This window comes from Dipodomys spectabilis, unplaced genomic scaffold (assembly GCF_019054845.1).
Source record: "Dipodomys spectabilis isolate Male_0828 unplaced genomic scaffold, ASM1905484v1 ptg000043l, whole genome shotgun sequence".
NCBI lineage: Eukaryota > Metazoa > Chordata > Mammalia > Rodentia > Heteromyidae > Dipodomys > Dipodomys spectabilis.
In genome coordinates, this window is record NW_024870720.1 from 25,898,526 (window position 1) to 26,042,704 (window position 144,179).

At 34.6% G+C, this 144,179-nt stretch overlaps 3 protein-coding genes and 1 long non-coding RNA gene across 4 annotated transcripts; 2 read left to right on the forward strand and 2 right to left on the reverse strand.

The window, feature by feature from the left end:
• Window positions 1-6,793: 6,793 nt before the first annotated feature.
• LOC122106707 (sulfotransferase 1E1-like) lies at window positions 6,794-23,540 on the reverse strand. The gene is made up of 8 exons (XM_042678194.1): window positions 23,436-23,540; window positions 19,525-19,677; window positions 17,191-17,316; window positions 16,105-16,202; window positions 13,307-13,433; window positions 11,876-11,970; window positions 10,269-10,449; window positions 6,794-7,204 (listed from the first exon to the last, which is right to left on the reverse strand). The coding sequence occupies exons 2-8, from the start codon at window positions 19,664-19,666 to the stop codon at window positions 7,092-7,094; spliced, it is 882 nt and encodes a 293-aa protein (XP_042534128.1). The 5' UTR covers window positions 19,667-19,677; window positions 23,436-23,540; the 3' UTR covers window positions 6,794-7,091.
• A 361-nt stretch (window positions 23,541-23,901) lies between these two features.
• Csn1s1 (casein alpha s1) lies at window positions 23,902-73,416 on the forward strand. Its single transcript, XM_042678378.1, has 12 exons — window positions 23,902-23,980; window positions 66,918-66,979; window positions 68,461-68,490; window positions 68,943-68,963; window positions 70,391-70,414; window positions 70,736-70,759; window positions 70,846-70,887; window positions 71,448-71,477; window positions 72,073-72,096; window positions 72,474-72,506; window positions 73,230-73,253; window positions 73,342-73,416. Exons 1-12 carry the CDS (start codon window positions 23,902-23,904, stop codon window positions 73,414-73,416), a joined length of 468 nt encoding a protein of 155 aa, XP_042534312.1.
• A 2,562-nt stretch (window positions 73,417-75,978) lies between these two features.
• LOC122106928 lies at window positions 75,979-80,977 on the forward strand. Its single transcript, XR_006147250.1, has 6 exons — window positions 75,979-76,023; window positions 76,791-76,817; window positions 77,759-77,776; window positions 78,377-78,519; window positions 79,098-79,141; window positions 80,757-80,977. It is a non-coding gene; the product is annotated as an uncharacterized LOC122106928 (long non-coding RNA).
• Window positions 80,978-90,811: 9,834 nt separating this feature from the next.
• On the reverse strand, window positions 90,812-96,480 carry Csn2 (casein beta). Its single transcript, XM_042678379.1, has 7 exons — window positions 96,430-96,480; window positions 95,768-95,794; window positions 95,611-95,637; window positions 94,469-94,492; window positions 94,329-94,370; window positions 92,473-93,159; window positions 90,812-90,817 (listed from the first exon to the last, which is right to left on the reverse strand). The coding sequence occupies exons 1-7, from the start codon at window positions 96,478-96,480 to the stop codon at window positions 90,812-90,814; spliced, it is 864 nt and encodes a 287-aa protein (XP_042534313.1).
• Between the last annotated feature and the right edge of the window lie 47,699 nt (window positions 96,481-144,179).

Here is a 144,179-nt window from a genome sequence, read left to right on the forward strand (position 1 = left end):
GAGCTAAGATATAGAACAGACATAGGTATTCATTGAAGGGTAACTGTATAAAAAACTAAAAATATATGCATATTATATATATTTACAAAGAATATTATTTATGTATAAAAAGAAATGAAATTCATTAACTTTACTATTTAATTACCTTAAATTAAGATAATATTACATATCTATTAATTCCATCTCATGGAGATATTCTACGGTTAAATATGCCCTTCCTTCAGGAAATATGTTACATAAAGTCCGAAAATGTCATTTATTTAGTACCAAACAATATTTTAGTCTCGACTATCTAATGTAGGCAACTTAATTGTAAAGAGTTAAAGTTGTTTTTCCCCTTAAATAGGGATACAGGTGGACCCATTGCAACAATGAGATGTACAAGTAGTTATGTCGAAACTTTGGGGGGGGGGAACGGGACGGGGGGAGCGGGGAGGATTGGGTGGGGGAGGGCGGGGAGAGGATGGGAAGGGGTGGGAAGGGGAAACAAAGGAGGAGACTACAATGCTTGATAAGAAATGTACTTATTATCTTGCCCATGTAATTGTAACCCGTCTGTACAGTATTTTTACAATAAAAAAAAAGTTAAAGTTGTTTGCCTGGGACCTTGTAATATTCAGAAAACAGTCCGCTTAGCACCACAGCAATGCAAAGATTGATCAGATCAGTATGTCAGTTCCCCAAAGAATAAACAATTCTTTGTGATAATAGATCTTGCTTCCTTTGCAATTTAAAGGAAATTTATGGTACAAATAAGATAAACATTAGTCTTTCTAAATATATTTTATGTATATATAGGTTTATGCATAGTATGTGTCTTTTGCTTTTTTTTGTCTTTGTTGCTTTAACGATGAGTTTCCTTGTCATTACAGATTAAGTCAACAATGTGATCTGACAGATTTACACTCTGCAACAATGTTACAGGCACCAAGCAATTACTCTCTTACAAAAATCTTTCTTGCATATGGCCTCCACTTCTTTGCAAGTAGCTCACTCACCACACAGCTCATCTGAATAGCATTATCTCTGTCATAATGAAAGAGGCTTAGGTAGTGATTTTGAACTTTTCTGAAGAGCACTGATTTTATCCAGACACATTTGGCATCCCAGTCATTGAATTTGACCTATTTCAAATGTTCTGATTCTTCAGATTGACATTTTTTTAATTACTGAAAATGCGCTGCCACCAACTAGAAAAGCAAGTTTGCCTTTGACTTCAAAACAACAAAACTTGCCCATTTTACTTAGAAAGATCAATACTCTATATTAAATTTCCTTTGTTTGTCACCATTTGTAAGATATCCTAATTTTTCACTAGGAAGGAATATTGGCTCCACTCTTCTTCAAAATTTATTTTCACAATGTGATCAAAAGATGAGAGAGTGGGGGGGAAAAAACAAAGGATGAGGTAACAATGCTTAATAGGAAATGTACTCATTACCTTACTCATATAACTGTAACCCCTCTGTACAGTATTTTACAATAAAAACATTTAAAAAGGTGAGCTGTGTGCATTGTGAAATGAATAAATCTGATTCATAGCAAAAGAAAGTTTCCTGCTTTAAGCACTTGCTGATGATAGAATAAAAAACAAAATTTTGGTGGGCCATCAGTTTTCATATATTCATTAAGGTCTTTTGAAAGCTGCTTCTTTTTAAGCTTTTTTTTGTGTGAAAATACCATACAGGGGTTACAATTACATGAGCAAGGTAATGAGTACATTTCTTATCAAGCATTGTTGCCTCCTCCTTTGTTTCCCTTTCCCATCCCTTCCTATCTCCCCCACTCCCCAAGTCAAAGTTGTAAAGTTCGTTTTTCTACATAACGTCTTGTATATGTCATTGTTGCAATGACTCCACCTGTATCCCTATTTAAACAATTTGTTTTTTTAAATTAGTTTCAAAGACTCTTTATCCTTATTTATGGTATGTGTCAAAACACAAGAAAAAGTCAATCTTAGAAAAGCAAAATTATAAATTCTCTAACATTCCCAGGGGTACAAAGAATTTAATTGATGTTTAAAAATACTTTCTAACTACTTGAGGCTATCTTGAAATACCATGCTAGGCATGAGAATCAAAGACAATCTGTTTTTCTGTTGAATCTCATGAAATTGCTTTTAGATATCATATAACAGTACAAAGATAGGGTTTACTTTTACATTTTTATTAGTATAAATTAGTTGTACAAGGGGGTTTTATTGTGATATTTGCAAACATGCATACAATTATTCTTTCCCTCGTTTTTCTCTCACCTCTCCCATTCTTAAAGCAAGTTCAACAGGTTTCATTGTTATGTGTTCATACGTGAATATAAAGTATTTTGGCGATATTTGCCCTCATTCACCTTCTTCTCCCTGTTGATGCTGACCCCTCAATAGAACCTCTTTTATAAATGTGTTAGAAACAATCGCATGAAAGAAAAAAATACCTTTGAATACATATCTTAGGGTTCATTTCACTAACATCACCTTATCTGACCTTTTCTGCTTGACTCAGACATATACTAGATATTGCAAATAAGGGAAACCATGGGACCTATGTTTCTTTGGGCCTGGCTTACTTCACTTGATATTATTTTTTCCAAGCCTTTCCATTTCCTAACAAATGGGGCAATGTCATTCTTTCTAACTCATTTATAAGATTATTTCTTTGTTGCTTTGTATGTTCCCCCACACACACAGTATAACCCCTGCTTTCACTGTATTTGATGTTGGTATAATTTGTGGAGGGGAAGGGGAAAAATAAATCATTTAAATAGGGATACAGGTGGATCCATTGCAACAATGAGATATACAAGTCGTTATGTCGAAAATGAACTTTACAACTTTGGTGGGGGGTGCGGGGATAGCATCTGGAATTACTGCTATCAAATACTTATTTTTTTAGTAAATAAAGGCTCTTTATTTTTAACCACATGAGCTTCTAACTTCAACTGGAAAGGCAAATACTAACATAGACGGCATTTCAGAGTTCCTGTGCTTTTCTTATACACATCCAACTAAAAGTGTTTTATCTTTCCTAGCCCTGTGTAGTCAAGTGAGATGTTGTCTGTGGATTATAAAATTGCAAAAAGAAAGAAGAAAAGTTGGAGCACATTCTGCCCCTTAAATGATGCTGTACTAACAAGAGACAAATTGGTGTCTCTATTAGCTTTCACAACCACCAGTCATGCTAATAACATCTATTTCAAAATTCAATAAATGGTTTCAAGGTTATTTGTTTCTATTTTTGGTGCTGGTCCTGGGGTTTGAACTCAGGGCCTGGGTGCTGTCTCTGAGTTTTCAAGCTCCAGGCTAGCACTCTAGCACTTGAGCAAGAGTTCCACATCTGGATTTTTGGTGGCAAACTGGAGATAAGAGTCTTATGGGCTTTCCTGAGTAGGCTGGCTTTGAACTTTAATCCTCAGATCTCTGCCTCCTGAGTATGGGAATTATAGGAGTGAGCCACTGACATCCAGCTTGAAGCTATCTTTAATTCTGCATAGAGCCCAAGTATTTTCAAAAGCAAAATACCTTTTTTGTGTCAGACTACTTACAGGTGGCAAAGTCTAAAAGTTTGCAAGTTTATCCATCTATAGAATATTGGATTTGAAGTTGGAACTTCCAATGTAGAAAACTATGAAGATATAATTGTTTTTTTATCATCATTCTCTGTGACTATCCAGAGTAAACATTTTCTTTGTCTTCAGTGGAAAGACCTTGGTTGGAGTATATTGTTTTACTTTGTTTCAAGGAAGAAACAAAGAGCCTTAATGCCCTCCTAATATAAAAGAGCAGGAAGACAGAGACTTCAGGTAATATTGTTGAAAATGAATTATACAACTTGTGGGGAGAGGGTACGGAGGGAAAATCTGGGAGAAAGTTGGGGAAGAGGAGACACTGTCCAAAAAGAAATGTACTCATTACCTGACTTATGTTATTGTAACCCCTCTGTATATCACCTTTACAACCAAAAAAAGAATAAAAAAAGAATTATTAAAAAAATTAGTCTAACCAAGAAGGAATATTAAATTCCCATCCTGTACACTTCGTAGCCAAAAAGTGGTCCCCAGACATTAAGTATGCCCCATCTCTGCCTTTGGCAGGAAACTGGAGATTCATGTTCTAGAAAATTTTCAATGATCAGTGGATTCACGATTTTGGAACACTAGATATAGCTGAAAGAAATGGGATCTTAAGAGATAAAACCCATCTAGTTAATTTGACTAAGGCATGCAAACCACTTGATTTAGTCTAATAGGCAAGAGGCAGGAAAATAATTAACTCAGCTCCACTTTCTTCTCTCCCTCAGATCTTCTGCCAAATGAAACCCAACCATCTGATGATCCATACAGGTCAACAGGGTATACAACAAGATGAAAGAAGGTGAAAACTGATTCTTGAGGGACTGACCTAAAAATAGCCAGCACCATATGTTTATACCACTTTTTAGGGAATCTACTTTCTCAAATTCTGATTCTTGTTGTTAATCTAAAAGCTTTGCAATTTCAGTGAAAAAAATCCCTACAAGGTTTGTGTAGAGATGTTTGAATATTGTTTATGATAAATTTTACAACTATGCATACCTCTCTGAAAAGTATGTATATGTAGGTCATATGTATGTCTATTTTTATTTTTGGTGACTAAGATTTCTAGTATTGGATTGAATCTGAGTGATAAAAGCTGATTTTTTTTCCTTATTTTGATTTTAATGGGAAAGGGTTCACTATGATATAAATATGATTTTAGTTGTAAGATGTGTACATGACAGGAATCAAGTAAATGAAGTTCCACTATGTTCCAATTTCTTGAAAGATCTACTTTTATCCATGGGTATTGGAGTTTTATAAAATCCTGTTTCATAATCAATTTATTTTATCATATACCAAACTGACCAAGTTTCAAATGTCAACAACCTCACGTACCTGATATTCAATTACTTGTAATATATAATCCTTGTCACATGTTAGACTCAATATTTGTTAATACCTTCACTGAGGATTTTCTGTGTAAATTAATGAAAGATACTGGTGTGTTGTTTTCATTCTTGATTATTATTACAATATTTTGTTTTGATATCAGGGTAATACTGAATATCCAATTTATAATAGGGTTAACATGTTCTTTCCTCTTTAATTTTTCTGGAAGACTGTAAAATTAATTTCACCTTCCTTAAATGTTTGCTAAAATTTTTTGCAGAAGTAATCTACATCTAGGAATTTCTTTTCCAAGGTAACTTTTAGTAAAACAAACTGACTGATTGATTATTGGACAATTCAAATTATATATTTCATCTTGTGTGAATTGTATACTATGTGGTTTTTGATAAGTTGATCCAGTAATTATAATTTGTCATCCTTATGAAAATAACATTCTTTGTAATTTTTCTTTATTGTATATTTATTGACATTCAAGTGGGCATTGTATTCTGTTTTCACTGCTATTTTATGGCAATGAAATTAGTTACATCTTTTGATTTTTGGCAGCCCTGCAAGAGATTGATCAATTATCTGAAGAATTTTTTTGGTTTCTTATTAATTTTATCTGTTTTTTAATGTCATTTGTTTTCCCTTTAAATTTTATTGTATTATTTTTTTCTTCTTTCTGCTTCTTATGGGATGATTTTACCTGAGTTGACTCAATAGGGAATAGAAATATGTGTATGTAGAATACATATGCATATACATATACAGTAATATTCATAGATAGTTATATATATATATATATATATATATATATATATATATATGGCTAAAGTCTACATGAAAAAGAAATCTACAGAGCAGAATCTTGCTATTCTCATGAGGACTTTTTTTTTTTGTCAGTCATGGGGCCTAATTCTGGGCCTGGGCGCTGTCCCTAAGCTCTTCAGCTCATCTACTACTTGAGCCACAGCACCATTTGCACTTTTTTTCTGTTTATGTGGTGCTGAGGAATCAAACCCAGGGCCTCATGCATGCAAGGCAAGCACTCTACCATTGAGCCACCTTCTTAGTCCCTTATGAGGGGCATATTTTGACTTCTCTAATTTGTCTGAGTAGTTTTAGAAAATACCAAGACCTTTACTTCTAAATGTTATTATTGGGCGGGATGTAGCTCAGTGGCAAAGCAGTTGCCTAGCAAGTGTAATGTCCTGGGTTTGATCCTCAGTACCAAAAAAGAAAAGACTAAATGTTATTGTCCACTAAAGAGAATTCTAGTTTGTTTGCAAAACAGTGAGTTCCACACATAGGACAAGAAAATGCATGATAAGCCAAAAGAAAAGTTCCCAAAAGATAATAAGGAAATGTAAAACCTATTCACTGTTCACATGTGTAGTAATTTGAATGTAAAAATACTTTTATAACACCTTTCCAAATGGGTTTGTCTAATGATGATCAACCATACCAACTGTCTGTGGTAGTATTTGCTAGGTTTCTCCACCGTGAGATCACTGTTCCCTCCATATTCTACTCCTTAACCTTTCCATATCCTTCACAAAAACATTACCACATGAACACCACCTTTAAATGCTGCATTGGATACTATCAATAAAATACATAATTCTTAACTGGATATTTATCACTTTCCCTTATTTGATATATATATATATATATATATATAATATCATTACCACTTAATGGGTATGTGTTTTATACTGTGAGTTTTAATCCAATAGTATGCTAGATAAATATAGATAGATAGATAGATAGATAGATAGATAGATAGATAGATAGATAGATAGATAGATTGATTGATATGTTTATCACACAGCTACAAGTTTCTACACTAAATACATGGAAGGAATAACAATGAAGAAAAAATTTCCACAGAGGCAGTTTGAAATGTTTATTTCTTGTACATTTTTAACTAGCTTAATTATCTATGTGCTCTGTATCATTCTGATACATTATCATTTTGTGTAATATAAGTTGAAAAGGAGATAGAAGGAATAGATAACAAGAAAAGATAGAACAAAATAAAGCATTTCTCCTCTTTATAAATAACCCAACAAATATGTGATCTTGAGCCATGATTCTTCACAATTTTTTTTTCTTCTTCTGAAGTCTAAAATAAGAAAAAGTGAAGAATGATGAGGAGAAGCATCCATATTACATAAAGGAAAACCTTCTCAGATCTCAGTGCGAAACTTCAATGTAGACTCCTTCATTTGCTGCTCATAGTGTGCATCAAATCTCTCATTCATGGCTACTGTAAAGTGGTTTTTCCAGTCTCCTGAAATTCCTGTAATATAGAGAGAGGATAAGCAATGTAAAGGCTTCTTCAAAGCCAGAATCATGAGATCTCTTGTTTTCATTTTTGTTTTTGTTTTTTACTATATATTACTTTCACTAAAAACTCGTCATTGTTTTTCTTGCCATCCTCAATTTTATCAATGAAGCATACATTTTGTATTAGTTGAAGTTAGAAAGATGAATATATTGATTCATGTTTACATCAGTAATGCATTTTATTCACTGAGGTTCCTTAGGATATTGTACTAGACTTTTTAATTCCCCTTCAAATATTGAGGTTCCCAATATTTAAAAAAAATAAGTGGATGACTTCCTTCCATAAGAGGAATATTGGATGTGTGATGAAAGGTAAAAGGGGAGACCATGTTCTACCTAGTCCTGACTTATTGAGCATCACTTTCTTGCTGACAGCACACTCAAAACCACACATATCCTTGATAGGCAATAACTTCCATGAAACTGTCATATGAGTGCTGCCCAAGTATTCCAAATTCTGTTTGTTCAAAATGAAATTTATTTTCTTCCCTATCAATTTTGTTTACTGTATGTATTTTCATACCTAAGCCAGGTGGACATATGCTTTGATGTTCCGGCCTCAGCCATAGCATCTAATTCATTGTTTATAGTCAGGTTTTTTTTTTTATCCATTAGTTCCTTTCCACCTATTCTGCAACTACCAGACAGAAGGACTGCTCAGAGATTTCTTCTTGGGTTCTTATCTCAGGAAATCAGACTTTATTTTACCTTCTATCACACATGGAAGGAAGTCATCACCTTTTAAAATGAATCAGTAGTTCACTTGGCTTTAATTAAGAGACCTCAACACTCTCACAATAAGAAACCCAAGCAGCAGAAGATAGCCGATGTGCACTGAAAATTAGGAAGAGGATATAGAAGTTTATTGGCTCTTTACTCTCATGATGAATATTGAGTATTATAAAAAGAGACAGAGCAAATAAAACGTAATCTTATAGCCTAGCCTCGATGGCGACTGCCTAAAATCATAACTACTCAGTAAACTGCAATATGAGACTCATAAGTTGAAGCCAGCAAAATCAGGTAAAGCTGAGACACTAATCTTCAAATAATCAGCAAAATGTGGCAGTGGCTATGTGGCTCAAATGATAAAGCATTAACTCTGAAGAAAAAAAAACAAAACAGCCTTCCAAGAGTAAGAAGCCCAGCTAGATGCTGTTTACAATGGGCTAGCAGGAGGTTGACATCTGAGGATTGCCGTTTGAAGCTGGCCCAGGGTAAGTCTGTGAGACTCATATCTCCCATAAGCCCGCCAAATGCCAAAAGTGCAGGTATGGCTCAAGTGGTAGAGTACCAACTTTAAGCAAAAGAAGCTAATGGAGAGTGCCAAGACCCAGAGTTCAAGCACCAGTACTGGCACCAAATTTAATTTTTAAAGTGAAACTCAGTTGAAATCCAGTATTTGCAAATATAAATGTATATATATATATATTATATTTATAAATGCAATATGCATAAATGCATATAGAAATGTAAATATATATTTTTATGACTCATCGTGAAAAGGCTCCCTGCTTTAGCCCATTGGCAAGATTCATATATGTGTTGTTGAAAAAGATTTCCTGACCTTCTCACTGATCCTTTGGTTGAAAGAGTAAGGTGTACACTTCCTCATACTTCAGTAAGAGGGTGTCCCAATACCCTGCATAACTTGCATAATTCAGAATGTAAACTGACCTCATCTCATCAGGTCATACATCTGAGATCATTATCTCATTCTATGTTGATATTTTTGCCAAGAAGAGCTGTATCAAATTGCTATTTTTGTCATCAGTCTTAAAAAGTTTCTATCATTTGTTGTAGTTATTCTATTTCTTCATCTCAAAAATGTGATCATGCCCAACCCATTTTCTAGCTTAAAACTTAAGAGGATAAAGTTTATGGTACAGGGTTGATACACATAAGCAGGATACACAGCAAGCAGGATGTGGTGTCATTGTTAGGCTAAGTTTGAGGTGTCCATAGGTTATTTGTAATATAATAAGCTGCAAATCTGAAGAACCAACAAGTAATAGCAAGATAGTAGTCATGATAGAGGAAAGAGAAAAAGAAGGAGGAAGAGTAGTGGTGTTTTTGTCTCTGCAACACTGACCTTAACAAAATGTTCAAAGTTGGAAAACTGCTAAAGAAAACTTAAATGAGAATAGAGGTATAGAGGTTCATGCCTGTAGCCCCAGCTACCTGGGAGATAGAGGCAAAAGGATCAGAGTTCCAGACAAGGTTAGGAAGACCTTTTTCAAAAAGTAAAGGCATTAACTATAATTCAAGGGACAGAGTACCTGCTTAGAAAGACCCTGGCATACATTCTCAGTCTGCCAAAGAAAAACAGAAATATGAAGAGAGTGGGATGGAGGGAGAGAGAGGGGGGGGGAGGAAGAAAGGAAGGAAGGAACGAACGAAGGAAGGAAGGAACGAACGAAGGAAGGAAGGGAAGGAAGAAAGGAAGAAAGGAAGGAAGGAAGGAAGAAAGGAAGGAAGGAAGGAAAAGAAAGAAAGAAAGAAAGAAAGAAAGAAAGAAAGAAAGAAAGAAAGAAAGAAAGAAAGAAAGAAAGAAAGAAAGAAAGAAAGAAAGAAAGAAAGAAGGAAAGAAAGGAAGGAAGGAAGGAAGGAAGGAAAAGAAAGAAAGAAAGAAAGAAAGAAAGAAAATGAGAAAGTGAGAAAGAAAGAAAGAAAATGAGAAAGTGAGAAAGAAGAAAGGAAGGAAAGAAGGAAAGAAGAAAGGAAGAAAGGATGGAAGGAAGGAAAGAAGGAAGGAAGGAAGGAAAAGAAGGAAAAGAAAGAAGGGAAAGGAAAGAAGGGAAAGGAAAAAGAAAGGAAGGGGAATATATATAATGGATCCACAGTAAAAATGATCAGATAGAGTTCTAGGTTACAGCTATTAGTAGCCCTTTGCAAGCATGACAGTTATTAAGTACTGCATACAGTGCACATAGAAATTTTGCTATAGATTTTTGTCCATAACCATGACAATTTATAACTTCTACAGCAACTGCAAACAAACACCATGGCTTTCGCACCCTTTCTCATGAACGGTGACACTGTTTGGTTCATCATGTCTTCTGGTAACATTGTATAATTGGTAGCTGGATTGTTCTTCATCTCCTGGAATGAAGTATGTTTTATAATCTTGTCCACAAGTTCCTCTGATGGCTTTCTCCCCAGGAACTTCATCAACTTCATGACTTCTTTCCTGATATCCTAGAGACAGAAAAATGTGTTGAAGAACTAAATGTGTAAAATTGCTAGACTTCAATATGTTGCTATCTGGATAAAAGATATTGAGAGAAAAATATATTTTTCTTATTCTTGACTCATTGCAATTAGAGGTCTAATGAAAACAATCACTTTTGGGGGAAGTAATTAAAACATAATTTTTCTCATCTATAAAATGGATACAAAAGATACTTCAAAGATGGCAAAGAGAAATAAATGAAATGCCTTTTGTAAGATGTTCACTCTAGTTCTTTATGTGTAGTATATACTCAATTAATGTTACCAATCACTATAATCATATTTTCTCCAAGATTACAGTGTCCTATGAAAGATCAAATATGGGGAATAAAAATAGGCAGCTTTTATTTTTCCCTTATTCTATTGTGGAGAATAATGACTGAAAACCAATGGAAGCAGAAAGGTTATGAAACAAGATTTTTAAAAAATCCAATACTCAAGTTGGAAAAATCAGATGATATTCATGTCAGCTACAAATATTACAAGCTCCCTACAACTTATACATTGTATTCTAATGTTTAGCAACATCTTTTAATGCAATTATTTGCAACTACAATGTTTCTGTTATATTCAGTTTTCTCTATGGAGATTGCTCTTTCCAATTCTCTGCCCTATTAATTATGTCTTGTGTTTTAAATTTCACTTTGCCTAACACTTCCCTTCAGATAATTTGACTACCTCAGTTTTGATTTAATGACCCAGTGTTTGCTCTGACGAATTCTCAAACCTATTGTCTCACATTTTTAAAAAATTCACTTTACCTCACTTAAAATGTCATGTGTATGCATGGATTGTTAATATGTCTTATACTTTCTGTTTGGTACACTGTCTGCACAAGGAAAAGTAACTTATTCAGTCTTAGGTTTCTCATTAATCCAGATATAGTGGAAACAGTAACATGGATATGAGTGATCAAAATAGGGAATGAATAGAATTAGACAACTTGGGGCATGCATTAAATTTTTTTGAATTTTATTTCTTTATGTTCACTACATGCTAAGTGTAGCATTTAGTGATGGGTAATTCTACTTATACTGTGTGTGTGTGTGTGTGTGTGTGTGTGTGTGTGTGTGTGTGTGTGTGTGTGTGTGTGTTGCTGTTTTTGTTGCTTCAGGAACTTTAACTTTTTTGAAATTTTATTTTGAAATTGTTCTTGAGATGAGTTAAATTTTTATTCAACCAGAATATTCTTGTTTTTAGGATTTAAATTTATGCTAACATGGCTGGATTATCATGATCTTTTCTTTCTGAAACCTTGGGAAGCTGTGTCCTTTACTTGTTTAAAGACAGCTTGTTTTTGTATCCAGGGTATTGTCAAATACTAACATCTTTGAAATTACTATATTGTTTATGTGTTCCTAGATTACTAAATTTCTTTTGAGTGACTTCTCACCTCTTTCATGTCTTCATAGAAAACAAATAGCATCTGTGGGTTGTTTCTCTTCTCCCACCATGCTTTTACATGATCATACCAGGAGCCATATGGAACTAAAATTAGAAGGGGGAAAATGGAATGGAAACCATACTGTCATTGCTACTCAATTTGAGAACAAGTATTCAAACAAAAGCAACAAAAAGATAAATAAGAAGTGGTCATGAAATTAGAACTACAAGATCAATTGCATATATTAAGGAAAATTCTCTGCAGCAAGGGGCAAAATAATGAATAAACCACATGCAGAAAGACAATTCAACTTTAATATTACATGTTTTCCAATGTTGAGAAAAGGGAGGTGATCTCCCCCTTGCATTAATTTGATTCAGAGCTGGGAGAACATTTTGTGTGTGTGTGTGTGAAAATACTGTACAGAGGTGTTACAATTACATGGGCAAGATAATGAGTACATTTCTTATCAAGCATTGTAGCCTCCTCCTTTGTTTCCCCTTCCCATCCCTTCCCATCCTCCCCCCACCCCCCACCCAATCTTCTTCCCCCCACCACCAAAGTTGTAAAGTTTGTTTTTGACATAACGACTTGTACATCTCATTGTTTTAACGGGTCCACCTGTATCCCTATTTAAACGACTTGTTTTTCCCCTTCCCCTCCACAAATTATACAGACATCAAATACAGTGAAAGCAGGGGTTATACTGTGTGTGTGGGGGGGGGGGAAACATACAAAGCAACAAAGAAATAATCTTATAAATGCACTGAATACATATCTTAGTCTTCATTTCCCTAACATCACCTTATCTGAACTTTTCTGCTTGACTCAGACATATACTAGATATTGCAAATAAGGGAAACCATGGGACCTATGTTTCTTTGGGCCTGGCTTACTTCACTTAATATAATTTTTTCCAAGCCTTTCCATTTCCTAACAAATGGGGCAATGTCATTCTTTCTGATGGAGGCATAGAATTCCATTGTGTATATATACCACATTTTCTTGATCCATTCATCTACTGAGAGGCATCTGGGTTGGTTCCATATCTTAGCTATGGTAAATAATGCTGCAATAAACATAGTCGTGCTGGTAGCTTTAGTGTGGTCTTGTTTGTAAACATTTGGGTAAATGCCTCAAAGTGGGATTGCTGGGTCATAGGGGAGCTTTATGTGGAGTCTTTTGAGGAACCTCCATACTGCTTTCCAAAGTGGTTGAACAAGTTTACACTCCCACCAACAATGCAGTAAGATTCCTTTCTGTCCACATTCCCTCCAGCATCTAACTTTTTTTTTTTTTTTTACAATATCCGGACCAGTCTGTGTTCCATCTCTGAGAACCAAGCCTTCTTCTTGTTCTAAACTTAAGGACTTTCAGAACTTCTGTGTTTGGGCTAAGAATCAGAGGACAGGCAAGAACCAAAAAGAAAGGTGTTCCTACCTTGTCCTTCCATGAATCTCTCTACAAAGTTTGAAAAGGAGTCAGGATCTGGATATTCAGTTACCATCAGAAAGAAGTAATAGTATGAAGTAGCCACATCCTTGGCATTCCGGCCAAGGTAGATCATCTAAGAGGAGAAAATTACATAGTAAAGCATTTAATAGATTTCCCACAATAGTGTCAAGATTTAAAGGTATGTTTTAAACCACAAAACATAATATATTCAATAGATAGAGGTTGATAAGTATATAAAATTATAAGGAAGGAAACATTTTTGGTTTTCTTTCAGACAGGATCAGCCTTCTGAATGACAAGAATAACAGGCAGTCATTGACTCTTATTATGTAAATCACTCAGTCAACAAAAATATATTGCTATTTATACAGCATTATTTTGTTTTCTAAATAAAAAAGAATCTCGCTACTCCTTTTGTACAAGAGGAATTAAAAAACATAATTATATGGATCTCAGGGAACTATAGTGTCTTAAAAATATTGTTAGGTTTCATTCTACATATAGAAGAAATATCTAGGGTTCAAAAATCATGGTTATTACTTTAATAAACAGACTTGGATTTTATTGTAAAAGTTTTACCTCTTAAACTTTGCACTACACTCTAATGTTCTACTCAAAGACAGACACATAAACTATTCAATCATTTCTCCCCAAATCGTGCCTTGGTCTCAAATCTGTTAGTCTTGAACATTTTTCTATTATTCTTCTCCTTTTGTCACTTTCTTCTTCTTTATATCAATTATACTTTCCAAATAAATCTGTAAAAATATTCTCTCCTATAGGCTTCCTTATGTACCAGTAAATTATCCTAGAAATGCTCTAAGAATGACTCAATCCTCCTGTCTCCAAATCTTTTGTTTAAATTTAATATATATTTTTATTGTAAAGATACTGTACAGAGGGGTGAACCTTTGATGACCTATGAGCTTGAAGCAGTTTGGTTACAATGTAGGCTATCGTAAATGTATGGTACCTCTTTTCATTTGAGAAAGAAAGCATCAACAGCAAGACTATACTCTTCTCTGAAAAAAAAAATGTGACCTGGAGAAATTTCCTACAGGAATGTTATAACAAAATTATCTGGAAAATGCGTAACTGTTACTGATGTGAGAGCCTCACATATGGAATGATTCAGTTGACTGTATATGATCTAAGATTGCTTTATGAATAAAACAACCATTACAACTTTTAGAAATCAGGGCCATGGACTTCTAGAGTATGTCAAATATGTCGACATGTCAGTACATTCAATGGAAATAGTTCATGGCTGGTTATAGAATATTTTCAGATTCCACATGTCTGTTTGGGTCATAAAATATTTTTAATAAGGCTATGAAATATTGGAAGAACCGCGTTGATGATTCCAGCCCTGCCTTGTATCTCCTTTTTTTTTTTTAACATTCTCTGTATTAAACAGGGCTGATCACATAAATCATATACTTGCTTATTATACACTTGCATACATAGCTGTAAATCCTTGTTACAATGGCAGGAAACTTTGAATTTCTGAATTTAGATCCTATATCCCAGCTTATTTTCCTTTACTCAATTTCCATATATGTGTTATTATATAATGTGTGTATCATATATGTGCATACATATATATACCACATATATATACATATATGTATATATACTACATATTGTGTGTGTGTGTGTGTGTGTGTGTGTGTGTGTGTGTGTGTGTGTGTGTGCATGCAAGCTTCTAGCCTAACTTGTTTCAGACCTCATCTATGAGTTTTCATAGGCTAGGTTATATGGACCTTTAAATAACACCAGAAAAGTCCATTGCTCCTGGTCCCTATGTTTATAGCCCCCTGTGATTAAATACTGATGGCTGTACTGGAATACAATATGGAGAAAGACTTGAAGATTCATGTAAATATATACTTCCTATCTTTGCCATACAATACTCCATGACATCTTGGGACTATGATAGCCACAAAACCATGGCCAGATGTAGCCCTTCCATCATGGGCTGAAAGCAGTAACCAAAATAAAATTCATTTTCTTTATGACTTATTTAGACTAGGGTACTGTGTATTAACACAATTAAGACAGTCACTCAGCAGTTTACCCTTTTCTGATTTGTTTGTACCAAACACAGTATTTTGCAAAAGAAGGACATTTGATATAATTGGTATTAACAATGAGTAGACAAGTAGCTACTATGTATTGAGTGTTTATAGCATACTAGGCTCAATACCAAGAAGTATGCAAGTATAATTTTGTGTATTTATTAACAATTCCATAAGGAAAATACTGTTAATACATTTCTCTTACAGACAAGCAAACTGAGGCATAGAATTTAATTCATTGTTTCAAAATAATTTCCAACAAATGGTGGTATTATAATTAAAATTTGGACTCTCTGAGTAAGCATTATAGTATGCTTTTCTGAACTATTCAGTGAGAAGGATAAATAAGCAAGTATATAAGACATATTTTAGGCAATATCTGATCAGATTTTTGCCAATGCCTGATTTATTTTTATTGTTCTGAAAATACCATACAGAGGGGTTACAATTACATGGGCAAGATAGTGAGTACATTTCTTATCAAGCATTGTTGCCTCCTCCTTTGTTTCCCCATACCATCCCTTCCCCTCTCCGCCCCTCCACCCCCCCTCCCACCATCACCTCCACCCCCTCCACCCCGCCAAAGTTGTAAAGTTCGTTTTTTGGCATAATGTCTTGTACATCCCATTGTTGTAATGGGTCCACCCGAACCCTATTTCAATGCCTGGTTTTTGTGAGATGCTGAGACCATTCGGCTCTGCTTACCTTACAGTTATTTTCCCAGAAGGAGACTGGAAGCAGCGCAGGTGGCAGGTGCGTCTTCACTATTCTGGGAGAGTCCATCTCTTCCAGCTGTTTTACTCCTGATTTTTAAAAACTTAAACTTAGGCCATTCTCCAAACTAGAATGATCTGCATGCATTTACATTGATTTTTTTTTAAAAAAACAGACATAATTTTAAGAGTCTATACTGTGTTCAGAGTGTTACCTTTTACTTTTGAAAATTTATAAAGGACATTATGGAGAGAAAAATCATATGAATTTCATCAACTAGGAGAAACTATTGATAACATGTTAGTTCATAAAATACAACAATATGTTCTTACAGCCATCCCAGAACCAAACCTACACAGAATCTTAGTATCTTCTCTTCTTTCTTCCTCAATATATTATACTCAAACTACAGTAACAACAAATATCCTGATTTTTAAAATGCGTTCATACTGTTACTCTGCAACTTTTAACTATTCTATTGTTAGTTAAAATTTAGGTTGTTTCTAGTTTCCCAAAATACTAAAATAATCTCTGATGAGTATTCATTCGAATATATCATTGAAAATTTTATTGGTGTTTTATCAGCATTTAAAATATTGTCCCATTGAGCTCACAGCAAAATAAATGCTAGCATATATATTACTAGTCTCTGCTGAATGCATATATACTGCAGTGTAAGCCACCTCATATTATATGTTTCAATTTATAGATTTAGCCAGGCACCGGTGGCTCATGTCTGTAATCCTAGCTGCTCAGGAGGCTGAGATTTGAGTATCCCAGTTCAAAGCCAGCCCCAGCAGGAAAGTCCGTGAGACTCTTATCTCCCATAAACCACTAGAAAACCAGAAGTGGCTCTGTAGCTCAAGTGGTAGAGTGCTCACCTTGAGCTGAAGAGCGCAGGGACAAAGCCCAAGCCCAGAGTTCAAGCCCCATGACTGACAAAAAAAAAATTATAGTTTCCTAGGTAGAAGGTATAATTCTAATTTCCACTCTTGCTTCAATCTATTTGCTAGCATTCTCCACATCTATATCCTGTAGCATATACATACAGCTTTTGAAATCAACTTTTAACATTACCATTCAGCTTCTCTTCTTTTCTGCATTCCAAGTAAGGTACTCGATTAAAAATTGCATCTTCTTTGCATTTTTCCACATCACCCTCTTTGTAGATCATGTATACAATCTCACTAATCCATGTTGTGCCTGCAAAAATGTAAATAAATAAATTTGAGTGTCTATTGACCATGCACAGATAATGACAGGCAAACTGGATTTATACATATATAAAATGGAAAAATGGTAATGCAATATTGCTTGAAGAGTATTTAAATAGTCAAAAATGCAACCAATCTTTTATCTAATCTTTAATCTTATAGTACTGAAAAAGAAATAAGGTAATTGAGCTTAGGCCTAAAAGAGATCTGGCATAAATTCAGCATTTGTGTGAGGTAGGAAAGGATCTTACCAGGCAGAAAACTTGATGCCTTTTTGCTTAAATACAGGATGACTAATTAAACATCGAAAATGGCAGAAAAAAAACAAACATTAGAACCAAGACTACACACACCCTAAATCAAAGAACTAAATAGATGGGTAGTGACAAAACTTCAGAGGTAAGTAGATGGAAGGCATAAAGTAACTTACAGTTAAACTCTAAGTTTTCTTATCAAAGTCATGAAAAGACATTGACAAACATTAAAAAACAAGCAATATGGGCCAGGCGTGGTGGCTCACACCTGTAATTCTAGCTACTCAGGAGGCTGAGGATCACTGTTCAAAGCCATCCAGGGCAAGAAAGGCCACGAGACTCTTATCTCCAGTAAACCATTCAGAAAACCAGAAGCAAGTGGTAGAGTGCTCACCTTGAATTGAAGAGCTAAAGGACAGCGCCCAGGCCCAGAGTTCAAACCCCATGACAAAACAAAAAAAGCAATATTATCAAAATGTGTTTTAGAAAGAGAATATTTTTAGTGACAGTAAATAGTAAACTGTGCAATGTTGAAAAGGAACATGAGAGATACAATAAGATGCAGGCTATTAGACATATTTATAGGATTAGACAAAATGTTTTAATACTGGGGAAATAAAGAAGCTAAAGAAATGGAATTCAGAATAATGCTCAGATTTACTCATCAGATGATTAGTTCTATCCTATTATTTAGCCCAGCCAAGATATGGAGGAAAAGTTTAAGAGGCACAGGAACACCAAAAACATATTTTGTGTTTGATGAGTATAGAGATGATTGAAGATAGATAGGTAGACAGACAGACAGACAGACAGACAGACAGACAGACAGACAGACAGACAGACAGACAGATAGATAGATAGATAGATAGATAGATAGATAGATAGATAGATAGATAGATAGATCTAACTTCTAGGGATGCACATATGTTCCACCAAACCCAGCTAATACATTTATTTTTAAGTGTTAAACAGTACAAGTAGACACAGAAGTCTAGATCAGACGTTCATTTCTCTCTGTGATGATAACATTCCAAAACAATGATAAACAATTGACCTAAACTCAAGAAAAAATACCATTGCCTAAGAAATAAATATTTGTTTGGCTGGATTTAAATACTAGGAGCTGCTTAGTTAAAAACAAGCTTTTAAATATTTATGAAATGAGTTTATATGCTATATATAAAACAACGATATAAGATGAATATTGTTTACAATTTTAATATGTTGCATGCATTTCTAGTATAATCAACAATTTTGTGCAGAGGAGGGAGTGTCAATCATGGGGCTTGACTTCAGGGCCTGGGCACTGTCCCTGAGCTCAGTCTAACACTCTACCACTTTGAGCCACAGCATCACTTTCTGGTTTTTGGTAGTTAGTTGGTGATAAGACTCTCTTGGATTCCCCTGCCCAGGCTGACTTCAAATCTCAATCCTCAAATCTCAGCCTACTGAAGAGCTAGGATTATATGTGTGAGCCACCAGCATCTGCCAACAATACTGATACATCAATGTACTGGTAAAGTTTTAGTTATAGAGTGTGAGATTGTGGAATAGAGCTCTAACATCCACTTTTTCTATGTCTATATCAAAATTACTATAGCTGTCCTTATTTAATGTGGAAAAGATGCATGTAAGAAATTAACAGCTTATCCTAGCTACTCAGGAGGCTGAGATCTGAGGATCGCGGTTCAAAGCCAGCCCGGGCAGGAGAGACGGTGAGACTCCTATCTCCAATAAACCACCAGAAAACCAGAAGTGGTGCTGTAGCTCAAGTGGTAGAGCGCTCGCCTTGAGCTGAAGAGCTGAGGGACAGCGCCCAGGCCCAGAGTTCAAGCCCCACGACCGACAAAAAAAAAAAAGAAATTAACAGCTTAATGTTATGGCTTAAAATGGAGTTATGATATCTAGATGAGAAATCACCTTGACATAGCAAAGAGACCTACCAGACTTAGGATAGGTGACAATGACAAGATCATCTGGCCTTGCTTGGAATGTTTCCACGTCATCCCAATATTTGACAAAGTCTTTATACATTGGAATTCCATGGACTTCACCAAAGGCTTCATTGCACTCAAGATCCATCATAAAGTTGAATACTGTAAAAAAATAGAAGATACATTTTACACATTGTATGTACTAGAGTATAATTTAACATTGGCATTAATATCTAGCTTTTACTAGCTATTACTCAGGGGAGGTAAAGTTATACTAAAGATATATATGATTCAGTTCTGGTGTTTTAAGACTTTCTAATTCTATGAGGAATGTAATCTAAGACATAAAAAGTTAAGAAAGCAATTCTTAAAATGAAGGTAGATGGGGAATACATAGCATGCTCTAAGGGTATGATGAATGAAAGGAAGAGTACCTACACTCTGCCAAAACTGAAAAGGTATACAAAAGTAAAGAATGAATTTTAAAAGATCAAAGGGTAGGAAATAGACTCATTACCTTGCTCATGTATCTGTAACCTCTCTGTACAGTATCTTTACAATAAAAAATATTAAAAAGACAATTATTGATGTCTTTAGATTTAAACTCTGATTAGAATTTTCTTAATGCCCAAATATGTCATTTAATAAACATTAAAGTACACTCAAAGGCTGTATTTGCAAGAAGTTGAAATGAATGGCACTGTGAAGTTTTTATTGAAGATACAAAACTTGAAAGTTTAAACTTCATTTATTACCTTTGATATTATCTGTACAATTATCTCTCACTTGATCACTAAAGAGTAATCATTAATTCACTTAAATTGAGGGCAATAATTCTGATTTTCCTCCTCAGTTACACCTAATTTCATGTGTAAGTTTTAATTGAGCAAATGTCTCTTCATTAGTTTTCAAATACATTTCAATATAGTTTTGAATACTTTCATGTATTATCTTAAGTTATGCCAAAATTTTGCATGCACTTTTTAATCTCTTATAATGGAGATATATTTTGTTGTTTGTAATAAAATATAGCTTTGGGTGTTATAAATGACACACAGGCCATAGTACCAATGTTCCATAGATAATGTAACTATTTGCTGCTTAAAAGCTCATTTTTCCCAATGCATTTTTTGGTATAACTAGTGCCACAATAGGTATCTTTGAGTATCAGCATCATCAATTAGCACAGTACATGAGATGGACTATTTTTTAAACTCATTTTGAATTTTTTTCTAATTTTTCACACCTGTAAAATGCTTTAAATGTTTTTGATTTACATATCACAGATGTTTTATAATTTTTATGTTCTGTACTCCATGAGTTTATGGGTTATTTAAAATATTTTACTGCATGTGTCTATCTGGAACATTGCATTTTCCTCATTTCAGCTACTATTTTGTTTCATACATTGAAAATATAAGTTATTTTTGGTTTATTATTGAAATTCTCTTTTAGCTTTTTTATTATTTGAGGGGTTTTTTTGGTGGGGGAGGTGAGCAAGGGTGCTGTTAGTGGCTTTTGAACTCAGAGCCTTATGCTTTTGCTTGGCTTGTTAACTCACAGCTGGTATTCTACCACTTGGGAAAATTGGAGATAAAAGAGTCTGTAGGATTTGTCTGACCAGGCTGACTCCAAACTGTAATCCTCATATCTCACCCCCTTGAGTTTCTAGAATTACAGGAGTGAGTCACTTGTGCCCAGTTTTTAGCTTTTTTTAATAGTAGTATATAAAACTTTATTATTTATATAACATATGTTATAATTTTCTTTTGTGCACATACCTGAGTATTTAACTGTTAAAAGATCATGTACTGATAATGATTCCAATGATTAGTTTGTACACAGCATGGAATATAATTATTTAAGGAGACCATCTGGGTGGAATTAGTCACAGTTTGATTATTTGAAGTTGTATAAACTTATAAATTAGCTTTAGCTCCACCGTGCTCCATTTTCTCATCTTCATTTTGAAGATGATAATAATTACAATACATATTTGAAACAATTATTGCAAATTAAAAGAGAAGAAGCTTGGCTTGCTTGGTAGATAAATATGCATTTGTATCATGTATAGCAGACAATATTCAGGGAGCCAAGCTTTGGATCGATCTGTCAACAGTATAATGGCATGGCAAGCTCTCTGTCAAACAGCTGAGACACACAAAGTTAACATTCCCCATATTGGAATTGATGGTTATAACAGAGATATTTGTATTCGACCATCTATTTTCTCACATTAAACAACCAATATGACTTTTTCTAGCATTTGTTTCCATCTCTTCATTTCTCTAGAGTAACTCAGTATGGTGTTGATTTCAACTTGGCCCCAGATTGCACACCAGGAGATCCATCCTGTAAGAAGCTTGAATTTGTTTGGTTTTGTCCAAGGAATGGTGTAACATGTGTTTTGGAACCACAAAACAGTATTAGTCACAACTCTTCTTCCCCAAAGAGAAAAGTAAGCAGGTCCCTAAAAGCAATCTCAACTCCTTGAAAATCTGAGACATACAGTATGTAAACTCACCATAATTGTAGGATTTCTAATAGCAACATAGAAATTCAGTCTCTACAATAAATCTCTTTACACACACATGCTTCTTATTCTCTGAAAATGCTTTTGTTTTCCTTTTTGCTAGAGGAAATGTGTATAAAAGGCACCCCCTGGCTCTGTCCATTAATTTGTTTACTTATGTGGCTTACTTTTGGGGGATAGAGCCAAATTTCTAAGAACTGGCTTTGAAGTCAGCTGGGAGCAACTAATTAACTCATCATTACATGGGTGATTGGCTGAGGGCTGACTGCTAGCTGCAGCTTCACGGTCAGTCTTCATCTCGGAGTTACACTGGGGACATAGGATAAAGCCACTCCCTTCTTTTAATTACTTTTGATAAATTGTCCCACATTACAGTGCATGGATTTGCTTCCTAGCTGGCTCTTTTATCTCAAGTTAGAAGTACACATTTCATAAATGAGGATAAAAGTTTCAGTTGTGCAAAAAGTGTTATAGATGAATTTAATTCAGAAACAATTCTTTCCTTCTTTCTCCTTTTTGTCTCTCTCTTCATCCTGCTCTCTTCCATTTCCCCAACCAGCCTTTTATCTAGAAAACACCCTGTGTGTGGATGCCTCCTGTTGGATGCCTCTTGTTTCTAAACAATATGGTAAATTCTAGGAGCATACACACTAAGCCCCTTGAGTCCTGGTTCTCTTGGACCACCTTGTATTTAGGGAAAGTGGCTGAAAGCAGAAGCTATCTTTTTCTGCATCTTTATTTTCTAATATCAAACTTCAGTACTGTGAAACTAAGTAGATGCTCAGGAATATTTGGTCATTTTAATTATTAATCTTTCTGTCTCTATTCTCCCTTTAAGGGCTTCTAGATAATACAGGCAGTATCATGCCAATGACTTTAAATTTTTGCAGTATTATTTGAAGTTTCTCACTTAAAAGTTACGACAATACTTTTACAACTCTTTCTAGTGATAGACTCCCTCTGATATGTTGCACACAAGTAACCTAAGTTTAGAATAAGTCTACATTCTACCTGTGTCTAGCCTGCTTGTTTTCTTTCCCCATCACCAAAATTAGCAAACATGTTCAGCATGCAACAGTTCCCAGATTGCTACAATACTATAACCTTATGCTACAGTTCTTTAAAGAACAAAACTTTAGGTAAATGAAGACATTACTTCAATGACAAATAAGTGACTTTAGACACTTTTAGTTCCTTTAAATATTATCTAATAAAATTTCATCTTCCCTGCATTTTCTTTTTTTAAAAACAGCGTTGTAACATATGGCATTGTTAAAAAAAAAACTTTATCTTTCCTACATTTTCTTTCTGTTAAACAGCTTTGCAACATATTGTGTACATTCAATACTTAAAATCTGAGTGCTAACATTAAAAATAAACATACTACCTGGTCCAGATGATCCTGGGAAAGAAATTGAATGATCTACTTTAGTTTTCTTCAAATATCAATGCAAGATTTAAGCTGCGCAGAGAGGATGAGAACTACTGGTGTATTTGGAAAGTTTCTAGTGAGTTTTTATTCTGAATGCCAGAGAAGGAGGCGGAGATTAACTTTGTGTGGGCTGGCCTTGTGATGCAGTGGCTTAACATAGATATGGATACATACCTGCACATGCAGTTAGCCATACAGAGTCATGTTTATTCCTTCAGAAATAGAGAAAGCTTAGGCTGTTATTTTTATTTTAAATCTTTGGCTCATAATTTCCTAAATTTCCCAATCGCATTCAGTAGTTTTGGGAGACAGAGTATGAAGAAACCAAGCTGAAGATGAGCAAGAAAATGCCTGGGGCAAAGCACACAGAAGAGAGAGTGGAAGAGAGGAATCCCTTACTCATTCACTGATGAATAATAACATGGGTGAGGTTGACGTTCAAAAGAATAAACTTGGTGGAGTGAGAGAAGAAAATGTGACAGAACAGAACCTGGAGGAAGGTAAGGACCCCGAATTGGGACACCTGCCAAAGAAGGCTCTGTCAGACTTAGTCTAGTCCTAACAAGTCAATTGGAAAACACACTGAAACTAACAAGGCAATTGGAAAACACACTCAATTTGACAGCATTTCTTTAATGCTAAAACAACCTTGAGGATTAAAGAACAGATGATAACTGAAGAACGTACATATCACACACCTTTGAGTTATTATTTTACAAACATGACTCTTCTACACAAAGGTAGCCAAGAATAGTGTTTTAAATTAGACAGGAGAATGAAGGAAAAAATAACCTGGCCAATGGTATATCCCTGAGTGAACAGGAATTCTATACCCTTCTGCATTTTGTGCCACTGTATCTCCTTTGTTCCTGTCCTTCTACGTTTATCAATACCTCTAACACAATTAGTTATGACACTGGTTATCTCTCATTTCTAGAATTCACTTACTTTTGAGAGATAGTGCTTGATTCTTACACACTTGATTATGTCTCCAAATGACCTTCAAATCTTGTATTTTCCTTTAACTAAGACAAATTCCAATATGCTATCAGTAAAATTATTTATTTACCCAGCTTCCATATTAAAACATAGTTTAAAGTAAGGATCTTAGTAATTAGTGCAATGGCAGGCATCTAGGAAAAGAGGCATTAAAAACACAATTAATTGATACAAGTGGCTGATGAATTCAAGAAAAATGAAAAGGCAATAATAATTAACCTTACCCAAAGCAAAAAGACTGAAGTGTATTCTGAAGAGCAGGGCTAATCCTGAATAGGGCTAATAGATAAAGTGTACTTGAAACTTCATTCTTCTTCAGTAATTGGTACAGAGGACGTTACAAAATGTTTAAACCAATCAAAAACTTTCCCTCTTTTGTACTTTCAGTCTAGAAAAATATCCCAGATAAGCACTTGTAATTCTGCAAAGATCATACTGTTGTTATACTCTACAAAGTTTAACACAAATGTGGGGCTGGACTGTTTGATAAAATATCCCCATGACAATAGTCCTTTCTGCTCAACTACTGAGCCTTTTCTTTTCCTTCCGTACTTACATGCAATTTCTTTATAAATGGCATTTTTTTCATATTATAGAGTGACACTGGCATCATAACTGAGTTTTTAAAATTGTTGATAAACATTTTTGTTCATTTTCAGTAGTACTAGGGATTGAACTCAGGATTCAGCATACTACCACTTGGGTCAAGTCCCTTAGTCCTTTTGTTAACATTCTTGTGCTAACTTTGGGACAGCCATGGTCTGATTGTGATCATTTAGCATTCCTTCTTGACTGCTCAAGTAGCTGGGATTACAAATATGGACCACTACCCCTAGCTTGTTTTGAGATGCAATCTCACTACGTTATTCCTAGGCTGGTCTCTGAGTGTCATCCTCCTATCTCCACCCCCTTTGTAGTTAAGACTATAGGAATGCACCACCATGTCCAGACTTACAACAGTTTTAAATTTACAAAACAATGTCTTTTGTATAGCTTCCTGCATTGTGAACACAGCTTATTAGTGTGGAATACTTATTGCAATTAAAGAACCAATATTTGTTCATAGTTTACATTAAATTTCACTGACAAATGCATGCTATCACACATATCCCATTACCATGCCTTACTAAATATTTCTACTCCTCCAACAGTCCTTTGTGCTCAACTGAGTCAGGCTATCTTCCCTCACCTGAAACTGTAGCAATACCAGTGTTTATTCATTCTATAAGTCACCTTTCTCAAGAGTGGCATCTCATTATGTCAAATAGTTTGTAGCTAGTCTGGATTTGTTTCTTTGAATTAACAATAAGAATTCATGATTCCTCCATGTCTTTTGGTAACATTACAAATCATTACTTGTTATTATTATATAATATCTCATAGATATACTATGGATTTTTTCCATTCATCTATTTATATATTATATATGCATATGTATACATTATATATGTAAATGTGTATATGTATGTATGTATGTATGTATATATATATACCAGTTACCTCTAATTTTTAGCAATTAGCAGTAAGGCAGTTATATAGATTCTCCTGCAGGCTTTGGTAGGGACATGTTTTTGCTGTATTTTGGTCAATATTGAAGTGTACAGTTGCTGCAAAACATGCTGAAATGACATTTAGCTCTGTTTTTTTTCTCAAAAAACAACAAACTGTCTTCCAAAATAGCCACAATATTCTCCATTCCAAATAGCTATGAATAAGAGTTCCCTTACTATACATCCTGACTAGTATTTTGTATCATAGGATTTTTTTTTATCATATAAGTATTAGCCTGGGCTTAAAGTTTACTTCTACACATGAACACTCTTCATAGAGATTCTATTAGTACTATCTTTACTATTAGAAATAGCCATTAATGTCTTCAAAGCCAATCAATTTAGAAAACAAGTTCCAGAAACTATTCAAACAATTCAGAAAACTTATTCCCAGAATTCTGATCTTCTAGAACTACTCCTTGTACTAAATAACATATCAGTCAAGGTATGCCAGAGCATTAAAACCAATAGAAATAAGTGAGCAAGTGAGTTGACACAGCCAGCAAGCAAGAGATAGAAAAATATGTATTAGAATTTAGCTCTCATGATAACGAAGATTGTAAAGACACACCACCATCAGTCTGCAAGCTGAAGGACCAGGAATTCTAAAGGGGTAAATTTCAACCCAAGTCCAAAGATAGGAAAAAAGAGGTGTGGCAATATATTGCTTGATTGAGTAAATCCAAAAGTCAGTAATCTTAAGTGTACTGACAGGCCTTCATGAAGTAGAGGATTTTTGTTTTTGCTGTTGTTCATTAATTAGTGCAGCTTGAGAGTTAGAAAGAGGTCTAACAGTTTGGCATGTTTTGAAACATGAATCAGGAGATGGATATTTCAGCCCCAAGGTTATAGATGAGGCTTTCCCTCCAGGCTTGCACATAAACTATTGGGTCAGAACATTGCTGTTTTGCATCCTTATCTCTTACCACTTTGTCTAGTGAAATTAAGAGCAATTAGCCAATGCCTTTATGTTCCTTAATCTTCCACTCACTATCAGTGAATGGGAAATAACTGATTTCTTAGGGTTTAAATAAAAAAAGAAAACCAGAGACTTAAATTGAAATGTTATGGTTAGATTGAATGTATATGCAATAGAATGATTGAATTACAGTGAGGCAGGAGCTAAATGACCCTCAACTGCTGAAGTGGAAAGTGAACCTAACTACCACAATAAATCATACAGTCCTAGCTATTCACAAGACTGAGATCTGAGGATCACAGTTTGAAGCCAGCCCAGGCAGGAAAGACCACGAGACTCTTATTTCTAATTAACCACTCAAGAAGCTGGAAGTGCAGCTATAGCTCAAGTGGTAGAGCATTAGCTTTGAGGGGGAAAAAACATCCTCAGAGACAATACCCAGGACTGGAACAACAACAATAAAAACAGGTTTAGCCACTAATATCTATAATATTGTCTAGAAGTGAAAAGAGATCCTAGTAAATTCTTATTATATACATAGGAAGTTCCATGTCAAATGAAAACAGTCATAAAACTAGAGACACCTGGTGTGGTGATGCATGCCAGTCATCTCAAGTACCCTAAGGCATGGTTTGATATGGCAAAAAGTTAATGTGATAGGTATGACTAGGGTGATGTACAATTGTGCTTGTCCTCTGGATGGTGATACAGTCCCTGGCTAAGATCTCCAAGCAAAACAAGAAAAGCTATCTGAAAAATAGCTAAAGCAAAAATGCCTGGAGGAATGGTTCAAGTGAAAGAGCTGTTATCTAGCAATTATAAGGCCCTGAGTCCAAAACCCAGTAGACCAAGAAATTCAATGAACAAACAGGAAGTTGCTAGTTTTGAGAGGTTCCAAGTAGAAGAGGTTCTGCAACACATCTACACTGCTGTAAAAGCTACCCAGGAGGTTCATTGTGTTCAAAGTAACAGTGAATAGGAATGGAGAGTCTCCCCTGGGAGCACTCCCAGATCCCTTAAGATGAATTATAGCACAGGCCAACCCCTGGCATCATCTCCAGATAACTGCTCTCCTTTTGAGAGGAATCTATATTCTGTTACTGGCCCTAACTTGAAGGAGGTTCAATAGATAGGCACCCCTGAAAGTGGATAAGGACAGTTTTGCATTCACATTGCTCATGATCAAAGACCAGAGAAATATGGAAATTGTTCTTTACTTATGGTTTTACTATGTTTTTCATCACCTTTAAGCAGCTGGCCGGCTAGAACTGTGAAATAGTCATTGATGATTCAATTATACTTCCAGGTAAGTAGCAACATTTTGTAAGGGTTTGCCAGCAGGTTGTCTATGCTCCAATTAAGTGTTTAATGTATGGTGCTGGTACTCTGACAGTGAGCATTTAAAATTCAAAGACAGAAACATGAAGCAGTTGCATTCATCATTAGCGCTACTGATCTACTAGCAAAATTTGACTTCTTTTTCCTAGAATTGTATGTGCCATTGATCTACAACTTTCAATTCCAGAGGAGCAGTGCTTTCACCAGCTGGCACAATCATTTGATTGAACTGCCATTTAAGACAACTGCTGACCAGCCACGTTGGGCTCTGGTGCTCAGCAGTGCAAGCAAAATATCTATCAGGTTGGCTGGGGTGATCAAACTAGACTATCAAGAGGAAAGTGGACTTCTAGCTCTCAATGATAGATACAGAATATACACACAACCCCATCAGGCCTTTCTTAGTGTTACTGTTTAAGAGAAATGGAAAACTGTGATAACCTAATTCAGGCAGAAGTAATAATTTCCAAATACTTTAGAAATAAAGACTTGAGTTACTTCACCTGATAAAGAACTACTACAATTAGCTGAAGAGCTAGCTAGGATGAGGAAAATAAGGAATAGTTAGGAAGAGAAGGTAGTTGAGAATGGAGTTATCCCCACATTATTAGTTACAGAAATAAGAACTAGCATGGTCATTATTCTTTTGCAAATAAATTTGTGTGTCCATATGTGCATATATATTATGCAAGTATCTTGTTTTCTTTCCCTTCTTATTTATCTTATATTATTAAGAGTTTTGACCTTATATCAATATTTAAGGCTTATTAATTTTATGTTAATAATATTTTATTCAGGGATATCAGAAGGAGGGTAGATGTTACTCAAGGATTTTAAATCCTCTTGTTGGGAAGAAATCAGTGTGTTTTTGGTTATATGAAGGATGCTTATATGAGACAGATATTTGCAACCTCGTATACTGTCTGTACTGGGAAATGCAGAATGGTTTAAGGAGGAAGAATTAAGAAGATGTGTATGGTGTTAGTTTGACAAAAGGTTTGTCATGGTTAATAATATGTGTCAACTTGGCTGACTTAAGATTTGCCAAGATAGTTGATAAGATTATTTCTAGGAGTATCTCTGGGGTTAGATTTCATATGAATTAACTTTTGATTAGTACACTGAGTAAAAATGATCTTCTCTTATCAGTTGTCATGTGGGTACAGAGTATCCCATCTGCTCAGGACCTTGAAACCTTTTTCTTCTGTCTTTGAATATTTGAATATAAGAGCTCTTAGTTCTGTCTTTCAGATTTCAGGGCTTACATGAGCAACTACTACTCCCCATTCTATTCTCAGTTATTTGGATTGGCCTAGTAGCTGTACCATCAGCTTTCTTGATTCTCAGGCTTTTAGATTCAAATAAAATTTCACTTCCAACACCTGCAATTTGTAGCTTTGGGATGGGATTTCTAAGCCTCCATAATAACATGAACCAATGCCCATTGGTTCTATTTCTTGGAAGAACTCCGACTAATACATTCCTCAGAGTTGATATTAGATCCTCAAAGAATCTAATCTTCAAACATAATATGAAATGGAATTCCAAATGCCCTCAGAAATGGTAATCTCTGTCTGTCTGTCTGTCTGTCTGTCTGTCTGTCTGTCTGTCTGTCTCTCTCTCTCTCTCTCTCTCTCTCTCTTTCTCTCTCTCTCTCTCTCTCTCACACACACACACACACACACACACACACATTGTTTAGATTAAGAGTATATTTGACATAAAGTGTTCTCTTCAGCCACAGCCTTTAAATACAAACTCCCCACATTATCTTGCTAGATTATCCTCATGCAAGAGTCATAAAATGACACCTGGCACAAGCAGAGAAAATGAGCTGTCAGAATTGCAAAACTGATGGCATACAACACACTGACAGGAAATGAGGCAAGTAGTGATCTTTGCGGAAGAAAAATGTTGAACAGAACAGGAAAACATATGGATCCTGGTGTCTGCTGAGGAGTAACAATTGTTAGGAATGTGGACTCCACATGATTTGGAGTTGAATCCTAGCACTTATATTGATTATGACATTAGATACATGATGCACTCTGGTGTAAGTTAAGAATAAAAGTTGTACTCATTTCAGAGCGTTTGAAGAATAAATGAAATAAAATAAAATAGTAAAGTAATGCTTTTGCTCTTTTTATAGAGAATATCAGTAGTAAGTCAAATAAGGATGACAGAGAATGATAATTACTCAGTTGCTAAGGGTCTGGATATGGAAAATATATTTCTGTATTTTATTTCAAAGAAATATGTCAATCAGATCATATCATTAATGTGATTAATATATGAAGTCATAAGCTTAAAATTATATTGTGTAAGGGTCAATTGGAGAAACAGCACATTGGATTAAAATATGAACTAAAACATGGCAGATACCTGGGCAGTAGCTCTGGTTCTTGTCATGTTTAGCACTTCAGTTCTTAGACAGAAGACTAAACCATTCTGAGGATCAATCTCCTTCTCTGGGAAATCTATCTACCTCACTTCTTTTCATTCTTACTAAAATAATTGCAGGTAAAAGTTATTCTCAAGAATAAATCATTAAACACCATTTTGTGATGCCAATTTGATTCGATCTTCCAGTTTGGCTAGTTTAATAGCACACTAAATATTGGCAAAAGAGAGATTTAGATGCTATAAAATGCTCTCTTATTCTTCTGTTCTTTTCTTCTATCACACCTCACAGTTCTACCCCATGAGATCTCCTGACCAAATTTTAGCCAATATTGAAGAGAACAAGATAAATGATCAAAATTACTCTAACCCACTTAAACATTTCTACATCGTGCACAGAGATACCAGTATATTTCACACATTCTAATTGTTTTCAGGAATGTTCTCAGAGCCAATTGGACAAATGGTTCTGTATCAAAAACAAGCTCTGAAAATCTAAGGTCATAGAAAGAATTCATTTCTATTCTGGTCCACTCCAATGATAAGATTCAGCTCTGATCTCTACCCTATGGTAATTCCATTTTCCAGTATTTTAGCCATCACCTAAAAAATGATTTTGCCATGAATTTTAATCAACTTCTCTATTTCAGCTTTTGAGATAAAGTTTGTGGTCTATATTAGAAGATAAGGGATGTTCAAAAGGAAGAAAAGTGATAGTATATTTATGTTTTATTTAAGAAAATATTCCTTCATGATCTGTTAAAGGTTTAATTTTGCCTAACAAAAAGAAAATTTTAAGTTATTACCCAGTGGAAACATTATCATCGTAGATTTCTTTAAAGGAAGATCACAGCAGAGAAGGTCATGGGGCTACTGGCTTTTAACCTGAGTGAGGTCTTTAGAAGATATAAGGATATGCAATATGAGGAAAGGATGTCATGTGAATGTCTGAAGGGAGCTGTGTTGGATGTAGAGAGAGGTAGAGGTAGAAGGAAGAATGAAGTTATGAAACTTCATTCATAGTGTTAGTAAACACTATGCAAAGCTAAGGAGAGGGGAAGGGTTCTACTCATGGTCTCAAAGGGCATGTGCTTTATCCTCTAGATCTGTGAGAATAAATGTCTCTTGCTTTGAGTCTTCCAATTAGTAATACTTTATTATAGTAGCACTTGATAACTACAATACTGGCCCAGCTCCTTATAGGTAAAATGTTATTCTTTACTCCAATGATCTTAACACTTGGACATATAACTTGCTTTGTTTGATAAAATATGAGCAGATGTGACATAAGTCATGTCACAAAAGCTCGGCATGTTTTTGTGTATCTTGGCTCTGTCATTCTGTTCCTATCTACTATGAGAACAGAATGTCCCAGATGATAACTAACCATTCATCTTTGGTCCCTAAGTGAGAGGACACATGAATTTTAGCAGAACCCATCTGAATCATGACACAATGAGCATGAAATAAAATGTTTCTCACTATAAGTCATTGATATTTACTGATTGTCTGTTGCTTAAAAAATGTTGTCTTGAAGAATAAGGCTATATCTTTGCAGTGTAAGCCATTCCATTTCTAAATTAAACTGAGCTCTGAATCCCCTGCAGAATTCTAAGAAGTCCTACAGATGTCCCACAGATAATTCCAAAAGTTGTACCTAAGCATGACTTGGTGGACAGTTTCCGTGTCACAGAGGACATGGTAATCTGACTCCATTGTTCTTCTGAGGCCAGACCACCTTGCCCCGGGGTGACTGATCTCATCTGTTTTGGATTCAGATGTAGAATTTACTGACTTGCTCCACATAGTTTCCAGAGGACTTAATGAAGATAAAATGGTGTTAGAATGTCAGTTGCATCTTAGTATTTTCTATATTAATAGTAATCTGGTTATTAGAAGACTGTATCATGACCTAGCAGAGATGATGTCAGTTCTTTGATTTGAAAGTCTCATTAGAAAAATAAATCTCAAAATGTACTAGAATAAAACAATATTATAATGTTCACAATTTTTGAGCATGACTACCAGGAGTGGAAAAAGTGGGAGAAAATGAAGGCGGTAGTAACACTGTTCAATAGGAAATATACTCATTACCTAATATATATATATATATATATATATATATATATATATATATATATAAAACTGTAATCCCTCTGTATATCACTTTATATTAAAATTAAAAATTTAAAATATAAAAATCAAACAAGTTCCAATGGCTCATATCTATAATGCTAGCTATTTAGGAGACTGAGATCTGAAAGATCAAGATTTGAGGCCAGCCTGGGCAGAAAACTGTAGGAAATTTTATCTTCAAAATAATAATCAAAAACCAGGCTCCCAGGTGCCAGTGGCTCACATTTGTAATACTAATTACTCAGGAGGCTGAGATCGGAGGATCTCAGTTCAAAACCAAGAGACTTTTATCTCCAATTAGCCACCAAAATGGTGGCTAGAGTTCTAGCCTTGAACAAAAGAAGCTCAGGGCCAGTGTTCAGGCCCTGAGTCTAAACCCAGAACTTGCATGTGTGCACACACACACACATACACACACATACACACACACACCCCCCCACACACACAGAGAAAGACAAAGAGAAGAAGAGAGAGAGACAGAGAGACAGAGAGAGAGATATACAGAGAGAGAAACTGAAGGCACAGCTCAAGTAGTAAAGTGCCAGCCAAGAAATCAATGTCTAAGTTCAAACCTTAGTATCATCAAAACAAACAAAAATTTAAAATCCTTTAAAATTTAAATATACTAAAATTTTTATGACCTAGTCTCAGAAGGTATACATGTTTTATTATATTTTTCAAAAATGGGTCATAGGCAAATGCAATTGTTCAGTGTGCACTGTTTGGAAAATGAACAATGTAACTTGTGGCAGAGACAGGAGTGGAAAACTGGGGAAAAGGGAGGGAAGGGGTTAGAGTATCCACCAAGGAAATACATATTCATTGCTTGACTCATGAAATGATGATCTGTCTGTACAGCAACTTGACAATAGCAATAAAGTTATATTTTAAAATGGATTATAGATGATGTTGCTACTCAACTGCCAAGAGATTGCTGTTTATTGTGTTATCTTTGCCAACTGGTTACAATAGTCCCATAGGCAGAACTTTGAACCAGATGGGTTGTTCTACTAGAAAGTGTCCAAATATAAGATTCTGGATCAAAAGAGTTCCTATACTTTGGTCTATTGTCCAAGTCAAGTGCGAAAAATTAACAAATCATAATTTATATCATATACATAGATTTGTGCATTTACTACACCAATGTTTTGGGTCAGTAAAACATTAGGTTATCATTTTAAATAAGCATATTACTGACCTTTTCCTATGTATAGAAATAAATATATATTCTTTTTGGATGAAGATGTCATAATTATCATTAATGAACCAGACTATGACTTCCTGTTGTGAATCATTGAGTTCTTAACAACTGAAATATTTAGAAAATTAAATTGAACACAGTCCTTGCTGCATGGCAATCAATGGGAGGAGTAACATTCACGTACTAATTCGTTGACCATACCAAATCTCCCATTTTCTATTAGTACACTATATTTGAAAACACAGAAATGTAACAATGAATATTGATTCCCCATGAATAAAGTGATGTGTTGTAAACCCCACTGCAGCCTAGCACCATCTCACAGGTGCTCAGTTTCTACCAAAGCTAGTGGCTACCTGTGAGCCCAGCGATGATAGAAATCCTGAGATAGGCAGATCACAGTTCAGGGATTGGCTCAGCTAGAAAGTGAGATCCTCCTAAAAATTACCAGTAAGAAGCAGTGTTGAGGGCATGGCTTAAGTAGGAGAGCACCCACCTAACCTCGCATAATGCCCTGAATTTCAACACCAATGATGAAAAAGGAAGGAAGGAAGGAAGGAGGGAGGGAGGGAGGAAGGAAGGGGGGAGGTGGGAGGAAGAGAGGAGGGAGGGAAGGAGGGAGGGAAGGAGGGAGGAAGGAGATGGAAAGTAAAGAAAAATGAAGAAAGGAATGGGAGAGAGGATGGAAGGAATGAAACCAAGGAAGAAAGAAGAGAAAGAGAAAGAATAAAGAAAGAAAGATATAAAGAAAGGAAGGAAGAACAAAGAAAAAAGAAAAAAGATAGAAAGAGAGAAAGAGAGAAAGAAAGAAAGAAAGCTTGATAAGAAATGTACTCATTACCTTGCTCATGTGATTGTAACCTCTCTGTACAGTATTTCCACAATAAAAACTTATTTAGAAAAAAGGAAATAAGGAAAGAAAGAAAGAAAGATGGAAGGAAGGAAGGAAGAAAAGAAAGAAGGAAGGAAGAAAGGAAGCCTTAAAGGCTTCCTCCAGCTTTTCTATTTCAAAGCCTAGGATGGAATTTTCCCAGCACAAGAAGATCACTCACCGAGGTGATGAGGGGCTTCAAGCTCACACAGGGATGGAGCAGCATCTATGAGGTTAGGGGAAGAGCTCCAGTGGTGACTGTGGGAGAGTTTTTCATGAGAGCAAATCTTATGAATGGACTAAAAGTCTTTCCAGGAGATGTTACTGATAAGTGACCTAGACCAGAGCCCTTTCACCTCACTGCTGATCTCTTCTTCCTTCCTACTCACAGCTTACCGCTCCTCAGTTGGAGGAATTGTGGCGTGTTCTACTAGTAAAAGAATATAGTAAATTTCCTCTCAATTTTCCAGGGGGAAAAAGTGACAAAAAAAAACCCCGATAGACGCATTCAACGTGACAACAAGGAAATCACATGTAATTCTAAAATCCTTCATTTTAATTAAACTTAACCACTCTCATTTTAGTCCTCATATTTAACTGATTGCCAAAATTAGGCCAGACTTTTCTCAGATTGGCTGTTGGAGAGATTTTGGTGGTGCAAGGTGAGGGTGAGTAAAAATCTTGTCAGGATCTTGGGAGAGAAGATACTATGAACAAGTCTGCCTAATGTGTTTTGTTCTCATTTATGACTAGGGACAAGCTGTTCAGCTAATCATCTGGTAGGCAAAGAACAAGAATTTGGAGAGTCTGTGTCTGCCTTTCTAATAGGTAACAAAGGGGCATTTTGAAAACTTTATCAAAGTTATGTAGAGAAGGATTCTTTGGCATTTTAAAATCATTGAGTGCAAACAAAATACAAAGGGTGTTTATCAATGTCTGCTGCTTTCCATAAACATGAGAATCAAGCATCAAGCAAATTCAATACTGTCCATAATGGGACAATAGCACAAACATATTGAGATCCAATATTTGTCACATGTTTCTCTTGAATGTCGCAATTCCTCCCCCCCCCCCCCCCCAATGAATTAGTGGGAACCTAACCGGAAGACACTCTGGTCAGCTTATTATGAACAAGTCCAGTGGCTCATTTTAACGACTTCTCTTTGAGTTAAATTATTTGACCTACTGTTTCTTAGTGTAAAACAAAACAATAACGCTCTACTCCTCTCCCTAAATAGTAAGATCCAATTGTTAAGGCCCAATTTCTAGTATCTTTCTCAGCCTGCTTTATAAACCACAAAATCCCACACATGTTATTTTAATATGTGTTAGAGGAATTGGCAGGACCAACGAGTGAGTGTAGAGATCTGAGGAGACAAGAAGGGCGCCATGTTCTTTCTTCCCTCCTTGGACAGAACACACTGCTTTCACTGTCCCGTGTTGGCTCCAGATCTTATTCAAATGGGAATGAATTTGAACACGTTTTTGAGCAACATCTAACTTGCCAAAGACAGGAACTTTGAATTCTCTTCTGTCCAGTACTTATCAAAAGCCTAGCTGTGATAAGCAATGTTTATTTAGAGATTCTTGCTGGGCATGACTTCAATCCCTTCCTCTGGATGGTACCCTGGGATTAAGTCGGGTCATCAATGAGCTGCAAGTTTAAATTACTTTGTTTCACTGAATGAAGTCTCTCACAGGAGTGTACTAGAGTCATGTAGAGCCCCAAATCCAGACCTAGGGTAGACCTGAGTTTGAGTCCCAGGTCAGTTCACCGTTGTGAGCTCAGACAATTATTAATATTCTTGGCAGTAAATGAGGTTTTTATTGTAATTTCCTCAGGGAGTTTCTGGAAGATTCAGTGCAATCATAGACTAAAAAAATCTTATCACAACTGTTGGAGGTAATAAATGTCCTTTAGGATTTATTTTCAGCTAAAACCAATATTCTGAATTCTCCAACCTTTGAGTTTCAACAATAAATTTGTTGAAGTGAGCCTTTGTATCTGGCCACAGATGATCAAGGAGGAAATAGACATTCTTCCTGGCCAAGGCTTATTAGATTATAAAAAAGACATCTGTACCAAGAGTTTGTACATATTTTGAGTTGTTCTCTTGAACACGGCACCTCAGTAGCCAAATTCCTTTATCACATGAAAATAGAGAAATAACAGGGGAATCTGCACAGAACAGGAAAGTTCCTCACAGCTTTCCCCCTCACTTTCCACTCCTTTCTTTGAGTTTCACCTTTGGAGGCAAGAGACACCTAACAGAAAACTGGATGTTTACCTTAGAAGGTATATAGTTCCATGATCTAAATTTCAATTATTTATTCTCTTATTGGTTTTAGAGGGCAAAACCATTTTGGGGGAAAGGGGTCAGGAGGGAAAAAAATTAGGAGAAAATGACGGAGGGGTGACATTGTTAAAAAAAAGTAATGTACTTATTACCTGACTTTAACTGTAACCCCTCTATACATCACATGTACAATAAAATTTAAAATTAAACTCCTTAAAAACTGTAAATTGTACCTCAATTATGATTAAATTTAAAGAAGATATTATACATGAATGTCTCCATTATGTTTGCATGCAAAATTTGATCACTTTCAAATAAAACAAACCATTGAGATAATAGTCTAGTGTAGTAATAGCCAAGTTTATCTTGACTCTGACAATGAAATATACCTCTTACATGGACATGGAACATATGTGTGTGTATGTGTTTGTGTGTGTGTGTAAATACACATGTGGGCTTCCAATACATTTTCCCTAAGTCACTATACATTACACCATTCACATCTGTAAAGAAAAAAATGGATAAACATGTACATTTTACATAGATTTCAATAAAATTTATTTTTCTAGGTTACCAAAAACAAAGCAAATTTTAGTATGGATAATAAAATGGGACACATGGGATCTAGCCTTTAATAATTTTTCCAGCTGTCAGGAACTATTTTATGTACAATTTTTTCCTACAATGTCGATGTCCAATTTATACTCATGCTAAATAATTTATAGTAGTTTGGATCTCCAAAGGCCCCCATGTTAAAGTGCTCTGTCTTTCTGCATAATGCCAAAAAATATGAAGAGATATATTTAAAATAATTTCTCCTCCAATCACGGTTCAAAGCCAGCCCGAGCAGGAAAGACCGTGAGACTCCTATCTCCAATAAACCACTAGGAAACTTGAAGTGGTGCTGTAGCTCAAGTGGTAGAGCCCTCGCCTTGAGCTGAAGAGCTGAGGGGCAGCACCCAGGCCCAGAGTTCAAGCCCACATCAACAAAAAAAATAAAAATAAAAATAATTTCTCCTCCATTTGTCCCCTACCTGACTTGTCTCCCTCCCTTTTTTGCCATCATTTGATAACTTTTTCTTATTTGTGTTCTATATTCTTCAGTATTCAGTATTAGACACTGAATCTAGGGCTTTGAACTTTCTAGGCAAGCACTGTCCTATTGAACTAGCACCCCAACAACCGTTGGCTTTATTTTAGGACAAGATTTCAATAAGTTGTTCCAACTGTTCCTTGACTAAATATTTTAAAAATTCTTAGTTCCTTGGTTATAGGTGTGTGTGTGCGTGTGTGTGTGTGTGTGTGTGTGTGTGTGTGTGTGTGTGTGTGTGTGTGTGTATACCAGAACTAGAGCTTGAACTCAGGACCTGGGCATTGTTCTTGAGATATTTTGCTCAAACCTATTCTATGACTTAAACTATAGCTCCACGTAATGCCTTTTTGGAGGTTAACTGGAGACATAGTCTCATAGATTTTCCTGCCAGGACCAGCTTTGAACCATGATCCTCAGATCCCAGTAGCTAAGAAAACAAGCATGAGCCACCAACACCAATCTTCTTGATTATTGTACAAATAACAGACTAGATCTTGTTTGTACTTTGCTGTTTATATACAATAATATGTTTTGATTTTCTTTAGTTATGAAAATAAAGCTTTGTAATTTTTAAAAGGTCTAGATCACAACACATTTAATGAACATAACTAGCCTGAGGTTTGTTCTAGTTTTTTAAAAAATATAAATAGTAGTGCTATGATCAACATTATGAATATATACTTGTGCGTATCTGCAGGTGTGTCTGTAATGTGTTCCTCAAAAGCAGAATTTCTGGACCAAAGACGTATTCATCTTGTCTTTTATAGGGGTTGTAATAAAATAGTATCATCGTGTAAATTTTTTTGCAAATTTAATTTAAAAAACAGCACCAGTATAAGTTTTCTCTTGCTATGAGTGAGGTTGAGTTTCCATTCATATGGTTAAAAGCCATTTATTTTTATTCTGCAAATTATTTCTTCATAAGCTTTGTTCAGCTTCAAATTTCATTGTTGGTGTTCCCTTAAGTTTTGGAGGTATACTATTGCCTACTTCGGGCTAGTTCAACAATGGGCCATCTGTTGACCATGGTTCAGGCCCTGTATTTGATCTCTAGAATTGTGAAAGACAGAGAGGAAAAAAACAAAGAAAAATGGGTTGGATTTACTTTGTTCTATTTGTCAATTAATTCTGTTTAGGGTTGTTTTTAAATGTCAAATATTCTGCTTTATGTAATTATTTATCGCATTTTCAGTGATTTTGTTTGATTTCCTGTCTTAGGAAGAATCATCTGTTTGAGCTTGTGTGTCCCTACAAACAACCATAGTTTTTCTATTGATTATTCAAGATTTCATCCTTCTCTAAGTGTATGACTGTCTTCATATAATCGCATTATTATTTTCTACATGGAGAATGACACTTGATCTTTGTTCCCATGAATGTTATGGTATGGCTGGATTTTTTAAAATTATATTTGTTTTCCATTGCTTGCTCTAACTGGTAGTTTAATTATTAGCTGAACTTTAAGGCACTGGGACTTGTATTTCAGATCAGACCTTTTCCTCTCCAAGAACATAGGTTACTGAGTGACTTCTCTTCAGTGGCTTCTCTTCAGCCCGTCTTCAATTCTTTTCTATTGTTTCTGCCCAATCTCAAATAATGCAGAAAAGTGACACTAACATGTCTTGTTTTTTTCACAGTAACTATACTGTATTTAACAGAGCACACAATGTAACTAAAAGATGTACAAAAGTAAAAAAATATTACTGTTGATAGTATGATGAAGAGCAACAATTCATTTCAGTTCTATTTCTCAAGCATAGCCGAAGTATCTTACGGGGAAGTACAACGTATGAAGAAATAAATATGAGAATATAAGTCCTTCTTTGGGAAGGGTTGTACTGTTGATTATCGTATTGTTGATTATTTAATTATATAAGTACCAGATACTTGAAGAAAAAATTATATCTATTCATTGTTAATTTGGATCAACATGAAATATTTCTATCCAAAGAAGTAGATAATTTGCATTTTAAGTTAACTGATCAACCCTATTTTCTAGGGCTTTACACTCTGCTGACAGAGCAGGACTAAGTTGTCCTCTAGTGGCAGAATTCAACCTCTGCAGCTAGAGTCACCAAGCAACCTTCTAGTTTTCAATTTTTGATTTGAAGTTCAATAGAAACCAGACATAATCAGAAGGTTTAAAGACAATCAGTTCTATTCATGTCTTGGTGTTTTTTTTATGTTATGTGGGAGTAAATGTATCAAAATTTTAACTACTCATTACAAATATTTCAATTAAATTATTTGAGAGTAAAAATTGACTCAAGTCAAAATGTCTTAGCAACAGCTAAGTGCCAAATACTGTGTTTTGAACTGAACACACTTAGTTCAGTAAGAAGTAGATCTCACCTTCTAGGATATGACATCGAATGAAAACACTACCACTGTGTGTAACTATTTATACAAAGGAAATACAGAGGAAGAATAAATTTCCTCACTCTCCCCCTCCTTGATCAATTTTAGATAGAGGAATTTTTTTTAATCAACATGGGCATTGTTCCCTCCAATGCTTGAAAAAAATGGTTTAGTGCTTGGTTGAAGAGAAGGCTTTAAGTTACACGTCTCATTTTGATTATTTTTTCTTAATTTGACTGTTTAATAATTGCACCTTTTTACTTGCTAAGAAGTCACTCTTACTCTCTGAACCATTCCTTTAGTCCAAATTTCTGTAGCCTTTATGTTCTTCTTGCATTCCACCCATTCTGGAATGGAATTCCCTAGTGACCTTTGAGTTCATCCTGACATGTGCTCTAATACTATCTCCTAGAGGACCAGTTACTTTGCCTGGCCATGTGAGCTTGGGGGAAAATACTATTTTAGAAGAGGAAAGAACCACAATACAAGCTTTTCCCTCCTCTTTTCTGAGTCACAAATATCACCAATATCACAAATATCCGCCCGCCTCCGCCCAGACCTTTTCCTCTAGTAGTCAATCACCTTCTAGTTTGTCACACTCCACTGAACTTCGTGCTTTGATTCATAAACTCTTCTTTAGATAGGTTGGTTCCTTCACTTTTGACTTTTCTTTTTATTTTCCCAAGCCTTCCAACAACATTCTCAAAGGGAGAAAGAGAAAGAATACTCTATTAAGGGAATCATATAGGTAATGGCTTTAACTGTTCATGATGTTTATACATTGGCATAACATTTTTTTTTCTGATTATGGTCAAACTTATGGCCTGGGCACTATCCCTGAGGCTCTTTGTGCTCAAGGCTAAAGCTTTACCACTTAGGCTATGGTGTCACTTCTGGCTTTTTCTTTAATTTTTTAAAAATATTATTGTAAAGATATTGTACAAAAAAGTTACAGTTACATGAGTAAGGTAATGAGTACATTTCTTGTCGAACACTGTTACCCCCTCCTTTGTTTTTCTCCTACTATCCTTTCCTACCCCCCATCCCCCACCTCCCTGAAGTTGTAAAGTTCATTTCCAATGTAGTGTCTGTGGGTATCATTGTTGCAATGGGGCATCCTGTGTCCTTGTTTCAGCATTGTGTTATTCGCCTTCCCTTCCCCAAATTAGACAAATGTGTATACAAGACGCAGCGTACCAAAATCAAATACAGTGACAACAGAGGATATACCATAAGGGGAAGACCATACAAAAGAAACAAAAAAATCATGTAGTAAATTAAAAACAACAACTACAAAGAAAAACCTCTGTGTCCATATCTTGAGGTTCATTTCCTTTAGCATCATCTTATATGATCATATATACCTAGCTTTTGCGCTTTTCTGCTCATCTGATAAGATTATCCTAGACATATACTAGTTATTGCAAATAGGAAGCCATAGGACCTATATTTGTTTGGGTTTGGCTTAGTTCACTTAATATGATTTTTTTCAAGATAAGAGATAAGAGTTTCACAGACTTTCCTGCCTGGGCTGGCTTCAAAAACCATGATCCTCATATCTCAGCCTCCTGAGTAGCTAGGATTACAAGAGTGAGCCACTGGTGCCCAGCTCTAAGACATTCTTGAGAAATGAAAATTAGAAGAAAAACAAGTCATAGGATGTCATTTCCTTAAAATACAATATATAAAGCAGAATTATGTATTTCTTAATATATCTATACATACCTTAGTGCTTTTCCTAGAGTTCCAGGGCAGACGTTTAACGCTGTAGGGAGCTCAGTGACTTAGATTCAGCCACTGAACCCCCAAAATTGAAAAGCAAGTAGAGAAGGTGACATGTCCGAGTGACCACACTGGGAGGGCAAGTGATGGTGACCTCAGGTTATAAAGAGAGGAAGAAGTGGAGATAAGGACCAAGGGCCCTGTACCCCACACAGATGGCTGCTTCTGCCAGAGGACGCACATCTCCCCTCCCTGGAGTGCAGAGGAACTTACTGTTGCTCCAGACATTGTCAGGATGTTTATGTATTAGGCCTGCCATCCTGAAAGAGGGTCCTGTCCATTGCCTTTCAGTATGTTTGGGTTCCTGGAATTTAAAGTGAACTCTGGGAAACTGCAACTCAGAAGATGACAGCTCAGTCAGAAACAAAATGGAGTCAGTTAAGTCAGTAATGGATTCATCTTCTGATGTCTTCCAAACAGTCCTGGATCTGAAAAGAGGATGTGAACTGACTGGCATCAAGGGACAGCTTTTCCTAGCTTAATGTTTCTACTTATAAAATGTGATTGAATAAGTGTGTGTGTAAGTGTGTGTGTGTGTTACTTGAGAAATTCAAAACAACAAAAGAAGAATTCAAATCATTGGTAGACTAAAAAGAGAATTGATTTTAAATGACCAAATGGGAAGACTATAGAGAAAAATATTTTTTAAATGTATATCTGTGGATGTTTATGCAACTAAAACTGTCCTAGGTTAACTAAAATGCCTGGACAGTTTAATAGTGAGTGAGTACTGAAATTCATTTTCCCAGAGGCATATGTTTACACTTCAAAGAGGAATAAAGCCTGGAAGTGAGTGAAATGTAGAGCCTATCAAAATAGAGAAATTTGGTTATCTTTCCCTGGAAATACTAATTTACATTCCAAGGGATAAGATAAAGTTTCCAGATATGAATGCGGGGGTCTATGTATGTAGTCTGCCTCTGCACTAGCTAATCTGACCATCTGGTTTCCATCACATGAACTGGGAAAAAGAGCAGCCATTCGGGCTGTCACGGTGATGAACGATGCTTCTCTCTGCTCCACAATGGCATGTTTACTTTCAGATAACGCCAACGAATGCATGTACTGAATGTTTACCACAGCATCAACACTGGGGTCATAAAAAAGAAATCCTCATGGCACCATTCAGGATAGCCTTCTCCTAACTTGTTTGTGGTTCTTGTCTACTCCATCATTGTCTGAAAACAGATTTTTAGAGTATTTTTATGAGATTCATCATTTTTGACATCTATCTATGCAGGGCCATGGTAGGCAACAAGTACTGCTGTACTTGCACAAAATCAGATTAAATCATCACAATCTCTGGGGTGGAGACAGACAATAGAATGAAGATATAAGTAAACCATTTATAATATCAAATAATGACCGCTTATTTTTCCAGCAGTATGGCCAGGCTAGAAGAAGTTCTTTTCAGAAAATTTGGGAAGATATTTTTTGTCTGGGAAAAGTGATATCTGAATAATAAGTGAGTTAGAGGAAAGGAAAGGAGAGAGAGTTCTGAGAAAGAATCCAAAAAAAAAAAGAAAGAAAAAGACAAAATTGTTTCAAATTCCCTAAGTGAAAATCTTGCATGAAGAAATGCAAAAAATCATTTAGAATGGAAAAGAAAGTAATGGAAATTAGTAAGAAATGAGGTAAGGGTCTAAGGAGTGAAAACAATCGGAGGGCTGGTGGCTCACGCCTATAACCCTTGACACTCAGAAACCTGAGATCTGAGGATCCTGGGCAAAGCCTGCCTGGCAGGAAAGCCCTTGAGACTTTTGTCTCCAATCAACCATCAAGAAGCTGTAAGCAGAGCTGTGGCTCAGGGGTAGAGCACTATCTTTGAGCCAAAAGAGTCTGGGATAGTACCTAGTACTGAGAGAGAGAGAGAGAGAGAGAGAGAGAGAGAGAGAGAGAGAGAGAGAGAGAGAGAGAGAGAGAGAGATTGGAAGAAGAATGAGGAGGAAAGGGAGGGAGGGGAGGGGAGGAGAAGGGAAGATAGGAGAGGAGAGGAGAGGAGAGAGGAGAGCCAGATCCTACAGAGGTTTGTAAGCCACTGAAACTTAGATGGTGTTTTTGGAAAAGTCCTCACTGAGTTTTGTGCAGAGAAATAAGAGATCGAACTTCTACTTTTTAAAAGATAAATTTGAATACCTTTGTTGAAATAAAAGTGGGCTTGGAAGTAGGGGCTAGAGTAACATTAGAAGAAATATTTGGAGGCCTTGGCAACTATGCAAGCACCTGACACAGCTGATTCGGATACAATGAAGCTAAGGACATGGTAGAAAAGAGGCTTTGGAGTGAGTGAGCAGGCCTTGCTGTGGATGACCGATGGTGAGAGAGAAGACTGGAAAATGACTCCATCACTTCGAAGCACCCAAAGTATAAGAAACATTAACTGCTGACAAACACTGGCCTATGTCAAAACCAAAAGAAAATGCTGAAAGATGAATAAGTAGCTTCTTCATTCAAAAGATAAGTAAATCTATTCAAAAGAAAAATAAATCTATTTTCTTTTCTTTTTCAGAATTAAAATGATTTCTTTCTGCCCTTGTCTTTTAAAATGACAAAAGCCCTCAGTACATCTATTTTTAAGTAGACTACTTGAAAGAGGTAACAGTTACTCTTTTAGCTGATAACCATATGATTATTGAAACAAAATTTGTTCTGCATTAAAATAAAAACATAGCCAATTTGTCATTCAAGAGTTGTAGTGTTTTTCAAATCAATGCAAAAGTCAAGAAGACACAAAGTAGAACATAAAACTTGAAAGAAGCCCAGTATGTACCTAGATGTTCCAAAACTCATGAGCCAAATTTAGTATGAGAATACATGTAAATAAATCACCAAAACATGGTATGTATGACATACATGACATGCATAATATATATGACATACTATATATTGATATATGTCAATAAAATAATATATATTGTATTTTTGATCAATGTCTATTATATTCATGTTGTAAATATCACAATGAAATCCCTTTGTACAATTCCTCTATGCTAATACTATTTTTAAAGGAAAATGATTTAATGGCTACTGAATAATTATGTCTGTGAAGGTGACACTTGTTAGGTACTAAGGACTCAATAGGCAAATCATGCACTGCTGCTATACAAATGACAAGGTTTTCTATCACAAGATCCTACTTTATCACAAAACTGCTGTTATTATTATTTGTTTCTCAAATCCAACTTTGTCCCAAATAGAGACTTGAAACATGACAGTAAATTGACCGCATTTCTCAAAATATGTCCAGAAGTTTGAAGAGTTTTAACTAAGTTTCATACCACACCCTATTCATATAAATGACAAAACTTTTGTCCACTTTCATTTGCGTTCTATTTGTCACCTGACCATCCTCCCAACCCTCTTGATGATATACTGGATTGGAACAGTGCGCATGCTGAAAGGTGAAATACAAAACAGACCATCCTATAGCAGCCAATTCATTATATTTCCTGCTGGCATTTTCAGTTTGTCAGAAATCAGCATCTTAGCTGTGGTAAATAATGCTGCGATAAACATAGTTGTGCTGGCAGCCTTAGTATGGCCTTGTTTGTCATCATTTGGGTAAATGCCCAAAAGTGGGACTGCTAGGTCATAGGGGAGCTCTATGTGGAGTCTTAAACATAGGTCCCATGGTTTCCCTTGTTTACAATAATTAGTACATGTGTAGGACAAGCAAAAAAGGACAAAAGCTATGTACATATGACCATATAAGATGATGTTAAGCGAAATGAACCCCAAGATAGAGACACAAATATCTTTTTTGCTTGCTATTGTTCCTAATGTATTTATAATGTACCATGTGATATTTTTTGTTTCTTTGTATGTTCCTCCCCCACGGTATAATCCCTGTTTTCACTGTATTTGATGTTGGTGCCCTGCATCTTGTATATACACTTCTCTAATTCGAGGAGGGCAAGGGAAAAAACAAAATGCTTAAATAAGGATACAGGTTGACCCATTGTAACAATGATATGTACAAAACACTATGTTGAAAATGAATTTTACAACTTCGGCAGGGGTGGGGGGAGTTGTAGAGGTGGGAGGGAAGAGCTAGTAGTGGGAAAACAAAGGAGGAAGCAACAATGCTCAATAGGAAATGTACTCATTACCTTGTTCATGTGACTGTAACCCCTATGTACAGCATTTTTACAATAAAAAAGTACCAAAAAAAGAGTACTTAAACTATGTACATAGCTTAGGTGCCAACTCTTGCCACTAAATATCCAAGAAACACAATTGTGTCAAAAACTTCGTTCTAAATGCTGTCTACTGTGAGGATGCCAGGGCTGTCCGAGGGAAGGGATTTAAACAAACTGCAATTCTGTTGTCTGTTTCTATGAGAAACCACAACCCTGTGAGTCTGAATTTCATTTGCTTATACAAAAATTCAAATTGCACACTTCACTAAAATACTTTCTCTAGCCTAGCCATCAGGGCCAGATTCTTTGAGATAGAATCTTGAAGTACACAGTGCTGATGTTCTTATACAGAAATGACGTGTCTGCAAAGTTTTGTGCAAGGGAAGAGGTACCTTGGAGGTTGAATCAGGAGGACTTAGTAATCAATTGGAATGAGATATTACGGAAGAGTCAAGGATTGCCCCAAATGTCTAGCATGGAGCCATTCACTAAGCTGAGAGCACTGATGGAGAGATTTTGGAACAGATGTATTTCTGATGGTGTCTAAATAAACATGACATCTAGTCAGTGGATGCTATGAAATACATCGTATGTGCCACGTGTGTCATTCACATGCCATGCACTCTCATTTGTGTCACATATGTCATTCATGTGATGTATATGCCATGTGTGTCATTCATATGCCATATGTGCTGTGCATGGCATTCATGTATCACTTATGTCATATAAAACATTTGTGTCACGTATGTCATATATGTCACTTATGACATATATTCATGTATAGTTATTTATGACACCTCAACACATAAATGACATGCATGGCTTATACAACCGACATGACATGCATGACAGGTGTGATGTGTGAAATATATAACACATATGACATAAAAGAAAGAAGTGACACACATAACATATACAACATACCTGACATATATGGCGCATGATACACACAACATATAGACACATAAATAAAGCATGTCATGTGTGACATGCATGACATGCATGACATGTGACATTTATGACATACAAACAACATGTATGACGTGTATGGCAATATCAGGCAATGTATGAATGGCATGCATGATACCTGTGACCTATGCAAGGTATAAATGACATGTATGACATAAATGACATGTGTAACATACGTGACATGAGTGATTTATATGACATAAGTGACCTTTCGTTTAGTATTGATAGTCCTCATTAAAGGCAGTATCAGGTATGGTCATTAGATGGCATCAAAGAGTAACATTTTATTTTCAGATGAACAATAACAACAAAAACCTCCAGAAATGTAGAGTGATCCTTAAATAAATCATCTTTGAATTAGACGAGTAGAACCTCTGTGACTAGGCTGAATAATATTAAATATACTTTAAAAATCTTCTCAATTGATAACTTGCCAATCACTAAAATCTGTAATAACTCTTTCATTTATATATTTTATGATTAAATATGGCTTCAGATTATGAGTAATTTTATCATCATTAACAATAAGCATTCTAGTTTCATTTTTGTAAGTATAATTCTTAACAATGAATCAGGTCCTAAATATTTAATTCATCTGGTACTAGTCATCATGCAAAAAGAAATGTCATGGGCTGGGAATGTGGCTTAGTGGTCGAGTGCTTGCCTAGTGTGTGTGAAGCCTGGAGTTTGATTCCTCAGCACCACATCAACATAAAACGCTGGAAATGGCGCTGTGGCTTAAGTGGTAAAGTGCTAACCTTGAGCAAAAGGATCTTGAGGACACTGCCTAGGCCCTGAGTTCAAGCCCCGGGACTAGGAAAGAAAAAAGAGAGAAAGAGAGAGAGAGAGAAAGAGAGAGAGAGAGAGAAAGAAATAAAGAAAGAGAGAAAAGGCAAGAGCAAAAGAGAAAGACATAAATAGAGAAAGAAAGAGAGAGGGGGGAGGGAGGGAGAGAGAGAGGGAGGGAGGGAAGGAAGGGAAGAAAAGAAAGAAAGGAGCAAAGAAGGAAAGGAGGAAAGAAAGAAAAATAGAGAAGAAAAGAAAGAGAGATAGAGAAATGTCATATCCATATGCATGTCCACAGTTATTCCTTCAAAACTGCCAATTCCTGGCCTAGTACACTTCAAATACTGCAAATTTATGATGATTCCGATACCAGTGATGTCTCCATGCTTTCCAAAAAATTATAATCAAGAAAGACAAAAATATAGCTGGACATTGGTGGCTCACGTCTGTAATCCTAGCTACTAATGAGGCTGAGATCTGAGGATCGCGGTTCAAAGCTAGACTAGGCAGGAAAGGCTGTGAAACTCTTATCTCCAATAAACCACTCAGAAAACAGGTGGTGGCATTGTGGCTCAAGTGCAGAGTGTTAGTCTTGAGCTGAAGAACTGAGGAACAGTGCCCAGGCCCAGAATTCAAGCCCCACGACCGACAAAAGAAAAAAGGAAAAAGAAGACAAAAGAAAACTAAAACAATGTTGGGGAAAATATAATAGTCATACATGTGAAAAATAAATGCTGTGCACAAGACCTCAGAAAAAGATAATTCAGCTTGGGTGGAAATATCATACACCCATTGTCTTAGCTATTCAGGAGGCTAAGATCTGAATATCACAGTTCAGAACTAGCCCAAGCAAACAAATACTCTAGCTTTTTATTTCCAAATAGCCAGCAAAAATCTGGAAGTAGAGGCATGGCACACTCAAGTAGTAAAATGCCAGTTCTGAGCAAAAAAGCCTTAACAAGAACATTGTATCACTGAGTTCAAGTTCCAGGATCAGCACAAAATTGAAACAACACAAACCAACAAATAAGAACAAATTGAATAAATAAGGTCACTGAACAAACACTAGAGGAAAAGTGGACACAAGGCAAGAGTGGGTTAAACAAGAGCAATGATGGAAAAGAGGAACAGAAAATGGGGATCGAAGAGGAGCCCAGCATGTGCACAACACTAAAGGCATGAGAGCCTTGTGTATTTTTAATACTGAAAAATTAATTTTTATTTATTTATTTATTGGTGGTCGGGCTTGAACTCAGGCCCTCTGCACTGAGCTTTTCTGCTCAAGACTAGTGCTCTACCAGTTTGAACCACAGCACCACTTCTGGTTGTGGGGGTGATTAATTGAAGACAAGAGTCTGACAGACTTTCCTGCCAGAGCTGGCTTCCAACCACAATCTTCAGGTCTCAGCCACCTGAATAGCTGGGATTACAGATGTGAGCCACTGATGCCCAGCTGTGATTGTATTTTTGACAAAAAGATTAAAGCTTGTGGGATAGATATTAGTGAAGATGAAGAAATAAGGCTTGTATCTCATAGCAGTTTACAGGTGATCTTTGAGTCATTGGTCTTTGGGTCATTTAGGTCATTGGTCATTTGGGTCATTGGATGTTTAGGTGTTTGACTGTGGGCCTACACAGCAATGAGGAGCCAACAGATAAAATGCTTTCAATCAAACCAACTGGTTTTACCTATTTGAGAAATTTCTTGCACTAGGATATAGGTATGACTTAGGAACAATATCAGAAGCAGGAAGGGCTGTGAATCTGCTAGGATTTTCAGGTAAGATGATGTTTACCGAACTAGTACATAGGTACTAGTTAGGTTAGTTAGTTTAGGTAGGTTAGTATTTTTTTTTAATCATACTAAAAGGCTTATGGATGAGAAAGAAATGAGGGCTGGTGATAAAAATCTGAGCTGAAAAAGCAAGGAAATGACCCTGGAAAACTAGGCAGAAACCAAAAGGTTTCTTTGTTAGATAAACTGAATTTAAGATGCCTGTCAGGCCTGAGTTGCTTTCCTCTTAGGGAATCTCCATCTACTGAGAAGCCGGAGATATGTGAATTGCTTCCCTGACCTTCCATATATGAAGCATTTAAGATGCATGGATTTGTCTTCCTACCATCTCTTTAATCTGTCCTGACTGGTCTATCCACACCAACCCTCTAGCTTAAACACTATTTTCTCTTATTTAGATGACTTAAAAAGAAAAATTTTTCCCCCTAAAATCATGTGTTATTAATCTACACAATAAGTTCTCATTAAACTATAAGAAAAAAAGAAAGATGATGAATTTTTTATAATTTATTTGACCTTTGCTTAGAAAATTCTGTACAACTTAGAAAAAAGTAAAGGAAATTTATACTTTATGAAAGGCAACACTACCCTTGAGATAAGGTTTTAATATGAATTTATACAAATGGAATAAATTACTTTAGAAAAGATTCTATATCCCAATTAAACATTTAGAATGTTCATTTTATTAATTATTAATTTTGAATATAAGTGTCATGATTTTCAGGGAAATTCTTCCTAATTGAAAGTGAAAGCCTTTTGTTGTTGTTGGTTGTGAGGTTTGAACTCAGGGCCTGGGCTCTGTCCCTGAGATCTTTTGCTCAAGGCTAGGGCTCTACCACTTTGAGACACAACAACACTTCCAAGTCTTTCTTTTTAAGCTCAGCTGTAAGTAATACTTCCTTTTTCTTGGTTATTCCCTTGGTCTTCTATTTGAATGACTCTCACAAATACATATTGTAGGCAGCCAATAAATACACTATTTAGAGGCTTCTTACCATGAGATCTCTGAAATTTTAACACAATTGAATCAGATTACCCATCTAGGACTCCACTTAACATCAGATCTGTAGCTTCTTAAAAGTCCGTTTACCTTCTGTCTTTGTCAACACAAATATTTTTTCTCTGTACAGTGTTAGGAACCATACTCAGGGCCTGGTGCACACCAGTCAAGGGATGTGCCACTGAGCTACATCCTCGACTCTCAAAAGAAAATTTTCTAAGAGCAAATGTGTATTTTCTCATATTTTGCAGTATTACATACATACTAAGCAGTACAGGTTGAATGAGTGGATTTTCTTTATGAAAATCAAAATATACAAGATAGCAAACTATTTAACTATTGGTTTGTTTTTTGTTTTGTTTTGTTTTTGGTCGGCTGTGGGGTTTGAACTCGGCCTGGACACCATCTCTCAGCTCTTCAGCTCAAGGCGAGCATTCTACCACTTGAGCCACAAAACCACTTCCTGTTTTCTGAGTGTTTTATTGGATATAAAAGTCTCACAGACTTTCCTGCCTGGCCTGGCTTTGAACCACAACCCTCAGATCTCAGCCTTCTGCGTAGCTAAGATTACAGGTATGAGCCATTGGCTCTCAGCCTTATACTATTTTTAAAGTCACTGAAACCTATTTTTTTAATTCAGTTTCCCATTACAAAAGGAAATTTGAGACCAGAATTTAAAAGACCATATATCATATCTAACCAACACTGAGATTAGCAAATTTAATTATACAGGATGAATAAGAAATGTCAAGGTCAGAAAAAATATTAAGTGTTTAAACTAGTCATTTTTATAATTTGAGTTCTTCGGCATTTCCTCTTAAGAGGTTGTTAGCCTAGATTTTAACATATTCATTAGAGGGACTTTTGTATATTTAAAATATAGCACACTGTGAGACTATGTTTAATTTTTTTAAATTGAACACTTATTGAGGATAATGATATCACAAGAGAAATGATGGCTTAAGATCTTTGGAATAAAATGCAGTAAGCATAAATGTTAAATAGTAGCTATTGTCTCATTATCTAAAACAATTGATTAGTATTCAGATTTTTATACTGGGACATACTGGCAATTCCCATAATGACTATTATTTTTCTGTCTCTATTAAAGAATCAAATAAAAATATTTTTTGGATTTAGCTCAGTCTCAAATACTGAGGGAGTTACTTATTTAATTTTGCAAACTATATTTAGAGCTATGAGAATCTAGTGTATCAATATTCTCAGGTCTGAAGTAAAACAGAATTTTGTTGTTCTATATGATTTGATTAGGTAACTTTCTAGTCCTATCCTTTCAAATGTTTTGAAATTCCAAGCTTAAATAGCACATGTGAAATAGTCCCTTTCTATAGTTAGAAAATGTAGTTAATCTCAGGATTTAAAAAGTAGTTTTTCATTTCCTCACACTTATTTAGTTAATTATGACTGATGGAAGACATTCACACTACAGAACTTACATAATGGAAAATTTCTTAGTAAAAAATTTCCCAGTGCTGTCTGCTTTATTGCCAGTTTGTGCAGAACATTTCTAGGAAGTACATTGTATTTATTTTGTGAATACTGTATATGTAATATCTTATTTCCTACTGTGCTATTTAACCCTTTTTTATTGTTTCAGGCGTACAAATAATTATATATCAAAGACATCAATTATTTTATATAATTATCTATTCCTTTGTTATGAAGTTCTTATAATCCACAAAGAAATATCCACAAACTAAATAGACTTAAAGATTCTAGAGCAATACATATACTCCTACATTTTTGTTGTATCTACCACATACAAATGCTAATTTTACATTGATGGTAGTATCAGAAGTCAGAAAGAGAAAAGTAAATTTGCATTCTTAAAATATGAGTATTTGTAGAAAAGATGGAATATTGATGCAATGTGCAATAGCCTTTATAATATTTAACACCAATTGCTATCTGGTATTGTACTACTTTCTTTTCACCACTGAAAAATCTGCCAGCTATACATAAAACACTTTTTAGACATTTGGTATGCATTAGCAAGCAGTATTGGCAAAGATCTGTGTCTTACACTAGTAGTGTAAGGAAGTGCAAAGGACCAAACATTATTCAGTATTATATAATATCATACAGGGTGATCTGGAAGAAAGGGAGAGGGAAGCAGGAAGGAAAGGAAAGAGAGAGAAGAGGAAAGGAGAAAAGAAAGAAGGAGGATATAAAAAAGGAAAAGAAGAAAAGTCTTGCTGAGAGCCACTCAGGTGAGATGTGGTGTGATGGGTTGTAATCACTGCGGTGACATATACACTGAGAATGAATACTATCTAGTCAGTATCTGCTACGTCACAAATTTGATTAGTTCTCTTGGCTACACCATTTATCATTTGTTTGCAAAGTATTAAGAATTAACTTGTTGTTCGATAAGAAATGTACTCATTACCTTGCCCATGTAATTGTAACCCCTCTGTACAGTATTTTCACAATATAAATAAATAGAATTAACTTGTGGGGCTGGGAAGGTGGCTCAGTGATAGAGTGCTTGTTTTGCATACATGAGGTCCTGGGTTCGATTCCTCAGCACTATATAAGAAAAAAAAAAAAGCCGCAAGTGGCGCTGTGGCCCAAGTGGTAGCACATTAGCCTTGAGCTGAAAAGCTCAGGGACAGTGCCCAGGCCCAGAGTTCAGGCCCCAGGACAGAACCCCCCCCCAAAAAAAAAATTAACTTGTTTTTTTAAAACTAGTTTGAACAAGACTGAAGTGAATTTGATATCATGAATTCCCACTTCCAAGTTGATCCTTTTGATTTTTCCCAGTTCTGGAATGAAGTCCAAGCATTTGGAGTAAATTTTGCTTGTTTTAGGTCGACATTTCGGGGCTATGGCTGTTTACATTTCACCATCTTGTCATTCCACAGGAAATTGGAATCTTTCCAGAAAACTGCCAAGAATTTCTAAACATTTGGATCATTTTGAACCATTGCCCCTGGCATTTTTCTAGTGACTATATCAGATTTCATCCTCTTAATTTCTCTTTTTGAACCGTTTTCTTCCAAGTTTGGACACAGACTCTCCTTGGCTCCCCAAGATATTGTTTATTACACAAAACTGTTCAGTATGTTTCTCTACACTTATTCACATTAAGTGTAGGAAAAATGTCCAGTGAAAACAAATGATGGTGTCAAGTCTCCTAAAATCAATGAGATGAACTTGTAACTGTTGTCACTCTTACCTACCATTTAGGTCCCTGGGACAATGATTTGTTCACCAACACTATTGTAATTTTCTTGTCATTTTCACCTGTCCTAACTTATGTTGATATTTGAAGACAAATAGTATATAAACCACATTAATAACTATTAATTTATTCTAATTGCTTGTGCATGGATTTATTGATATTCTATATAATTATAGTATATTATAAGCCTATTATAATATATAAAATTATATTGTTATTATATAGTCAGAAACTTGTTCTGATTATTCAATGCATAATCCAATGTGAGTAGCAGGTACTAGATCTATATAAGCAGTCAAGTTTATTGTAAATATTATTGCCTTAACCAGCCATTCTCAGACTATGATCTCAATATTTTACTCTTTTTTATCTTAGTCGTTTATTCAATAATTATGTATTAGTGGAATCTATCTGCCTGGTAACATCATCTTTAGAACAACTATTGACTTATTTATTACTTTCAGAATTATTTTTTTCTCAGCTACGAGATAACTTAGTCCATAGACTATTCCAGATGGTATGGCAATAAAGATAAATGGCATTTCTAACAACTTATTAAAAGCTGTTGCTCTGTGGTCTACCTTACGTCTGAATCCTCAATCTACAACTATTTTATTTTCCCATTGGAGATTCACTATTTTGCTTCAGAACAACTTGTAAGATTAGGTATAGCCTTGGAAATGTGTAGGATGGGCTAATAAAAGGCCAATGGGAAGGCATTATAGAGAAATAAGTATATGTGAAATTACAAACATCAGAAGGCAAGAGCATATTTATGTCACGGAGAAAGATTGGGGTTTGTAGCTCAAGTTGTAGAGTGTCTTTCTAACAAGTGCAAAGGCCTAAACTGAAGCCCCAATGAGGTCAAAAGTTTTTAACTCCTGAGATGCATCAGGGAGGCCTCTTTCTAATCATTTTTAGTGGTCTTTCCTAAGATATGTTTAAAAGTTACAGTTTATACAGATACTTTTATCAACTCAGCTCTTTCTGAGCAAATGAGTAAAGAGCATTACAGGCTCATGCCTCTCATGGTAACTTCTCAGAACTGTGAGATTGTAAAAAGGTCAAGGTTCAAAGTCATCTTGAGAAGCAAATTCCTAAAACTACATCTTCAAAGTAACCAGTGAAAAGCCTGACTTGAGATGTGGCTCAAGTGAAAATATGCTAAGCCAAGGAAGCAAGTGAATTGAATGTGAAGTCCCCAGTTCAAATCCCAGCACCCTCCATGCAAAAAGTCAGTAAGAGTTCTGAGAATGATGGTAACTCACCTGCAATCCCAACACTCATGAGACTGAGGCAGAAGGATCATGAGTTCAAGGCCAGCCTGTGCTTCAATAATCCCTGTCTCAAAATAAAACATACAACATTAAAGTAAATGTGTAGAAAAATATGCTGTTGTGGGAATGCTATGTTTTGAGTTAAATTATAATGGGAAGTATTATATAAGTACAGGAAACTGAGGCATCATTATTCATTTCTTATTTATTTAGGGAGAAACATTTACCTCTGTACCAACACATAGGCACACACATGCTTCCAAACATGGTACTACATAAAAATGTCAAAACCAGAAAGATTTCTGTTCACATTCTATTAAAGTCAGAAAATAAGCAAGTAAATAACTCTATACTATGATGACCAGCTAATAAATAACATATAGATGTTACCTCATGCGCCCAATAGGGAAATAATATCTTTGTCATAAGTACACAATATTACATATTATATTATTTCTATCTTCCTAGCATATTTGCCATAAAAGCCTCCTCGATGATACAAACCACACCAAAACAAAAACCAGTCAGAGTCTGCGTGTAAGAAAGGCAGGAAAGTGAACAATTAAAAAGCAATTCTCACTAGAGATTCATTGAAGACCCAGAATCTGTTCAGATTCTTAAAGAAAGACAGCCTTCAAACCAAACTGCTCTGATTTTTTTCCCTCTTTTTATAAAAATGAATCTTTATTTATAACTTCCTGTCATCTTAGCCAAAGTGAAGCCTAAACGTTAAAATTGTTTGGTAAAGTTTATTTAGAATTTGTTGGTAAACATACAATACAAGTTTTTAAACCTTCTACTATTTAAAATATTTCAAAAATACAAACAAAACATAAAGGAATAGTGATTTTTTTTGTTTTTGTGAACAAAAAAATGAAAGGATAAAAAAATCATGTCTTTGTTTCTCTATGATTGATAAAAACTATCCTCTTTACCAATGTCAATACAATAAGCATCTGAAATAAACCATTGTATAAAATGATGTCAAATATGTGAAATGATATATGCAACTACAATTTTTAGTTTAAAAATTGCTCCTAAATTAATTAAACTATTACTATAACTTCATATTAAACAGAAACTGTGTAGCCTTTAAGGATTTTATTAATTGGAAAAACTTTGACAAAATGTTCAACCTACCTGATCGAGACAAGGGCTTTTGTAAGACTCATACTTGGCATACTTCAGAAGTTACATTGTTTTATGCATAATGGAAGCCTTCTTTTATTGTGAGCAATCTACCTTATTATATCCAAGATGACACAAGGCCTTTAGAGCAAATGAAATGTCTTCAACCTCCATGTTCAATTCAAAACTAATAAATACAGAATAAAAATGATTTGTTTATATAATCAGTGAAATCTCAACCATAACTGTAAAGGTCCTGTAAAGGACATGCTTACAAAATTAATGGCTGAAAAAAATAGATTGTCTATTAAATAAAAATCTACAAAAATATGAAAGCATTTACCAACAGAAAATGAAATGAAGTTGATGAAATGGTTTGAAAGAATAGACATTGATGATATACATTTGTTAAATATTAAATTTGTATCTGGTAGTAAGAGAAATACAAACCTCTAATAATAAAATATGATTTTCTATCAAATTGTAAAATTTGAAGGAAACAAAATTGAAAATCAGATAAAATATTTAATATAATATATTTGTTAAAGAAGCACTGGCAAACATTTGTGAAAGGTATCTAGAAATATTGAACAAATATTATTCAAACATTAATCAAATGTCATAAGTGTTTATTCTCTTCAATTCAGCAATTTCCAAGTTTACGCAAAACAATACAAAATGATTGACAGTAAAGTTCATGTACAAGCAAGCATGTTACTATAATATGAATAACAGCAAAAAAACAAGCTACCATGAAACAACTCTGAAAAATGATAGCAGACTCTTTCAATGGTGGTTGTATACTGATATAACAATAAGATGAAATGTGGAGATTTTCATGATGCTGCAGTTTTCTGTTGTGGTTCATCAAGCCCAGAAAGTGCAAAGGACATTATCAGCAGCAAAACAGTTCAATTAAAAGCATGCTAATTTATCTATGTTTCAATTCACTGAAAATTATCCATCTATAAAAATAACTATGAGAAAACAATGTCCCACAATTTGTAAAAAAAAAAAAATTACCAGGAAAATGATATAAGAAATTAAAAAAAGGGAACCAGGCACTGGTGGCTCATGTAGGAAAGTCTGTGAGACTCTTATCTCCAATTTACCAGGAAACCAAAAGTGGTGTTGTGGCTCAAAGTGATAGAATACTAGCCAGGAGTGCTCAGGCCCTGAATTCAAGCCCATGACCAACCAAAAAAATAAATAAAAATAAAAGAAAATTTTAATTGTGAAAATACTGTACAGAGGGGTTACAATTACATGGGCAAGATAATGAGTACACAATAAAAAAAAATAAAATAAATTCTAAAAAAGAAATTTTTAAAAGTCAGATTTCTGAATTACATGGTATTCTTATACATTTTCATGTAAATAAGCCAGAAATCTAAAACATATACTTCATATTTTTTTATAATCCCAAATCTATAGATATCTTTTAATAAGGTAAAGCCTGTAACTAACACTTCCTACCTTCATTTGTATATAGTCATAAAACTTCTAAAACTGACATACTTTACCTATCTCCATTGTTATTAAAACTTAAATAATAAAACATAAAAATATTGTGAAGTCATTTAGCAGACTGTGCTATAATACCAAAATCTTTGTCTAGGACACACAAAGTCTTTGGGAATGTGATTTTGAAAATGTACCACAGTGCCTAAAAGTGAACTCTGAAATAAAGACACTAGAACAAATTCTAGATGGGTTATGTACAAAGCAACCTAGGAAGATCTTTAACCTCTGTGACCTATAATGACTTCATCTTTAAATCAGAAATAATAATGATATTTGCCTAATGTTTTATCATAGTTAAATCTGTCTGATGAGAAAAGCCTTAAAATCCCTTAGTGCCTGGCTAATTCAAGTGCTCAGCGAAAGCCAACTCTTGCTATTTTGTTGGAAGAATTTAACTCCATGAGAACATTGGCACAGAACATTGCTGTGAATGTTTTTTCTTGTTTCCTCTACTAACTCTTGGAAATAAGGCAAATGAGGCCAAAACCAGGACAATGAACTATTGTAGCAAGAAAAGACCTACCTCCAATATCTTTCTTAGAGATCTTGTAGGCTAAAGAAGAGGAAGGCCTTACCTATACTTGGGCTGGAACAACATGTGGTTGGTCATGATGTGAAATAACAATAGACAATTATGCCATCCCAAGAAGAACTAAGGACAGAAAGGAGGCCGAGGTACAGAGAACCTCAGAATTCCACGGGAGGCCCACAGAGAGTGCCAGATTTCAGTTCTCTGCCTTCCTCAGAATTGCCCGTTCTGAAAGTCATCCAAGAACCTCATTTGTACAATATGGTCTTCTGAGTTCTGCCATGTTGCCTTTCTTTTCTTTTTTTAAAATTTTTTAATTTTTATTGTCAAGGTGATGTACAGAGGAGTTACAGTTACATAAGAAAGGTAGCGATCAGGTGTGATGTAATGACAAGCTGATTTTTTCTTCTTATTTCTCTCCTTCCTCATCAATCCCCAAACAATACCTGTGGAAGTATTCCTTGTATATATTTTGATATCCTGTTATTAGGTATATACAGTTTGTGAGTATATTTAACTTTTCATTAGTATGTCTTTATCTCAAGCCTAGGCCTCATGCATGTATTATTAATGCTGTGCATACAACGCTGCCATATCTTCAGCTCTCTCTCTTGGAAATGTACTATACTTTTTAAGTGATGATAATCCTCCCCCCCCCCCCCCCATCTTCATTTTCTTGGAGAATCCAAGCAAAGAGGAACCAAAGTACCTTCTAATAAAGAGTATCATTCCTTGAAAAAAAAAGAAAGGCAGTGATTACATTTCTTGTTTAACTTATCCCTTCCTTCATTTTTCTACCACTTTCCCTTCCCCTCAGTATCCCCCCAAGTTGTACAGATCATTTCCAACATATTGTCTTGTGAGTATCTCAGTTGCATAAGTACTGCTCCCCTTACTAGCCCTGTGGTTCACTGCCAGGAGTACACTGTCTTGTCTTAATGTGTAATAACTCTCCCTCTTCTCTCCCCTGCTCAGCTCATGCATCCTACTCTTCTTTGGGTGGTCGGGGGGTCGGTTGTGGAGCTGGAACTCTGGGCCTGAGCGCTGTCCCTGTGCTCTTCAGCTCAAAGCAAGCACTCTACCACAGCGCCACTTACTTCCATTTTTCTAGTGGTTTATTGGAGCTAAGAGTCTCACGGACTTTTCTGCCCAGGCTGGCTTTGAACCGCAATCCTCTGTTTCTCAGCTTCCTGACTAGCTAGGATTATAAATTGAGCTACTAGCATTCAGTTATGTTTTGTTATCATTCGTTATTATTTAGAAAAATTGTCTTTTGTTGCTATTGCTCTACTGCATCATTCATTTTTGTTACTTTTACTGATTACATTCAAATGAATTCTAGCTACTTCCTGTTCCCAATTCACCTCTGTGTTATGCTATATGCATAAAATACTCTGGCTTTAGAGCTTCGTTATAACTTCATTGTATTCTTAAAAACTGTAGTTTTATTTTTAGTAATCTTTTCATGTCTTTTATGTCTGATAAATGCCACAATTTGAACTCAAATCTCTCTGCATAAAACCAACCATACTATAACCGTTCTTTTTGTTACCTCTATCTAGAAGTAAGAGGAAGGAAGGAAATTCCTTTATTCTGTTTCTGTGTCTGCTTCTTGATGTCTTAAATTGTGAGTGGTTTTATTTCCTTATAAACATAAAATTAAGCTACGTGCTAGTAGTTGTAATCCTTGTTATTCAGGAAGCTGAGATCTGAGAATTGATTTGAAGTCAGCCCAGGCACGAAAGTCCATGAGACTCATCTCCAATTAACCACCAGAAATCCAGAAGTGGAGCTGTGGCTTCAAGTAATAGAGCACTAGCTTTGAGCAAAAAAGCTCGGGGACAGCATCCAGGCCCTGAGTTCAAGCCCCATGACCACAAAAAAAGAAATAGAATTAAAATCTACTCTTATATTTTATGAGCAGTAAATGGAATAACTGTAAGAGTTTTAACATTAATTGATTAGTTATTGCATTCCATTCTACTTATGAATGGCCCAGGCGCTGAGTTCAATCCCCATGATCGACTCTATATATATTTATACACACATATATGTGTGTGTATACATATATATACATATATATACAATATATCATATATATAATGAGTATATATATATATACATATATATATACATTTTTACATTTTCCAAAACCATGAGGTAGAAAGATAATCTGCCCACATCATATTGTAATATTGTCATATCTTAAATTTCCACTTTGCTTGAGACATTATTCTAGATGTATGGTCTTGCTTTTTCCTTTTATGTAGAAAGTGAATATTATTGAAAAGGGAGAACACCAAGGCATGGTGATTTACCCAAGATTACACAGCTATACAATAAGAACTAGGATTTAAATATATGGTTTAACACCATAAATTTGCCTTGTAATTATCACAATACACTAACTTACTTGGATTACTTGTTTTATATTTCCAGAGCCATATTAATAAAACCTCAGATTTGAAAAGCAATTAAATGTAAGGTCTAAATATCAGTACCACCTTATATTCAGACTAGACAAAAACTTCCCCCCAAAAATCTGTTTTACTTTTGTTGGATGCCAAGTTTCCATTAGTACAATATCAGGAACAGTTGGTAAATATCATTTATGAAACAGGTTCTATGAAATATGTAGATTACTAGAGGAAACAAAAGTGTTTTTCATATTTCTCAGTATGTCTTTCTTGAAAATTAGGTGTTTTATAATGAAGACATTTTCCTAGTAGACTCAACAGTCTAACTAAATGTCCTAGAGTGCTACCTTTGAATTGTCTGGCTATGAATTATAGGTAACTTTATGCAAAATGAATTCACCAAGGCAGGTTTAAGTGTAGAGTCCAAACATAATAAAATACATAACAGTATGTAGTAAAATATTTCTCTTGAATATTTGTAGTAAAATATTTCTCTTCTGGGGTATTTTTTCTTGAAATATAAGTTCATTGAGCTATTAAAATGATTGACTTGTACTATTTAATATAGTTTGTGTTTGTGAATTTTCTAAGGAGTGTGAATCAAATAATGAATAGCTTTTCAGCATCAACTGTTGGAAAACAAGCAATATTTTCAATTTACTTGTCCTTTATCAGACTTAGGTCATCTTGTTTAAGAATTCTTTTAAAAACTATGCCTGAAGTCATTCTAAATTATGTTTTCTTGTTGCCATGTATTGGTTAAAAAGCTACCATTTTGAGGCTGGGAAGGTGGCTCAGTGGTAGAGTGCCTGCCTTGCCTTGTATGCATGAGGCCCTGGGTTCCATTCCTCAGCACTACATAGCAGAAAAAGCTGGAAGTGGCACTGTGGCTCAAGTGGTAGAGCGCTAGGCTTGAGCTGAACAGCTGAGGGACAGTGCCCAGGCCCAGAGTTCAGGCCCCATAACTGAGAAAAAAAAAGCTACCATTTTACAATCAGAACTTCTGCATGTTCAGAGCTCAATTGGGTGCTGAAATTGCATATGACCTAAACAGATTCAAAAGCTTGCAGACCCACACATGTTTATAATGGACATACAAAAGTATGTATTGACAATTTATAGTGAGCAGGTAGATTAATAAATCAAAGTGGAGATTAATTCCTATCCCATGGAGAATTAGAAAGAAATCTAGAGTTTGAATTCATGAGATGTCCAGAGTAGAAGATACATAAATTTGATAAAAGGTGACTTCTCTTTTGATGCAAGTATTGTAGTTATGTAAGTCTGATTGTTCTTTTATATAGAGACTTATCATTATCAAATCCATATACAGAGCCCTCTCTTGTATCACGTTTATCTTTTTTAAAAAATATGATCTGTAATCAATCATAGAAAGGTGTTGCCATTTAATAAAGCAGTTCATGAATACAATATATCTTTTTCTGAATTTAATGTTATCGTCAAGGTGATACACAGAGAGTTTACAGTTACATGCATAAGGAATTGAGCACATTTCTTGTCAAATATTCCCCCCTCATTTTTCCCACTTTCCTTCCCCGATCCCTCCCCAAGTTGTAAAGTTCATTTCCAACATATTGCTTGTGAGTATCGCTGTTGCATTGGTTCACCCTTTGTCCTTTGTCTCATCATTTTTATCTTGATTACTATCACCCCCTTTCAATTTACCTGTCATGGCTCCTCAAGAGCCTCTGCTGCACTCTGAGTTTTGACTAATTATAAGATTTGCTTATTGTATGTTAATTACCCAGTTACTAAAAGGCTATGGAATTTCTCTTAACTTTCATAGCCCCATAGTTTGTTCAGTGTTTTTTGACTCCTTGGTAATGTGTAAATAAAAGAAATAAGAAAGATATGCATCCGTGGCTCACATCTTTAAATCTAGAAGTTCAGGAGGCTGCTATCAGAGATCATGGTTCACAGCCAGTTCAGGCAGGAAAGTTTGTGAGACTCATCTCCAATTAACCACCAAACAGTTGAGGTGGAACTGTAGCACAAGTGATAGAGTGTTAGCCTCAATTTTAAAACTTCAGGAACAATATCCAAGTCCTGAGTTCAAATCCCAGAACCAGCACTAAAAAGAAAGGCTGAAGATGTCATGATAGAGTAAACTTTCCTGTAGGATGATCCTTAGTTTTAAGTAAATAATTTAAGCATTCTGGGTACACATCTAGGAAAAGATAAAGATACTGTGATGCAGTATGGTGCTAGTTCTCAGCTCACTGAATGAATCAAAAAACAGGAAACACTAGAATGTTACTGAAACTGATGTGAATCAGTCAGAAACACAGATCTTCTCTGTAATACAATAATAGAACTGAAAGCAGAAACTCTTTTTCATTTAGCCTAGAATAATGCCCCAGTCATATATCATATGTAAACATAATTATATTTATTTAAATTTATTAAAATATAGTGTATGAATCCTTCCATATATTAAAGCAAAGAAATATTCAGAATATTTTTTGAATTTTTGTTATTCATATTTTATTTAGTATATACAAATTTTCTAAAATATACAATGTCTGTTAATTGGTGAAGTTATTGAGGATTAGAGGAGCTTTACTTTTCTCCCTCCATTTTTAAATGTAGACTGCCAGAGATAAGATTAGTTTTTGCATTTTTAAAAAGTATAATTATAAAATACTAATTACTTTTAATTAGTTATATATATATATATATGAAAACTGTCAAAGTATATATCCATAACAAACAAAAAATGATATACTAGATAAAATTCTTAGAAACTAGCAGTAGCAATGTAAACTAATGCAGCCACTATGGAAATCAGTATGGATCACCTGAAAAAACTAAAAGTAGCTATATTCTATAATCCATTGTACCATTCTTTGTCACACATATATCTGAAGGATTACAAATCAACATAACACGGAGATACCTACACACATATTTATTGAAGATCTGTTCACAGTAACCAAACTAGGATTAACAGAGGTGCGTAAAAACTGATGAATGGTAAAGAAAAGGTAGTACACATACATCATAGAATATTATTCAGCCATAGAGAAAAGTGAGCTCATATTATTTGAAGGAAATGGATGGAGCTGGACATCATCAAGTTGAGTGAGATAAACCAAACTCAAAGAGCGAAGTATTACTCATTTGTGGAATCTAATCTAAACTATAGTCCTAAAAAAAAGTATGATTGTAACTGGGTACTACTGTTAGGAGAGAAGAAAGGGAAAGAGAATGATAGAGGATTAATAATTCTGGAATACACCGTGTGTGTGTGTGTGTGTGTGTGTGTGTGTGTGTGTGTGTGTGTGTGTGTGTGTGTATCTCATTGAAAGCTGTTGTACAATAGGGAAATAAGGGAAACAAAGAAAAAGTGAACCTGAGGACAATAGTTTGATTAAAGTATAATACATACATGTGTGAACTACCCTGGTGAAATGCCTTGCACAAAGTAAAACTAGTATAATTAGTTAAAAAATAAAAAAATCATAACTTAAAAATGACAGTGAATAAGAGGCTCTGTTGTGTGGAGGGAAGCAGCGGAAGGGGGGGGGGGGCCAATGAAGAATGTGGATGGAGCTACATCTGGTCAAAGTAATTCAGATGCATGGATGCTAATAGAACAGTAAAACCTGTTTAAATTGTTTTAAGAATAGATTTTTTGTAAGAAAAGTGATGAAGAAGGGATTTTGATTGGGGTGCTTCCTATACATGTGTGGAAATACCACAATAAATACACAATTAGTAGATGACTGTAAATAACTTACTTTAAAAAAAATAATTCTCTTGTGTAGTTAAAATACCAACAATTTTATAGAAGTTATATTCATTTCTTAAAAGAAAGCTCAGAACCCGTACTACCTTAGTTACTCCATAAAACAAATAAAATAAATACTAGATGACAAATTACATTTTAAAACATGAAAATTCATTTATTAGCCTGGAAATTGTTAAAATTTGAAAATTTTTGAAGATCCTATTTTTAAAGGATTTCCTTTGTAAGAATTGATTTTTCAAAAGACAAAGGATTTTTTATTAATATATCAATATCTTAATCTATTAATTAAAATTGTCCATGAAACATAAAATCCCATTCCTACAGTAACTATACACATCTGTAAATTTTTGTATTTTAATTTTGAAAAAATGCCATTCGACTTCTTGCATAATCTGTCATCGCTGCATGAATCACTCCTTGTTAAAAACTTCTCTCAGAACTTTCTGGGAAATGAAGTGGGTAGGAAATTAATTTCTTATTTGGAAGAGGCTTAGAATTTTAATAAGCCTATTGTTTGAACCAAAAACCACAAAATTAGCATTTTGCTAATTGCTAGGCTTAAATAGCTGTGAACCAAAGACATCTGCCATCGCCTAGCTGATCACCTGGCTTGCTCCTTTCCAGTCTTGGGTTCAAGGTACTGTGTTCACATATGGACATTTTGATAAGATTTGATGTTTCTTTCTTTCATTCTTTGTAAAAATGAACTTGTAACCTTCTCCATGTTTATAAAATATTGATTATTTCTGACAAGATGCTAGTAGCTTAACAATGTGTTTGCAGTTTTTTTTATTATCTCAAATATTTAGGTAATTAGTCAATATGGTTTTTAAAAAATCATTGGATAATTTTGTAGCTGAGATTTATACATTGAAAATGTTATACTTTAATTTTAATTTTGTTGATATAGGATATTAATATTATTTACTTCTGGGAAAATCTGTCAGGCAAAATAAACTTATCTTTATAACTACCAAAGCAAAAACCATTTTGTCCGGCTATCTCAAATCCATTTTTATTCATTTCACTGATAAAATTAATTACATAGCACATACATTAATGACAATTCTGGATGACTTCTTTCATGAAGATGACTAAATTTAGCCATTTGTCAAGGTAAAATGCATATACAGTTTTGTAGTTTACAATATACAATATACCTTCTTTACCAAAGCATTCAGGTTTTAGGTAAGACACAGAAGAATTACCATGTTAAATGCTGTGTAAATAAAAACGTGTAATTGTGTGTTTTCCTTAATTTCTCTGAAGATTAGTTTCTCAGGACATGTAAATGTTAGGATCTCTACGTTCCTGCAGTGCATTGGAACTCTAGAACTCTAGCAATCAGGTATGATGTGATATGAAAATCATATCAACTATACAATTCAGTTTCTTCATCATGTAGCAAAACACAAAATCATGACTATGCCTTTACAAACATTACTGGATGGAAGTTAGTAACTTTCTACATTGTGAACTAGCAGTATTTTTTAAGACTCAAAGAAAATGATGCACTGAGATTGTTTTTAAAGAGAAACACTCTCTGGTCAAAACAAATGCCAGTTCACTGTGGATTTTATGTTATTGCCCACATTAACAAATCCAGTCATCTAAGAGGAAAAGCTCTATTCTAATTGCATTTAAATATTGATGCTGCTCCATTTTTCTAATGAAGCTAGAATCACCATTTTAAGGCTCACACGATGGCTTTAGAATTTTACTAAATTAGAACGCTGGCAAAACATTGCTATTTCTAAGAAATATAAAAACAAAGAGAATGCAAAAATGTTAACTTGAGTAACAAAATTTAAAACATTAAGTTTATATCACCTCTCTAATGAACACGCTTTTATCATAACGTTTCTCTGTTGAAAAAGTAAGGATTTAAAAAAATAAATCTTTTATTGTTAATAAGACGACTTTTCTCCCCGTCCCCAATTCCTCTGTTGTAGGCCTTTGCACCATGAAGCTTCTTATCCTGACCTGCCTCATGGCCGTTGCTCTTGCCAGGCCTGTAAGTACCGTAGAAATTTAGGAAAGTCCTATATTTTTGTTGAAAATGACCTGACACAAACATAATATAGAGTAATCTTTCCAGAGTACCATTTTATATCCACATTGGTTATTGAATATTAATGTCTTTCCATTAGAAATGGGGCAACTGTTCACATTTGGCACATCATTATGTAATCTGCCCAAACATCTAACTCTAAATACTATTTGAAATTTAATAATCACACAATTTTAAAAAAATAAAAAGAGAGAAAAGAAATAAGGTATTGCCTAACACAATAACTGGTATTACATAATGTGATCATGCTCTTTTTCCACATAACGGAGAATGAATATATATCTTAACATGTGGGAGGTATCCAATATTTCTTTCAAGTGTGTCCTAATTTAGGGCCCAAAGCCAAACTCTCACTTGAGATGGTTTATGTTACCTTATGTTTTCTGATGGAATAGACAGAAGTACTCCAAATAAACCAATAAGCCATAGGTTTATACAATCATCTAATTACACATAATTCAATTATACTAAATTTGACTGTGTCCTTAAACAAATTGTAGGTGGAGAGTCATTTTTATACAATCTAATTGGTGATTAAATTAAAACAGGCACTGGGCACCAGTGGCTCACGCCTATAATCCTAACTACTCAGGAGACTGTGATCTGAGGCTCATGGTTCAAAGCCAGCCTGGGTAGGAAAGTCCATGAGACTTTTATGTCCAATTAACCACCAGAAATCTGGAAGTGACACTGTGGCTCAAGTGGTAGAGTGCTAGTCTTGAGCTGAAGAACTGAGGACAACACTCAGGCAGAGTTCAAACCCCATGACTGAAAAAAAAATTAAAGCAGGCAAAATTCAATTAAGTATACATTTTGCACCCAAACTTTTATAATTGTCTAGTCACTTTAGGACCATTGTGTAATATAAACAATTGCAAAATGCAAACAAATTCTTTATCATTTTGAATTAATCAAAGTTACTTATTTTTTTCATTTTAAAGACTTTGTACATATTTTTCTCAATTCTCTATTATATGTCTAAAACAAATAAGCTATTTTGCTTAGCTGTGATATTTGTCAGTAAAATAATTAATGATTTTTTTTGTTCCTTTCAGTACCCAGGGAAATTTGATCTTGACAAACTTTGCAATTATTATTAAATATCTTTCTTAAATAGCAGTGTGTGTGTGGTTAAATAATTACTGTCTTTTTGTTTGTTTTTGTTGGTTAGGGGCTTGAATTCAGGGCCTGGGTGCTGTCCTTGAGCTTCTTTGCTCAAGGCTAGTGCTCTACCATTTTTGAGCCACAGCTCCACTTCCTGTTTTTGAGTGATTAAATGTAAGTCTCATCAAGGCTGGCTTCAAACTACCATCCTCAGATCTCAGCCTCCTGAGTAGCTAGGGTTATGGGTGTAAGCCACCGCATCCAGCCATATTTTTGTATTTTACTTATTTCTGCTTTATAATTCTTACACTTTTTTGCAGAAACTTCATTTTAGACATGCTGAAGTTCAAGTAAGTATTTTTTCTCCACTCCTGTATATGATTTTGTTTGATTCTATTCTATTCTATACTATTTTGCATTTCATTCTAAGTGTGCCACTTAAATAGTGATATGCTGACATTTACAGATCAAAGCTAGTCCTTCCTTTCTCTAGGAAAACAATTTGTCTCACTTTCACTGAGCTATAGTTTCTTTGTCATAAGCCCTGACAGTTTGAATTCTTTTTTATTTACATAAAATTTAAAAAGAGAACACCAATAAAAATAGTGTCCTTATTCAAAAAAAATAATCAAATATTTTTTGTCTTTACATTAACTCAAGCATCTGATTTTTAACGTGGTCTTATTTGCCACACTGAATCTCAAATTAATAATCATTATCATACCATTCTACTAAAAGAAATTCATCCTCCACTCTGTACAGGAAATTTAATAATGTCATGCTTACATTATATTCTTTGCAGAATCAGGAAGACAGCAGTGAGGTAAGCTGACTATACATATACTTGTCAAGTTTCTCTTTGTCTTCTAGCTTAGCCACATTAGCCACATGTCGAATGACTATCTTTTTCTTTTTTTATGCCATTCCTGGGGCTTGGATTCAGAGCCTGGATATTGTTTCTGAGCTTTTTTGTTCAAGGCTAGTGCTCTGACTTGAGCCACAGTTCCAGTTTCGGATTTTTGGTAGCTAATTGGAGATTCATGTAGTTTCCTTCCTAGGCAGTCTTCAGACCATGATCATCAGTATTCAGCCTGCTGAATGATTTCAGGCATGAACCACTAGTGCTGGCTTTGAATGACTTTGTTTTACAATTTTATTAATCAATTAATTAATTAATTTAGTGCCATACTGTGGCTTCAACTCTGAAAATCTAGCTCTCATTGAGTCTTTTGCTCATGACTGACACTATACTACTTGAGCTACTCTTACAGCCTACCAAATTTGGGGATAATTTGGGATGGAATCTTGTGGACCTTTTTGCTTGCTCTGGCTTTGAACCTTGATCCTCAGACCTCAGCCTCCCGAGTAGCTAGGATTAAAGGCATTAGCCACTAACTAGCACCTGGCTTGAGTGACTTCTTCATTCCAATTCTATTTACCTTCAAATGTATCCAAATATTTAGCTACTCAGGTACTCTTTCAATTCTGTTTTGCTTTAATCCCTATTCACAGTGTCTCCTTTGGACATTTTTTAAAATATAGATATAACAAATTTCAAGACCTAGTAAAGAAGGAACCAGTTAAGTTGTTTTCTTTAAATTTTAAAATTACAAGGCAAAACTAAAATCTATTATCTTATTCTTTTATGTGAAAAATCTGATATAGCAAATTTAACCAAACCCTAGTGTTCCAAAAACATAAAAGTTCACTTGGTATGTTTTTTCATATATTAAGGGGATATAATATGATAATTTTATACATGTATACTTTGTGTGGTAATCATGTCACTTTTATAATTCACAATTTCACTTCGCCAGGGAATCCTTAAAGAAATAAAAGTTCTCAGATACAATGCTGTAAGTTTTACCTATTTGTTCCCAAAGCATAAGCATATTTTTCTGGGAAGACCAATTTAAAATTTTTATAAAAATATTTTTAACGTAAATTAATCAAACTTTTCCTTCATTAAAAATCTGCTCTAAATTTTAATTTTGCTACTTCTCAAATACTTGAACTTACCTTTGCATACCCAATATAAACTTTGCAATCTCTATGCCCATTATGATTGGATAATTCAATCGTACATAATACTCCATCTATTTTGAAGTCTTCTATAATTTTGTGACTGGTTTGATAAAAAAAAAAAAAATTTTAATTCAAAGCCATTATTTGAAAGATCTAACAAGTAATCCAACTTCATCTGAATAGATTTTAATATAACTTTTATTCCTTTCTTTTAAAAAAATTTAGCATACACCCGTAGACATCAGACAGGTAAGAATGCCTCCACAAAACATACTACATTTCAAATAAGAAAGATGTATTTAAATCAAGCAACCTAAAAGCTTTGCATGCAAACATTAAAAAATAAAAACAAAGTAAAACTTTGTTTTAACATAGTTCAAGTATACATTAATACATACCTTATACAAAGAAATAATAGCCAAAAATACTTAAGTTTCTCATATTAGCTATTCATAGATAAGAATATTATTTTGAAATTTGGAGCAGCACCACCCAAGGGGTAATATCTTGCAGGATTCTACTCATTTTTTCTCTCTTTTCATTTTTTCCATCTTATTCCCTATCCATAAGGAAATCATCAATGATCTGAATAGGGTAAGAAACATCAATGGAATTTTAAATATTTTAATAGTTTCTAATATTTAAAATACATTGTACAAACTACTCTTTCTTAACTTTAGCAGAGAGAACTTCTGACAGAAAAACAGAACGATGAAATCAAGGTACCAAAGGATGCATTAAAAAAGTAGTGTGACAAAAAATACATATATTTAAAATAGGGAAATGTTTTATTTGACTTTTTCTCCTTATGGGAGAATTTATCCTATTCTTGACATTCTTAAATCACATATTAAAAATAACTAATAAATTCTATTAAGAATTTAAATGTCTACTGATTTTATGGACATACCTATGTAGCTATGATGATGATGATGCAATACATCTATATGACTGATTGAATGATAATCAAATGCATGCATAAATCATACATAAGTAACATTAATGAGTAACTGTAGAAATAAATAAATAAAGCATGATCCACCTAACCTATACTAAGCAAAAGTAACTAAATTCTTCATTGGAGATATTTTTATAAAGTAATATATGTACCTGAAGAATGTTTTGTATATTAACACTTTATAATTCTTCTTTTTGGGCCCGGATTGTCTACAAGTGTATTTGATCGATTTAGTAGTGAAAGACTACATAGTGTTCAAATTTCATGATATTAAAAAACATCTATCTTCTTAACTGTTTTTGATTCATGATGTCTTTTTATTAGAATCAGGAAACTACAATGGAATCTATTGAGGTAAAGCACTTTAACACTATTCAACTCAATATGAAAAGAAAATAAGTATTTCTTGTGAAAATGAATAAATAATTTCTCTTTGTAATTTAAAGAAAGATACTATGGCTTGCTTTCCACAGAATTAGGTAACTAAATCAACAAATATTTGGAATGTATTTTTAATATATAAAGTCACCACTCTTTGTGCTGATTGGTCATGAAAGTGAAGAAAAAAATCCATTTTGCTTGAGTTATTTTTATACCATTGAACCATACTTTCTTTGGGTGCATTTACATTTATCATGTGATATTTTAAATGAAATGTTTCTGTAGAATGTCCAAAAACTAATTTATACTAGCTGAAAGGAAAAGTGCTAATATTCTAATAGGTATTTGCCACAATGGAAGTATTCAAATAATTTTCACTAAACTCAAAAATGTGAACTAGAAAGATAATTTCTTTAATCAGCTCAGACCGAAATTGAAAATATTTTTTCTTATTTCTTAAATTTTTGCCTCAAATTTCTATTTTGTCATCTATTTCCTTTGGCAATTTTATTTTTACATCTTACTATTGCCATTAGAATATAAAGTCCCTCTCTTTTCTTTTCCAAAGGAACATGTTGCAGTGGACCCTATGGTAAGACGTTTTTATTTTTAAAGATTTTTACACTTTTACACATCGCACATAGTATGTTCAGTTTGCTTCATTATTTGTTTGCATCACAAAAATCTATATTGTTGACATTCTATATTATGGCATTGATTAGTTTTAATAAGTGAAAATAATATTTCAATAAGTGAAAATAAAATAATGAGTCTTTAAGTTTTCTTGGAAGTTAGTCAGTTTTCCTTTAGCATTTTTTCAGGTAAAATTGACACTCCATGACAATATCTTACAGTTGCTCTTTATTTGTCACACAATTATGATGTTCTAGGAGTGAGCAATCTCTGTGATGACACTGAACTAAGTGTCCTTCAAAAAATCTAAGCATCATAACACTTTCTTTCTCTTAGCAGAGAGCATGTAGCAGCAGCTCATCAAGTGAGGTAAATGATTTTAATATTAATTCAGAGTTTGAAACAGGGTAATCTGAGGGTTCCAGATTCCCACGAAGTTCCATTGTTCTTGGCACTTTGTAGGTGATATTATCCTAATTTTAGTACATAATCATCAACAAAGTAAGAAAGCAGCTAGTTGTCAAAAGAAAACAAATTCACAGAACTATTACTGGACAGACAAGTCAACCTGAATACATGTGATATCCCAGTGTTTTGTGTCCTTTATTTGATTAATTTCTACTTATTGTCTTTCCCAGGTTCTAATATAACTATCACTAACAATCCCAACAATATATTGCCTTTGAAACCAATGATGTATATATTTTACATTCTGTGATTAGAAATCAGTTGACTATACATCTAGCAACCATTCATTCCATTCCCTAGTTAATCTACAGAGAAAAGATAGCAAGCATAGCTGAATAGAGATCCTTCACTCTGACTTTGGAAGAATGACTTCATCTAGGTTACAAAATTAAAAACTGAACCAAGAAAAGTATGTAGGGTCTAATAGTTCAATAAAAAATATTACTTTCCACCCACCTTCTGGCAAAAGCAGTTAGAAAAGGAAAACAACAGAATACATAACCCAAATTATTCATCTTAACTGACTGGGATTTTACATGTTATAGTTATTTATGAATAGTCCCTGGGTGATTAATAGTCTTACCCCAAAGTATTAAATGTTTGCATGTTTTTATTTTTATTAAGGAAGATGCTTCCATTAACAGTGAGGTAAGCTATAGTCACTAAATTAAAAATAAAATTACTGCCATATTGTTTGTACAATTAAATTTACTTGAATAATCTTTATTTTCTTTAGCAGAAGCACATTTCTACTGAAGAGATGTCCAGACAGCACTATCTGGTAATACTTCATCAGTTTATCAAAAGCTGAGATATCAAAATATAAATAATAGTGTATTGAATTCTTCTTAGTATATGCTGGATTTTAATCGATAGTAGGAATTTTGAAGGACTTTAAAGTTTACTCTTTCTTTTCTAAAAACAAATATAACAACTATTTTACTCAGAATATATATTTCATGTTTTCAGTTGGTTATTTTATTTTATGGCTTTTGTTTGGCCACAATGAGCTTAGTAAATTAAAGCTTTTAGTAAAAAGCTCTATTATTTACCACTGGAATATACATTAGGCTTATTTATTTATGGTAAGTATAAAAGGTAAAGTATAAAATAGATTGAAAATGAGTATATTTAACAAAATAATAGTAATCAATTTATAATAATATTTAATGATATAAATTCATTTATTACTCATAGCACATAACATATTCCAGATAAAGGTTACATAGTATAAAATACATTATTTTTTCATTATTTTTTATTGTGAAAATACCATACAGAGGGGTTACAATTACATGAGCAAGGTAATGAGCACTTTACTTATCAAGCATTGTTGCCTCCTCCTTTATTTCCCCTTCTTATCCCCCCCTCCGCCCAGCACCAAAGTTGTAAAGTTCGTTTTTCGTCATAAATGTCTTGTCCATCTCATTGTTGCAATGGGTCCACCTGTATCCCTATTTAAACAAAATTGGTTTTTCCCTTCCCCTCCACAAATTATACCAACATCAAATACAGTGAAAACAGGGGTTAATGGATCAAGAAAATGTGGCATATATACACAATGGAGTTCTATGTCTCCATCAGGAAGAATGACTTTGCCCCATTTGTTAGGAAATGGAAAGACTTGGAAAAAGTTGTATTAAGTGAAGTAAGCCAGGCCCAAAGAAACATAGGTCCCATGGTTTCCCTTATTTGCAATATCTAGTATATGTCTGAGTCAAGCAAAAACGGTCAGATAAGTTGATGTTAGGCGAAATGAACCCCAAGATAAGGATTCAAATGTTTTTGTCTTTCTTGCTATTGTGTCTAACGTACTTATAAGATGATTTCTTTGTTGCTTTGTATGTCCCTCCCACACGGTAATACATTACTTTTTGAAAACTTTGTTCATTGAAAATTCTGATTTAATTTGGACAAACAAATTTTCAGTCAGAAAACAAGAAGCTTTTTGTTTTATTTTTGACAAGACTTGTATTACAATATCCAGATTTATATTTACACTGTAGTTATTTTAAGTTAAAGTAAGTATAAAAGTAATATTTCTAATGTTTTAAAAAAGGAATCACTAAATTATTCCATTTTACTTATGGTGAAGACAGCAATTATGTGGTATTAATAGTTGCTTATGTTTCACTTAGGGAGAGGATACTGTGGGATTCTTGTTTAATTATCTGAAAATAGTTGGTTGAGCTGAATGATACCTGAGAAATTGAGAATATTTTTCTTTGAAACAGGAACAGCTTTTTAGAGTGATCAAAAACAGACAACTCCAGTTGGTAATATTTTGTTTTTGTAATACAAATTCGTATTCCACTGCAGAGCTACAATAAAGTTTTTTAAATGTTTAAATGTTTTAATATTTCAAATATTAATTATATGCCTATTAATATTTAAATTTTAAGTTTTTTCTTAAGAAATTATTTTATCTAGCTTTAACCATTAATAATAATTATCTAATTTTATATCTATGTACTGGCAAGATTTGTTTCCATTTATAAGTGGACTAAAGTTGCATATCAGAGCTATAATTACTAGCCAGTGAGAATTTAGTTAAATTACATTTACCTCAAATCTTCTTATGACCTCACTGAAGCATACATTGTACTTGAGAATATATCGTGGTGAGAATATATCGTTGATTTCCCCAAATTCAAAAAGATAATGTATATGAGTATCCTAGCTACAAAAGCTACAGTGAGTCATTCACTTCTATAAGGCTACAAGTCATGCAGGTGCAATGATGGCTTCATATAATTTTATAATTGTGTGGCCAGTACTTGGAGTGAATGTTGGTATCTAGTAAATATTGATTAGTTGCAAATGAATATAATCAACACACTAAAAGAAACATTTTTTTCTTTCTTTAGCAATCTCTTCTTGCCCAGGTAAATTTATTTATTTAATCTAAGATATTTTAATATTTCTTTAACTTGTTATATTTTTATAATGCATGGTTTTTAAATGCAGAGCTCTCATCCAAGGATAGTAATGCTTTATTTAAAATTTACTAATGAGGGGCTGGGAAGGTGGCTCTGTGGTAGAGTGCTTGCCTCACATGCATGAGGCTCTGGGTTCAATTCCTTAGCACCACATAAGCTGAAAAAGTCAAGAGTGGCACTGTAGCTCAAGTGGTAGAGCACTAGTCTTGAGCTGAAGAGCTGAGGGACAACATCCAAGCACAGAGTTCAGGCACCATGACCAACAACAACAAAACAAATAATAGTGTTAGAAAAGTGTTCTCATATTTTTCAATAATCCTAGCATAGAATAAAATTTATCCTAAATTCCTTGGGTGACTATATTATCATGATGAATTAGTAAATAAATGTATGTTAATAGATGCTTAAATATTCAAAATGTATTTTCTTTTATTCAGGAGCAAATTCGCAGAATGAATCAGCACAACCAAATGCAAATGGTAATATTTTGTCATATATCTTATGAAATAAAAATATATCATGAAGTTTAAATTTATTTGCTGTACATATTTTCCCAGTTTTGAATATGTATTTTCTTCCCGAGGAGTTTTTCTCACGCCCTATCTCTAAAAAATTATAGTAATTAATTCGAAAGACAAGAACTGTTTTTCGCTACTCTTTGAAATGGAATCGCCTCTTAGAAGCCAAGCAATGAAGTGATAATCCCCATGGTTACATTAATTTTAGACATATTCTTTAATTTTATAATATCTGCAAATTTTGGGTTCTTAAGAGGAGTTTATCTTTACTAATCCTAAAATCAGTTTAATTGTTTCGGCGGGGCATATGGAGAAATCATCTGGAGAATCTGTCTCTATCAAAACCTTAGATCCTTTGTTTTCTCTATGAAGTACATTTGTCAGTAATACAGTACAGACGCCTCACGTACCATGACTTCCACAGCTTCTGATTTCATTTTCAAGCTAATAACCAGTAGCTAGGAGGCCTGGATTGCCACAGCAGTTCAGATAAATAGGGAGGCCCATTCCATACCTATCACTGAGCCCTTATTCAGAACTCACCAGAGTCTGATAATGACTTCATGTGTCTAGAAAAGAAGCAACAAAACAAAACAAAAACAACTGGAAAAAAATGGGTCTGTTCCTGAAACTCTAATAAGTGTTTACAATTTTGTTATTTCTTGTGACTTTAAATTTTTATCTGGTCTCAAGAAGTAAAATAATGATTCTCTTTTTCTTCTTTCCAGAGACAGCCTATGAAAGTGATGCATCAGGTAAATCGATGTGTATGAGAACGTGTGTGTGCTTGTGTGTGTGTCTGTGTGTATGTGTGATTTAGTACTTCCCCAAATAGAATCACACTTTCTATAAGCACTCAGGTTTTGTTTTGAAGAAACTAATTTACTACTAATTGCCTCATTCATGAGTGCTGTTCAAGTTATGTCTTACTGGCCTCTCCAGTGCTACTTCTAACATTGTGGAAGATGAGAGCCATGTTGTCACGCAGACACGGAAGGAAAGTCATTAGCCATTTCTGAGTGAAGATAGCTTTAGCCCAAACTTTTAAATCAGAAAAATTGTAACATGACATTCTTGCTGCCCAAAATCGATTTTTTATTTTGGTAATGTGTAGTGGAAACAATTTGGATTTTCAATCCAGAGCCTGATACCTCTATCAGATAACTATGAACACGTTTTGTATCCTCTTTGACCTTTGATTACTCACTTCTGGGAATACTAAAAGACTTTACAATTTCATATCTACCCTCAAACTTCCATATCTCAATGTGTGTAGTTTTAAAGTTTGTAGCTTGGTATGAATTTTCATGGTTTGGGGGCCATATATGGTTCAATTTCTATGTTTTATATAAATTACATATTATTTAAAACAAGAGATGAATAAACAAGTGGTGAAATTATTTTCCAAGATCAAAACATTGTGTTATTAATTAATCTTGTAATAATGGTTTGTCAGTGGATATCATATTTTAATCATAATTCTATATGGAATTTTTAATTTCTCATTGGCAAAAAAACAAAGTCAATTATCCACTTGTATTGCAGAGTAAACTAGTTTCATTTTTATGCAATTCTTTTAAAAAAGAGTGACCCTTTAAGTTTTTTTTTTTTAAAAGAGTTTTTGATAACAATAGTTTATGTTATGGTGTTCAATTGTATATAAATAATAAAACATTTTCTATCTGTTAATGAACAGGTCCCATTCTATCTTCAGGTGAGTTGATATTATAATGTTGAATGTACTTGATTTACAAACTCTAATATGGAAATAGGAAGGTCCAAATAGCTTCTCTTTAATCTTTATATTGTCAGAACAAAAGCTGCATCAGTTTTTATAGCCCAATTCCACCAAATATTTCTCCCATCTAAATGTATTAAAAATAGATAAACAGAAGTATCCATTCTGAAATTTCAGTAAAGAAAGTAACTTTTGACCCCCCCAAATCTAGCTTTTGGAAAGACAGTAGGCTAATAATTGGAAACTTAATTTTCTTCTAGTTCTGACATTCCTCAAAGTCATTTCATTTCATTCATCTTGAGTGTTCTTGGAATATTTTGACCTCAGTGTCCACAAGGACATATTCTTTCTCGTCCAAAATATCCATGAATTATGAATTAAATAATAACAAGTCTCATAGGACTGCTTTCTTCTCAGCTGTGATCATCAGATCTGTGTAAATAGTGCAGGTTCTTAAAGTTCAGTATTGACTAATGACATTAAAGAAGTGAGACGATGCATTTTTTTCATAGATTTGAAATGGCAGTTGCTGATACACTGCTGTGTTTTATCTTCGCTCTCTTCTCTTCCCTACAGTACCCCCAGGCTTTTGCTTATCCCTTTAATCCTTGGTTCTACATTCCACAAGTCATGCAGGATGCTCCTGTCCAAGCCATCGTAGACATCTTTAAGCCCACTACCCCTAAGAACGTTGAGAAATTTGTCATACCACAGTGGTGGTAAGTTTATTCAAATTCCTGAATTTTGGTATTCTACCAAAGAAGGTAAAATAGCCCAGAGAACATATTAAAAAAAATAAGATTTTGATTAAACATGGTGAATTAATGCCTATGGCCTAGTACTAGAATTTTCTAGAGTAGAAAATGAACAATACTTTCCAGTCTTGGGGGTTATATTTCTTTTTCAATAACAGAGAAACAGTGTTGTATGTGCTAGAACTGAAATTCATTACAATGAGGTTGATCTCCAAAGGAAAACAAGGAATGTCCTAACATGTAACTTATTATTTCTTCGTTTTAATTTTACTGAGTTTTAAGTGTTTTTTTTTTCTAGTCATACATATGGTAAATATAAAAATACAGCATAAGTAACAGAACAAAGATTTGGAAACCTCTAGGACCTAAATTAAAGTCTTGATATGTTTTCCTAACTGAAATCATATGATTATATTTTAAAGGTGATCAAATTTAATAGTTTTCACTAGACATATAGACCGAATATGTAGCACTCATGTTTGCTTGATTTAGTGATTGTTTTGCCAATTACATTCATCATATGATTTTATCAATTTTTTTAGAACAATTGAAACTGTTCTCAGGAATGCCACAATTATTGCACCTGGTAAGTTTAGAAATTGCACATTTAATTAATTCATTAATTTCATGAATTCCCTCTCTCTTTGACTTTTTCAAAGTCATAATATATTTAAGTGCTAACCTTCAAATTCATCTAATTTTAGCTAATATAATTTATAGTGCAGGATTAGGCTGTACAGATTTGTGAGGAAGTTGTTAATTGTTCCTAAAGATATACCTTTGTGATTTGTAAACCCAATTGTGTGATCCTGTTCCATAGGATCATGGCTGCCGAAAGCTCTAGCCAGGCACATAGTGAAACTGTCTGTTGAAAGGGTCTAATATTTGTTTTACTTAACTTCATCAACTATATTATGGCTTCTAACTATTTCTGTGTATATATGCACAGGTGATGTCTGGGTGCTTATGTGTGTGCTTTCCCTTTTTGTGATTTTTAAAATTTTATTGTAAAGTTGATATAGAGAGAGTAACCGCTACATAAGTCAGTTAATAGAGTACATTTCCTTTTGAACAGTCTCATCCCCTCCCTCATTCTCTCCCAATTTTCCCCTCCTGACTTCCCTTCCAACCCCAAGTATAGTTCATTTCCAACATAGTGTCTAGTGGGTTTTACTGGTGAATTGCTTTACCCTTGTCCCACCATTTCTGGGCTTCCCATTCCCTTTCTCAAATCAGAGAAACGTATATACAGGACAAAATTATATTAAAAAAAACAGTGACAGCACAACTATGTTTATTGCAGCATTATTTACCATAGCTAAGATATGGGACCAACCCAGGTACCCCTCAGTAGATGAATGGATCAAGAAAATGTGGTATATATACACAATGGAATTCTATGTCTCCATCAGAAAGAATGACATTGCCCCATTTGTTAGGAAATGGAAAGACTTGGAAAAACTTATATTAAGTGAAGTAAGCCAGGCCCAAAGAAACATAGGTCCCATGGTTTCCCTTATTTGCAATATATGTCTGAGACAAGCAGAAAAGATCAGATAATTTGATGTTAGGTGAAATGAACCCCAAGATAAGGACTTGAATGGTTTTTCTTTCTTGCTATTGCTTCTAACATATTTATAAGATATTTCTTTGTTGCTTTGTATGTCCCTCCCCCACTGTATAACCCCTGTTTTCACTGTATTTGATGTTGGTATAATTTGTGGAAGGGAAGGGGAAAAACAGATTGTTTAAATAGGGATACAGGTGGGCCCATTGCAACAATGAGATGTACAAGCTGTTATGTCGAAAAACGAATTTTACAACGTTGGCGGGGGAGGGGGGTGGCAGGGGATGGGAGGGCAGGGATGGTATAAAAAGTAAAAAATAAATAAATAAATAAAACAGCAACAGAAGTGAATAAAACAAAAAAGGAAAAAAAGAAAAAATAATCGTAAATAGTACAATTGTAGAAACCTCATGCCTCCATTTCTTGGAGTTCATTTTTAAAAGCATCATTCTGTGGTTTCCCTTTTTATTGGTGAAAGCTTTAAATAATTCAGATTAAGAAAAACGAAAAGATTCTGACATACAGGAAGCCTTTTCTTCTCATTGCTTTGCCATGTCATAGCATAAAACAAGAATTTCTCTTTCCATTAAAATATTTAATGTAACTAACCAAATATTTCTATTTCTCTTTACAGATGTGACTGAAATTTCTCTCTGAATGTCTCTTGTCTATTTGTCATGTGAAGCCATCCTACTCAAAGGTTTTGACTGCAACTTCAGAGTAGGAAAACACCGTGTTGCAAGAAATTATTTTCTTGACTTAGTCACTATTTTGGATAGCATATCATCCATTCCTTCAGCTAACTTTTCCTAGACAATTTATTGTCAACTTAGAATTGCATCATGCCAGTATGAAAGATCACCTGGTCAGAGGGGATTAAAGTCTTTACTAATAATTCTCTATGATAGAAATTTTGTTTAAAGTCCAAATTTCTCCTTCTGTTAGTGTTGTCATTTCAGGTGATGTGTGCAGTGACTGAGATTTTTCTTTCTTTTCAATAAACTACATTTTGAGGCACAATCTATGTTTTTCTATTATTATTCCAGTCATCAGTATTCACATAATCTTGTTTGGGGTGTGTGGTGTGTGTGTGGTGTGTGTGTATTTGTATGTGTGTGTGTGTGTTTGTGTGTGTGTGTGTGTGTGTGTGAGAGAGAGAGAGAGAGAGACCTTCTAGCTAATTTTTGTGACACTTTTGAAGATTCTATTTTAATGTTGTCTTCTGGCTGATGATGGCAGACCACATAAGGCATTTATAAGCTTGATCTAAGATCTTTAAAATCAGCTGTTTATAGAATATTTCCTATATGAACATATTTATAGATGCAGAAAGAAATAGCAATGTGATTGTTATAGGCACAGCAGAAATTTGCATGGTTATACAATTTACTGATGTCATCTGAATCTGTGTGAGTCGAATCTACTTGATCATAGCTCAGTTTATAGCAAGATAGATTAGAGGTCAACCTTGACACCCACAGCAACCAAATACAGTATGTTGTCCAGTGTTTTCGTGAGCCCAACCAAGAGCTATTTCTTCAAAATAGGTTTTCTGGTATCTTCAAAGTTTCCAGTAACATGTGCCTTTCTCTACTCCTACCCTACATTAATCAACCACTCATGATCCATTAGTGAGCCATTAAATCTACCAGATCAGGGCTGGGAAAGTAGCTCAGTGGTAGAGCACTTGCCTTGCATGCCTGAGGCCCTGGGTTCAATTCCTCAGCACACATAAGCAAAAATAAAAAAGCTGGAAATGGTGCTGTGGCTCAAGTGGTAGAGCGCTAGCCTTGAGCTGAGGGACAGTGCTCAGGCCCAGAGTTCAGGCCTCATGACCAGCCCCCCCCCCAAAAAAAAATCATGGGGCTGGGAAGGTGGCTCAGTGGTACAGTGCTTGCCTTTGCATTCATGAGACCCTGGGTTCAATTCCTCAGCACCACATAAGCAAAAAGAAAAAATCTACCAGATCATATTGTTCAATGACGAAGCCTCTTGTATTATATGTCAAAAGAGTCATTATGTGTTCATCAACCCAATTATAATATATACATATAAATGCATGAATGTATAAACCTAAACATATATCTTTTACTTTAAAAATCAAAAGGAAGCAATTTAACACTGGATATATTCCTTTATATTAGTGTTATGAATTGTAAGGAGAAATAACTTTTTTCAATGTAGATAAGGCTTTTCAAGTTACTCAGAATACTAAGCTTTCAGGAAATTAATAGAACAGGCAGGTCAGAATCTTCATAGAATAACCCTCTCTGTTTCTGATAGCATATAGATTCTCCAAGCTTCCAAGATAGTTTGTAGATCTTGTTTCATGATTTCTAGAATAATAAGGTAATCAATTTAATAAAGGCATGATTAACCATAGGATGATGAAACTATCACATTCCCAAAAATTTAATTGTAGTGTAGCCCCATGAAGAAGAAGCTTCTCCTCATGAGAAAAAAATTATTCTGTTACTACTTTTTTCCAGTTACTTTTAAAATCTGAAAACAGAAATATACTTGCTTGGTTCATTGAAAAGGTAATGCCAAGAATTGACCTGAAAATTGCTATACTTAAGTTATGACTGTGTCACCTCATTTAAATTTGTAATAATCCTTTCTTTTTATTCTGGTCATGGGGCTTGAACTCTGGGCCCGGGTGCTGTCCCTTAGCTCTTCAGCTCAAGGCTAGTGCTCTACTACTTAAGCTACAGCACTGCTTCCAGTTTTTTCTGTTTATGTGGTGCTGAGGAATTGAACCCAAGGCCTTATGCATGTGAAACAAGCACTCTACCACTGAGCCACCTTCCCAACTCTGTAATAATCCTTTCATATCCTCCAAAACCAGAAATAAAATAACATGTATGTTATTCTTTAACATCTATGAAATTTCCCTGGGGATGCGGTATGTTTTCACTATAGGGGACATGATAATGATTTCCATTGCCTTAGTCCACACATTGGAGGGACAGTATGAGGACAGGTCAGTTTCAAGGTTCCAATTATTTCCTTGAGGCTGGGAACTTTCCATGAACCAGTTAGATTAATTTAACTCAAAAGAAATCCCATCACAAACAAGAAGTCATCAGGACGTTCTGTTCATTCCAAGAGGAGCGAATCATCCACTCTAGTGGAACCCAGAAATATATTTACTGATCTCGGATATATTTGCGAATCTACATTTTTAAAAATAGTTCTCATTTTACTTTATTCATGTTTCCTGGAGAACCAGGCATCTGTGATTCAGACCTATAATCCACACTATTCAGGGAGCTGAGATACAGCTTTCAATTATTTAAAATTAAATGATAAGAATTAAAATAATATTGAAAATCTTAATCTTGAAATATATATACATATATATATATATATATACATATATATATATATGTATATATATGGTGTGTGTGTGTGTGTGTGTCTACCAAATGTCAGTTGTGGAATATCTTTCTTAGAAAGACAGCAATCAGTGGATTTGTGGCCCACTCTGATCCACCATAGCTTCATCCCTACTTGAATACATCTACAAATACATTATTCTAATTAAGATCAGATTAAGTCTTGACTATCTCTTTTGTAGTGATACAATTTACCCTCTAGACTTATTTATTTATAAAGCTTCATTATCTTGTTGAATATACAAGTTGCTTTTCAAGTTGTTTTCCTCAAAGTCTTGGAGATTGGGTTTGAAGCTAGCTGAGACAGAAAATTCTGTGGGACTCTTTTTTTCCAATTAAACAGAAAAAGCCAAAAGTAGAGGTATGGTTGATGTAGTAGAGCACCTTAGCTAAGAACTAAGGGAGACCACCTCAGCTTTAATACCAGAGCTTAGAGTGTAAGCTCTAATACCAGCAATATAACAACAACAACAATAATAATAATAATCTATATGTATGTAGGTTGTTTTGGACATTATATAGCATCTTGGCTCTGCTATTCAGTATTCATAAATAGATTCATGGTTTGTGTCTTGAATGAAGTGAATTCTGGATGTTGGAAACTGTAAGTGCTCATTCATTTGTGTATGTGAATATGTGTGTGTGTGTGTGTGTGTGTGTGTGTCATGTCTCTGTGTGTGTCTGTGTGTGCTGTAATATTCCATTGTATTGTATACTATAATTTGTTTATTCAAAATTACTGGTTACTATTAATAATTCAGCTCCTAAACTATTAATACCCCTTTGATTTTTTCTTAAAATGAATAATAGTACTCGAGAACATTGAGAAATATTTTAAGTTGAACACACATATATATATACATATATATATATATGCACTTATCCCAACAAAGCTCCAGACAAATATTTTTGCTTAACAAAATTTTAGTCAGGTTTCTGAACCTTCTATTTACATCTCTGTACTTTCTTGTGAAATACACGTTTAAAACAGAACCCTACAGAGCCTTTAAATAGTTTTAAAACAGAGCCTTTTTATTTAATCATCCTCAATATCTTACCAAATTTTTCCTCCCAACAACTTCCCCATGATAGCTAATCATGTGGCCTGTGTTTAGTTGAAATACTGTTAGCTTGGTTTGACCAGAATCCTTCTGACACCTGGTACTTTATTTAGAAAGTTTCCATCCACTCACCACACACTACTCTATTTCAGTTGGCAGTCCTGGAGTTGATTTGGAACCAAATCTCTATCCTCTCACATCAGTGTCTATCTTGGTAACTGAACAAACATGGTTACTGTGCTTTAAATACTACTGAACATATTTTTCAGCATTGTACATCTAAAATAGAACCGTTATTCACAAGATAAAGAATAGAGAGTTCTTGTGCCACTTTACATTTTAAAATAATCAGTTGCTAATCATTCTTTTGTGGGTTGGTATGGGAGGGCAATGCTTTTGTTTTCTTGGTATCTTAACTCTTGGTATCTGAGGCCCCCTGGTGGTTGTGTCCTGTTATTTTAAAGCGACTTTAATTTACATTTTTCTGATCTTCAAAAATATTACCCATCTTCCATGTTTTTACTGACATCATGATATATGTTTATTTGTGTGTGTGTGTGTGTGTGTGTGTGTGTGTGTGTGGTCTATTCAAGTGCATGAGGTTTAAACAGCCTAACTTATTCCAACAGAATGTAAATCTGGCCACATAACTAGTCTATACCTACACAGCTAGCTCATAGTAGTGTATAAGCCTACACAGTAATATAATGGTTCTTCTTATATATTTTTATATATGGAGTTATATGTATTGCAAATGTCTCCCCCACTGCCTTTTCAGCCTCCTTGATGTTTTTTTGTGATAAACACAAGTCCTTTAATGAAGACAAATCATCAATAATATATGTATCATATTATTTTAATAATTTCATTGCAAACTACTAACAATGGATACGTTAAGCTAAAATAAGATATTTTCTGATGCAGACTTTAGACATTTTATTATTTTGTCATTCATATTTAAACCTTTTGCTTGCCATACATTGATTTCTTTGTGTACACTGAGAAAGACTCTGTATGGTTAAACTACTGAATATAACCTATTGACACCTAGATCTACTCAAGTTAACCTCTCAAAGTTTGACATATTTCAGACCTGGATTTCATTTAATGTGGACTCTCAACTCATGACTATAGCATATCTAAATATTTAAATATTTTTTATTTCATCTATTAGCATTTTTATAACTTCACCTAGTGATTCTACACTTGTCTTATGTGATTTGTATTTAAGTGGTTTGTGTTCTTTAGCATAGTTATAAATGGCATTGTTTTTGTTATTGATATTTATCTTACCAACTTACTGAATTCATATATTAATTTAATGATATTTCCATGAGATTTCTTGATACTCATATTGTCTATAAATTGAGACTTTCTATTTTTTCATTTCAGTTTCTTGGGATTTATGTGAGATGGCTTGAACTTTTGCTGTTCTTATACTGAAAGAGTGATGAGAATTAACACAACTGTCTTATTCCTGATCATAGAGGAAAAGTTGTCACCACTTCACCATTAAATATAAGATTAATTTATACGTGTGTGTGTGTGTGTGTGTGTGTGTTCATGTACACATGTGAGCGTGCCCTAGTCCTAGAGCATGAACTCAGGGCCTGAGCTCTGTCTTTGAGCTTTATTGCTCAAGGTTAGACTATACCACATGAGCCACATCTCCATTTCTGGCTTTTTGGTGGATAATTGGAAATAACAGTCTCATGGATTTTTCTGCCCAGGCTGGCTGTAAAGGGCAATCCTCAGAATGTAGCCTCCTGAGTAGCTAGGATTACGGGCATAAGCAAATATATGTTTTAATATAGACGCTTCATATGAGGCAGAGGAAATACTTCCCATTCCTAGTTCCATAGTTTCTGTGATGTACCTATGACAAATTTTGTCAAATCCTTTTCTTCTGAACAAGTATGACTATCGGATACTTTGTTTAGCATAAGGCTAATAGTCTACATTAATTGTTTTTTTTTTTTTAAATTATATAGGCTACACACTCAAAATAACCCCTTTGGGGTATATTTGAACATACATATTTTCAAATTTGAATCACTCATGTTTTGAGAAATTTTGTATAAAATTAATAAGAAATGTTGGAATCTAGTTTTCTTTTTGTTCTATGTATATGTATTCAATGTTTTTTCTTTTTCTTTTCTTTTTTCTTTTTTTTTTTTTTTTTGATTGGTAGTGGGGCTTGAACTCTGGGCTTGGGCACTGTCCCTCAGCTCCCTTAAGGCAAACGCTCTACTGCTTGAGCCACAACACCACTTCTGGTTTTTTAGTAGTTTATTGGAGATAAATGTCATGGACTTTACTGCCCTGACTGGCTTTGAACCTCAAGTCTCAGACCTCAGCCTTCTGAGTAGCTAGGATTACAGGCGTGAGCCACAGGCGCATGGCTCAATGTTTTTTTTCTGACTTTGACATCAGGATAGTAATAATCTCATGAAATATTGTGGAAAATGTTTGTTCATTTTTATTTTGACATGAATTATATTCACATGTGTGCTTCTATTTTTAGATATGGTATACTAAATAGCTCCAGTTAATCTGAAACTTACTATGCAGCCCAGACTTCATAATCCAGACTTAAATTCATATTCTTCCTGAATCCATTTTCTTCGTGTTGTGGTCATATACAGATGCTTCCATGTCTGGCTTCTAGACTTGAATTCTTACTTGCATATTTAGCTAAAACTCCCCAGAGAAGTTACCTGAATCTTGAAAAGTTTGGGGGGAGCTGTTTTATAAAGTCAGTTTCTTTTTAATGGTTATATCTATGTCTTCTTTTCTATGTTTTGGTAGTTTATAACTAATAGTAATGTTAATAGCACTTACTTCTCATGTAGTATTGTATTTGTTTTATACACAAAGACTTAAAATAAATCAGTAACATCATTGTGTGTGTATGTGTGTGTGTGTGTGTGTGTGTGTGTGTGTGTGTGTGTGTGTGTGTGTGTAGGTGAGGACAAGGGTAGTTCTAAGGCTTGAACCCAGGGCATGGGCACTGTCCCTGAGCTTTTATTGCTCAAGATTAGAGCTCTACCACTTGAACCATAGCTCCCCTTCTGGCTTTTTTAAAGTTTAATTTTATTGTTAAGGGATGTACGGAGGGGTTACAGTTTACATATGGAAGGTAGTGAGTATATTTCTTGTTGAACTTGTTACTCCTCCCTCATTTTTCTCCCACTTTCCCTCCTCCCAACACTTCTCCCAAAATTGTACAGTTCATTTCCAACATAGTGTCTTATGAGTATCACTGTTGAACTGGTTTGCGCTTTGTCCATTGTCTCACCATTTTTGCTTTTTTGCCAGTTTAGTGCAGATGAGAGCCTCACAGACTTCCCTGCCTGGGCTGGCTTTAAATCATCATCCTCAGATCTCAGCCCCCTGAATAACTAGGATCACGGGCATAAGCCACCAAAGCTTAACTAGTACCATCATCTTTAAAGACAAACATTACTAGTTTCATTTTAAAGATAAAGAAAATGAGGTATTAAAAGATGAAGTGATTTAAGTAATTTAGACAAGACAGTATGTTTAAGAAAATGTTGGAGCTCCTGCCCGGGCTCTTCTCCCTACTACTCTTGAGGCGTATCATCTAAGAAAAGAAGGTTCGGGGTTAAGTAATGGGCTGGAACTTTGGAAATGTGCTGAGTATCAGAAAAGGCTAATGATACAGACTAGTGTTGGACATTATAAGATCTTGTAGGTCACAGATTGGAAGGAGCCTATACTTATATAAAAGGTTATCTGTTTTGTAAGACAGACTGACAGAAGGGGCAATAAAGGCTGTGTAATAGTTTAGAAAGAGGTGATCATAATGAGATAGTTCAAATTAAATTAATGATAGAGGAAAGGAGCACTTTTACCTCCTAGATTGAAATTTATTGCTAGACTTAGCAAAGAGAAATTATTTCAAATTTCTGGATGCCAAAAGCCCAAATCAAAAGATTGGTAAAATCATGTTCTCTCTAGGGAAATACATGTCTTAGGACTTCTGGTGTTCCCAACATTGGCCATTTCTTCGCTTGTGGCTGCATGGCTCTAATTTATGTTTCAATTAATCCTAGATCTCCCCTGTTGTTTATCTTTGTCTCTTCTTTTTTTTCTTATAAAGGTAGCAGTTTTATTGAATCCAGTCTTCACTGTGACTTTGTCTTAATTTATGTTTACAACGATTCTAATTCCAAGTAGAAGTACATTCTAGAAGGGTATAAATATGGAACAAACTGTCCAGTTCAGCATCAAGAGAGGAATCAACAATATTTCTTAAGTGTCGGTTTACAGAGAGTAGATTTCTGGCTGTGTGTTTGAAAAGGAGAACATCGAGAAAGATTCAAGTTGGGAGCTGGATTAGGAGGCAGAGCAGTGGTTGGTCTTGACCTGGCTAACTGTGATATAATTAATTAGACATAGGTATAGGTCAAAAAGCAGGTGAATACATGAATTTGGAGTTCACAAAATAAATAAGATTGAAGGTACATTTGAAAGTCCTCAGCTTATGCATTTACATAAAGCCAGAGAACTGAAAAAAAATCAGCCAGGATATTTGAAACTTTGAAGATGATAAAGGTAAAACTGCTAAGCTCCTAATGATTTAAGAGAGAAACTTAGGATCATGTGACCCAGTTCATGCTGATGGTGTTGGGTACTCAACTGGTCTATAATTCATATGTAGAAATATAGAAGTTTAAGCTATGAAAGATTGAGTCCCATCCACATCTGAGCTGCCATGTGAATTGAGAAACAGATTTAATATTTGAAAATCTTTGTAGGATAAACACAAAATTTATCACTGAATGCTGGAATCCTTTTGAGAGTGAAAGGCACAGGTGTAATAATCACACAGGGAAATCAAGATTTTATAGGACAAATGAGATATGTATCATGCTATCTTTTCCTCTACTTTTTGACTTGATTATCAGTTCAAACCATTCTATTTAATTTCAAAATATTCTTTCATGCTTTGTTTTTTGTTTTGTTCTGTTGTGTTTGGAGACAGTCTCACTACATACCCCAATATTTCAGCTTGTGATCTTCTTGCCTCAACTTGGAATTATAAATGTGTTTCACCACACCGAATTTATTCCATAATTGTTTTTAACATCAATAATAATTTAAAATGAACATTTTAGAAGCTAATAGTGTTTGCAAAATGACAATAAAGACAAGAAAGCTTAAATATGCCTAAAGGATTAATTTATTGAAATGACTGGAAAGAAAATAGATTCTCAAAGAAATAGCATTAAACCTAATTTCAGAAACTATTTTACACAATTTTGATACATATTTCCAACTCAATATTGAAATTCTATAAAGTTAGTTGAATTAGAATTTGTGCATTAAATTCAAATTAAATGAGTGTCATGTGACACATAAAATAAATAAAAGAATCATTTTCCATGAAGACTCAATCAGAAATATATAAATTTTGGCAACATGATGCAAAGGTGAAAAGATGTCACATTTCCAGTCTCAGTCAATTCTGTGGAACAGAAAGTAAGCAAAGAGTAAGTGACAGTTTATGATACAACTGTTCTGATCCCCCCATTTGTAATTCATGTGTGATTATTAAAAAAAATAAATTGTGCTATAAATGCATTCTATTGTGCTTTTCATGGAAAGTTCATATCGGTTCCAACATGAGGTTACTTGAGATTGTTGTAGTAAAATGTCTACTCTATTATGATTATGAAAGGTTTTGAGTTTTGTATCTCAAAGCCATCTTCTCTCCTCATACCTAGACTAAGTAATTAATATTGACTCATAAATGACAATACAGTTGTAATTGAAATAACTAGGTCACTTATAAAATCTAAACTAGAAATCATCATATACTTTGATCGGAAACAAAAATTCAAACATATTTACCTAAAAGTAAATGAAAACAGTTTTCTATTTTTTCCTAAAAATAATGATAATTATATGTAGGAATTTAAGCATTTGAAATTAAACCAGTTAAATATACCAATTGTACATAAAGTAAATTAAAATTTCTTTGGAATATAAATTATATCTAATTTCAGGTTGATAATTAATAGTCAACCTTTGAGGAAAACTGATAATTAATAAGTTAGTTACTTTTTACTTCATAAGTGATTACCAAGGGTCTGTATAGGAGAATAAAATATAAAAATATATCAATTATATAAATAGTCAACTTATTCTCTTAATGCCAAAAATCTTACCAAAAATGAGGAGAGAACATTAATTTTGAAATCCTCTTAGACCTGAAAAGTAAACAGATACAAAATAAATAAAAATACATAATTCACATCTTGGAAAGAATAATTGCCTTAAAACTGTTGTAAATAATGAAAGTCGTCTCAAGGCTTTGTTTCCATGTACATTTAAAAATCTAAATATGAACTATGGTCTGTGAAGAATATATGTGAACAAAGAAAACTTTATACTTCCAGAAAATAGCAAGTCTTCTTCATGCCAAACCTAATACAATTGTCAGCTTTAATTTTGGTATTAGTAAGCCTTAATCCTCTGCAAATCAGTATTCTTAGAGACCAATTAAGAAAATCTCCTTTTAATCATTTCAATACTGTTTCTGGCAACTGTCCAATAAATAAGTGGGCTAAAGACATAAAGAGAAACTTCTCTGAAGAGGAAAGAAGGATGGCCAATAGACACATGAAGAAATGCTCAACCTCCCTAGCCATAAAAGAAATGCAAATCAAAACAACATTGAGATACCACCTCACCTCAGTTAGAATGGCTAGAATCAAGAACTCTAATTAAACAACAGATGCTGGAGAGGATGTGGACAGAAGGGAACCTTACTGCATTGTTGGTGGGAGTATAAACTTGTTCAACCACTATGGAAAGCAGTATGGAGGTTCCTTAAAAGACTCCACATAAAGCTCCCTTATGACCCAGCAGTCCCACTTTTGGGCATTTACCCAAATGATCACAAACAAGAATACTAAAGCTACCAGCACAACTATTATTTACCATAGCTCAGATATGGAATTAACCCCAGATGCCCCTCAGTAGATGAATGGATCAAGAAAATGTGGTATATATACACAATGGAATTCTATGCCTCCATCAGAAAGAATGGCATTGCCCCATTTGTTAGGAAATGGAAAGACTTGGAAAAAATTATATTAAGTGAAGTAAACCAGATCCAAAGAAAAACAAGTCCCATGGTTTCCCTTATTTGCAATAACTAGTATATGTCTCAGACAAGCAGAAAAGGTCAGATAAGTTGATGTTAGGGAAAATAAACCCCAAGATAAGGATTCAAATGTATTTTTTCTTTATTGTGATTGTTTCTAACATATTTATGAGAGGATTTCCTTGTTGCTTTGTATGTCCCTCCCCCACGGCATAACCCCTGTTTTCACTATATTTGATGTTGGTATAATTTGTGGAAGGGAAGGGAAAAGACAAATTATTTAAAAAGGGATACAGGTGGACACATTGCAACAATGAGATGCACAAGACTAGGCTATGTCGAAAAACGAACTTTACAAGTTTGACAGTGGTGGAGGGAGCGTGGGTGGGGGGAAATGGGAAAGGAATGGTAAGGGGAAACAAAGGAGGAGGCAACAATGCTTGATAAGAAATGTACTCATTATCTTGCTCATGTAAATGTAGCCCCTCTGTACGGTATTTTCACAATAAAAAAATACTTAAATATAAAAAATATACTGTTTCTTGTCTTTAGACAATCTGAAAAATTCCATCAAAATCTCTGTGGCCTTGGCACAGAAATTGAAGAGAAAGATCTCCCAGCGTTGTCATTGTGTGTCTAATGTTGAGTCTCACTGATCTGAATGATGACTTTATTCTTACATTTTAGAACTCCTACTTATCTCCCCTTATACGCAGCTCATGAGTGAAACTGTAAAGAAAGGAAATTTGGACTTACAATAACTCGGTTTTGACGTGAATCCGGTAATTGAGTTCCAGGGAACTGGTGGGCGAGCACAAAGAGAATATATTGGTTTACCAGTTCATCTAGGGCAGGCATATCTGTCTGGGGCAAGGTAGCCACTTGCTGGAGAAGAGAGAGAACTTCAGGCTGAAAAGGTTGCTCTTGGAGCTGAAGAGGAGGCACGTGGGTCTGAACAAAAGATTGGGGGTCCTGTTGCATCAGGGACTGGAGTTGGAGGAGAGATTGGGATTCCTGTTGCATCAGGGACTGGAGTTGGAGGAGAGATTGGGGTTCCTGTTGCAACAGAGACTGGAGTTGGAGGAGAGAGAGGGGTTCCTGTTGCATCAGGGACTGGAGTTGGAGGAGAGATTGGGGTTCCTGTTGCAACAGGGACTGCAGCTGAAGCTGAGAAAGATGCTGAGTTCTGAGATCAGTCAGACTGGGGCTAATGGTATGAGATTTAGAGGGAAACATCTGTTTGCTCTTAAGAGGGTTAGCGGTGGCCTTAGCTTTGAGGATTTCCATGAGTTTATGGACAGAGACAGGCAGGGGAAGAGGCACCATAGCAGGCTGAGCAACAGGCAGAATGTTTTGTGGTTCAGTGTAAGGGATGGGATTGGTAAAGGGATAGGCTGGAAATTGTGACTGGACAATAGAGTGGATTTTATCCTGGAGTTCAGCCTGAAAAAAGAAAAAGAATGTTTCAGTCCATGATTCAGCTATAATTGACATTCATAATATAATCAATCAGTCCTGGATAATTCCAGTTGAGTGAAAAATTATTTCCAGCTTGCTGAGGAAATTATTACACCAAGATACAATGGTTTCATAGAAGTACCCAAGTAAAATGATAGAACCAAGAAAAACAAAGAGTATGACAGGTTATGTAAAGAACAATGAATAAAATATTTGTTTACTAATTATACTTTAACTTACTTCACAGGTGAATCCACAGTTCAAACTGAAATTAATGTTCAGGAAAGTTTTAGAATGTTTTCACCTGAGCTGTACTTATATATAACAAGGATTGGCTTTTCAAACTAAGACAAAAAAATAAACTTTTGTTGTTGTTGGTCGTGGGGCTTGAACTCTGGGCCTGGGCGCTATCCCTGTGCTCCTCAGCTCAAGATGAGCGCTCTACCTCTTGAGCCACAGCACCACTTTCAATTTTCTAGTGATTTATTGGAGATCAGAATCTCACAGACTTTTCTGTTCTGTAATAACTGAAATATTCTCATAGAAGAGTATATTTCATTGTTCTGTACTTCACTTTTCTCATCTTTAAAATGGTAAAACTTTTAGGAATATATATTCAATAAATATTAATATAAACCTTTCAAAACATGAATACAAAAATCATTGAATATTTTCTGAATGCCAATGTAGCCACATTATGGCACACAGTCTTAAGAATATGTTTATATGTGAAGAAATACAATGACACTTGTACTCAAGTTTGTACATGTGATAAATAAGCAATTTAGGACATGTGCCATATTGCCTTTATTCTCCTCCCATGTCAAAATTACCTTGAAATTAAAAAGAGCATATTTCTCAGTGTGGAAATGTTTTACTAATATTCACTTACTTAAAGTAGGTATATCATTAATAATTGCATTAGAAATTTAAACTCCATTCTAGTCATTAACACTGCTTTTAAGAACACATTAAAATATATATGTATTTATATTGGTATGTATGTATATTGGTATCACCAATGTTCAATTACACTGGATTTTGAGAGACATGCCTTTTTATGTACTATTTCTAGATTGATTTTTTACAGATATTTTTATTTGCTCCTTTACTTCACAATAAGTTTAGAAATACACTCATCATGAACAAATCACCTCTCTTTGCTGTTGCTCCACCTGCTTGACTTTCTCAAGTTTCTACAAAAAGAAAACAAATTATACATAAATATGTTAGCATCTATTAAAAGATCAAACATGGAAAAGTTTGAAAATATGCATAGTTAAACATGTTTTACCTTGTTGATATCGCCAATAAATTCCTTGAGAAAAATAAAAATTAGATTTAGTTTTAATTTTCAATATTATTAGAAAATTAAGGTATTTAAAATGATAATGTGAAAATCTTCACTTGATAGCTTAGGTAAGTTGCTGCAACTTAGAGTTAACTACTTTGTCTAATCCTGTTGAGTGGCAGAAAGATTAACAGAGTCATGTCATGAAAGAAATCTAGTAAACAGAGTACAAAAAAAAAAAACATTTGAAAGATGCTACTTTCTCTCTATAGCCATGCTCCTTTTTCTGCTCACAACTTATCAGAGAAATAACTGAAAATATGATCTAATGGCATTATAGGAATCGTTTTTAGTGTGCTTCTTAATATACAAGCCTTCAAGTGCACTGTAAGAAATAAGTAGTTCCTCCAAGGATCATGTAGCTTTTATGAGGTGAGAGTATATTGTTATATCCTTTGCTGAATCATGGTACAAAGATAAATATCCACGACTCTCTCAAGTTGATTTAGTACAACACTAAGTTTCATTGGTTCTTATTTGCCAATATGACAAAATATATTCTATCTTCTGTCAGCATAGTACTACAGTGCAAGCTCTTTGCTCTCTATCACTGACATTATACCACATCTCCTAGCCTATGTTGGGTCTGCAAACATCCAGTAAATGTTAAAAGTAAAGGAGGTCAGAGAAAGATATGGTTTCATGTCAAAGAGAGGAGAGAGTGAGGCAAAGGAACACCATTTCCAGTAGGAAACCAACTTGCCAAGTTCTAGAACACTAAAATGTTAGAGATGCTTTGTCTTTCAAAGTATGTGAAAGAAATTTACAACCAAACATATAAGGCTAGAACTTAACTGTGTTAGCCCTAACTACTATAACATAATGTAACGCATAGGGTCTGGGAAGGTGGCTCAGTGGTAGAGTACTTGCCTTGCATGCCTGAGGCCCTGGGTTCAATTCCTCAGCACCACATAAGCAAAAAGAAAAAAGCCAGAAGTGGCACTGTGGCTCAAGTGGTATAGTGCTAGACTTGAGCTGAAGAGCTGAGGGACAGCGTCCAGGCCCAGAGTTCAGGCCCCACGACTGGACCCAAATAATAATAATAATAATAAATAAATAATGTAACGCACAGAGTATTATCTTACCTGGCTGTTTGAATTGCTTTCTGAAGACTGTAAAACAAAATTTAAGACAGTTAAGTCTTGCTGATTATTAGATAATGTTATTATTTTGTGGCTGAAAAATTTTTCACACAACACATGTGCACACATGCACATAACACACAAATCAAACAAACCTTACCTCACTGAAGACAACGAGTTCTTCCTTCTGTAAATAAAAAAAAATGAACAGCCATTTTATTTCTATAGACAACTCATTATTAAAAATGTTGCTTTCTACCTCCTTTGGATCTTTGCATAGTCATAAATAGCATTTTACCCACTGTTTTAAGAGACATATCTAGTTTTTCCACTGCAATATGATGCATTTTTTTAAGTTGCATGAACACGGAATTCTATTTATACAACTGACAATTTGTTCTTTTTCTGTTTCTTTTGTATTGTTACTTATTGACTTGTTTGTTCTCATTTATGACTGGTGGCACACTGATATACATAACACCTGTCCCAGCTTTGCCATCCTACAAGGCACTGTTCAGACAGCGGGTGAATGATTTTCATTGAATACAAAAACAAAAAAGAAAGAAAAACAGAGGAAGAAAGTGAAAAAGAGAAAAGGAAGAAGGTAGGAATTTAGGAAAGAAGGAAGGAAGGAAGGAAAGAAGGAAGGAAGGAAGGAAGGAAGGAAGGAAGGAAGGAAACAATAACAACACAAAAAGAAACTCCTGCTGCAATTACATATTACTTGGACAATAATAAACATACTAGTTATGTTATTCTCTACAAGTAGTCAGACACTGTCCTCTGTATCTTACTTTTGTATGAATTTTTTTCTTAACTTACCTCTCTGGCAAGAGCAAGTGCCACAAGGCATGCGAGGAGAAAGACCTTCATGGCTATTCAGTCCTAGCAATAGGGAAAGGAAGGAAAGAGAATAGGTTAGTGCAGCTGATATATTTTCTTTTTTATATTTAAATTTTATTGTACAGGTGACAGAAGGGTTACAGTTACATAAGTCAGGGAGCAGATATGTTTTCTTAGGTAAGGTTACTTTTTCTTTAATAGAGAACAAAGATAAAATAAAGATGGCTGAATTTAAGACAAAAATATATTAGTAGAAGTTGACCAAAGTCCACAGGCCAAAATTTTCTTAATAAAGATCCAGAAACACAAAGAAAGGTTGGAGGTTTTATCTTTCTTGCTGTTGTTTTTAATGTATTTATAATGTACTATGTGATTTTTTGTTTCTTTTGTATGTTCTTCCCCCCATGGTATAACCCCTGTTTATACTGTATTTGATTCCAGTGTCCTGCATCTTGTTTATGCATTTTTCTAATCTGGGCAGAGGAAAGAAAATAACAAAATGCTGAAATAAGGATACAGTTTGATCCATTGTAACAATAAGATGTACAAGACACTATGTTGAAAACAAACTTTACAACTTTGGTGGGGGAGGAGTTGGGGAGGTGGGGGAGGAGTTGGGGAGGTGGGGAGGGAAGGGATGGTAGGGGAAAAACAGAAGAGGGGGTAACAATTCTCAGTAAGAAATGTATTCATTATCTTGCTCATGTAACTGTAACCCCTCTGTACAGTATCTTTACAATAATTTATATAAATACAAAAAGGAAACTACTGTTAGTAAAAATAAATATTTTTACTTCCTTGATGGTTGTTATATAATAACTTACTAACTTCAGTTTGTCTAAGATCACAAGGTTCCAAATAATGTTATTGTCAGGGTTAATAAAAAAGAAAAAAATACTATTAAGGACTTTCAAATGCAGTTTCTGCATCTTATCCTTCTCACTTTTAAACTCATTTTAAGCCAGACCTTTGTTATTGACTAATATACTATAAACTACTGTTCTTTCAAATTATTTGTTTCCTTTGGTTTGTTTTGGTTTTGTTTCCAACTTCTCTATGCATTCCTAGATTTTCTCACTAAAGTCTTACATTGTAAGGGTTACATAAGAAATCAATTATTAATCTCTGCTTAATATAAGCTAACTACTGAAAATAGTTTCAACAATTCTGAAATAATTTCTACATTTTAAGCAAGTATTTTCTTTCTACAACCTGACTTAGTTTGCAATAAAAAATAAGACAGTTTTGTATTGAATTTATATCTGAGATTCTTACCTTTCTTCCCAAGAGGAGAACAAGGTGAAGCTAGGTAGAGGATGGTTTGTATTCCTTGGTGCCTGTTTATATATTGTATTTAATGACATGCTAATTTTGTGGTTTAAAAAAGTGCAGAAGTGTTCTTCAATTCTAAGAAGTCCACATAATAAGAAAACAATTTCTGTCCATTATCTGTCCCCAGAAATTCTGAGAAGTATTATAATAAGGCAACAATTCACATCTTGGAAGAGGAAACTTGTCCAGGAAATGCAATAACTTGGAACAATAACTGGAAGACAGTTACTCTGTGACCCACTCTCCAACTCACAGCACAACTCGGTTTCTTTTGTCTTTTTTTCTTTTTTGGTACTGGGGATCGAACCCAGGACGTTGCACTTGCTAGGCAAGCGCTTTGCCACTGAGCTACATCCCAGCCCACAACTCGGTTTCTTTAGGCCTTGAGTTTCTGTAGTAAGACAAGTTGGTGTGAATATTGACATTCACAAAGCTTCCCAATGGCCACCATTTTGCGTTGACCTGATTAACAAATGCTTTCAGCTATGATAGAGAATCTGATGAAGCACCAAGTCTATGATGAGATTCTTGTCATGTGAGCAAAAGTGCTCAGCTATCATATAGCTATTTGATCTGGGCAAAATAAATCTTTAAGTTCAAGACAATATTTTGGATAAAAGGGAAATAAACTTTCTGGAATAAATCATAGAAAGTATCTGAATGGCTAGTATGGGCAAAATTCTTGATAAAACAGTCATTATTATTTTGTAAAATATTGTGAAGATTTATTTTCCTGATATTATCACTTTATTTCTCTTATAATAATGATGATAGATATTTTTTCATTAACCTAATACTAGATACTAAGCTTTATGGACATTATCTTATATAATTTTCCAAAAGACAACATGAGGGTGTTCTTTCATTATTTACATAGATGAAACCAAGACACAAAAAAAGTTAAGTAATTTCTTAAGTTCATATTGGTGATGGCAAAGATATCATTTCAGCTCATAACTATTTGACAGTGCATGATCCTGTTGATTACAACTAATCTTTAACCTTCCTGACATACTGCGGTAAAACCCAAGTATCTAAGGAGTATTTTTGCTTCAATTGGTAAAATATAATATAAAGCCTTTGTATATAAATCTATTTGTTATGAAATTAATGTTTTAATAAAACAGTAATAGGTATGAAGGAGAATAACCTTTCAAGTAATAGATAGCAAATAAAATATCCATAGAACTAAGCAAATTGGTCCTGACAGCAGATAAAGAGGTTGACCGGTAAGAAAAGACAAGTCTAGGCTATAGGAAAAAGATGACAAGATCCTTGAACATGGAAACAGATAACTACAACTGAATCAAGTAGTAAATCTTATCTAAGAGGTATGGAGAAGAGGAAAGATAAAGATGAAAAGAGACAGAGAAAGAGGTCAGAAAATGAAGACAAAGAGCAAAGTCCTTCTAGGGAACATGAATTGGGTTATAAGGCAGTATTTTTCACTTAAATGTAGAATATGGTAGTTAGGAGTCAGTGGCTGACTCCTATAATCCTAGCTACTGAGGAGGCTAATTGTGGTTCAAGTTCAGCCTAGGCTAGAAAACCATGAGAGTCTTATCTCCAATTTAACACCAAAAGAAATAACTGGAGCTGTGGCTCAAATATATACATACAGATGTATATATCATATTAATCACATAATATGTATATAATATATTATATTAATACATATTTTATTTTAACATTTATTTAATATTTATATTAATGATTATATATTATATTGATAGTAGGTACATTATGTATATAAAATATATTATATATTGGCTATATATGTCAGTATTTACAACAGCAGGGGCCTTGTTTTTTTGTCTATTTAGTGACTAATATTCATAAAAATATTCAAATATATTTGACACTACTTATTCTCATAATCATCTTCTATTCACTGCCTATGACAGATAGATGCTTCCTTTTGATAAAAATATATAAAACAGGCCTAATTAATTATTCTTCATAACATACTATGAATTCATAGAACACACTATGGAGGGAGGCAGGACATTCTTAATTGTCACATGTATCTTATGTTATTTGGAAAACACAAGTCAATATCTAGTGAGGATTAGAAGTGTCCATATGATACTGATTCCAAGATTGTGTTCACATTGAGCCAGGAGGAAGCAAGGAAAAGAAATGATGAAATGACTCCACTGTCATAAGCAAACTGTGAAATGCCTTGGCTACCCAATATGCCATTGTATTTTAGATCCATTGCTAAGGCCCCAGGCAAAAAAAAGTATGATTTCTAAGAAAATGAACACAAAAGCAATGTGTATTGCCCATACAACACTCTCTTTTCATTTTCTATTTTTTTATTGTAGAAATACCGTACAGAAGGGTTACAATTACATGGGCAAGGTATTGAGAAAAATTCTTATCAAGCATTGTTGCCTCCTCCTTTGTTTCCCCTTCCCATCCCCACCCCCATCCTCACATACCCTCCTACCTATGCTCCAAAGTTGTAAAGTTCATTTTTCAACATAACATCTTGTACATCTCATTCTTGCAATGGGTCCACAAGTATCTCTATTTAAACAATTTGTTTTTTCCCTTCTCCTCTACAAATTATACCAACACCAATACAGTGAAAACAGGGGTTATACTATGCTGGAAGGACATACAAAGCAACAAAGAAATATCTTATAAATATGTTAGAAACAATCGCAAGAAAGAAAAAATAATTGAATCCTTATCTTGGGTTTCATTTCGCCTAACATCAACTTATCTGATCATTTCTGTTTGTCCCAGACATATACTGGTTATTGCAAATAAGGGAAACCATGAGACCTATGTTTCTTTGGGCCTGGCTTACTTCACTTAATATCATTTTTTCCAAGTCTTTCCATTTCCTAGCAAATGGGGCAATGTCATTCTTTCTGATGGAGGCATAGATTTCCATTGTGTACATATACCACATTTTCTTGATCCATTCATCTACTGAGGGGCATCTGGCTTGGTCCCATACCTTAGCTATGGTAAATAATGCTGCAATAACATGGTTGTGCTGGTAGCTTTAGTATTGTCTTGTTTGTGATCATTTGGGTAAATGCCCAAAAGTAGGATTGCTGGTCATAAGGGAGCTTTTTGTGGAGTCTTTTGACTACTTTCCAAATTGGTTGAATAAGTTTACCCTCCCACCAACAATGCAGTAGGGTTCCCTTCTGTCCACATCCCCTCCAGCATCTGTTGTGGTTAGAGCTCTGGATCTAGCCATTCTAACTGGGGTGAGGTGGTATCTCAATGTTGTTTTGATGTGCATTTCTTTTATGACTAGGGAGGTTGAACATTTCTTCATGTGTCTATTGGACATCCTTCTTTCCTCCTCAGAGAAGTTTCTCTTTAAGTCTTTTTCTTTTTTTTCTTTTTTTTTGTTGGTCATGAGCCTTGAATTCTGGGCTTTGGCACTTTCCCTCAGCTCTTCACCTTAAGGCAAGCGCCCTACTGCTTGAGCCACAGTGCCACTTCCTCTCTTTAAGTCTTTAGCCCACTTATTTATTGGGCAGTTGTTCCTTTAAGGATTTGTTGTTGGGGGGGGTTAAATTTTTCAGTTCCAGATGTATTTTAGATATGAGACCCTTGTCCATTGCATGGCTAGTGAAGATCTTCTCCCAATCTGTGGGCTTTCTGTTGACCTTACTAGCTATGTCCTTTGCCATGCAGAAGCTCTGCAATTTCATACAATCCATTTAGTCTAACCTTTCTTTGATTTGTTGTGTTTCTGAGTCTCTTTTAAGAAAATTTTGGCCTGGGCCAAGGAAACCTAGGGCTTCTCCTATTCCATCCTATACAGTTTTCAGAGTGTCTGCTTTGACTCCGAGGTATTTGATCCATTTGGAATTGATTCTGATGCAGGGTAATACATAAGGATCTCAATAGATGCAGAAAAAGCATTTCACAAGCTCCAACACCCCTTTATAATGAAGGTTCTCGAAAAATTAGGAATCCAGGGAACATTCCTCAATATAATACAGGCTGTATATGATAAATCTACAGCCAACATTATAGTTACTTGTGAAAAACTAAAGCCATTTTTTCTTAACTCAAGGACGAGACAAGGATGTCCACTCTCTCCACTTTTCTTCAATTTAGTATTAGAATGCCTAACTACAGCAGTAAGACAAGCTGCAAACACAAAAGGGATCCAAATAGGGAAAGAAGAAGGAAAACTCTCCCTCTTTGCAGATGACATGATCTTGTATTTAAAGAATCCCATGAAATCCACTCCCAAATTACTCAAGCTGATTCAAAACTTTAGAAAAGTAGCAGGGTATAAAATTAGCCCTCAAAAATCAAGGGATTTTCTGTCTGCCAACAATGAGAAAAGTGTGGCTAAAATCAGGAAAGCAATTCCATTCGTAATAGCCCCACAAAAAATAAAATGCCTAGGAATTAACTTAACCAAAGAAGTGAAGGACCTTTATGATGAAAACTTTAAAAACCTGAAAAAGGAAATCAAAACAGAACTTAGAAAGTGGAAAAACCTCCCATGCTCCTGAAGTGGAAGGATCAACATGATGAAAATGGTAATACTTCCCAAGGCTATCTACAAATTCAATGCAATACCTATCAGTATTCCAACCTCATTCTTCAAGGAAATAGAAGAGGCAATCCAAAAATTCATATGGAACAATAAGAGACCCCGAATAGCAAAAACGATCCTTAACAGAAAGAACAGTGCTGGAGGAATATCAATATCAAATTTCAAACTCTACTACAAAACCATAGTAATCAAAACAGCTTGGTACTGGCACAAGAACAGACCTAGGGACCAATGGAATAGAATTGAAAACCCAGAAATGACCTACAAACCTATAGCTATCTAATCTTCGATAAGGGAGCTAAAAAAATAGAATGGAAGAAAGACAGCCTCTTCAGTAAATGGTGCTGGCAAAATTGGTTAATCACTTGTAGAAAACTAACTCTAGATCATTCTATATCACCCTGCACCAGAATCAACTCCAAATGGATCAAAGACCTCAGAGTCAAAGGAGACACTCTGAAAACATTACAGGATGGAATAGGAGAAACCCTAGGTCTCCTTGGCACACTAGAAATTTTCTTAAAAGAGACCCAGAAACACAACAAATCAAAGAAAGGTTGGACTAATGGGATTGCATGAAATTGCAGAGCTTCTGCATGGCAAAGGACATAGCTAGCAAGATCAATAGAAAGCCCACAGATTGGGAGAAGATCTTCACTAGCCATGCAATGGACAAGGGTCTCATATCTAAAATATACTTGGAACTCAAAAAATGAAATTCCCCAACAACAAATCCTCAAAGAAACAACTGCCTAATAAATAAGTGGGCTAAAGACTTAAAGAGAAACTTCTCTGAAAAGGAAAGAAAGGTGGCCAATAGACACATGAAGAAATGTTCAACCTCCCTAGTCATAAAAGAAATGCAAATCAAAACAACATTGATTGATACCACCTCACCCCAGTCAGAATGGCTAGATCAAGAACTCTAATCACAACAGATGCTGGAGGGGATGTGAACAGAAGGGAACCCTACGGCATTGTTGGTGGGAGGGTAAAATTATTCAACCAATTTGGAAAGTAGTATGGATGTTCCTGAAAAGACTCCACATAGAGCTCCCCTATGACCCAGCAATCCCACTTTTGGGCATTTACCCAAATGATCACAACAATACCATACTAAAGCTACCAGTACAACCATGTTTATTGCAGCATTATTTACCATAGCTAAGACATGGGACCAACCCAGATGCCCTTCAGTAGATGAATGGATCAAGAAAATGTGGTATATATACACAATGGAATTCTATGCCTCCATCAGAAAGAATGACATTGCCCCGTTTGTTAGGAAATGGAAAAACTTGGAAAAAATTATATTAAGTGAAGTAAGGCAGGTCCAAAGAAACATAGGTCCCATGGTTTCCCCTATATTCAATAACTAGTTTATGTCTGAGATAAGCAGAAATGGTCAGATAAGTTGATGTTAGGCAAAATGAACTCCAAGATAAGGACTCAAATGTTTTTTTCTTTCTTGCAATTGTTTCTAACATATTTATATTTCTTTGTTGCTTTGTATGTCCTTCCAGCACAGTATAACCCCTGTTTTCACTGTATTTGATGTTGGTATAATTTGTGGAGGGGAAAGGAAAAAAACAAATTGTTTAAATAGGGATACAGGTGGACCTATTGCAACAATGAGATGTACAAAATGTTATGTCGAAAAATGAACTTTACAAGTTTGGCCGGGGCATGGCACCGGGGGCAGGGGAGTGGGAGGTGGGAAGGGATGAGAAGGGGAAACAAAGGAGGAGGCAATAATATTCGTTAAGAAATGTATTCATTACCTTGCTTGTTGATATTCCAAGGACTTTTTGGTTCCCAACACACCCATCAGGCAGGGCCTGTAACAGATAAAAGTTAAGTCTCTTTTCTACTCAAAGGTTACTGAAAACAATGCTATCAATTGTACTTTCTCATTTCTTTTGAGTGTCTAGTTTCTCAAGCTATCAATTATCGCTTCTTGGTAGGAGATGTGGAAATATACTGGGTCCAAATTTGTAGTTACAAGTAAGGTGACTTCAGTTTCTTTATAAAATGACATTATTTCCTCTCCTACCCTAGGACTTAGGGGAGTGGTACAATTTAACCGTAATCTTACTTAAATTTAAAGTATACAAGTAGTATTCATCACTGTTGACTCAAGGAAATTCCTAAAATCTCTCTTTTCCTTTACTACATGATGCCCAACACAATGATGTTGGTGAGAACAATGGACAATGAAAGAAGGGAAGTCGTGCCATCCTTGAGTAGAAAAGTTAAGGGACAGCACCCAGGCCAAAAGTCAACCCCAATACTAATACAAAAATAAAATCTGTTGCTGTGGACTGGCAATTCCACGTTATCCTTCACCTCCAATGGCCTCCCCAGGAACTCAGTACCTCACATTTCTGAGATGGCACTTGCATAGCTTCTTTGCAACAGGAGGCACTGAAGCACCAACTCTCTACCATACTTTTGAACAGTGCCAACTATTAGCCACTCTACACCATTCAAGATGCTGCAAACATTATAACAAATAGAAGAGATAAATCCATTTTTTGAGGAATTTATATTGTAGTTAAGATATAGAGAGGAAGGACACAAATAATGTGTTTTGTAGAAAGTACTAAGTATATTTAATCAATAAAAGATAGGGGCTGGGGAGGTGGCTCAGTGGTAGAGGGCTTGCCTTGCATGCCTGAGGCCCTAAGTTCAGTTCAAAGCTGGAAGTGGTGCTGCGGTTCAAGGTAGAGCACTAGCCTTGAACTGAAGAGCTGAGGGACAGTGCCCAGGCCCAGAGTTCAGACCATGACTGACAAATAAATAAATAAATAATAGGACAAGGGTATAGAAATTACTTTAAGATCACCAAAAACAAAAAAAAAAGCTTCTCTGGTAGAGTAACACTTTAGAAAATACATAACTTTACGTGTATGTGAACACGGAGAAAAAATTGCCAAGCAGAAGAAATGGGCAGAGCAAGTTGGTGGTTGAAGAAATGTATTTGCTTCATTTGAGGAAACTCCAAAAAGGGCAGCACAGCCAGCAGGAAAGAAGTGGATATAATAAGCTAGGTGACAGAAAGAGGAATCTATGCAATACAATATACAATGCTCTGTAGATCAAGTTTCTATATTGAGTTGACATGGAGACCCTCAGAAAAGTGTATCCCCATTAATTTGTATTTTGGAATGAAAGGAAAAGTGGTATTAGGGCCTTAGAGAATCTACTATACTCTTAATATTTACACATACTTTATGTTATCAAATTATTTCTTATTTTATTTCATTTACTTTTTAACCTAGGATATTATCTTACTTCTTGTTGTAGTTCACTTTTTTTAATCCAGGACTTTGTCCATATACTTTTATGCTACAGAGTTAGATTATAACCAAAACAAAAGTCTCCTTCTGTATTTCCCATTTCTTTTTTCTTTTTTATTAAATACATATTTTATTGTAAAGATACTGTACAGAGAGGTTACAGTTACATGAGTAAGGTAATGAGTACCTTTGTTTTTTCCCCTACCATCTCTTCTTTTTTCTACTGTGATGAATTATCTCTGCATTTCATGACTTTCTGAAGCAGAAATTGAGTGAAAGGGTGCACCCTGTTTTTCCATCCAAGACATTCAATTACGTAGTCTAACTGTGTACAACAAACAAATTTCTTATCTGGAAGGATGTTGTTGCTTGGTTAAATGATTGTTCACTTGGCCATAAATGTCATAGATCTATTACCAGGCTGCTTAACTACATTAGCCAAATTAAATAATAGAGAAATCAATGAGTTGAAAAATAAATGAGGAGAGAAGAAGGAATGAAGGGAGAAAGGAAATCACTTGACCTTGACTAACAAAGATCTAATTTTTAAAGTTGGACATGTTTTGATCTTATTCAACCAAATAAATGTTTTTACTAGTGAGCATATTTTTACTATCGAGCATATTGTAGAAAACAAGCTGTTTTTGCGTATAAGAAGTGATTCCTGTCTATAATGCTTATAAATAGAAGAAAATAATAATAATGACTAAATCAAATTTGAATTCTTTATTTTCCTTAATAAAATACTTACATAGCATTGTATATCAGTCAGAGATTTATCATGATTTTCAGTATGGCACCCAAGAGTCACCTAATTACATTTGTACTAAATATTTGACACAAAATTTAACCATAAGATTATTTATAACACCAGTTTCAAATACATAGAATACATTTAGTATCCTATTATGTGCTTACTCAAATAGAAAATATTGTTAAAATTCAAGATCCAAAAGCACTCCTAAGAGTCTAGTCTCCTAAGGAGACTAGAAATTATATTTGGTACATTCCTATGTTCTATAAGAATGTCTATGGTAATTATGTCAATCCAGGACTTAAGAACACAACTCTCTAGACGCCCAAAACAAGCAAATGAATTTTTTAGTAAGGGTCCATTATTTTGTGAGATACATCATATAATGCTCCTATACACATTCACTTTATTTTAATTTTATTGTTAAGGCGATGTACATAGGGGTTGCAGTTACATAAGTAAGGTAGTGATTACATTTCTTGTCTAACTTGTTACCGTCAATCATTTTTCTTCCTCTATCCCTCCCCCATCACCCCAAGTTGTACAGATCATTTCCAACATATCGTCTTGTGAGTATTGCTGTTACATAGGTTCCCCCTTATCCTTTGTCTCACCATTTTGTTGTTCCCCTTCCCTTCCCTAGTTCAGATAAACATATATATATATATATATATATATATATATATATATATATATATATATATATATATACGAACCAAAATCAAATACAATGACAAGGGATAAACCATAGGGGAAAAAGCACAAAAGAAAAAAAGAAATCAAGTAGTGCATTGAGAACAACAACAACAGAAAACCTCTTTTATCCATGTCTTTGAGTTCATTTCACTTAGCGTCCTCTTATATGGTCCAATGTACATAGCATTACATATCAGTCAGAGATTTATCATGATTTTCAGTGCGGCACCTCTAACACAGTATAGAAGATTCACCTAGTTACGTTTTTACTAAATATTTGACACAAAATTTAACCATAAGATTATTTATATCACCAGCTTCAAATACATAGAATGCACTTAGTACCCTATTATGTGATTACTCAGATAGAAAATATTGTTAAAATTCAGGATCCAAAAGCAGATTTTCATCCTACTTCTTTTCTGACACTGCATATAGTGGCTATGCTGAGAGATTTTCATAGGCTTTTCCCTTAGTCTGATACTTTAGTTACCTATAAGATCTGGTCTCAGCCTACTTCTCTTCTGACCCTGCACATCATGGCTATATCATGTCTTCTAGCTCCATAAATTTGAGTGTACCTCACATGTCAAGATCTATCTAAGTCCCTGTAAGTCAACCACTGTGGGATTTCTATCCTCACAGTCCCTTTCACATTGTCTATGTCATTAGTTATCCACGAAGCTCATGAAGGACAGGAAAACAGCTTGTCAGTGACTAATTCCAGAACCAAAGAGGTTCTATTGATCACTTGTACACATTCACATGTGGGGATTGAATGAGGAAAGGCAGGAAGAAAGACAGAAAAAAATCCTTAAATACTGCTTATAGAGTTTTACCCTTCAATACCAAGTACAGTTTCCTATGGTCCATGATGCATGTTTCCCCTATAAATAAATGCCCTGACATTCCCAAGGTCATCGTGTGGTATGGATAATAAAGTATCTGTTTGACTTAAAGATTAAATACATTCTGGTTCAACAATCTTCTAAAGTAAGCTATTCTTCTTCCAGAGTATGAGCCTATACTAGAAACACAAGTTTCCCTTTATGTGGACAGTGCAGAAATCTGCTTCAACCTGTTCTATTCCATTCTCATACTTCTGAGATTGGTCAGGCACAAAATGATTGTCACAGTACTTACATTATGGTGTTTTAACCTAATTATAGTTTACAAACCTATGCTAACCACTCTTGGTTACTTAGTGACCCCTGTTTGTTACTTGTAATAACCATTGAGATTTAGATGAGTTTATTCAAGATTTTGCAAATAAAAAATAGCTTAGCTACACTGCTTTCTCATGCCTGTAATCCTAACCTACTCAGGAGGCTGAAATCTGAGGATTGTGATTAGAAGACAGTCTGGGCTGACAAGTCCATGAGACCACTAAAATCCAGAAGTGGAGCTTTGACTCAGGTGATAGAGTGCTAGCCTTGAGCAAAAATGTTCAGAGAGAGTTCTTAGGTTCTGATTTGAGCCCCAGGTCATAAAAAAAAATTGATTCTTAGTGCTTATAGAGACAGATTTAACTTTAAAAACTTATACTTTATGGGCTGGAAAGTTTGTTCAGTGGTAGAGTGCTTGCCTTGCATGCATGAGGTCCTAGATTTGATTCCTCAGCACCACATAAGCAGAAAAAGCCAGAAGTGTCTCTGTGGCTCAAGGGTAGAGCACTACCCTTGTGGTGAAGAGCTGAGGTCAGCGCCCAGGCCCAGAGTTCAGACCCCACATCCGACAAAAAAAAAAATTCTTGGTTGACATGAAGATCTCTTGAATGTTTTCATAGGCTGTCCTCAAACATGAGTCTTCTGATTTCTGCCTCCAACCTAATTATGATTACAGACATAAGCAATTGGGCCCAGCCTGAGCCTAACATTTTGTACTTCATATTCAATCTCCCAATAGTGTTGAGTAAATTTACCTCCAATCTGCCCATTGAAAAAATACAGAAAATAACAGGTCCCACTGCCAAATGTCTATAATCTCAACTACTGGGGTTTTTATGAATAGGAAGATTTAAGATTAAGGCCAGCGAGGGCAAAAAAGTTCATAAGACTCTGTCTCCATAGAGGAAAGCAAGATGCAGTGCTGAGTCCCTGTAATCCCAGCACATGTGAGAAAACTAAAGTAGCATATTACTGGGAAGCAAGCCTGTGCCCTACAAATAACCAGTTTAAAAAAAAAAAACTGATTCAAAACTTTGGCAAAGTAGCAGGGTATAAAATTAACCCCCAAAAATCAATGGCCTTTCTGTATGCCAACAATGAGAAAAGTGTGGCTGAAATTAGGAAAGCAACTCCATTTGTAATAGCCCCACAAAAAATAAAATACCTAGGAATTAACTTAACTAAAGAAGTGAAGGACCTCTATGATGAAAACTTTTAAATCTTGAAAAAGGAAATCAACATAGAACTTAAAAAATGGCGAAACCTCCCATGCTCCTGGATTGGAAAGATTAACATCGTGAAAATGGCAATACTTCCCAAGGCTATCTACAAATTCAACGCAATACCTATCAAAATTCCAACTTCATTCTTCAAGGAAATAGAAGAGGCAATCCAAAAATTCATATGGAACAATAAAAGACCCCGAATAGCAAAAACGCTCCTCAACGGAAAGAACACTGCTGGAGGAATATCAATACCAAATTTCAAACTCTACTATAAAGCCATAGTAATCAAAACACCTTGGTATTGGCATAAGAACAGACCTCAGGACCAATGGAATAGAATTGAAAACCCAGAAATGAACCTACAGACCTATAGCCATCTAATCTTTGATAAGGGAGCTAAAACAATAGAATGGAACAAAGACAGCCTCTTCAGTAAATGGTGCTGGCAAAATTGGTTAACTACTTGTAGAAAACTAAAGCTAGATCCTTATATTTCACCCTGCACCAGAATCAACTCCAAATGGATCAAAGACCTCGGAGTCAAAGCAGACACTCTGAAAACATTACAGGATGGAATAGGAGAAACCCTAGGTCTCCTTGGCTCAGGCCGAAATTTTCTGAATAGAGACCCGGAAACACAACAAATCAAAGAAAGGTTGGACAAATGGGATTGCATAAAGTTGCAGAGCTTCTGCATGGCAAAGGACATAGCTAGCAAGATCAATAGAAAGCCCACAGATTGGGAGAAGATCTTTACTAGCTATACAATGGACAAGGGTCTCATATCTAAAATATACTTGGAACTCAAAAAATTAAATCCCCCAACAACAAATCCTCAAAGAAACAACTGCCCAATAAACAAGTGGGTGAAAGACTTAAAGAGAAACTTCTCTGAAGAAGAAGGAAGGATGGCCAATAGACACATGAAGAAATGCTCAACATCCCTAGCCATAAAAGAAATGCAAATCAAAACAACATTGAGATACCACCTCACTCCAGTTAGAATGGCAAAAATCAAGAACTCTAACAACAACAGATGCTGGAGGGGATGTGGACAGAAGGGAACCTTACTTCATTGTTGGTGGGAATGTAAACTTGTTCAACCACTTTGTAAAGCAGTATGGAGATTCTTCAAAAGACTCCACATAGAGCTCCCCTATGACCCAGCAATCCCACTTTGGGGCATTTACCCAAATGTTTACAAACAAGACCACACTAAAGCTACCAGCACAACTATGTTTATTGCAGCATTATTTACCATAGCTAAGATATGGAACCAACCCAGATGCCCCTCAGTAGATGAATAGATCAAGAAAATGTGGTATATATACACAATGGAATTCTATGCCTCCATCAGAAAGAATGACATTGCCCCATTTGTTAGGAAATGGAAAGACTTGGAAAAAATTATATTAAGCGAAGTAAGCCAGGCCCAAAGAAACATAGGCCTCATGGTTTCCCTTATTTGCAATATCTAGTATATGTATGAGTCAAGCAGAAAAGGTCAGATAATGTGATGTCAGGAAAATGAACCCTTAGATATGTATTTTAATGTTTTTTTCTTTCATGCGTGTGTTTCTAACGCATTTATAAGATTATTTCTTTGTTGCTTTGTATGTCCCTCCCCCACAGTATAACCCCTGCTTTCACTATATTTGATGTCAGTATAACTTGTGGAGGAGATGGGGAAAAACAAGTCGTTTAAGGATACAGGTGGACCTGTTGCAACAATGAGAAGTACAAGTTGTCATGTCGAAAAGGAGCTTTACAATGTTGGTGGGGGGGGGGGGAAAGGATTGGGACTGCGGGGGGAGGGGGGCGGCTGGGAAGGGATGTGAAGGATAAACAAAGGAGGAGGCTGCAATGCTTGGTAAGAAATGTACGCATTATCCTGCCCATGTAATTGTAACCCCTCTGTACAGTATGTTCACAAATAAAATAAAATAAATTTTTAAAAAAAACAAAAAACTAAGCTACAGCTCCTGTTTAGTGTGTTGTGCTAGACTGGCCAATATAAGGCCCTGAGACCTGAGTTCAAATACTAGTAACACCACAACAAGGAAGAGGAACAGAGAAAGGGATGTATTTCTAATTTCTATACCAAAAAAAATCCGTAAATATTTAAGTATACAGTTATTTTTAGAAAAGTCGACTTTTTCTCTTTTCTAGAAAGGTCATTACACAACAATAACAAGTTTAGGGTAACAGCTACCGAAAATATGCCTTGCATTCTGTTTGGTTCTAATTGTAGCAAACAAAGTTATTTTCATATTACACAATTAGGAAGCTAACTTTCTTCCTGTTGTCATTTTCTTTTCCAAATTACTGACCCTTGTCATGAGGTAAGATAATTTCATTCACTAGATAACGTCATAATCCCACATGGACTCTTAATTTAAATATATTTTCAATTTTACAAAAACATTCCAAGGATAGAGTACAAGTTCCTGTAAATATCCTTCTAATTATGGTATACAGACCAAATATTCTGAATCAGAAATAATGTGTCTCTCTGAAATTTCTATGTGCTATAAATGACTATGTGCACATTGATTTCATTATTTTATGAGTATGAGAGAAACACTCAGGATTTTGTGCAATAATTCACATGGAAATTTCCAAGTGATTATTATTTTTTTATTAGGAAAAGTATTTTGCCTCCAACATAGCAGATTTACAATTATGTGTGCCAACCTACCTGGCTTGTTCTATGAGAAGTTTTCTCTAAAGTTTTTGCCCAGGCTACCTTCAAAGAGTAATCCTCTTGTTTCTTTCTTCCATGTATTTAAAATCATGCTCAGGCAAGAGCCAACATGCCTGGCTTTGTATCTGATCATTTTGTAAAAACCTTTGTTCTTTTTCTTCTACTTTGTATATCTAAATAGTATAACAATATATGTTACTGAATGTAATTTAAATTACAGAAGCTGCATACTTGAAATAACTTAATATCTCTATGCTGTCAGAGATACTTGTCTGAGCAGTGGGATATATTCACTACTCTATGCATACTAGGTACCAGAGCAGAGTATAAGTGGTTTTGTAAATAAGATTTAAAGAGCATCTGTTCTGCTCTATTTCTGTTCAGGTTTGACTCAACAATCCAGTCAAGATTTGTGTTTCCTCCTAACTAATCACATCATACTTCAATCAAGTTTCTATAGAATAATCAAAAGTACTATTCAGAATGAAGACCACAATTAAATCTATTCTCAGCACTTTGTGATACTTGCCTTTCTAATTTATGCCAGATGAAGAATCTTAGTCTTTGTTTACATTTTTATTGTGAAAATACTGTACAGAGGGGTTACAATTACATGAGCAAAGTAATGAGTACATTTCCTATCAAGCATTGTTGCCTCCTCCTTTGTTTATCTCTTAGTCTTAAACTGTTCACTCTGACTCCTTTATTGATTTTAACAAACTGCACTTTTTTCTTAAAGAAATAAAATGGAAGCATATGCTCTTGTGTGTGGCTTTCCTATTTTTTATATCTTAGCCTTTCCTTTAGCCACTTCCTTTGTCTAGTTTGTGTAGCACTAAAGCAAATTTTTGCAAATCTAAGAAGTCAACTAGTTGCAATTTAGTCTGCCATAGTTCATATCCTTTAAAGATATGGTCTCAACATCAACTCAATTGTTTAACTTGTTTATTTCAGTATTTTATCTACTCCATATTAGTTGACTAAATACATTTTCATTTTTTATTTAAATTTTATTGTAAAGATGGTATACAGAGGGGCTACAGTTACGTAAGTCAGGTAATGAGTACATTTCTTTTGAACAGTGTTACTCCTCTCTTATTTTCTCCAACTTTGTCCCTTCTCAAATCCCCTCCCCCCAAGTTGAAAAGTTCATTTCCAACATAGTGTCTGGTGAGTATCACTGTTAATTGGATCACTTTTGTCCCACCCCTTTCTCTGATTCTCCTTCTCTTCCCCAAATCAGATAAACATATACATATACATATATATTTATATATATATGTATATATATATATATATATATATGACACAGGATACAGAAATAAGAAAGTGACATCAAATTCTTTTGACACAAATATTGTTCCATCTAAAGAAATAAAAATTGAAGAGAAATAAGTTACACTGGAGAAATAACACACTGTAAGTAAATTATTAGAAAAAAAGAAACTTTTATACTCAGAACAATTAGGTTCCAAAGACCATACTGAATATAATATTACCTATGATTGTTACACTGGTACCGTCTTACTATAATCAATTATCAGATACAACAAAAATTTGTTATTTATATTTCCAAAAATGACTATTTTGATTACATTGAATTTACCTGCGTAACTTCAAAGTCAAGAGACTAGCAAATGTAACTGCATTGTCAGGCTAAACTTTTTTGCCTTATAACTTAACACTTTCACAAATTCCAAAAGCAAAGGCATAAGCAACTTTGAGGTATCAACAATTATTAAACTTATTGCCCCGCTGCACTTTTAAGCTTTGCAGGCTAAGTTTCATCTTTGGCTTTGGACAAAGACCATTAGAGAAGGACATGACTTGATTTATATTGGTGGAAGAGAAACATGTTAAACTATCTGTGGTATAAAGCCATCAAGTAAAGAAGAGAAAGGAAAATGTTCTTGATGATGAAATTTCTGATGGTAAAAAATGAAAGTCAGATCTGACATTCGTTTTTGAACAATTGTTATTTGATTTACACATGTCTCATTTCATGGAGGCGAAACAATTATAATGATAGCTTCCAGCTGGAACACTAGCTCCTTGAGCTTACAGAGCCTCCGAGTTCGCTGCAACAGCTGCTCATAAACTTGCTGCCATGACTTTTCATCCCCTCAGCTTCTGTAGTGCACAAGCTGCCTGAAAATTCTGTGATTTGCTATCTTTTCCTTATACATTTTCATGAGCTTCTTTATTACTCTTTTATTTTTTTTGGGGGGGGGGTCCGGTCGTGGGGCCTGAACTCTGGGCCTGGGCGCTGTCCCTCAGCTCTTCAGCTCAAGGCTAGCGCTCTACCACTTGAGCCACAGCACCACTTCTGGCTTTTTTCTTTTTGCTTATGTGGTGCTGAGGAATCAAACCCAGGGCCTCAGGCATGCAAGGCAAGCGCTCTACCCTGAGCCACCTTCCCAGCCCTTGTTACTCTTTTATATTCCACACATATAGTTAGCAGGGAAATCTGCCTTACATGGGATGTTTGTCCCAAACTGTATGATGTCTTCATCTGATGTTAACATAGGAGGAGAAAGATGAGCACAAGGGGCTGAAAGTATAAAAGATGAAAAAGGAGGTCAAAGACAGAAGAAAGTCCTGTGAGAAGATCACTACAAGTATTCATTGTGGAGTTGTAGTCCGTGATTTTTGTTGTTTCCTTTGCACATGAATACATAGCATTTCCAAAGGTCACCGTGTAGTTTATAGATAGTAAGGTATCTGACTTAAAGATCAGACACATTCTGGTCTATCAATCTTATAAAACAAACTATTATTCTTCCTGAGAATGAGAATATTACTGAGCTAAGAGGTTGCTTTTATGATAATCCAATCATTCTGCTTTCACTGTCGTATTCCTATTCCTAATTTCTAAATTATTCAGGAGGAAAAGGAGTGTGATAATACTTACATTTTAGTGTTCCTACCTAATTTTGATGTTCAAACATGTATTAAATACTACTAGTCATAGGGTTGTATGTTTTTTGATGAACATGAAGTATTATTTTCCTTGTCCACTAAACATTAATTATTACAGATCTCTTAAAAACAAGGGCTTAAAATTCCAGAGAATTAATGAAGATGGAGTGTGGGAAGAAAGGAAAGAAAGGTTGTACATGTACATTTCGTATCTATGGCTAGAGAATTACTGTTTTTCTGTAGAAGCACCATATTAAAATGCCTTTACATACTTTGGCCCTAAGTATTTCTGCTGTCTTTACCAGTATTACATAAAGGGTGTTAATTTTGGGGGAAATACTTTCTGCTGCTGGGGTATCTAGATTGTTTGTTGGATATAGTACGTTGGTTTTATGAGAGCTTGCTCATATTAGTGGTGTCTGAGACACAGATACTGCTACTGTGGCAAAACCACACATTGAAGTTACATGGAGATTATTTAGGTTGGAAGTAGGTGGTGTTACTTCCAACAAACACTCAAGGTTTGGCAAGTTAGAAGCTTGGAAGTATAAGATAAATGAGATATAAAGTTATCTTAGCTTCTTTGTATTATTGAACAACATTGTTAGTAAATATATATGTTTTATCATTTATCATTTTTCCTTGTATAAGCATTTCTTTTACTAAAGTAAAAATATGTCTTCTTTGTTGATAATAACATTAGATAAACACAGAATAAATTTCAAAATAAGGGTTTTAGACTGGAAGAATATGTCATCTGTGTAATAAATGACCTGTTTTTCTATGAAATATTTTCTATTTAATAGAAATATATCTCCAACCATTTCTCAGGTCTAAACAGGGTTGCTTTGTTTTAGTTTTTCCCAATACCAGAGTTTGAACTCTAAGTTTTGCATTTACTTGTTCAACTGGCGTTCTACTACTTGAGCCATGCCTATAGCCTAGCTTTGTGCTGGTCATTTACAAAATTAAGAAAATTGAGGGGAGGGGCTGAGTTCAGACATCATATTCATAAGTTTATATGTTGAATATGCAACTACCTGAACATAAAAATATTTAAATTAAAAAATAAAGCCGGTGAATCTTTATCACAGACTAAACAATGCTTTCATCATAGAAGAGAGCCAGAACACAGAAGAGGAAAAGAAGGAAAAATGAACCACAAATATCACTGTAAGTATCCATTCTTAGGTTACATTCTGAAGATAAAATAAAATGAGCCCATATCAAGTCAGTGACGCATCCATGGCTTTTCACTGAGGTTTCCATTATGAATGAACACAATGACATTTCCACTGTCATGAAAGGAAACAATGTGTCTGTCTGTCTTAATTAAAGTGTCAGACATGTTCTGGTCCTCCAATCTCCTAAATAATAAAGTACTGTTTCAGACCAGGAGACTGGAACTAACACAACTAACATGCAAGGTCACCTCTGTGGGGTTAAGTCCCCAATTCCTGTCTCCTGCTGTCATGCATGATCCTTTTCCTTCTTAAATTGAAGCAGAAAATGAGGGGAATGCTGACTACATTGTAGTGTTCCAATGTAAATATAGATGATTTAAGTTTAATTACAAGTTTCAAATGTATACTGACCTCTACTTTTAACTTAAGAAGATGTTTTGGTTGGAAATGCCTTTGGAGTTTTATGTTGCCATGAATATCACAGATGTGTTAAAACAGTGGCTGGTAATGTTGGCTACATGAATTAGTGAAGAAACAAAATAGAAAGTAGAAGATGAAGAGAAGGAAGAAGAAAGATAATAATTCAATACAAAATAACTAAACAGTATTAATTTTTATATCAGATTTATTTCTTTTTTTATCTGATTTATTTCTGTGATTACTAAACCCTACGCTTTTTATCTTCCGTTGAGACTACACTGGAGATTGTTCTCTTTGGATTAGATAAAGAGAGTTTGTATCCAAAGTCACAAAAGGAAAAAAATCAAAAGATAATTTCCATTGAATTTGTTCTGAAATTTTAAAGTATATTCAAGGTTTATTACATATTACCCAAAGAGTAACCATAGTTACCAGTAGGATGGCACAGGCTATCAACTAGTTAACACTTGTTATAAAAACTTTCATATAAGGCCAGGCGCAGGTAGCTCACACTTGTAATCCTAGCTACTCAGGAGGCTGAGATCTGAGGATCACAGCTCAAAGGCAGCCGAGCAGGAAAGTCTGTGAGATTCTTATCTCCAATTAACCACCAGAAAACTGTAAATGGTGCTGTGGCTCAAGTGGTAGAGTGCTATTCTTGAGATGAAGAGCTCAGGGACAGCATCCAGGCCCAGAGATCAAGCCCCACGACCAAAAAAAAAAAAAAACTTTCATATAAGAACAAATTATACCACATCGTATTTAAGGAATCAAGTAAACATCTATAATGCATTTGAGTCTATGATATGTTTGTTCTACTCTTATAGTACACAAAGAATCATACATCAATATTGTTAAAAAATGAAAGTGTGCCACATTCAGAAAAATACACTTGATTGTTCAATATCCTACAGGTTACAAATGATTATCTAATACATTTCCTCAGAAAAAATGAGTCAATCAGCAGAAACAGTAGATTTTTTATTTTATAAATTTGCCTTAGGAATACAGTGAAAACTATAATTTTCACACTTATCATGTCAACAGATGGCCACTGAGAAATATGAGTCTCTAAATTTTAACAAGTAAATTAAATTTCCAAACATAAGTATTCAGTTCCTGCACTAGATATATAGTACCAGAGGCATACCCTTTTAAATGTGAAAAAAATTGTCAAACAATTCCAAGAAATTTCTGAATCTGGGGAAATATTTCTATCTAACCTATAACTTAAATTCTTCTAAAATCAATGCAATATGTAAAAGTACAGTTCAGATAATATGCAGGAGTTTGAAATGAATAAAGACATTTGTCATTAGGTAACTAAACAATAGGTACATTTTTACTGAGGCTTTAAAAACAGGCTTTGGTGTAGTGCTATACCTTCTTGAATACACATTTATTAAGATAGAATACATTATGCTTTATTGAAATATCTATTTCAATCATTTCTACAGTTGGCTTGCTACAGCATGCACTCCTCTTTTTCTTAGATAAATGAGATTTCTATTTGATGGGCCAATATTTTTTCTTGTTGTTCAGCTGTTCCAAGTTTCTATCATCAAATCATCTTGTAATTGATTCTTAGTGGCTGTGGAGATAGATTTGGGGTATCATTTTCAGTTTCCTTATTATGACCTCATGACTGGCATTATCTAGAAAAATAAAGGTGATATTTAGGTGTGTTTAAATACCTTAGCTCTCTGGGGAGATACGTCATCTCCTGAGGCTTCAGCTTAGCCGCTCTGATCCTTCAGTGTCATTTTGTAAAAAGGTAATGTATGGACAATATACTGCGCTGTATGTGATCTTTCGCTTATTAAAATTAATTGAAATGTGTATTATTAAGAAGTTTTTCTTCAAAAAATTAGAGAAACAATAACCCCATATCAAGATTTGAAGGTGAGTTCAAAGTCTATTTCTCTGAGTTGACTTCAGTAATCTTTGTATTAAATATAAATATATGTCTATATACATATATCTGATGCAAAATATACTGGGTGTGCTCCTCCCTCCTTATTTGGTGGAAATTCCTGAACCTTCTTCTTTTCTGGGTTAGATATCTGATATTTCCTCAATAAAATACAAAAACAATTTGGGATAAGTTCAATTTTGGCAAGAAAATAGCATAAATTCTCTGCAAATATATGTATTGTACTAAAGGTATAATTAACTTGTCCAAAGTAAATTTATTTATACTCAGAAACATTTTTCATCACTTTCTTTTTACTGAATTTATTATAAAATGGGTACTTATGGCATATCACTCCGCTTTCTAAATACTTCTTTATTTTTTTCTTTTTATAAAATAACCTTTAATGACATTAAGTGATTACATAAATTTCACAAATTTCACAGTATTGTGGGATAGTGATACTTAGTTAAAGTCACAAACACATTTTAACCTTCACAAGGCAAATTGTCATTACCATGCTGTATTAAGTTTGTGAATTCTATGAGCTTTGACCTATTTCTTCCAAATCAGGTGATATGTACATTTCTTTCCTTTTGCTTAGTGTAAGCTGTTTCCTAGCTCTGTCTAGTAACTTTGAGTTCAAATTTGTTCTTACTTTTCTAGCAGTTTTAGTTGTATCATAAGATTATTTACTTGGTCTGTCTCTATTTACTTGATGTGTGCACTGAGAGCAATAAATTTGTCCCTTGGGACTGCTGTTGCCAAGTCCCACAGGTTTCTTTGTGATGTGTATTCATTTTCATTGAGTTGTAGGAAATTTTTAATTTCTTCTGTAATTTCTTGTTGCTCAGATGTTGCTCAGAAGTGTGCTGTTCAATTGCTATGTTGAGTAGTCTCTATGGTATGCTTTATTATTGAGGACTAGCTTTAGTCCACTACTGTCGGATAGGGCACAAGGGATTATGTCAATCCTCTTGTATTTTCTTAAATTCTTTGTGTGAGCTACGATATAATCTATTTTGGAGAAAGTTCCATGGGCTGCTAAGAAGAATGTGCAAAACCCAGTAGATGTCTATTAATTTGAGATACGGTATCGTTTAATTCAGAGGCTTCCTTGCTAATCCTCTGGTTGGTGGGACTGTCCTTTGGTGAGAGAAGAGTACGAAATCTCTTAGTATTTCCCCTAATATCCCTTCCCTCCCCATCTCCCCAACAAAGGAGGGGTAACAATGCTCGGTATGGAGTGATAGGGAATGTACTCATTACATTATTCATGTATCAGTAACTCCTCTGTACAGCATCTTTACAATCAAATATTTTTTAACAAGTCTCCTAGTATTATTGTAATCTAAATATTTCTTAAAATTGTGTCTTTATAACTACTCTAAGGGGCATTATCCAAGTCAGTATAACGTCACAGTAATCTGAATGGCCATCCTACCTCCAGAACCATTCTTATTTGAACTTTAGCAAGCCTTCTTTCTCAATGTTAATGCACATTATTAATTTTCACTTGTGCGTTCATAGGACTCAGCCAAATATGAAGTTCCTTGTCTTTGTCCTTTGCTTGGCTCTTATGGTGCCCTTTACTGTAAGTACACCTAGAAATACTGAAGCATTTTTTTCATTAACTATCCAAAGATGCTGTTTCATTCTGTGTTTTGGGGGTTTATAGAAATTTATATTAATATGACCTTAAAATGTTTAATGCGTTTATATGTTCACTTTTCTAAAATTAAAGTGTATCACTGAAATGAGGATACATAATAAGGTTTCCATATATATTCCCAGACTCTGGTAAAATTAGCTTTAAACAAAAAGTTAAAAAAATAAATGTTTTATATATATCTATAAGTGGAAATAACTGTTGATAAAATACATTTAAATATAAGATATAAAGCATGTGATGGTAGAACTCCAAAAAAAGAATTAGGTCCATTAAAGTGGAGCCCTAATCCTGTAGTGTGTCAGGAGAGAACATTTCAGTCATTCTGTGAGTTAATGAACATTCATATCAGTCGTTCTAAAATAAAGTTGATATGTTACAAAGTTAAAATAAAAATCTGTATACCAGGCAAATATTGATTTCTGAACCTGGGTTTTCAGGTATTATTCTGTGATACCAGGAAAAAGTCCCTTGATGAGCTGGAAATCTTATTTTCTTCTGCTTCTTTCCCTCTTACTTTTCTGCTTCTTTAAAACTGGACTATGGAAAATGTGTCAAAATAATATGACTACTAGCCCACTACCTTTTTTTGCATGTTTCAGGCAACAAAAGGCTTATATGACTGCTTTTATCAAATTTCTTTACAAAACTTACAATAGAAAAATTTAAATCTAAGAAAAAGAAAATAGTGGACTGACAGCCAATAAAATACTTCAATGTAACAAGCATTCAAGCTACTTAAAACATATTAGTATAAACCATAAATCTAAAACTGTCATTTCAACTTTCCCTCTCCCAATTTAGTGATGACATTTTTCTCAAAGCACTTATGAAATATGGGCTACAGGCACTGATATATGAAAATACCCCATTAATTGTAGGAAAAGACTAATTGACAGTCCTTTTTAAAATATCATTAACTAAACATAGCAATTTCAGTGTAACTTCTACTGATGAGTTTGCCTTTGTTTTAACTATAATTTTGTTAAATACCATACTGTACACTCAATCCTGTCATAAAATTATGTTAACTAATTTCTTATTTTCTTTCTTTCCAAGAGAACTGACTCGTCTGAAGAGGTAAGATACTTTCATTCACTGAGATATTCAATAGCCAAATTGCTTTCAGTTTGTAAAACCCAGTTTTAATGTTTTTATAGAAATATTTCAAGAAATTATAGAAATATGTAAGTATTATTCTCATAATCTTGTACATCCTGAATATATCTTCTCTGTGAGTACTAATTCTCCTTTTTATCTCTGAAAATATACACCACAAACAAAAACTGTACACATTTATTAGTTTGTGATATATTGCTATATGACCCAATTGTCTGCTTTAATAGTTTAGAGATAAGTTTGTGTTACCTTGATATAATCTATTGGTCTCTCAGAACTTAATCATCTGTATTTAACAAATAGTTTCCTTGATCTAATGAGCATTTAAAATTCTAATTAAATGAGGAGTACATGGATAGTAAAATACCTAGGTAGCTGATTATGTATATGATGTGGGAAGTTGCTATTCTCTGATATTTTGAAGGTAATAAAGTTATTAAATTAAGCACACCTTGTTAGTAAGAGGAAAAATAGCATTTGTTGCAGATTTTCTCAGTAATATACATTCTCAAGATCTCATATTATTTTTCAATTTATTTTGATTTATTACTGCAGAGTAAATAAATTTATGGGGTACAATGTGATTTTCAATATATGCACACAATGTGTAATGATCAAATTATATATTGGCTGTTTGCCATATCTATTACCTCAGTCTCATGATTCATTTTTGGTGTAAGAAACAGTCAACATTTGCTCTAGTAACTATTTTTAAGTACTTAATTACTTATTATCAAGCACAATTATCCTAATGTACTATGGACCTAAAACCTTATTCCACTGATCCATCTGTATCTGGGAACCATTACCTTGCCATTCCTCCATTCTCAACACTAGTTCCAGACTCTAGGAACCACTAGTCCATTCTCTAAATTTTTACAGTCAAGTTTTTAGTTTTGATATACAAGTGAAAGCCTATTGTATTTGTCTCTCTAATCTCGACTTATTATGTTCAATATATCCTCCAGTTCCATTTAGGCTGCTACCAGGGACAAAATTTCATTTCTATTTGTGCATGTCTACCACATTTTCCTTATCCTTATATATCAATGAATAATAGCTAGGTTGAGCCTAGACAAGTGAAGAAATGAAAGCACGTTGCTCTTGTTTTCTTTGGCCATGTGCCCAATACTGGGACATGGGAGTTCTAGAGTTTGTTGATTTTTTTAAAATAATCTCCATACTGTTTTCCATAATGGCTTTACCAAGTTACATTTTTTCCCACCACAAGTGCATGGTAGTCTCTCTTTGCTTAACTTTCATAAGCATTTAATGGTCTTGATGTTTTTGAAAATGGTCATGCTCATTTGGGAAAGTTATTTTTTTCCAAAGAAGTATTCCATATATCAATGAGAGGAATGTGTATGATGTATTTGTTGGATGAAATGTCTGTATCTCTGTGAGGTCCATTTACTCAGATGTTTCTTGATTGATTATTCTCTTCATGATACCTTCAAAGATAGTGTTGATGTTCTCAATGATCATTTTAATAGAATCTATATCTCATTTCAGACTTGATCGTTTTTGCTTTATATAAATTACATAATCCTGGGTAGCATTCATGGTTAGTTATCATTTCTATTGCTCTTTTATAAAATTAGTTCCTATTCATTTATATGGAGACAATTGGCCTCTGTTAAAATTCTTAAAGTCTATTTTATCTGCCATTAAAATCATTATTCTAGCACACTATTCATTTCCATTTACATAACCTACTATTTTCCAGCCTTCCTCTTTCACTCTGTTTATGTCTTTAATTGAGATGATTGCTTCTGGCAGGAAGTACATATCATTGCATCCATTTCTTTTCCATATATCTATCCAGTCTAAAAATATTTAATTTGGGAATTCATCCGCTTATATTTAAAATAATTAAAGAACCACTCAGACATTATTTTATTTCTTATAGCTTTATGTATCCTTTTCTCTTTCCTCCTTTCATGTTCAACTTACTCAATTCATCTATCCTTATCTTTGAGATAGGGTACAGGACTGCTGTGTTTATTGGAAGTATCATACTTCCTTGATTTTTCATGCTCCTTGTGTCTCTATGCTAGCATTTCTGGATCTGGCAAATGAATTGCCTCTATCAATTTTATAGTCTCTTTTATGGTAAAGGGCTTTGTTCGGCTGAAGTACCTTAGAGTGTTGATTGGATAAACTGTGCTTGATTTGGTCCTAGGTACTTTTTGTAGTGTCTATGTAGTTTCTTCACAGAGATCAACACGGGCAACATCTGTGTATCTCAATCCCCTAGCTGCAACTGCAGTGGAATTATACTATTTGTCTAACATACATGTGTTAGGTGTACACATCTATTCACAGAGGAGTGAACATTGTACCTGTTTGTGGTTGTGAGACTTCCTTCCGGGTGGTTGAGTGATGGGTACAATGTGCACACACAATGTGAAGTGCCTTTCAGTGTCTGAGGTACCTGGGAGTCTCCAAGGTCTTTGTAACTGACTTCAGTGTCCCAGTGGGCGACCTGCTTAGGGAGCTCTGCTTTCTGGTCCAGCTGCTTTTGGTATCTTAGCTAGATGGGCATGACTGATGACCCTTCTCAAGCCTCAAGGGGACTATGTCCTAAGAAAAATCTTTCCATCTGGAGACACAAAAAGGGAGGCAGGATTGTCTGGTTGCTACCTGGACATCTTACTGGGTCAACTCGCCAACTAATCTGCCGATTTCAGACAGTCATGGGCATGTGCAAAAAGGCAGACTGCCCGGATGGGTCATAAATTAAGTTGGAGAAACTGTTCCTGGGGTTTGTTTCTTGGTTTTAAAAAAAAAGTCAGACTGTCCCCTTTCTGCAGTCCTCTTCAAGCCAAGCTGTTGAGGTTGGGCAGACAGACATTTGATTAGTGCTTGGGAGAAGATAGTATCTCTTGGCAATTCATCAAGGGTAGGTCACCAGTTTTTTTCAAGGACCTGCCTTGGTATGTCATCAGTTTCTAGGAGCACAGGGATTCCAAAACTGAAAGGGATCCATATTGTTTTGGTTTTTTCACCAGCAGTAATCTGAACATGTTAATTTACCAAGTAAGGTTTAGGACCTAGGAGAGCTACAAACTAGCAGTTCATGCCATAAGGATCTCTGGTAGGAAAAGAGATAGCTAGATACTCAAAACACAGAGTGTAAAAGATATATGTGTTAGAAACCTCTATTGAGGCTGAATTTGAAGTTCTCCGTCCAAGACCCACAATAAAATTGGCACTGTCTCTTTTCCTGTTATTGGGAAAGCACCTAAACCACATCTTGCCAGTCTGTGTTCCTCAATGTCTTACATCATTGTATGTCTCATATCAATGTGTTAGCCTGAAACTCCTCTAACACTACCATCAAGTTTTAAAAGTTATAGATGAAAAATGGAGGGTATTGGATTAATAAAATATTAGAGATGATAGGGGTTTTAAGAGATTGAATAAAAACATCGAATCAAAAGCAAAATGGAATGACAAGGAAACTCAAGGATTGGCAAAGTAATAGACTAGAAATGATGGAGAGGACTAAGTAGCATCTTAGGAAATTTATGAGCCACTTTAAGTATTTGAGATTAATAAAGTAGTCCATCTCTACTACTGAATCTTAAAATTGCAGTAATAGTAAGTATGTAAACATGTTTACTCTAGTTATTGTATTATACTTGTTTTACAAATATATAATTTTACTGTCCTTTAAACAAATATATGATCTTAGATCTTACTGTTCTTATATTTTTTCTTACAGAAAGTGAGAACCAATTAGAAAGTTTTAAAACACAATCATTTAATTCACATGAAAGGTTTTATTGGTTTGAATGATAAAATATTTTAGTGAAAAGTTTTGTGACCCTTGCACTAATGTGTCTAATATATTCTTTTGTGTATGATTGCAGAGAGGATATCAGCCATATGCACCAATAAGACAATATCCACGATATCCACAATATCCACAACCCCAACTCTATCCACCAAACTATCCTTACCAATATCCCAACATGTATCCTTTACCTAATCCTTAATAAACAACAAGCAGGATTGGAGAGGTAAGCTGGGTTTAATGATACTCTTTCCCATAATTGTCCATATTAGTATTCAAAGGGAGAAAAAAAAGAATAACATGTTTTAAGAAAAGGAGCCAGGCATAGGGGAGGGGTACAGATCTATAATCCTACCTTTCTCCAGGCTCAGGCAGAATGATTCCTAGGTTAAATGGCGTTATGCTCTGAGTTTAAGGCCAACCTGAAGCTACATAGACAAAAAGAGGGAGAGGGATGAAAAAAGGAAAGGAGACAGAAAAAGAGAGGGAGGGACCGGTACAACACTTCTAAATTCCATCTATTTAACTAAATGCTAAATAAGAATGCTTTCTGATATCTTTTAAATGTCCTGGCTAAAAAGGGGGTTCTGGGGAAGATAATAGCACTTGACTTTAGATCCTGGCCCTGAAAACTACTAGCCTCAAGACCTTGAAGCTTTCCTGATGCTTTCTCAACCTCAATCTTATCATGGAAAAAGTACAAGTTATTTTCATATTTGGCCACATTATAAAACTAAGTCCAAAATATATATCACCAAAAATAATGTTTTAAGGAATTATAATGAGGATTATATGGGCTAATAAATAATCCAACATAATAATATAGAAATATTATCAGTTTACTTAAAAATATCAGTTTGGCCTATTTACAAACCTTATATTTTTAAATGCTATGAATGATTAAACATGTTGATGCCAAATGTAGGGATATTTGTGGAGCTAAAAGTAGAATGTCCCACAATACCAAAGTGAAACAATTCATAGAATTTTAGTTGTTTTAAAATGGATTTTGACATTTTGTTCCAGTAATCTCCTGTTACCATTAATGAAGGGCAATGATCTGAACACACTCCTGCAGATTTTATGTAATAGCTGAAGCTATCAGGAAGAAAATATTACACTATCTTCTTCAGTAGATAAACATGAATATAAGATCTGTCTATATCCAAGGGGTCACTGACATAGGGTAATGATAGTATTCAAAGTTATTTAAGTTTGTACTGTAGAAGATGGATGATAATTCAACCATATTCAAATATTTATTGAACTGTTATTTGTCCACTGTGTGAGGTACTCTTTTTGAAGTGGATTATATTCATTAAAACTGTTTTTGAATAATTTCTCTGCATCAGGCCAGAAAATGCAAGTGTTTGCTGGCTCTATTTTAGTGGTGACTATTATCTTTTTCTATGCACAGGTTTCCCTGGAAAATCGATGTTTCATCCCTATCCTCAACCATGATGTTTTCACAGAATCCCCCAAAAGACATCATGGGCTAGAAAAGATATTAGTCTATTTTCTCTTTCTTAATGTATGCCTTTGCAGTCACTGTTTGATCTGATAGACATCCTATTTCTCTTTTTCCAATGCAATAAATTTCAAACAAGCACATGTTGTGGATCTTTATTTCTAGTTTTCCTACTTATATTCTGAGCTGATATAACTCTTCCTTAGTCACTTTCCTTTTTCTGTGTGGATAACACTAGAACAACTTCAGTGACAGGTCCCTGAAATCAACTACTTCCAATTAGTCAGCTATTTTTCACACATTCCTTCCTTTGTCAACTCTGGAGCTTTGAATACTCCACAATTACTCTGAGGAAATGTAGATAATGCCAAAGACCACTGCATCTACAGATATTATCATTAGTGTTGAAATTTTGAAACAATAAGCCGCCAATTCTCAGGGTTTAGAGTTATTTGAAAGCACAATCTATAAACATCTGGCAATAAGAAACTATCATTTTCTACTCATTATTCCCATCCAAATACAATAAAAAACACATGTAACTATTTGTGCAGCTATGAGAAAAATAACGCTTTAAAAAAAAAAGCCTGGGCTAAAATTTCAATCTTTCAATCTTTCAAAATCTTAGTTTGGTTAATACACATATAGGTATTCTTGCACATTTATTTTTCCTTCAAGTGTTTGAATTGTCACTCTCAATTTCTTTTGACATGATTTGAGTCTACTTACTTAGTCAGTCTGAATACCAGCTTTCTTGTGGACAACAATGCCCTGCTGGACTTCCTAGAAGTATTAATGGGATAACAACAAACAGATATCCTATCCAATAATGTCTGGCATGAGATAAATACGAAAAGTGGCAGCGAGAATGATTATTACAAATGAACTTAATCTTTATACAATTCAGCTGAAGCGGATGTTAAAACAGCCAAAGAAATCCACATTGAACAGAAAAAATAAGTTTCTTGCCCCCAATCTCCAAACTAGTAAATTATTAGCAGAAAAAAAGATGTTATCAGGGGCTGGGAAGGTGGCTCAGTGGTAGAGCACTTGCCTTGCATGCATGAGACCCTGGGTTTGATTCCTCAGCAGCACATAAACAGAAAAAAAGCCAGAGTGGTGCTGTGGCTCAAGTGGTAGAGCACTAGCCTTGAGCTGAAGAGCTGAGAGACAGTGCTCAGGCCCAGAGTTCAGGCCCCACAACTGGATCCCCCCCTAAAAAATTTAATCAGATCCATTAGGTTCAAAAGGGCATTCTGAGTGCAATATGAACCTATCTTAGGTACTTCTCACCTCCCTACTTCTGTTTTAGTAAAACAGATGCAACACATGCTGATATTTTATACTCCTGGAGGCAGATGCTCAAAGTGGGACTTGTGAAGATAAAATGAAGAGTTTGCAGGATTTTCTTCGTTTCAGGAAGCTATGGAGGAGAACACATCTTCTTTCTTGCTTCTCATCTTTTCATATTCTTTCACTCATAGTCCTCCTTCTTCATCTTTTTTTTCTTTCTTCATCTTCTAATCACATTTCATCACTCTAGCTTTTTGCTTTTCTTTCCCCCTGTTAAGAACTTTTACAGGATGACCCATTGTAACAATGAGATGTATAAGACAATGTTGAAAACAAACTTTACAACTTTGCAGGGCAGGAGTTGGGGAGGTGGGGAGAGAAGGGATGGCAGGGGAAAAACAAAGGAGGGAGTAACAATGCTTGATAAGAAATGTACTCATTACCTTACTCATGTAATTGTAACCCCTCTGTACAGTACTTTCACAATAAAAACATTAAAAAAAAGAAAGAAAAATTCAAGGCCAACCTGAACAAAACAAAGTTATCATTTCCCTATTATAAAAAAAGGTAGCATGGTATGTGTGTGCCAAATTAAGCAGGAAATGGACTCATTATCTTGTTCATGTAACTGTCACCCCTATGTACAGTATCTTTACAATAAAAATATATATTTAAAAATTAAAAAAAGCTTTTGTGATGCCATTCCATTTACCAGCATAATCTCAAAGTTGAGTGATTAGCAAATAATTCTACTCCCCCCTTGAGTTCATTTTGCCTTGTAAAAATACATTCATAAATTCACACTTCTGAATGACATATAGCTGGGATTATGAGTGTGCACTACCATCTGCCGCTTGTTCTTTGAGGGAGGAGCTTGTGAAGTCTTTGGTGCACAAAGTGGCTTTGAACCCTCATCTTCCCATCCTCACTTCCCAACCAGCTGGGATTACAGGCACGAGCCACCACACCTAGTTGTATCACAGTTAAATTGGTGTTTCTATGGGCAGATAAGCACTAGGATAGTCTATTCTATTGTCTTGTTGATATTACTCCCTGATTTGTTTAATGTATTTCTGCTTATAACTTTATATTCCTCTTTTACATTAGATGGCTTAGTATTCTCATTTAATTGTTTAAATTTCGGTTTACATTTTTTCTTGTTTCTTAAAGTAAAAACTTAGGCCATTGATCTAAAACCTTTTTCTTTGCTGATGCTTATTTACTGTCAAGTATATTCTCTTGCTGATTTTAGCTATACTCCACAAACTTTGATACATTCTTCTTTTATTTTCATTGAATTCAAAATAAAAAGTTCAGGTAGTGACTTTCTTTTGGCCCATGGTTATTAGAACTACAATATTTAATATTTTTGCATATCTTTCTGATACTTCTTTATTACTGGTTTCCTATTTAACTGGATTACTTGGCATATTATTCAAGTTTTTCAGTTCTTTATGTATTTTAAGTATTAACCCTATGCCAGATGAGATGTAGGAGAATGTTTTCCTTAATCCTGTAAGTTGTCCCTTCATTCAGTTGTTTCTTTATTGTGCCAAATCTTCTTATTCTGGAATAATCTCGTTTATTTATTGTTTTCTTTTGTTTCCTATGCTTTGGGAATCATAGCAAGACAATATTGTTTGTACTAAAAATAATATTAAAGTATTTCCTTTACATTTTCTTCTTATATTTTCAAATAGTTTCAGGCCTTATACTTAGGTAACTTACTCTAAATGATTTTTTTGTCCAGGATGAAAGACAAGAATCAAGTGTTTCCTGACCATTAATTTAAAAGTCTGTCCTTCCTTGATTCTATATGTTTGTCACCAACTTTGCCACTCTTTTATATTTTTTGCATTATCAAGGCAGGTGTCATGAACAAATTTGCAGTTCTGTATCTACACATACTTTTTACCTTATAGCTAAAAATATTATCTTCATTATTGCTCACAAGTATTTTGAAGTATCTTACACAGTTTTCATCATGCTCTTGCTCATAGCATTTGTTGTGCTTCTTAACCTAAAATGCAGTTTTCCTAATGTTTTAATTGCTCATAGCTTTCAATGCCTCTCCTTCACTTTCAGTGAAATTACCTGTTACATATTTGGTATTGTCCAATGCTGTTTTATTTGGTTTCAAATGCCTTTATCCTTGCTATTTTTTTTATCTTTTTAATAGTAAATTTTCAATTTCTCTTTGAAACTTCTTCCTGAAAACCTGATATATTGTTAATCATAGTGTAATTGAAAAATAGCATGTCTCAGCTATCAAAGTTTTCAAAGATCCCATTATTTTTCTGTGTTTTAACCGTATGGTTAAAATAGGTATTCTCTTTACTTACTTACGTTTTGCTTTGCTTTGTTAGTGAGATCCGGTCTCACTATGTTGCTAGGGTTGTTCTCATTTCTGAGTCTATTTATATTGCTTAGCTTTTGTCTTCATTGTGAGTCATAATTTATTTTTCTGATTTCTCCTAACATTATAGAATATGGAAGACATTGTGGTTTAACCATTATGAGGGGTACTATGTGTTTTATTACTGTAAATATTATTGAGTTTTTTGGGGGGAAACACATGAATGTATTTTGAGAAACTGCATTTCAGAGGCTTGCTTCTAAGCTTTATTAGGTAATCCAGAAGAGCCAAACAAAGAACCTTTTATTGAGAGCTAAATTTGGCCTGCTACTGATGTAATACTTTTCTAAGTATTCTAACCATGCTCTATGTTTCGCACCTACGTGTCACTGGCTGATGGCAAGATAGTTTATTCTAAGTACTACATTTTTTAACTAATAAGTTTTTGTATTGTGAAAATACCTTGAACTCTAAGCACTAAGCATTATACAACCTGGCCCTTCCTCAAGCTCTCCCCAGGCTTATGGAACTTCCTTACATTTACTCGTTCTAAACAAAACTCAGATTATCACAACCTTTTGTTGATCTCCAGAATTTTCCTTTCAGGTTCTTTCCTGTTTCTACTTTTCTCCTCTTCAGCATTCTGTGTTCATTGGAAGCCCTTCCCTCTATTAATCTCAACTGCATCTCCCCCAGAGAATCACCGGCTCTCTTTAAGTTTCATCTTCTGCTACCGGTTGTAAATTCCTTCCAGGAAATAAGATGGGACAACTCTTGTGCTCATTTTGCCTTTTTCTTTTCTCTTTGCTCAGGAAACACTGTTCTTTATTCCCTGTTGTATTACACCTCAACTTTTTGCATTGTATCTCTCTCTTTTACTCTTATAAAGAAGCAAAGGAAATCTGTTCCCTGATAGGCTAAATTCCTGCCCTACTGAAACCCTCAAAATGCCTAACAATACTGAACAATCTGATTCTATTTGCTACTATGAGTTCAGATTCACCTAATTACTAATCTTCACCTACACAGTACTCTTTTCTAGTTTTAAAAATGATACCAAGCATGCAGCTTCTTATTTGAGATCCGGCCTAGAATGTTCTTCCATTTGGCTTATTTCATTTCCTTTCAACAGTATTCTGTTTAGGACACTTTTCTTACCACATGATCTAACAATAAAAAATGTCATTTCTACAAAAATTTGTCTCCTCTTTTCAAATTCAGTTTTCATTTTAGAACCTATTACTATAAAGCTATAATTATTATTTAATTATAGTGTTTATTATGTCTCCCTTCTAGTTAGAGTAACTAACATCAGCAATCCTGGATTATTTTTTCATTAGTTTGTGGCTTTAGTCAAAGTGTGTAGAGAGTTCCTAGAATATTCACTAATTATCATGAAATCAAGCACAATTATATATTAACATTCCTATATTAACATTCATTCCTATATACAATTTTATATAATCTTTTTACTGACTTGTTTTCATGAGATTTTCAAAGCATTTTGAAACTTTAAAGCGTTTTGAGACTTTAAATTGATCATAAAGGCCATATTGAGATGTATCACACATTTCCTGTGAAAATCTGAAAAAAGGGAATGCTTGCTCAGGTGGGAGAAAAGGGTCACAGAGGCCAAAACTTCCCTATGTGTTCAGAAAACAGGATAACAGAGGCAAACAAAAGAAGTGACACAAGAAACAGGGCCTCACTTATCTGATGGAAAAATCTGATATGAAGGAAAGGAAATTGGGGAAAAGCCACCTTTTATCTTGAATCTGCTATCAAGTTCATGGAACATGTGATGGTGTACCGGAAATATGGATCTCCATTTTTTATTATAATAATTTTGTTCCAATTATCATGTTCTCAATCAAACTGGGTTACAGTACTCCTTGGAATCTAAGTCAAAAAAAAAAAGGAAAGAAAATTTCTAGTCATTGTGACTTCTTAGAATTCAAATGACTTTTTTTAGGTATTTGCAAACACAAAATTTCCATATCATGGAGGAACAAAGTTTAAATAGTGTTGGGTTGATCTACTACAAATCATCAGCTACAGACACCTCTGGGCTTCCATCTGGAAAAACCAGGTAACACTTTATGCATTCTTTCTCCTACAGCTTGTACCTGTGAACATATTTTAAAATCTTTTATGCTCATCTGTAAGATAAGTCAAAGTATTTTGAAGATGCTAATGACAATATACTATAAATTGCCTCCAAGTCTTTCTTGTAATATAATCTTGTAAGCTATCTTTTTCTGTATTTTAACACAGCTAGTGTCTAGACATTGACAAGTGTCCCATAAAGTACTAAGGTTTTGTTCTGAGTCAGGACCAAGGTACTCTGGTTTTTAGAAAACTAGCCTTGTTTAAATTGATTGGGAAAGAGTTATATAAGATATATTCACTTCAGATATATAATAAAAAGCAATCCAATATGCCTTGAAATTTAAACAAAGAAATTTATTTGAAATTATACAATACACAAACTAAAATACATTATCCAATGCCAGCATATGCCTTTTTATTGTCACATTGATATAAATCACAAATAAATTTTGGTATTGTTTGGGTAAAAATGAGAAATACCCCTTGAAGTTAATTTTAATAAGTATATATTAAGAAGTAAAATATATTGATAGGTTAAAACTATCTTTATATCCATTGTAATTACCTCATTAAGGCCCAGAGAAAAATGGACAGAAAACCTTATGAAAATTGCTTATTTCCACAGAAGTAAAGGATGATCAATCTGAGAGTCATCTCAGAAATTACATGCCCCACCCACATGTGTCCTGTGTATTTTGTGAGACCTGGTGGATCTCAGTGACTTACTGAGGGCTCAGTGGCCAATCCAGGGTAGAGCCTCGAGGCAGCAGAACTCTTCACCCCCAGCCTGGGGTTATGTCCGCTGGCTGCCTTCATAAGGGAGTTCTTGTTGCTTTTGTCCATTCTTCACAGAGCATCCATTAGGGGGGATTAATGCTCAGAACTGATTGCATATGAATGAACTGTCCGTATGAACAGACCTGGGTTTAAGTCCTGCTGACAAAAGTGTCTCATTCAAAATAAATTGTGACAGCTATATTAATGAAATTCTCAAAGAATATGTTTTTATTCATCTTCATTGCTTTTTTCTCATTTTATGAACTAAAATAATAACAAATAAATCACAGAACAAGTAACTTTTAGATGATATTACTCTCTATAATACATATATTATGCCATATATTAATATATATTACATATTATAGTATAATACATTACATATATTACTCATAGTATAATATATCACATATATTACATATATTACATATATGTATATATACATATATATTACATATATGTATATATGTACCGATATATGTACATATACATATATTACATATATTACTCATAATATATAATTTAATGTGCAATGTATTATATTATATATTGATATAATTTATAGTGTTATTAATACATAACGTATTATATATAGATATAGATATATGTTATGTTCTTCTACAGGATACCATTAACCATGAAGTTCTTCATCTTTACCTGCATTTTGGCTGTTGCTCTGGCAAATCATGTAAGTATAGAAGGACTACATGGTGGTATTGGCTCCTACTTAAATACATGAAAGAGTGATCAGTTAACTATATACAAGATGCAGGTAATGGCAGTAGCAGAGTCTAAGGATGTGATCTTGTCATCTGTGACTAATATTGATAGTAAGTCACAAAAAATATGAAGTAAACAACTGTTCCACATTTTGGCTTCTGTATGCTCTTACACAGGCTATTACAAAGGCTCTTACACATTTTCTATGATGACGTATCATAGAAAATGTTGGAACTATTTTTGAAGGCCAGCAGTCTACCAAATGACAGAAAAGGTTCATTTTTTATTTTAAAAGTTCACTAATCATTATGAAAAATATAAAATGAGGATATTTTCCACAGAATAAAAATCGGTGGTTCTGGATTTTATGTAATAGTTTTGCCAAAATGCCTATTGAAGATTTAATAATAATAATCACATTACAAAATACTGTGTAACATGTACAGCACATGAAATTACTTGGTAAACGCAGATACACATATATCTATGTGCATTATAGCATCAGTATTTTAATATTTCAACATTATTACACAACCTCAACTCTCATTGTAGTATGAACAAGTTAGTTTGCAAAGAAAGATAAAATAAGAAAATTTTGGCAGTATTTCATCTCATCAGTAGTTTCTTCCCCTTCTCTTTCTTGTTACTGAGTAGTTAGTTGAAATGTTTCATTTAATAGGAAATATTATCCCACTGAAAATAGTTCTGTTTGCTATGATTAGGTATTTGTTATTAGCATATAATATACGAGGATATTCAGAAGTTCTGTGTCACAGATTTCCCAAAACTTTCATAATGAGATCAATGTTTATTGATTATCATTGAGACTGGGATAATTTTTCAAATAGAGTCTGGTCCCTATAAATTTACAAAAATGTTTTCTAAATATCCATTAAAAATATCCTTTAAGCAGTAGAGACAGGAGATTCACTTTGGCATTTTCAATAAGCATGACAGGTAACTGTGTGTTTGTCTTGTTATTGTTACAGGAGCAAAACCAGGACTCCTTCAGTGAGGTGAGATAAAGATAAATTACAACTCTTCATAGTATGGAATAAGTCCTTTTAATTTGTGATTACATGTTACTAGCATGTAGAGTCATGAAAATTTGAAGTACAAGCATTACAAAAAGAAAGCACGGGAAAAATAACCCAAGATCTATGCATAAATATATACCAGGATTAGATTTGTGCAATTTTCCACTAATTGATCCAAAAGTCATTAAATAACTGTAATTTAAATGCAGGAGGAATGGTGAACAGCCCATATGTTGTGAGTGTAATAATAGAAGTCCCTTATGTTTATTTCTGAAGGGGGTACTTTTTCATTTATATTTCTGAATAGCTTATTGCCATGCACTAAGAACCGACACCCAAATCTTTCAGTGCCACCCAAAGAATTGTGTTATCCTACTGGGATGCAACCTGTTTAAAAAGTCAAAGAAAAAAAATAAAAAATTCTACAGAAGACAAAATTCTCTCCTCTTAATATTACAAGTGCAAAACTATTGAAATGGGGTTTTCTCATTGATAGTGCACAATAAGTTATTTAATGTAATAAGCTAATTAGAGAAGAAAAAGACTTAAGCTGGGAAAGTGGCTCAGTGGTAGAGTGCATGCCTTACATGCATAAGGCCTGGGTTCAATTCCTCAGCACCACATAAGCAGAAAATGCTGGAAGTGGCGCTATGGCTCAAGTTGTATAGCACTAGCCTTGAGCTGGAGCTGAGGGACAGTGCCCAGACCCAGAGTTCATGCCCCACAATCTACAAAAAAAAACACTTTGAATATATGACATAAAAATGTTAAGAATTTTCTTGAATTATTGTATAATGAATGTGTAATGCTGCTTCTTTGTATACTTTGAATTAAAAATTCATAGACAAGTTATCAAAATGCATTATCATTTCTTTTTCTAAGGAATCTGTCAACGTCTTCCAAGAAGTAAGTCATAGATTCCTATATTACATATAGTTTTTAAAACATAATTTTGTGTAGCTATAAAATGAATATTATTTGTTTTGCCAGAAATATAAGCAGGACAATAATGTGATCTTCCAAACAAGCCAGGCAAAGTTCATTATTCATATCTTTATGTTGATTGATGGGCTATGTTTTCTATAACTCATGAGTTGTTTTTCCATCTGTCTATATGATTATTATTTACTGAGTGTCAAATAAATGATGAGCTCATTGTCAACTACTGAACAATAATGTGAAAATATCCCAGGAAACCATATTTATGATTCATTTGTTCACCCTGTTTTCAAAGTTCCTGTTTTTTATTAATAAGTTTTTTTATTGTGAAAATACCATACAGAGGGGTTACAATTACATGAGCAAGGAAATGAGTACATTTCTTATCAAGCATTGTTGCCTCCTCCTTTGTTTCCCCTTCCCATCCCTTTCCATCCCTTCCCCCCGCCTCCCCAGGTCCACCTGTATCCCTATTTAAACAATTTGTTTTCCCTTTCTCTCCACAAGTTATACCAACATCAAATACAGTGAAAACAGGGGTTATGCCATGGAGGAGAGACATACAAAACAACAAAGAAATAATCTTATAACTATGTTAGAAACAATAGTAAGAAAGAAAAACAAGTTGAGTCCTTATCTTGGGGTTCATTTCGACTAACATCAACTTATCTGATTGTTCTTACTTGTCTCAGCCCCTCAGTAGATGAATGGATCAAGAAAATGTTGTATATATACACAATGGAATTCTATGCCTCCATCAGAAAGAATGACATTGCCCCATTTGTTAGGAAATGGAAAGGCTTGGAAAAAATTATATTAAGTGAAGTAAGCCAGGCCCAAAGAAACATAGGTCCCATGGTTTCCCTTATTTGCAAAATTCCTGTTTCCTAAGGACTTCTTTATGGTTTCTTACTTTCTCTTCAGCTCTCAAACAATTGCAATTTTTACTTTAGCATTCTTATTTCAACTCTTCTAAGATTTTCTTTTTTATGTTTTTTATTGTAAAAATACTGTACAGAAGGGTTACAGTTACATGAGTAAGGTAATGAGTACATTTCCTATCAAGCACTGTTACTTCCTCCTTTGTTTTTCCCCTAGCACCCCTTCCCTCCCAACCTCCCCAACACCTCCCCTCCCCACAAGTGGTAAAGTTCGTTTTCAACCTAATGTCTTGTACATCTCATTGTTACAATGGGTTAACCTGTATCCTTATTTCAGCATTTTGTTATTTCCCTTCCCTTTCCCAAATTATAAAAATATATATAGAAAATGCCGGGCACCAATATCAAATACATTGAAAACAGGGCTTATACTGGGGAGGGAGGAACATTCAAGAGAAAAAAAAATCACATAGTACATTTTAAATACATTAAAAATAATAGCAAGAAAGAAAAAACCACTGTGTCCCTATCTTGGGGTTCATTTCACTTAACATTATCTTATATGGTCATATGTACATAGCTTTTCATTAAGTGATCAAGTAATAGGTTATATGTAACATACCTGAAGCAACTATTAATATTCAAGAAATAATATTGAGGATTTCCTTCTTTCTGGTCACCAAGTCTTTTAGTCTTGTTTTATCTTTATTTATCAAAAACTCTAATAGAATATCATCCAGGGAAATAATTATATAACTATTCCTCTGACGAAATATGGATGAATATGCTTATAATAGGTATTTTTTAGTCTACCTTAATTTTTCTGCTGAAGATGAAATTACATGTGAAATTGGATTTCACATTGAGTCTGAATTATATCAAGAGTTTGTCAATTACCTTCACTGCAGCATCACTTTGTCAACCCCTTGATCTTGTTGGGGTGGCCTGCACATGGTGGAGGGGAGACATTAGGTAGCATCAGCGGCATCTGGAAAATTACTAGAAATACAGAGTTTGGAGCTTGTGGTAACTTACTGAATTAGAAACCCTGGGTTAGGCCTAAGCAGTCTGTATTTTCACAAAGCCTAGAGATGATATTGATGCATATTGAACTTTGAGAATGGGTTTGGGTGGGGAGAGGTTGTTTGTTTGGTGTTGGATCTGGTTTTGAACTCTAGGCCTTGCACTTCCTAGACAAACGATCTGCCATTTGAGTCATGGTCAAGCCTTTTGGCTTTAGCTTTTGTTGTATATTCTCACCCTTTCACTCAGGCAGGTCTCAGACCATAAATATCCTATATATGCCACCTGCTTAATTTTGCACACACAGGTGCCATGCCATGCTACTTTTTTTTATATAAGAGGGACATGATAACTTTGTTTTGTTCAGGTTGGCCTTGAATTTTTCTTTCTTTTTTTTAATGTTTTTTTTATTGTGAAAGTACTGGACAGCGGTGTTACAATTACATGAGCAAGGTAATGAGTACATTTCTTATCAAGCATTGTTGCCTCCTCCTTTGTTTTTCCCCTACCATCCCTTCCATCTCATCTCCACAACTACACCCCCCACACACACTTAAATTGTAAAGTTCGTTTTTCAACATAGCGTCTTATACATCTCATTGTTGCAATGAGTCAACCTAGCCTTGAATTTTTCTATCACTGCTTCTCATGTAGCTAGAACTACAGGCATGTCCCACCACACCTGACCGTAGAACCATTTCTAGGGGAGTGAAAAAGGGTTTGTTAGTAATTATGTTAAGTCACCAATACTTGCAACACCTTGTGTTGAGTGGAAGAGCTAGGTTGTGAGAGTAAGTTGAGAGAGAAGGCAAAACTATCATGGATCATAGTTTAGATCTGTGACTTTGGATGAAATCTCAATTGTTCACAGTCCATGTTTCATGCCTCATTTCTCAGCACACCTAATTTGCTTTGTATTTATGGCACTTACTTGAACTTGACAGACATATGAAATTGTCTGAATAACATAGAATTAACAATGTTTAAAATAAAGCATATGTTAGTTATTTTATATGCTAGCAGAAACAGAGAGCTTAGTGCTAGAGGAGTTAGACTCTGAATATTTATATATTTGCCTCTAGTGTTATACTAAAATTGTTTACAGATAACTAATACTGTGCCAGTCAAGTCATGCTACTTTCTTTTTGTCCTTTTAGGAGTCTGATGAAGCAACCAATGAAGTAAGTAATTCTGGTTCAACTTTATTTATTTATTTATTTGCTTATTTATTTATTTGCTTTTTTATTTTACTTACATACTAGCATCTGAATTCAGAGCTTTGAGTATACATAGGTACTCTACTATTTACCCGACTTCTGTGTGTGTGTGTGTGTGTATGTGTGCTGATTCTGTGGCATGAACTCAGAGCTTCAGTCCTATCCCTGAGTTGTTTTTTTTTCCCTAAAACTTAGCACTGTATCACTCGAGCCATAGATTTCTTCCAGATTTTTGGTGGTTAATTGGAAAGGACAGTTTCATGGACTTTCCTCTCCAGGCTGACTTCGAACCATGATCTTCAGATCTCAGCATCCTGAGTAGCTAGGTATACAGGTGTGAGCCACCTGCAGCTAGCCTCTTACCCCTTTCTTATTTTAGTTATTTTCCTAATAAAGTTATGCTTTTGCTCTGAGCTGACTCCTACTTATACCTCTTCCTAGCTGGGACCACAGGTATATCATTCATGCCTGGCTTGTTGATTAATATGGGAATCTCACTAACTTTATGCCCAAGCTGGACTCAAACTGAAATCATTAATATTTTGGCCTCCTAAGTAGCCAGGATTATATAGGCCTGAATCACTACACTGTTCTATAAGTCTATTAGTTAGTGTCCTTAATAACATTTTAGATTTGTATATCACTAACATGTGCCTCATTCTTAACAGAAATATGAGCAAACTGAGGAAGCAAAGGCCAATGTAAAGGTGCTGGTAAGTTTTCTATATGGTTTTTACCTCAATAAAAGAACATACTGTGTAACTCTTTCTCTTCCAAGTGATCACACTATTTTTCATTTGTATATGTGTGTGTGTGTGTGTGTGTACCATTCCTGAGGCTTGAACTCAGGGCTTAGGTGCTGTTCCTGAGCATTTTTTGCTAAAGGCTAGTGCTCTACTACTTGAGCCCCAGCTCAACTTCCAGTTTTTCGGTGGTTAATTGGCGATAAGTATTTTATGACCTTCCCTGTCTGAACCATGATCCTCAGTCTCAGTCTCCTGAGTAGCTAGGATAACAGGTGGGAGCCAACAGCACCTGGTTCACTTTTTTTTTTTTTTTTTGCAGTTCACATTATTTTTTCTTTTACTTTTTTTTTTTTTTTTGCCAGTCCTGGACCTTGAACTCAGTCCTGGCCTCTGTCCCCCGAGCCTCTCTGTGCTCAAGACTACAGCTCTACCACTTGAGCCACTGTAATACTCCCCATTTTTTTCTGAGTAGATTATTGGAGATATGAGTCTCATGAACTTTCCTGCCCATGCTGGCTTTGAACTGTGATCCTCAGATCTCAGCTTCCTGAGTAGCTAGGATTACAGGCATGTGCCACCAGTGCCCAGCCATTATTTCTTATTAATAAAAAGATTTAACATCAAATTTACTATAAAAAGACATATTTTTTCTATTGTTACTATGATGTGTATTACCTTGACAAATAGTTTGAAGAATGAAGAATTCAACTAAATTGAAAAGCATTCAAGCTTTTTTAAAAAAAATTAAGAAAAATTATTTCTAAGGCATCATTTTAGTAATCACATATCAGTCATTCTACTTATCTCTGAAGTAACAGCACAGATCAGTGAGTCAAGAACAAAGGCTGATATTCTCACTCTGAACCAAATATGGTCTTGGAGCACATCCTGTCCCCTGAACACTAGAGAAATGTGAAGTGCAAGGGAAGTAAGCAAACTCTGGGGTCAGGAAAGTGTGTTTCAAATGTACAATCCCCCAGTTGCTGCTTAACCAGACTCCATTTTTCTGAACTGAAAATGAACTTAGCAAGAATATTCTGCCAGCTTTAATGATGCCAATGTTGAGGAACACCTATAAATTATATAATAGGAAACTTAAAGGGCAAAAATGGAATAGAAACCTATCATTAGTAGATGTATACTTAAAGAACAATTCAGTCTACATTTTTATAACAGAGTAGGTCCACAGTGTGCAGTTCAACAAAAAAGATCTCAAAAACAAACCATTTATTTTTATTTATTTATTTATTTATTATTGTGAAAATACCATACAGAGGGGTTACAATTACATGGGCAAGATAGTGAGTACATTTCTTATCAAGCATTGTTGCCTCCTCCTTTGTTCCCCCATAGCATCCCTAAAGGAAAAATAATGGTCCAGTAGTTTTCTTACATTTTCTCTAAATGTTTCTAAAGGCATTCTCTTAATACACTCTTGTTATGATCTTGTGTCTACACAATATTTATCCCTGGATAACTCTAAAGACATACTGGTGCCTGTTCACTTACCATCTATATGAAAAGGAAATTCTTTGAAAGTGATCATTCAATTCCCCACCATTCTGCTTTTCACTGTTACAACAATGGTCAAGTATCATTGCCAAGTCTAAGCTAGAATATGCTTAAGTCTTCATTTAGCTGGACGCACAGAAGTGGCACACACAGACACATAAATGGAAAGTAAAGCTCAAAGAGGTCAAGCAACTAGCCCAGGGTAAAGAGAATATAAACAAAATTGTCTCTGACAGCAAGAACCAGTCTTTTCAATTGGCTGTGAAAAAATAAATAAGTGTGAGATTTCTTGATATTTTCAACCTCACTTCTTACCCACTAGTAAATGAATCAAGTGATTTCTTCCATTTTAAAGTTCACTTTCTTCACTTTCAAAGTGGACATTACATTATAAATATCTCTGACATGGTCAATTTGAGATAATTTAGAAATATCCTAAATAACACTTGAATTCATTGGATTTTATTCGTGTATGCTGTGGTTCATGGAGAGTATTCAATACTAATACAAATATTGATACATTTCTTTCCCTTGCAGAACAAAATCAGACAGTTTTACCAAGATGTCTTCTTCCCTCTGTATGGTCAAGTTCACCCCCAGCAGGTTGCCATGAACACATGGAATCAAGCTATGGAAAGCACCTGCTGTAATAGTCCCAGTCAGGTAAGGTCTGCAGTTTTTAAAATTTTTTCTTTAGGGAAAAATAGTTAGAGGTAAACTTCCCTAATCGTTTTCAGTGTAATTTTTTTAAATTAGTAACATGTTATGCACAAAATTTATATCAAATCATGCAGATCCACGACTAGTAAAATCACTATTGGTAATTAAAAGAAAAGTTAATTTGTATATAACTATTGTATTAATTTACATATGATTTGATTTGATTCCGACAGTCTTTAAAGTAAGAAGCAATGGAGAATATCATCTCCAATTTAGAAAAGGATCTGAAATTTTCAAAAATGAGTTCAGTTTTCAAAGTGCTAGCTAAGATCTCCATTTCATAAAGACTTATTGGCTCAAGGACTACTTTTTTTTGAGAAATAAGTGTCAGAGCAGGAAACTAAACATAGGACGCAAGTACTTAATTTCAGCCTGAAAGTTGAAGACAGGAGACCAGAGATGGAGTCTTAGACATACCAAAAGCAGGCTATGTGACTAGGTAACTTTGGGCAGGGGTCCTACCTTTTCTGTACTTTCAATCTGAGATGTGAATGGTTTTCTAGGTGCCCTTAGAAACCTAAAGATACTATTAACACCATCAGAATGAATTCATGTTCATATTGTCAGTTTGAATGCTAGATAACTAAAGAAATATCCTAAATGTCAGTCTGTTTTTGTCTGAAATAAGTGTTGACATTTTATGTCCAGAAGATGGCAGAGTTGGGATATGAAAATGGTAGATGAACTAGTAGGCTTTAGCTATTAACCAACAAGCAAGTGAATCAAAGACCCTGTCATAAACAGGATAGGCAAGTCAGCTAACTCGCTTTCATGTTTCACAAATGGTTGTTGCAATTGCACTTCAGCAGTTATAGGTGAGAAGCATGCTTTTTATTCCATACTGCCTTGAATTTATTGGGGATCTCTCTGCCTGGCAAACCCTGTCACAGCATGAGAAAGATCCAAACCTATATTTGTAAATAGGACTTCACGATTCTTGGTAATAATGGTTTGGGATATCTAATAAATATAAAGCAAGAATACCTGGTAGAAATGAAATTAATGAGCAGAAGTCAGGACTGAGTGTTAACTGACAACTACTTACAAAATAATCTCCAGACAAAAATAATATCTTATATAAATATCTCTTATAAAACAATAGACATTCCACTTCATTATTTGATTAGGTCATAAAATTGAAACTTATTTTTCTCTTTATACAGAAAAAAGAGTTCTGCTGCGCTGTTGAGGTAAGATATTTTCCCATGAAAATGAAATCTTGGAAACTAGTTCCAAATATTAACGTCTTTATGAACCTGTCTTTATTCTAAAGTTTTATCATTTTAGGGATAAGGTTAGAATTATAGAATCATAGGAGCTAAAACTTCATTACAACAATGATGAAAATCACTCATGAGCAGACTGAAACTAACATTCAGAGATAGATTTGTGGAGCCATCAAAATAATTAATGCTACCTTATTAAAAGTGACTGAACAATAGTTTTATTTCTTCTGGAGTAGCACGTCTGCCCTCAGTTTTATAAACTGAATAAGAGGAATCCATTGCATGCTTCCCAAGTAATTGCCCATTTAGGGCAATTTCCAAAAACAAATTCCTGCCCAAGTTACAAAACATATGTCTAGAGGCACCCTGACTAGCAACTAATGATTCATTAATTTACTCCCTCTCTGGCTTTACTAATGAAAGTAAGAGCATAGTAGAAAATAACATTTTGAATAAACATACTTTAAATGTACTATTTAATACTTTTTCTAAGCAATTAACTCGAATCTTCCAGGAGGTAAGACATAAAATAAATTGGATAGTTGTCTTATTTTTCTAATTTCATAGTTATATAAGTTGTTGTGTAATTAGTATAAGTAGAATTCAACAGATGAACTAAATCCCTTATTTCCTATGACAAAGACCTTATAATGTAGTGATCTTAACTCTTAGAAATCAATATAATACAGTTATTGTTATTATAGCTGTTTAGCAAATATTCATCAAGTATGTTAATAAAACATGTTAATAAGACTTACTCTAATATATAAATACTTGTATACCAAATTTATCTTGCCCCGCACCCCAGTCTCTCTGTCTCTCTCTGTCTTTCTGTCTCTCTGTCTCTGTCTCTCTGCCTCTCTGCCTCTTTGTGTCTCTGTCTCTGTCTCTGTCTCTCTGTCTCTCTGTCTCTCTGTTTCTCTGTCTCTGTCTCTGTCTCTGTCTCTGTCTCTCTCTGTC

Bases quoted from the DNA above. Each gene is read 5' to 3' on its own strand.
- LOC122106707 (XM_042678194.1), bottom strand. From the start codon at position 19,666: ATGATGGATCTTGAGTGCAATGAAGCCTTTGGTGAAGTCCATGGAATT. The intron at 16,203-17,190 runs GTAATGTTAAAA...TTTAAAAATCAG, and splicing joins AAAAGAAGAGAAGCTGAATG to GAGTAAAACAGCTGGAAGAG. The intron at 13,434-16,104 runs GTAAGCAGAGCC...TTCTCCTCTTAG, and splicing joins TCTGGGAAAATAACTGTAAG to ATGATCTACCTTGGCCGGAA.
- Csn1s1 (XM_042678378.1), top strand. From the start codon at position 23,902: ATGGGTGAGGTTGACGTTCAAAAGAATAAACTTGGTGGAGTGAGAGAA. The intron at 70,415-70,735 runs GTAAGAATGCCT...CCTATCCATAAG, and splicing joins CACCCGTAGACATCAGACAG to GAAATCATCAATGATCTGAA. The intron at 70,760-70,845 runs GTAAGAAACATC...TCTTAACTTTAG, and splicing joins TCATCAATGATCTGAATAGG to CAGAGAGAACTTCTGACAGA.
- Csn2 (XM_042678379.1), bottom strand. From the start codon at position 96,480: ATGAAGGTCTTTCTCCTCGCATGCCTTGTGGCACTTGCTCTTGCCAGA. The intron at 94,493-95,610 runs GTAAGATAATAC...ATTTTTCTCAAG, and splicing joins AAAGCAATTCAAACAGCCAG to GAATTTATTGGCGATATCAA. The intron at 94,371-94,468 runs GTAAAACATGTT...TTCTTTTTGTAG, and splicing joins TTATTGGCGATATCAACAAG to AAACTTGAGAAAGTCAAGCA.